Consider the following 141,874-nt stretch of genomic DNA (forward strand, 5'->3'; position numbering starts at 1 on the left):
CTAGAAACGTATTGGACACTCTGAGTTCAATTCAAGTGAAGGCCCTGATGCTTCCCAAACCTACAAACGCACTGAAGATGAACACTCCTAAACGGCAGGGTTTCCCCAGTGGAGGAAAGGTGTTCGAACAAGGGCGTTCTCTAGGCAGGTAGGAGACCGTGAGTTAAGTGCCGGGCAATGCACTTCTGCTTCCAAAACGTAAAATCCCGCTGAATTCTAAAACCCATTCTGGCAGTGTTTTCCCAGTTGAGGAAAGAAGTGAGAAGAAGGACGGTCTGAACGCTGCTTGTATACTCTGAGTGAACAGCACACCCAGTCCCTTTGACTGGCAAAACGTATCATCGCTCTTTAGGTGAAGTCTCAGTGGAGGCAGTGTGTTCGCAGTTCAAGAAAGAACGCAGAGCAAAGGTGGACCACAAGCAGTTGTAAGCTCTAAGTAAAACCAGGCTAAGGCCGTAGGCTCCCAAAATGTATAAAGGCTCTTACGGCGAGGAGGCCTATTCTGCCGCGTGGTCCCAATTCAGGAAAGAACTGAGAACAAGGGCAGACTAGAAACTAGTTGCATACTCTGAGTTTAGTGCACGTCCAGTCCCTTACGCTTCCAATACGTATCAATGCTCTTACGGCGAACAGGCCTAGGCGGCCGTGTGTTCCCAGTTCAGGAAAGAACTTAGAACAAGGGCAGACTAGAAGCCAGTTGAATACTCCGAGTTAAGTGCACGTCCAGTCCCTTAGGCTTCCAATACGTATAAATGCTCATAAGGTGAAGAGGCCTATGCGGTCGTGTGTTCCCGGTTCTGGAAAGAGCTTAGAACAAGGGCAGACTGGAAGCCAGTTGAATACTCTGCGTTAAGTGCACGTCCAGTCCCTTCGACTTCCAAAATGGGTCAACCCTCTTAAGGCGAAGAGGCCTATACGGCCGTTTGTTCCCAGTTCAAGAAAGAACTTAGAACAAGGGTAGACTAGAAGCCAGTTGGATACTCTGAGTTAAGTGCACATCCAGTCCATTGTGCTTCCAATACGTATAAATGTTCTTTAGGCGAACAGGCCTGTGCGGCCGTGTGTTCCCAGTTCAGGAAAGACCTTAGAACCAGGGCAGACGAGGAGCCAGTTGGGTACTCTGAGTTAAGGGCACTTCTAATCCCTTAGGCTTCCAAATGTTATAAACGCTCTTAAGGCGAACAGGCCTATGCGGCCGTGTGTTCCCAGTTCCGCAAAGAACTTAGTACAAGGGCAGACAGGAATCTTGTTGGATACTCTGAGTTCGGGCACACAACGACGCTTATGCTTCCCAAACCTAAACGCGATCTTCAAGTGAAGATTCACAAATGGCAGTTTGTTCCCACTTATGGAATGAAGTTAGAACCTGGGCGCACTGAAGGCAAGTTGAATACTCTAAGGTAAGTGCACGCTGTCCCTTCTGCTGCCAAAACGCGTATAATCGCTCTTAAGGTTAAGTCCCATAAGTGGCAGCCAGTTCCTCGGTGAGGAAAGATCTTAGAACAAGGGCAGACTAGAAACGTATTGGACACTCTGAGTTCAATTCAAGTGAAGGCCCTGATGCTTCCCAAACCTACAAACGCACTGAAGATGAACACTCCTAAACGGCAGGGTTTCCCCAGTGGAGGAAAGGTGTTCGAACAAGGGCGTTCTCTAGGCAGGTAGGAGACCGTGAGTTAAGTGCCGGGCAATGCACTTCTGCTTCCAAAACGTAAAATCCCGCTGAATTCTAAAACCCATTCTGGCAGTGTTTTCCCAGTTGAGGAAAGAAGTGAGAAGAAGGACGGTCTGAACGCTGCTTGTATACTCTGAGTGAACAGCACACCCAGTCCCTTTGACTGGCAAAACGTATCATCGCTCTTTAGGTGAAGTCTCAGTGGAGGCAGTGTGTTCGCAGTTCAAGAAAGAACGCAGAGCAAAGGTGGACCACAAGCAGTTGTAAGCTCTAAGTAAAACCAGGCTAAGGCCGTAGGCTCCCAAAATGTATAAAGGCTCTTACGGCGAGGAGGCCTATTCTGCCGCGTGGTCCCAATTCAGGAAAGAACTGAGAACAAGGGCAGACTAGAAACTAGTTGCATACTCTGAGTTTAGTGCACGTCCAGTCCCTTACGCTTCCAATACGTATCAATGCTCTTACGGCGAACAGGCCTAGGCGGCCGTGTGTTCCCAGTTCAGGAAAGAACTTAGAACAAGGGCAGACTAGAAGCCAGTTGAATACTCCGAGTTAAGTGCACGTCCAGTCCCTTAGGCTTCCAATACGTATAAATGCTCATAAGGTGAAGAGGCCTATGCGGTCGTGTGTTCCCGGTTCTGGAAAGAGCTTAGAACAAGGGCAGACTGGAAGCCAGTTGAATACTCTGCGTTAAGTGCACGTCCAGTCCCTTCGACTTCCAAAATGGGTCAACCCTCTTAAGGCGAAGAGGCCTATACGGCCGTTTGTTCCCAGTTCAAGAAAGAACTTAGAACAAGGGTAGACTAGAAGCCAGTTGGATACTCTGAGTTAAGTGCACATCCAGTCCATTGTGCTTCCAATACGTATAAATGTTCTTTAGGCGAACAGGCCTGTGCGGCCGTGTGTTCCCAGTTCAGGAAAGACCTTAGAACCAGGGCAGACGAGGAGCCAGTTGGGTACTCTGAGTTAAGGGCACTTCTAATCCCTTAGGCTTCCAAATGTTATAAACGCTCTTAAGGCGAACAGGCCTATGCGGCCGTGTGTTCCCAGTTCCGCAAAGAACTTAGTACAAGGGCAGACAGGAATCTTGTTGGATACTCTGAGTTCGGGCACACAACGACGCTTATGCTTCCCAAACCTAAACGCGATCTTCAAGTGAAGATTCACAAATGGCAGTTTGTTCCCACTTATGGAATGAAGTTAGAACCTGGGCGCACTGAAGGCAAGTTGAATACTCTAAGGTAAGTGCACGCTGTCCCTTCTGCTGCCAAAACGCGTATAATCGCTCTTAAGGTTAAGTCCCATAAGTGGCAGCCAGTTCCTCGGTGAGGAAAGATCTTAGAACAAGGGCAGACTAGAAACGTATTGGACACTCTGAGTTCAATTCAAGTGAAGGCCCTGATGCTTCCCAAACCTACAAACGCACTGAAGATGAACACTCCTAAACGGCAGGGTTTCCCCAGTGGAGGAAAGGTGTTCGAACAAGGGCGTTCTCTAGGCAGGTAGGAGACCGTGAGTTAAGTGCCGGGCAATGCACTTCTGCTTCCAAAACGTAAAATCCCGCTGAATTCTAAAACCCATTCTGGCAGTGTTTTCCCAGTTGAGGAAAGAAGTGAGAAGAAGGACGGTCTGAACGCTGCTTGTATACTCTGAGTGAACAGCACACCCAGTCCCTTTGACTGGCAAAACGTATCATCGCTCTTTAGGTGAAGTCTCAGTGGAGGCAGTGTGTTCGCAGTTCAAGAAAGAACGCAGAGCAAAGGTGGACCACAAGCAGTTGTAAGCTCTAAGTAAAACCAGGCTAAGGCCGTAGGCTCCCAAAATGTATAAAGGCTCTTACGGCGAGGAGGCCTATTCTGCCGCGTGGTCCCAATTCAGGAAAGAACTGAGAACAAGGGCAGACTAGAAACTAGTTGCATACTCTGAGTTTAGTGCACGTCCAGTCCCTTACGCTTCCAATACGTAGCAATGCTCTTACGGCGAACAGGCCTAGGCGGCCGTGTGTTCCCAGTTCAGGAAAGAACTTAGAACAAGGGCAGACTAGAAGCCAGTTGAATACTCCGAGTTAAGTGCACGTCCAGTCCCTTAGGCTTCCAATACGTATAAATGCTCATAAGGTGAAGAGGCCTATGCGGTCGTGTGTTCCCGGTTCTGGAAAGAGCTTAGAACAAGGGCAGACTGGAAGCCAGTTGAATACTCTGCGTTAAGTGCACGTCCAGTCCCTTCGACTTCCAAAATGGGTCAACCCTCTTAAGGCGAAGAGGCCTATACGGCCGTTTGTTCCCAGTTCAAGAAAGAACTTAGAACAAGGGTAGACTAGAAGCCAGTTGGATACTCTGAGTTAAGTGCACATCCAGTCCATTGTGCTTCCAATACGTATAAATGTTCTTTAGGCGAACAGGCCTGTGCGGCCGTGTGTTCCCAGTTCAGGAAAGACCTTAGAACCAGGGCAGACGAGGAGCCAGTTGGGTACTCTGAGTTAAGGGCACTTCTAATCCCTTAGGCTTCCAAATGTTATAAACGCTCTTAAGGCGAACAGGCCTATGCGGCCGTGTGTTCCCAGTTCCGCAAAGAACTTAGTACAAGGGCAGACAGGAATCTTGTTGGATACTCTGAGTTCGGGCACACAACGACGCTTATGCTTCCCAAACCTAAACGCGATCTTCAAGTGAAGATTCACAAATGGCAGTTTGTTCCCACTTATGGAATGAAGTTAGAACCTGGGCGCACTGAAGGCAAGTTGAATACTCTAAGGTAAGTGCACGCTGTCCCTTCTGCTGCCAAAACGCGTATAATCGCTCTTAAGGTTAAGTCCCATAAGTGGCAGCCAGTTCCTCGGTGAGGAAAGATCTTAGAACAAGGGCAGACTAGAAACGTATTGGACACTCTGAGTTCAATTCAAGTGAAGGCCCTGATGCTTCCCAAACCTACAAACGCACTGAAGATGAACACTCCTAAACGGCAGGGTTTCCCCAGTGGAGGAAAGGTGTTCGAACAAGGGCGTTCTCTAGGCAGGTAGGAGACCGTGAGTTAAGTGCCGGGCAATGCACTTCTGCTTCCAAAACGTAAAATCCCGCTGAATTCTAAAACCCATTCTGGCAGTGTTTTCCCAGTTGAGGAAAGAAGTGAGAAGAAGGACGGTCTGAACGCTGCTTGTATACTCTGAGTGAACAGCACACCCAGTCCCTTTGACTGGCAAAACGTATCATCGCTCTTTAGGTGAAGTCTCAGTGGAGGCAGTGTGTTCGCAGTTCAAGAAAGAACGCAGAGCAAAGGTGGACCACAAGCAGTTGTAAGCTCTAAGTAAAACCAGGCTAAGGCCGTAGGCTCCCAAAATGTATAAAGGCTCTTACGGCGAGGAGGCCTATTCTGCCGCGTGGTCCCAATTCAGGAAAGAACTGAGAACAAGGGCAGACTAGAAACTAGTTGCATACTCTGAGTTTAGTGCACGTCCAGTCCCTTACGCTTCCAATACGTAGCAATGCTCTTACGGCGAACAGGCCTAGGCGGCCGTGTGTTCCCAGTTCAGGAAAGAACTTAGAACAAGGGCAGACTAGAAGCCAGTTGAATACTCCGAGTTAAGTGCACGTCCAGTCCCTTAGGCTTCCAATACGTATAAATGCTCATAAGGTGAAGAGGCCTATGCGGTCGTGTGTTCCCGGTTCTGGAAAGAGCTTAGAACAAGGGCAGACTGGAAGCCAGTTGAATACTCTGCGTTAAGTGCACGTCCAGTCCCTTCGACTTCCAAAATGGGTCAACCCTCTTAAGGCGAAGAGGCCTATACGGCCGTTTGTTCCCAGTTCAAGAAAGAACTTAGAACAAGGGTAGACTAGAAGCCAGTTGGATACTCTGAGTTAAGTGCACATCCAGTCCATTGTGCTTCCAATACGTATAAATGTTCTTTAGGCGAACAGGCCTGTGCGGCCGTGTGTTCCCAGTTCAGGAAAGACCTTAGAACCAGGGCAGACGAGGAGCCAGTTGGGTACTCTGAGTTAAGGGCACTTCTAATCCCTTAGGCTTCCAAATGTTATAAACGCTCTTAAGGCGAACAGGCCTATGCGGCCGTGTGTTCCCAGTTCCGCAAAGAACTTAGTACAAGGGCAGACAGGAATCTTGTTGGATACTCTGAGTTCGGGCACACAACGACGCTTATGCTTCCCAAACCTAAACGCGATCTTCAAGTGAAGATTCACAAATGGCAGTTTGTTCCCACTTATGGAATGAAGTTAGAACCTGGGCGCACTGAAGGCAAGTTGAATACTCTAAGGTAAGTGCACGCTGTCCCTTCTGCTGCCAAAACGCGTATAATCGCTCTTAAGGTTAAGTCCCATAAGTGGCAGCCAGTTCCTCGGTGAGGAAAGATCTTAGAACAAGGGCAGACTAGAAACGTATTGGACACTCTGAGTTCAATTCAAGTGAAGGCCCTGATGCTTCCCAAACCTACAAACGCACTGAAGATGAACACTCCTAAACGGCAGGGTTTCCCCAGTGGAGGAAAGGTGTTCGAACAAGGGCGTTCTCTAGGCAGGTAGGAGACCGTGAGTTAAGTGCCGGGCAATGCACTTCTGCTTCCAAAACGTAAAATCCCGCTGAATTCTAAAACCCATTCTGGCAGTGTTTTCCCAGTTGAGGAAAGAAGTGAGAAGAAGGACGGTCTGAACGCTGCTTGTATACTCTGAGTGAACAGCACACCCAGTCCCTTTGACTGGCAAAACGTATCATCGCTCTTTAGGTGAAGTCTCAGTGGAGGCAGTGTGTTCGCAGTTCAAGAAAGAACGCAGAGCAAAGGTGGACCACAAGCAGTTGTAAGCTCTAAGTAAAACCAGGCTAAGGCCGTAGGCTCCCAAAATGTATAAAGGCTCTTACGGCGAGGAGGCCTATTCTGCCGCGTGGTCCCAATTCAGGAAAGAACTGAGAACAAGGGCAGACTAGAAACTAGTTGCATACTCTGAGTTTAGTGCACGTCCAGTCCCTTACGCTTCCAATACGTAGCAATGCTCTTACGGCGAACAGGCCTAGGCGGCCGTGTGTTCCCAGTTCAGGAAAGAACTTAGAACAAGGGCAGACTAGAAGCCAGTTGAATACTCCGAGTTAAGTGCACGTCCAGTCCCTTAGGCTTCCAATACGTATAAATGCTCATAAAGTGAAGAGGCCTATGCGGTCGTGTGTTCCCGGTTCTGGAAAGAGCTTAGAACAAGGGCAGACTGGAAGCCAGTTGAATACTCTGCGTTAAGTGCACGTCCAGTCCCTTCGACTTCCAAAATGGGTCAACCCTCTTAAGGCGAAGAGGCCTATACGGCCGTTTGTTCCCAGTTCAAGAAAGAACTTAGAACAAGGGTAGACTGGAAGCCAGTTGGATACTCTGAGTTAAGTGCACATCCAGTCCATTGTGCTTCCAATACGTATAAATGTTCTTTAGGCGAACAGGCCTGTGCGGCCGTGTGTTCCCAGTTCAGGAAAGACCTTAGAACCAGGGCAGACGAGGAGCCAGTTGGGTACTCTGAGTTAAGTGCACTTCTAATCCCTTAGGCTTCCAAATGTTATAAACGCTCTTAAGGCGAACAGGCCTATGCGGCCGTGTGTTCCCAGTTCCGAAAAGAACTTAGTACAAGGGCAGACAGGAATCTTGTTGGATACTCTGAGTTCGGGCACACAACGACGCTTATGCTTCCCAAACCTAAACGCGATCTTCAAGTGAAGATTCACAAATGGCAGTTTGTTCCCACTTATGGAATGAAGTTAGAACCTGGGCGCACTGAAGGCAAGTTGAATACTCTAAGGTAAGTGCACGCTGTCCCTTCTGCTGCCAAAACGCGTATAATCGCTCTTAAGGTTAAGTCCCATAAGTGGCAGCCAGTTCCTCGGTGAGGAAAGATCTTAGAACAAGGGCAGACTAGAAACGTATTGGACACTCTGAGTTCAATTCAAGTGAAGGCCCTGATGCTTCCCAAACCTACAAACGCACTGACGATGAACACTCCTAAACGGCAGGGATTCCCCAGTGGAGGAAAGGTGTTCGAACAAGGGCGTTCTCTAGGCAGGTAGGAGACCGTGAGTTAAGTGCCGGGCAATGCACTTCTGCTTCCAAAACGTAAAATCCCGCTGAATTCTAAAACCCATTCTGGCAGTGTTTTCCCAGTTGAGGAAAGAAGTGAGAAGAAGGACGGTCTGAACGCTGCTTGTATACTCTGAGTGAACAGCACACCCAGTCCCTTTGACTGGCAAAACGTATCATCGCTCTTTAGGTGAAGTCTCAGTGGAGGCAGTGTGTTCGCAGTTCAAGAAAGAACGCAGAGCAAAGGTGGACCACAAGCAGTTGTAAGCTCTAAGTAAAACCAGGCTAAGGCCGTAGGCTCCCAAAATGTATAAAGGCTCTTACGGCGAGGAGGCCTATTCTGCCGCGTGGTCCCAATTCAGGAAAGAACTGAGAACAAGGGCAGACTAGAAACTAGTTGCATACTCTGAGTTTAGTGCACGTCCAGTCCCTTACGCTTCCAATACGTAGCAATGCTCTTACGGCGAACAGGCCTAGGCGGCCGTGTGTTCCCAGTTCAGGAAAGAACTTAGAACAAGGGCAGACTAGAAGCCAGTTGAATACTCCGAGTTAAGTGCACGTCCAGTCCCTTAGGCTTCCAATACGTATAAATGCTCATAAGGTGAAGAGGCCTATGCGGTCGTGTGTTCCCGGTTCTGGAAAGAGCTTAGAACAAGGGCAGACTGGAAGCCAGTTGAATACTCTGCGTTAAGTGCACGTCCAGTCCCTTCGACTTCCAAAATGGGTCAACCCTCTTAAGGCGAAGAGGCCTATACGGCCGTTTGTTCCCAGTTCAAGAAAGAACTCAGAACAAGGGTAGACTAGAAGCCAGTTGGATACTCTGAGTTAAGTGCACATCCAGTCCATTGTGCTTCCAATACGTATAAATGTTCTTTAGGCGAACAGGCCTGTGCGGCCGTGTGTTCCCAGTTCAGGAAAGACCTTAGAACCAGGGCAGACGAGGAGCCAGTTGGGTACTCTGAGTTAAGTGCACTTCTAATCCCTTAGGCTTCCAAATGTTATAAACGCTCTTAAGGCGAACAGGCCTATGCGGCCGTGTGTTCCCAGTTCCGAAAAGAACTTAGTACAAGGGCAGACAGGAATCTTGTTGGATACTCTGAGTTCGGGCACACAACGACGCTTATGCTTCCCAAACCTAAACGCGATCTTCAAGTGAAGATTCACAAATGGCAGTTTGTTCCCACTTATGGAATGAAGTTAGAACCTGGGCGCACTGAAGGCAAGTTGAATACTCTAAGGTAAGTGCACGCTGTCCCTTCTGCTGCCAAAACGCGTATAATCGCTCTTAAGGTTAAGTCCCATAAGTGGCAGCCAGTTCCTCGGTGAGGAAAGATCTTAGAACAAGGGCAGACTAGAAACGTATTGGACACTCTGAGTTCAATTCAAGTGAAGGCCCTGATGCTTCCCAAACCTACAAACGCACTGACGATGAACACTCCTAAACGGCAGGGATTCCCCAGTGGAGGAAAGGTGTTCGAACAAGGGCGTTCTCTAGGCAGGTAGGAGACCGTGAGTTAAGTGCCGGGCAATGCACTTCTGCTTCCAAAACGTAAAATCCCGCTGAATTCTAAAACCCATTCTGGCAGTGTTTTCCCAGTTGAGGAAAGAAGTGAGAAGAAGGACGGTCTGAACGCTGCTTGTATACTCTGAGTGAACAGCACACCCAGTCCCTTTGACTGGCAAAACGTATCATCGCTCTTTAGGTGAAGTCTCAGTGGAGGCAGTGTGTTCGCAGTTCAAGAAAGAACGCAGAGCAAAGGTGGACCACAAGCAGTTGTAAGCTCTAAGTAAAACCAGGCTAAGGCCGTAGGCTCCCAAAATGTATAAAGGCTCTTACGGCGAGGAGGCCTATTCTGCCGCGTGGTCCCAATTCAGGAAAGAACTGAGAACAAGGGCAGACTAGAAACTAGTTGCATACTCTGAGTTTAGTGCACGTCCAGTCCCTTACGCTTCCAATACGTAGCAATGCTCTTACGGCGAACAGGCCTAGGCGGCCGTGTGTTCCCAGTTCAGGAAAGAACTTAGAACAAGGGCAGACTAGAAGCCAGTTGAATACTCCGAGTTAAGTGCACGTCCAGTCCCTTAGGCTTCCAATACGTATAAATGCTCATAAGGTGAAGAGGCCTATGCGGTCGTGTGTTCCCGGTTCTGGAAAGAGCTTAGAACAAGGGCAGACTGGAAGCCAGTTGAATACTCTGCGTTAAGTGCACGTCCAGTCCCTTCGACTTCCAAAATGGGTCAACCCTCTTAAGGCGAAGAGGCCTATACGGCCGTTTGTTCCCAGTTCAAGAAAGAACTCAGAACAAGGGTAGACTAGAAGCCAGTTGGATACTCTGAGTTAAGTGCACATCCAGTCCATTGTGCTTCCAATACGTATAAATGTTCTTTAGGCGAACAGGCCTGTGCGGCCGTGTGTTCCCAGTTCAGGAAAGACCTTAGAACCAGGGCAGACGAGGAGCCAGTTGGGTACTCTGAGTTAAGTGCACTTCTAATCCCTTAGGCTTCCAAATGTTATAAACGCTCTTAAGGCGAACAGGCCTATGCGGCCGTGTGTTCCCAGTTCCGAAAAGAACTTAGTACAAGGGCAGACAGGAATCTTGTTGGATACTCTGAGTTCGGGCACACAACGACGCTTATGCTTCCCAAACCTAAACGCGATCTTCAAGTGAAGATTCACAAATGGCAGTTTGTTCCCACTTATGGAATGAAGTTAGAACCTGGGCGCACTGAAGGCAAGTTGAATACTCTAAGGTAAGTGCACGCTGTCCCTTCTGCTGCCAAAACGCGTATAATCGCTCTTAAGGTTAAGTCCCATAAGTGGCAGCCAGTTCCTCGGTGAGGAAAGATCTTAGAACAAGGGCAGACTAGAAACGTATTGGACACTCTGAGTTCAATTCAAGTGAAGGCCCTGATGCTTCCCAAACCTACAAACGCACTGAAGATGAACACTCCTAAACGGCAGGGTTTCCCCAGTGGAGGAAAGGTGTTCGAACAAGGGCGTTCTCTAGGCAGGTAGGAGACCGTGAGTTAAGTGCCGGGCAATGCACTTCTGCTTCCAAAACGTAAAATCCCGCTGAATTCTAAAACCCATTCTGGCAGTGTTTTCCCAGTTGAGGAAAGAAGTGAGAAGAAGGACGGTCTGAACGCTGCTTGTATACTCTGAGTGAACAGCACACCCAGTCCCTTTGACTGGCAAAACGTATCATCGCTCTTTAGGTGAAGTCTCAGTGGAGGCAGTGTGTTCGCAGTTCAAGAAAGAACGCAGAGCAAAGGTGGACCACAAGCAGTTGTAAGCTCTAAGTAAAACCAGGCTAAGGCCGTAGGCTCCCAAAATGTATAAAGGCTCTTACGGCGAGGAGGCCTATTCTGCCGCGTGGTCCCAATTCAGGAAAGAACTGAGAACAAGGGCAGACTAGAAACTAGTTGCCTACTCTGAGTTTAGTGCACGTCCAGTCCCTTACGCTTCCAATACGTATCAATGCTCTTACGGCGAACAGGCCTAGGCGGCCGTGTGTTCCCAGTTCAGGAAAGAACTTAGAACAAGGGCAGACTAGAAGCCAGTTGAATACTCCGAGTTAAGTGCACGTCCAGTCCCTTAGGCTTCCAATACGTATAAATGCTCATAAGGTGAAGAGGCCTATGCGGTCGTGTGTTCCCGGTTCTGGAAAGAGCTTAGAACAAGGGCAGACTGGAAGCCAGTTGAATACTCTGCGTTAAGTGCACGTCCAGTCCCTTCGACTTCCAAAATGGGTCAACCCTCTTAAGGCGAAGAGGCCTATACGGCCGTTTGTTCCCAGTTCAAGAAAGAACTCAGAACAAGGGTAGACTAGAAGCCAGTTGGATACTCTGAGTTAAGTGCACATCCAGTCCATTGTGCTTCCAATACGTATAAATGTTCTTTAGGCGAACAGGCCTGTGCGGCCGTGTGTTCCCAGTTCAGGAAAGACCTTAGAACCAGGGCAGACGAGGAGCCAGTTGGGTACTCTGAGTTAAGTGCACTTCTAATCCCTTAGGCTTCCAAATGTTATAAACGCTCTTAAGGCGAACAGGCCTATGCGGCCGTGTGTTCCCAGTTCCGAAAAGAACTTAGTACAAGGGCAGACAGGAATCTTGTTGGATACTCTGAGTTCGGGCACACAACGACGCTTATGCTTCCCAAACCTAAACGCGATCTTCAAGTGAAGATTCACAAATGGCAGTTTGTTCCCACTTATGGAATGAAGTTAGAACCTGGGCGCACTGAAGGCAAGTTGAATACTCTAAGGTAAGTGCACGCTGTCCCTTCTGCTGCCAAAACGCGTATAATCGCTCTTAAGGTTAAGTCCCATAAGTGGCAGCCAGTTCCTCGGTGAGGAAAGATCTTAGAACAAGGGCAGACTAGAAACGTATTGGACACTCTGAGTTCAATTCAAGTGAAGGCCCTGATGCTTCCCAAACCTACAAACGCACTGAAGATGAACACTCCTAAACGGCAGGGTTTCCCCAGTGGAGGAAAGGTGTTCGAACAAGGGCGTTCTCTAGGCAGGTAGGAGACCGTGAGTTAAGTGCCGGGCAATGCACTTCTGCTTCCAAAACGTAAAATCCCGCTGAATTCTAAAACCCATTCTGGCAGTGTTTTCCCAGTTGAGGAAAGAAGTGAGAAGAAGGACGGTCTGAACGCTGCTTGTATACTCTGAGTGAACAGCACACCCAGTCCCTTTGACTGGCAAAACGTATCATCGCTCTTTAGGTGAAGTCTCAGTGGAGGCAGTGTGTTCGCAGTTCAAGAAAGAACGCAGAGCAAAGGTGGACCACAAGCAGTTGTAAGCTCTAAGTAAAACCAGGCTAAGGCCGTAGGCTCCCAAAATGTATAAAGGCTCTTACGGCGAGGAGGCCTATTCTGCCGCGTGGTCCCAATTCAGGAAAGAACTGAGAACAAGGGCAGACTAGAAACTAGTTGCCTACTCTGAGTTTAGTGCACGTCCAGTCCCTTACGCTTCCAATACGTATCAATGCTCTTACGGCGAACAGGCCTAGGCGGCCGTGTGTTCCCAGTTCAGGAAAGAACTTAGAACAAGGGCAGACTAGAAGCCAGTTGAATACTCCGAGTTAAGTGCACGTCCAGTCCCTGAGGCTTCCAATACGTATAAATGCTCATAAGGTGAAGAGGCCTATGCGGTCGTGTGTTCCCGGTTCTGGAAAGAGCTTAGAACAAGGGCAGACTGGAAGCCAGTTGAATACTCTGCGTTAAGTGCACGTCCAGTCCCTTCGACTTCCAAAATGGGTCAACCCTCTTAAGGCGAAGAGGCCTATACGGCCGTTTGTTCCCAGTTCAAGAAAGAACTCAGAACAAGGGTAGACTAGAAGCCAGTTGGATACTCTGAGTTAAGTGCACATCCAGTCCATTGTGCTTCCAATACGTATAAATGTTCTTTAGGCGAACAGGCCTGTGCGGCCGTGTGTTCCCAGTTCAGGAAAGACCTTAGAACCAGGGCAGACGAGGAGCCAGTTGGGTACTCTGAGTTAAGGGCACTTCTAATCCCTTAGGCTTCCAAATGTTATAAACGCTCTTAAGGCGAACAGGCCTATGCGGCCGTGTGTTCCCAGTTCCGCAAAGAACTTAGTACAAGGGCAGACAGGAATCTTGTTGGATACTCTGAGTTCGGGCACACAACGACGCTTATGCTTCCCAAACCTAAACGCGATCTTCAAGTGAAGATTCACAAATGGCAGTTTGTTCCCACTTATGGAATGAAGTTAGAACCTGGGCGCACTGAAGGCAAGTTGAATACTCTAAGGTAAGTGCACGCTGTCCCTTCTGCTGCCAAAACGCGTATAATCGCTCTTAAGGTTAAGTCCCATAAGTGGCAGCCAGTTCCTCGGTGAGGAAAGATCTTAGAACAAGGGCAGACTAGAAACGTATTGGACACTCTGAGTTCAATTCAAGTGAAGGCCCTGATGCTTCCCAAACCTACAAACGCACTGAAGATGAACACTCCTAAACGGCAGGGTTTCCCCAGTGGAGGAAAGGTGTTCGAACAAGGGCGTTCTCTAGGCAGGTAGGAGACCGTGAGTTAAGTGCCGGGCAATGCACTTCTGCTTCCAAAACGTAAAATCCCGCTGAATTCTAAAACCCATTCTGGCAGTGTTTTCCCAGTTGAGGAAAGAAGTGAGAAGAAGGACGGTCTGAACGCTGCTTGTATACTCTGAGTGAACAGCACACCCAGTCCCTTTGACTGGCAAAACGTATCATCGCTCTTTAGGTGAAGTCTCAGTGGAGGCAGTGTGTTCGCAGTTCAAGAAAGAACGCAGAGCAAAGGTGGACCACAAGCAGTTGTAAGCTCTAAGTAAAACCAGGCTAAGGCCGTAGGCTCCCAAAATGTATAAAGGCTCTTACGGCGAGGAGGCCTATTCTGCCGCGTGGTCCCAATTCAGGAAAGAACTGAGAACAAGGGCAGACTAGAAACTAGTTGCATACTCTGAGTTTAGTGCACGTCCAGTCCCTTACGCTTCCAATACGTATCAATGCTCTTACGGCGAACAGGCCTAGGCGGCCGTGTGTTCCCAGTTCAGGAAAGAACTTAGAACAAGGGCAGACTAGAAGCCAGTTGAATACTCCGAGTTAAGTGCACGTCCAGTCCCTGAGGCTTCCAATACGTATAAATGCTCATAAGGTGAAGAGGCCTATGCGGTCGTGTGTTCCCGGTTCTGGAAAGAGCTTAGAACAAGGGCAGACTGGAAGCCAGTTGAATACTCTGCGTTAAGTGCACGTCCAGTCCCTTCGACTTCCAAAATGGGTCAACCCTCTTAAGGCGAAGAGGCCTATACGGCCGTTTGTTCCCAGTTCAAGAAAGAACTTAGAACAAGGGTAGACTAGAAGCCAGTTGGATACTCTGAGTTAAGTGCACATCCAGTCCATTGTGCTTCCAATACGTATAAATGTTCTTTAGGCGAACAGGCCTGTGCGGCCGTGTGTTCCCAGTTCAGGAAAGACCTTAGAACCAGGGCAGACGAGGAGCCAGTTGGGTACTCTGAGTTAAGGGCACTTCTAATCCCTTAGGCTTCCAAATGTTATAAACGCTCTTAAGGCGAACAGGCCTATGCGGCCGTGTGTTCCCAGTTCCGCAAAGAACTTAGTACAAGGGCAGACAGGAATCTTGTTGGATACTCTGAGTTCGGGCACACAACGACGCTTATGCTTCCCAAACCTAAACGCGATCTTCAAGTGAAGATTCACAAATGGCAGTTTGTTCCCACTTATGGAATGAAGTTAGAACCTGGGCGCACTGAAGGCAAGTTGAATACTCTAAGGTAAGTGCACGCTGTCCCTTCTGCTGCCAAAACGCGTATAATCGCTCTTAAGGTTAAGTCCCATAAGTGGCAGCCAGTTCCTCGGTGAGGAAAGATCTTAGAACAAGGGCAGACTAGAAACGTATTGGACACTCTGAGTTCAATTCAAGTGAAGGCCCTGATGCTTCCCAAACCTACAAACGCACTGAAGATGAACACTCCTAAACGGCAGGGTTTCCCCAGTGGAGGAAAGGTGTTCGAACAAGGGCGTTCTCTAGGCAGGTAGGAGACCGTGAGTTAAGTGCCGGGCAATGCACTTCTGCTTCCAAAACGTAAAATCCCGCTGAATTCTAAAACCCATTCTGGCAGTGTTTTCCCAGTTGAGGAAAGAAGTGAGAAGAAGGACGGTCTGAACGCTGCTTGTATACTCTGAGTGAACAGCACACCCAGTCCCTTTGACTGGCAAAACGTATCATCGCTCTTTAGGTGAAGTCTCAGTGGAGGCAGTGTGTTCGCAGTTCAAGAAAGAACGCAGAGCAAAGGTGGACCACAAGCAGTTGTAAGCTCTAAGTAAAACCAGGCTAAGGCCGTAGGCTCCCAAAATGTATAAAGGCTCTTACGGCGAGGAGGCCTATTCTGCCGCGTGGTCCCAATTCAGGAAAGAACTGAGAACAAGGGCAGACTAGAAACTAGTTGCATACTCTGAGTTTAGTGCACGTCCAGTCCCTTACGCTTCCAATACGTATCAATGCTCTTACGGCGAACAGGCCTAGGCGGCCGTGTGTTCCCAGTTCAGGAAAGAACTTAGAACAAGGGCAGACTAGAAGCCAGTTGAATACTCCGAGTTAAGTGCACGTCCAGTCCCTGAGGCTTCCAATACGTATAAATGCTCATAAGGTGAAGAGGCCTATGCGGTCGTGTGTTCCCGGTTCTGGAAAGAGCTTAGAACAAGGGCAGACTGGAAGCCAGTTGAATACTCTGCGTTAAGTGCACGTCCAGTCCCTTCGACTTCCAAAATGGGTCAACCCTCTTAAGGCGAAGAGGCCTATACGGCCGTTTGTTCCCAGTTCAAGAAAGAACTTAGAACAAGGGTAGACTAGAAGCCAGTTGGATACTCTGAGTTAAGTGCACATCCAGTCCATTGTGCTTCCAATACGTATAAATGTTCTTTAGGCGAACAGGCCTGTGCGGCCGTGTGTTCCCAGTTCAGGAAAGACCTTAGAACCAGGGCAGACGAGGAGCCAGTTGGGTACTCTGAGTTAAGGGCACTTCTAATCCCTTAGGCTTCCAAATGTTATAAACGCTCTTAAGGCGAACAGGCCTATGCGGCCGTGTGTTCCCAGTTCCGCAAAGAACTTAGTACAAGGGCAGACAGGAATCTTGTTGGATACTCTGAGTTCGGGCACACAACGACGCTTATGCTTCCCAAACCTAAACGCGATCTTCAAGTGAAGATTCACAAATGGCAGTTTGTTCCCACTTATGGAATGAAGTTAGAACCTGGGCGCACTGAAGGCAAGTTGAATACTCTAAGGTAAGTGCACGCTGTCCCTTCTGCTGCCAAAACGCGTATAATCGCTCTTAAGGTTAAGTCCCATAAGTGGCAGCCAGTTCCTCGGTGAGGAAAGATCTTAGAACAAGGGCAGACTAGAAACGTATTGGACACTCTGAGTTCAATTCAAGTGAAGGCCCTGATGCTTCCCAAACCTACAAACGCACTGAAGATGAACACTCCTAAACGGCAGGGTTTCCCCAGTGGAGGAAAGGTGTTCGAACAAGGGCGTTCTCTAGGCAGGTAGGAGACCGTGAGTTAAGTGCCGGGCAATGCACTTCTGCTTCCAAAACGTAAAATCCCGCTGAATTCTAAAACCCATTCTGGCAGTGTTTTCCCAGTTGAGGAAAGAAGTGAGAAGAAGGACGGTCTGAACGCTGCTTGTATACTCTGAGTGAACAGCACACCCAGTCCCTTTGACTGGCAAAACGTATCATCGCTCTTTAGGTGAAGTCTCAGTGGAGGCAGTGTGTTCGCAGTTCAAGAAAGAACGCAGAGCAAAGGTGGACCACAAGCAGTTGTAAGCTCTAAGTAAAACCAGGCTAAGGCCGTAGGCTCCCAAAATGTATAAAGGCTCTTACGGCGAGGAGGCCTATTCTGCCGCGTGGTCCCAATTCAGGAAAGAACTGAGAACAAGGGCAGACTAGAAACTAGTTGCATACTCTGAGTTTAGTGCACGTCCAGTCCCTTACGCTTCCAATACGTATCAATGCTCTTACGGCGAACAGGCCTAGGCGGCCGTGTGTTCCCAGTTCAGGAAAGAACTTAGAACAAGGGCAGACTAGAAGCCAGTTGAATACTCCGAGTTAAGTGCACGTCCAGTCCCTTAGGCTTCCAATACGTATAAATGCTCATAAGGTGAAGAGGCCTATGCGGTCGTGTGTTCCCGGTTCTGGAAAGAGCTTAGAACAAGGGCAGACTGGAAGCCAGTTGAATACTCTGCGTTAAGTGCACGTCCAGTCCCTTCGACTTCCAAAATGGGTCAACCCTCTTAAGGCGAAGAGGCCTATACGGCCGTTTGTTCCCAGTTCAAGAAAGAACTTAGAACAAGGGTAGACTAGAAGCCAGTTGGATACTCTGAGTTAAGTGCACATCCAGTCCATTGTGCTTCCAATACGTATAAATGTTCTTTAGGCGAACAGGCCTGTGCGGCCGTGTGTTCCCAGTTCAGGAAAGACCTTAGAACCAGGGCAGACGAGGAGCCAGTTGGGTACTCTGAGTTAAGGGCACTTCTAATCCCTTAGGCTTCCAAATGTTATAAACGCTCTTAAGGCGAACAGGCCTATGCGGCCGTGTGTTCCCAGTTCCGCAAAGAACTTAGTACAAGGGCAGACAGGAATCTTGTTGGATACTCTGAGTTCGGGCACACAACGACGCTTATGCTTCCCAAACCTAAACGCGATCTTCAAGTGAAGATTCACAAATGGCAGTTTGTTCCCACTTATGGAATGAAGTTAGAACCTGGGCGCACTGAAGGCAAGTTGAATACTCTAAGGTAAGTGCACGCTGTCCCTTCTGCTGCCAAAACGCGTATAATCGCTCTTAAGGTTAAGTCCCATAAGTGGCAGCCAGTTCCTCCGTGAGGAAAGATCTTAGAACAAGGGCAGACTAGAAACGTATTGGACACTCTGAGTTCAATTCAAGTGAAGGCCCTGATGCTTCCCAAACCTACAAACGCACTGAAGATGAACACTCCTAAACGGCAGGGTTTCCCCAGTGGAGGAAAGGTGTTCGAACAAGGGCGTTCTCTAGGCAGGTAGGAGACCGTGAGTTAAGTGCCGGGCAATGCACTTCTGCTTCCAAAACGTAAAATCCCGCTGAATTCTAAAACCCATTCTGGCAGTGTTTTCCCAGTTGAGGAAAGAAGTGAGAAGAAGGACGGTCTGAACGCTGCTTGTATACTCTGAGTGAACAGCACACCCAGTCCCTTTGACTGGCAAAACGTATCATCGCTCTTTAGGTGAAGTCTCAGTGGAGGCAGTGTGTTCGCAGTTCAAGAAAGAACGCAGAGCAAAGGTGGACCACAAGCAGTTGTAAGCTCTAAGTAAAACCAGGCTAAGGCCGTAGGCTCCCAAAATGTATAAAGGCTCTTACGGCGAGGAGGCCTATTCTGCCGCGTGGTCCCAATTCAGGAAAGAACTGAGAACAAGGGCAGACTAGAAACTAGTTGCATACTCTGAGTTTAGTGCACGTCCAGTCCCTTACGCTTCCAATACGTAGCAATGCTCTTACGGCGAACAGGCCTAGGCGGCCGTGTGTTCCCAGTTCAGGAAAGAACTTAGAACAAGGGCAGACTAGAAGCCAGTTGAATACTCCGAGTTAAGTGCACGTCCAGTCCCTTAGGCTTCCAATACGTATAAATGCTCATAAGGTGAAGAGGCCTATGCGGTCGTGTGTTCCCGGTTCTGGAAAGAGCTTAGAACAAGGGCAGACTGGAAGCCAGTTGAATACTCTGCGTTAAGTGCACGTCCAGTCCCTTCGACTTCCAAAATGGGTCAACCCTCTTAAGGCGAAGAGGCCTATACGGCCGTTTGTTCCCAGTTCAAGAAAGAACTCAGAACAAGGGTAGACTAGAAGCCAGTTGGATACTCTGAGTTAAGTGCACATCCAGTCCATTGTGCTTCCAATACGTATAAATGTTCTTTAGGCGAACAGGCCTGTGCGGCCGTGTGTTCCCAGTTCAGGAAAGACCTTAGAACCAGGGCAGACGAGGAGCCAGTTGGGTACTCTGAGTTAAGTGCACTTCTAATCCCTTAGGCTTCCAAATGTTATAAACGCTCTTAAGGCGAACAGGCCTATGCGGCCGTGTGTTCCCAGTTCCGCAAAGAACTTAGTACAAGGGCAGACAGGAATCTTGTTGGATACTCTGAGTTCGGGCACACAACGACGCTTATGCTTCCCAAACCTAAACGCGATCTTCAAGTGAAGATTCACAAATGGCAGTTTGTTCCCACTTATGGAATGAAGTTAGAACCTGGGCGCACTGAAGGCAAGTTGAATACTCTAAGGTAAGTGCACGCTGTCCCTTCTGCTGCCAAAACGCGTATAATCGCTCTTAAGGTTAAGTCCCATAAGTGGCAGCCAGTTCCTCCGTGAGGAAAGATCTTAGAACAAGGGCAGACTAGAAACGTATTGGACACTCTGAGTTCAATTCAAGTGAAGGCCCTGATGCTTCCCAAACCTACAAACGCACTGAAGATGAACACTCCTAAACGGCAGGGTTTCCCCAGTGGAGGAAAGGTGTTCGAACAAGGGCGTTCTCTAGGCAGGTAGGAGACCGTGAGTTAAGTGCCGGGCAATGCACTTCTGCTTCCAAAACGTAAAATCCCGCTGAATTCTAAAACCCATTCTGGCAGTGTTTTCCCAGTTGAGGAAAGAAGTGAGAAGAAGGACGGTCTGAACGCTGCTTGTATACTCTGAGTGAACAGCACACCCAGTCCCTTTGACTGGCAAAACGTATCATCGCTCTTTAGGTGAAGTCTCAGTGGAGGCAGTGTGTTCGCAGTTCAAGAAAGAACGCAGAGCAAAGGTGGACCACAAGCAGTTGTAAGCTCTAAGTAAAACCAGGCTAAGGCCGTAGGCTCCCAAAATGTATAAAGGCTCTTACGGCGAGGAGGCCTATTCTGCCGCGTGGTCCCAATTCAGGAAAGAACTGAGAACAAGGGCAGACTAGAAACTAGTTGCATACTCTGAGTTTAGTGCACGTCCAGTCCCTTACGCTTCCAATACGTAGCAATGCTCTTACGGCGAACAGGCCTAGGCGGCCGTGTGTTCCCAGTTCAGGAAAGAACTTAGAACAAGGGCAGACTAGAAGCCAGTTGAATACTCCGAGTTAAGTGCACGTCCAGTCCCTTAGGCTTCCAATACGTATAAATGCTCATAAGGTGAAGAGGCCTATGCGGTCGTGTGTTCCCGGTTCTGGAAAGAGCTTAGAACAAGGGCAGACTGGAAGCCAGTTGAATACTCTGCGTTAAGTGCACGTCCAGTCCCTTCGACTTCCAAAATGGGTCAACCCTCTTAAGGCGAAGAGGCCTATACGGCCGTTTGTTCCCAGTTCAAGAAAGAACTCAGAACAAGGGTAGACTAGAAGCCAGTTGGATACTCTGAGTTAAGTGCACATCCAGTCCATTGTGCTTCCAATACGTATAAATGTTCTTTAGGCGAACAGGCCTGTGCGGCCGTGTGTTCCCAGTTCAGGAAAGACCTTAGAACCAGGGCAGACGAGGAGCCAGTTGGGTACTCTGAGTTAAGTGCACTTCTAATCCCTTAGGCTTCCAAATGTTATAAACGCTCTTAAGGCGAACAGGCCTATGCGGCCGTGTGTTCCCAGTTCCGCAAAGAACTTAGTACAAGGGCAGACAGGAATCTTGTTGGATACTCTGAGTTCGGGCACACAACGACGCTTATGCTTCCCAAACCTAAACGCGATCTTCAAGTGAAGATTCACAAATGGCAGTTTGTTCCCACTTATGGAATGAAGTTAGAACCTGGGCGCACTGAAGGCAAGTTGAATACTCTAAGGTAAGTGCACGCTGTCCCTTCTGCTGCCAAAACGCGTATAATCGCTCTTAAGGTTAAGTCCCATAAGTGGCAGCCAGTTCCTCCGTGAGGAAAGATCTTAGAACAAGGGCAGACTAGAAACGTATTGGACACTCTGAGTTCAATTCAAGTGAAGGCCCTGATGCTTCCCAAACCTACAAACGCACTGAAGATGAACACTCCTAAACGGCAGGGTTTCCCCAGTGGAGGAAAGGTGTTCGAACAAGGGCGTTCTCTAGGCAGGTAGGAGACCGTGAGTTAAGTGCCGGGCAATGCACTTCTGCTTCCAAAACGTAAAATCCCGCTGAATTCTAAAACCCATTCTGGCAGTGTTTTCCCAGTTGAGGAAAGAAGTGAGAAGAAGGACGGTCTGAACGCTGCTTGTATACTCTGAGTGAACAGCACACCCAGTCCCTTTGACTGGCAAAACGTATCATCGCTCTTTAGGTGAAGTCTCAGTGGAGGCAGTGTGTTCGCAGTTCAAGAAAGAACGCAGAGCAAAGGTGGACCACAAGCAGTTGTAAGCTCTAAGTAAAACCAGGCTAAGGCCGTAGGCTCCCAAAATGTATAAAGGCTCTTACGGCGAGGAGGCCTATTCTGCCGCGTGGTCCCAATTCAGGAAAGAACTGAGAACAAGGGCAGACTAGAAACTAGTTGCATACTCTGAGTTTAGTGCACGTCCAGTCCCTTACGCTTCCAATACGTAGCAATGCTCTTACGGCGAACAGGCCTAGGCGGCCGTGTGTTCCCAGTTCAGGAAAGAACTTAGAACAAGGGCAGACTAGAAGCCAGTTGAATACTCCGAGTTAAGTGCACGTCCAGTCCCTTAGGCTTCCAATACGTATAAATGCTCATAAGGTGAAGAGGCCTATGCGGTCGTGTGTTCCCGGTTCTGGAAAGAGCTTAGAACAAGGGCAGACTGGAAGCCAGTTGAATACTCTGCGTTAAGTGCACGTCCAGTCCCTTCGACTTCCAAAATGGGTCAACCCTCTTAAGGCGAAGAGGCCTATACGGCCGTTTGTTCCCAGTTCAAGAAAGAACTCAGAACAAGGGTAGACTAGAAGCCAGTTGGATACTCTGAGTTAAGTGCACATCCAGTCCATTGTGCTTCCAATACGTATAAATGTTCTTTAGGCGAACAGGCCTGTGCGGCCGTGTGTTCCCAGTTCAGGAAAGACCTTAGAACCAGGGCAGACGAGGAGCCAGTTGGGTACTCTGAGTTAAGTGCACTTCTAATCCCTTAGGCTTCCAAATGTTATAAACGCTCTTAAGGCGAACAGGCCTATGCGGCCGTGTGTTCCCAGTTCCGCAAAGAACTTAGTACAAGGGCAGACAGGAATCTTGTTGGATACTCTGAGTTCGGGCACACAACGACGCTTATGCTTCCCAAACCTAAACGCGATCTTCAAGTGAAGATTCACAAATGGCAGTTTGTTCCCACTTATGGAATGAAGTTAGAACCTGGGCGCACTGAAGGCAAGTTGAATACTCTAAGGTAAGTGCACGCTGTCCCTTCTGCTGCCAAAACGCGTATAATCGCTCTTAAGGTTAAGTCCCATAAGTGGCAGCCAGTTCCTCCGTGAGGAAAGATCTTAGAACAAGGGCAGACTAGAAACGTATTGGACACTCTGAGTTCAATTCAAGTGAAGGCCCTGATGCTTCCCAAACCTACAAACGCACTGAAGATGAACACTCCTAAACGGCAGGGTTTCCCCAGTGGAGGAAAGGTGTTCGAACAAGGGCGTTCTCTAGGCAGGTAGGAGACCGTGAGTTAAGTGCCGGGCAATGCACTTCTGCTTCCAAAACGTAAAATCCCGCTGAATTCTAAAACCCATTCTGGCAGTGTTTTCCCAGTTGAGGAAAGAAGTGAGAAGAAGGACGGTCTGAACGCTGCTTGTATACTCTGAGTGAACAGCACACCCAGTCCCTTTGACTGGCAAAACGTATCATCGCTCTTTAGGTGAAGTCTCAGTGGAGGCAGTGTGTTCGCAGTTCAAGAAAGAACGCAGAGCAAAGGTGGACCACAAGCAGTTGTAAGCTCTAAGTAAAACCAGGCTAAGGCCGTAGGCTCCCAAAATGTATAAAGGCTCTTACGGCGAGGAGGCCTATTCTGCCGCGTGGTCCCAATTCAGGAAAGAACTGAGAACAAGGGCAGACTAGAAACTAGTTGCATACTCTGAGTTTAGTGCACGTCCAGTCCCTTACGCTTCCAATACGTAGCAATGCTCTTACGGCGAACAGGCCTAGGCGGCCGTGTGTTCCCAGTTCAGGAAAGAACTTAGAACAAGGGCAGACTAGAAGCCAGTTGAATACTCCGAGTTAAGTGCACGTCCAGTCCCTTAGGCTTCCAATACGTATAAATGCTCATAAGGTGAAGAGGCCTATGCGGTCGTGTGTTCCCGGTTCTGGAAAGAGCTTAGAACAAGGGCAGACTGGAAGCCAGTTGAATACTCTGCGTTAAGTGCACGTCCAGTCCCTTCGACTTCCAAAATGGGTCAACCCTCTTAAGGCGAAGAGGCCTATACGGCCGTTTGTTCCCAGTTCAAGAAAGAACTCAGAACAAGGGTAGACTAGAAGCCAGTTGGATACTCTGAGTTAAGTGCACATCCAGTCCATTGTGCTTCCAATACGTATAAATGTTCTTTAGGCGAACAGGCCTGTGCGGCCGTGTGTTCCCAGTTCAGGAAAGACCTTAGAACCAGGGCAGACGAGGAGCCAGTTGGGTACTCTGAGTTAAGTGCACTTCTAATCCCTTAGGCTTCCAAATGTTATAAACGCTCTTAAGGCGAACAGGCCTATGCGGCCGTGTGTTCCCAGTTCCGCAAAGAACTTAGTACAAGGGCAGACAGGAATCTTGTTGGATACTCTGAGTTCGGGCACACAACGACGCTTATGCTTCCCAAACCTAAACGCGATCTTCAAGTGAAGATTCACAAATGGCAGTTTGTTCCCACTTATGGAATGAAGTTAGAACCTGGGCGCACTGAAGGCAAGTTGAATACTCTAAGGTAAGTGCACGCTGTCCCTTCTGCTGCCAAAACGCGTATAATCGCTCTTAAGGTTAAGTCCCATAAGTGGCAGCCAGTTCCTCCGTGAGGAAAGATCTTAGAACAAGGGCAGACTAGAAACGTATTGGACACTCTGAGTTCAATTCAAGTGAAGGCCCTGATGCTTCCCAAACCTACAAACGCACTGAAGATGAACACTCCTAAACGGCAGGGTTTCCCCAGTGGAGGAAAGGTGTTCGAACAAGGGCGTTCTCTAGGCAGGTAGGAGACCGTGAGTTAAGTGCCGGGCAATGCACTTCTGCTTCCAAAACGTAAAATCCCGCTGAATTCTAAAACCCATTCTGGCAGTGTTTTCCCAGTTGAGGAAAGAAGTGAGAAGAAGGACGGTCTGAACGCTGCTTGTATACTCTGAGTGAACAGCACACCCAGTCCCTTTGACTGGCAAAACGTATCATCGCTCTTTAGGTGAAGTCTCAGTGGAGGCAGTGTGTTCGCAGTTCAAGAAAGAACGCAGAGCAAAGGTGGACCACAAGCAGTTGTAAGCTCTAAGTAAAACCAGGCTAAGGCCGTAGGCTCCCAAAATGTATAAAGGCTCTTACGGCGAGGAGGCCTATTCTGCCGCGTGGTCCCAATTCAGGAAAGAACTGAGAACAAGGGCAGACTAGAAACTAGTTGCATACTCTGAGTTTAGTGCACGTCCAGTCCCTTACGCTTCCAATACGTAGCAATGCTCTTACGGCGAACAGGCCTAGGTGGCCGTGTGTTCCCAGTTCAGGAAAGAACTTAGAACAAGGGCAGACTAGAAGCCAGTTGAATACTCCGAGTTAAGTGCACGTCCAGTCCCTTAGGCTTCCAATACGTATAAATGCTCATAAGGTGAAGAGGCCTATGCGGTCGTGTGTTCCCGGTTCTGGAAAGAGCTTAGAACAAGGGCAGACTGGAAGCCAGTTGAATACTCTGCGTTAAGTGCACGTCCAGTCCCTTCGACTTCCAAAATGGGTCAACCCTCTTAAGGCGAAGAGGCCTATACGGCCGTTTGTTCCCAGTTCAAGAAAGAACTTAGAACAAGGGTAGACTAGAAGCCAGTTGGATACTCTGAGTTAAGTGCACATCCAGTCCATTGTGCTTCCAATACGTATAAATGTTCTTTAGGCGAACAGGCCTGTGCGGCCGTGTGTTCCCAGTTCAGGAAAGACCTTAGAACCAGGGCAGACGAGGAGCCAGTTGGGTACTCTGAGTTAAGTGCACTTCTAATCCCTTAGGCTTCCAAATGTTATAAACGCTCTTAAGGCGAACAGGCCTATGCGGCCGTGTGTTCCCAGTTCCGCAAAGAACTTAGTACAAGGGCAGACAGGAATCTTGTTGGATACTCTGAGTTCGGGCACACAACGACGCTTATGCTTCCCAAACCTAAACGCGATCTTCAAGTGAAGATTCACAAATGGCAGTTTGTTCCCACTTATGGAATGAAGTTAGAACCTGGGCGCACTGAAGGCAAGTTGAATACTCTAAGGTAAGTGCACGCTGTCCCTTCTGCTGCCAAAACGCGTATAATCGCTCTTAAGGTTAAGTCCCATAAGTGGCAGCCAGTTCCTCGGTGAGGAAAGATCTTAGAACAAGGGCAGACTAGAAACGTATTGGACACTCTGAGTTCAATTCAAGTGAAGGCCCTGATGCTTCCCAAACCTACAAACGCACTGAAGATGAACACTCCTAAACGGCAGGGTTTCCCCAGTGGAGGAAAGGTGTTCGAACAAGGGCGTTCTCTAGGCAGGTAGGAGACCGTGAGTTAAGTGCCGGGCAATGCACTTCTGCTTCCAAAACGTAAAATCCCGCTGAATTCTAAAACCCATTCTGGCAGTGTTTTCCCAGTTGAGGAAAGAAGTGAGAAGAAGGACGGTCTGAACGCTGCTTGTATACTCTGAGTGAACAGCACACCCAGTCCCTTTGACTGGCAAAACGTATCATCGCTCTTTAGGTGAAGTCTCAGTGGAGGCAGTGTGTTCGCAGTTCAAGAAAGAACGCAGAGCAAAGGTGGACCACAAGCAGTTGTAAGCTCTAAGTAAAACCAGGCTAAGGCCGTAGGCTCCCAAAATGTATAAAGGCTCTTAGCGCGAGGAGGCCTATTCTGCCGCGTGGTCCCAATTCAGGAAAGAACTGAGAACAAGGGCAGACTAGAAACTAGTTGCATACTCTGAGTTTAGTGCACGTCCAGTCCCTTACGCTTCCAATACGTATCAATGCTCTTACGGCGAACAGGCCTAGGCGGCCGTGTGTTCCCAGTTCAGGAAAGAACTTAGAACAAGGGCAGACTAGAAGCCAGTTGAATACTCCGAGTTAAGTGCACGTCCAGTCCCTTAGGCTTCCAATACGTATAAATGCTCATAAGGTGAAGAGGCCTATGCGGTCGTGTGTTCCCGGTTCTGGAAAGAGCTTAGAACAAGGGCAGACTGGAAGCCAGTTGAATACTCTGCGTTAAGTGCACGTCCAGTCCCTTCGACTTCCAAAATGGGTCAAGCCTCTTAAGGCGAAGAGGCCTATACGGCCGTTTGTTCCCAGTTCAAGAAAGAACTTAGAACAAGGGTAGACTAGAAGCCAGTTGGATACTCTGAGTTAAGTGCACATCCAGTCCATTGTGCTTCCAATACGTATAAATGTTCTTTAGGCGAACAGGCCTGTGCGGCCGTGTGTTCCCAGTTCAGGAAAGACCTTAGAACCAGGGCAGACGAGGAGCCAGTTGGGTACTCTGAGTTAAGTGCACTTCTAATCCCTTAGGCTTCCAAATGTTATAAACGCTCTTAAGGCGAACAGGCCTATGCGGCCGTGTGTTCCCAGTTCCGCAAAGAACTTAGTACAAGGGCAGACAGGAATCTTGTTGGATACTCTGAGTTCGGGCACACAACGACGCTTATGCTTCCCAAACCTAAACGCGATCTTCAAGTGAAGATTCACAAATGGCAGTTTGTTCCCACTTATGGAATGAAGTTAGAACCTGGGCGCACTGAAGGCAAGTTGAATACTCTAAGGTAAGTGCACGCTGTCCCTTCTGCTGCCAAAACGCGTATAATCGCTCTTAAGGTTAAGTCCCATAAGTGGCAGCCAGTTCCTCGGTGAGGAAAGATCTTAGAACAAGGGCAGACTAGAAACGTATTGGACACTCTGAGTTCAATTCAAGTGAAGGCCCTGATGCTTCCCAAACCTACAAACGCACTGAAGATGAACACTCCTAAACGGCAGGGTTTCCCCAGTGGAGGAAAGGTGTTCGAACAAGGGCGTTCTCTAGGCAGGTAGGAGACCGTGAGTTAAGTGCCGGGCAATGCACTTCTGCTTCCAAAACGTAAAATCCCGCTGAATTCTAAAACCCATTCTGGCAGTGTTTTCCCAGTTGAGGAAAGAAGTGAGAAGAAGGACGGTCTGAACGCTGCTTGTATACTCTGAGTGAACAGCACACCCAGTCCCTTTGACTGGCAAAACGTATCATCGCTCTTTAGGTGAAGTCTCAGTGGAGGCAGTGTGTTCGCAGTTCAAGAAAGAACGCAGAGCAAAGGTGGACCACAAGCAGTTGTAAGCTCTAAGTAAAACCAGGCTAAGGCCGTAGGCTCCCAAAATGTATAAAGGCTCTTACGGCGAGGAGGCCTATTCTGCCGCGTGGTCCCAATTCAGGAAAGAACTGAGAACAAGGGCAGACTAGAAACTAGTTGCATACTCTGAGTTTAGTGCACGTCCAGTCCCTTACGCTTCCAATACGTAGCAATGCTCTTACGGCGAACAGGCCTAGGCGGCCGTGTGTTCCCAGTTCAGGAAAGAACGTAGAACAAGGGCAGACTAGAAGCCAGTTGAATACTCCGAGTTAAGTGCACGTCCAGTCCCTTAGGCTTCCAATACGTATAAATGCTCATAAGGTGAAGAGGCCTATGCGGTCGTGTGTTCCCGGTTCTGGAAAGAGCTTAGAACAAGGGCAGACTGGAAGCCAGTTGAATACTCTGCGTTAAGTGCACGTCCAGTCCCTTCGACTTCCAAAATGGGTCAACCCTCTTAAGGCGAAGAGGCCTATACGGCCGTTTGTTCCCAGTTCAAGAAAGAACTTAGAACAAGGGTAGACTAGAAGCCAGTTGGATACTCTGAGTTAAGTGCACATCCAGTCCATTGTGCTTCCAATACGTATAAATGTTCTTTAGGCGAACAGGCCTGTGCGGCCGTGTGTTCCCAGTTCAGGAAAGACCTTAGAACCAGGGCAGACGAGGAGCCAGTTGGGTACTCTGAGTTAAGTGCACTTCTAATCCCTTAGGCTTCCAAATGTTATAAACGCTCTTAAGGCGAACAGGCCTATGCGGCCGTGTGTTCCCAGTTCCGAAAAGAACTTAGTACAAGGGCAGACAGGAATCTTGTTGGATACTCTGAGTTCGGGCACACAACGACGCTTATGCTTCCCAAACCTAAACGCGATCTTCAAGTGAAGATTCACAAATGGCAGTTTGTTCCCACTTATGGAATGAAGTTAGAACCTGGGCGCACTGAAGGCAAGTTGAATACTCTAAGGTAAGTGCACGCTGTCCCTTCTGCTGCCAAAACGCGTATAATCGCTCTTAAGGTTAAGTCCCATAAGTGGCAGCCAGTTCCTCGGTGAGGAAAGATCTTAGAACAAGGGCAGACTAGAAACGTATTGGACACTCTGAGTTCAATTCAAGTGAAGGCCCTGATGCTTCCCAAACCTACAAACGCACTGAAGATGAACACTCCTAAACGGCAGGGTTTCCCCAGTGGAGGAAAGGTGTTCGAACAAGGGCGTTCTCTAGGCAGGTAGGAGACCGTGAGTTAAGTGCCGGGCAATGCACTTCTGCTTCCAAAACGTAAAATCCCGCTGAATTCTAAAACCCATTCTGGCAGTGTTTTCCCAGTTGAGGAAAGAAGTGAGAAGAAGGACGGTCTGAACGCTGCTTGTATACTCTGAGTGAACAGCACACCCAGTCCCTTTGACTGGCAAAACGTATCATCGCTCTTTAGGTGAAGTCTCAGTGGAGGCAGTGTGTTCGCAGTTCAAGAAAGAACGCAGAGCAAAGGTGGACCACAAGCAGTTGTAAGCTCTAAGTAAAACCAGGCTAAGGCCGTAGGCTCCCAAAATGTATAAAGGCTCTTACGGCGAGGAGGCCTATTCTGCCGCGTGGTCCCAATTCAGGAAAGAACTGAGAACAAGGGCAGACTAGAAACTAGTTGCATACTCTGAGTTTAGTGCACGTCCAGTCCCTTACGCTTCCAATACGTAGCAATGCTCTTACGGCGAACAGGCCTAGGCGGCCGTGTGTTCCCAGTTCAGGAAAGAACTTAGAACAAGGGCAGACTAGAAGCCAGTTGAATACTCCGAGTTAAGTGCACGTCCAGTCCCTTAGGCTTCCAATACGTATAAATGCTCATAAGGTGAAGAGGCCTATGCGGTCGTGTGTTCCCGGTTCTGGAAAGAGCTTAGAACAAGGGCAGACTGGAAGCCAGTTGAATACTCTGCGTTAAGTGCACGTCCAGTCCCTTCGACTTCCAAAATGGGTCAACCCTCTTAAGGCGAAGAGGCCTATACGGCCGTTTGTTCCCAGTTCAAGAAAGAACTTAGAACAAGGGTAGACTAGAAGCCAGTTGGATACTCTGAGTTAAGTGCACATCCAGTCCATTGTGCTTCCAATACGTATAAATGTTCTTTAGGCGAACAGGCCTGTGCGGCCGTGTGTTCCCAGTTCAGGAAAGACCTTAGAACCAGGGCAGACGAGGAGCCAGTTGGGTACTCTGAGTTAAGTGCACTTCTAATCCCTTAGGCTTCCAAATGTTATAAACGCTCTTAAGGCGAACAGGCCTATGCGGCCGTGTGTTCCCAGTTCCGAAAAGAACTTAGTACAAGGGCAGACAGGAATCTTGTTGGATACTCTGAGTTCGGGCACACAACGACGCTTATGCTTCCCAAACCTAAACGCGATCTTCAAGTGAAGATTCACAAATGGCAGTTTGTTCCCAGTTATGGAATGAAGTTAGAACCTGGGCGCACTGAAGGCAAGTTGAATACTCTAAGGTAAGTGCACGCTGTCCCTTCTGCTGCCAAAACGCGTATAATCGCTCTTAAGGTTAAGTCCCATAAGTGGCAGCCAGTTCCTCGGTGAGGAAAGATCTTAGAACAAGGGCAGACTAGAAACGTATTGGACACTCTGAGTTCAATTCAAGTGAAGGCCCTGATGCTTCCCAAACCTACAAACGCACTGAAGATGAACACTCCTAAACGGCAGGGTTTCCCCAGTGGAGGAAAGGTGTTCGAACAAGGGCGTTCTCTAGGCAGGTAGGAGACCGTGAGTTAAGTGCCGGGCAATGCACTTCTGCTTCCAAAACGTAAAATCCCGCTGAATTCTAAAACCCATTCTGGCAGTGTTTTCCCAGTTGAGGAAAGAAGTGAGAAGAAGGACGGTCTGAACGCTGCTTGTATACTCTGAGTGAACAGCACACCCAGTCCCTTTGCCTGGCAAAACGTATCATCGCTCTTTAGGTGAAGTCTCATTGGAGGCAGTGTGTTCGCAATTCAAGAAAGAACGCAGAGCAAAGGTGGACCACAAGCAGTTGTAAGCTCTAAGTAAAACCAGGCTAAGGCCGTAGGCTCCCAAAATGTATAAAGGCTCTTACGGCGAGGAGGCCTATTCTGCCGCGTGGTCCCAATTCAGGAAAGAACTGAGAACAAGGGCAGACTAGAAACTAGTTGCATACTCTGAGTTTAGTGCACGTCCAGTCCCTTACGCTCCCAATACGTATCAATGCTCTTACGGCGAACAGGCCTAGGCGGCCGTGTGTTCCCAGTTCAGGAAAGAACTTAGAACAAGGGCAGACTAGAAGCCAGTTGAATACTCCGAGTTAAGTGCACGTCCAGTCCCTTAGGCTTCCAATACGTATAAATGCTCATAAGGTGAAGAGGCCTATGCGGTCGTGTGTTCCCGGTTCTGGAAAGAGCTTAGAACAAGGGCAGACTGGAAGCCAGTTGAATACTCTGCGTTAAGTGCACGTCCAGTCCCTTCGACTTCCAAAATGGGTCAACCCTCTTAAGGCGAAGAGGCCTATACGGCCGTTTGTTCCCAGTTCAAGAAAGAACTTAGAACAAGGGTAGACTAGAAGCCAGTTGGATACTCTGAGTTAAGTGCACATCCAGTCCATTGTGCTTCCAATACGTATAAATGTTCTTTAGGCGAACAGGCCTGTGCGGCCGTGTGTTCCCAGTTCAGGAAAGACCTTAGAACCAGGGCAGACGAGGAGCCAGTTGGGTACTCTGAGTTAAGTGCACTTCTAATCCCTTAGGCTTCCAAATGTTATAAACGCTCTTAAGGCGAACAGGCCTATGCGGCCGTGTGTTCCCAGTTCCGAAAAGAACTTAGTACAAGGGCAGACAGGAATCTTGTTGGATACTCTGAGTTCGGGCACACAACGACGCTTATGCTTCCCAAACCTAAACGCGATCTTCAAGTGAAGATTCACAAATGGCAGTTTGTTCCCAGTTATGGAATGAAGTTAGAACCTGGGCGCACTGAAGGCAAGTTGAATACTCTAAGGTAAGTGCACGCTGTCCCTTCTGCTGCCAAAACGCGTATAATCGCTCTTAAGGTTAAGTCCCATAAGTGGCAGCCAGTTCCTCGGTGAGGAAAGATCTTAGAACAAGGGCAGACTAGAAACGTATTGGACACTCTGAGTTCAATTCAAGTGAAGGCCCTGATGCTTCCCAAACCTACAAACGCACTGAAGATGAACACTCCTAAACGGCAGGGTTTCCCCAGTGGAGGAAAGGTGTTCGAACAAGGGCGTTCTCTAGGCAGGTAGGAGACCGTGAGTTAAGTGCCGGGCAATGCACTTCTGCTTCCAAAACGTAAAATCCCGCTGAATTCTAAAACCCATTCTGGCAGTGTTTTCCCAGTTGAGGAAAGAAGTGAGAAGAAGGACGGTCTGAACGCTGCTTGTATACTCTGAGTGAACAGCACACCCAGTCCCTTTGACTGGCAAAACGTATCATCGCTCTTTAGGTGAAGTCTCAGTGGAGGCAGTGTGTTCGCAATTCAAGAAAGAACGCAGAGCAAAGGTGGACCACAAGCAGTTGTAAGCTCTAAGTAAAACCAGGCTAAGGCCGTAGGCTCCCAAAATGTATAAAGGCTCTTACGGCGAGGAGGCCTATTCTGCCGCGTGGTCCCAATTCAGGAAAGAACTGAGAACAAGGGCAGACTAGAAACTAGTTGCATACTCTGAGTTTAGTGCACGTCCAGTCCCTTACGCTCCCAATACGTATCAATGCTCTTACGGCGAACAGGCCTAGGCGGCCGTGTGTTCCCAGTTCAGGAAAGAACTTAGAACAAGGGCAGACTAGAAGCCAGTTGAATACTCCGAGTTAAGTGCACGTCCAGTCCCTTAGGCTTCCAATACGTATAAATGCTCATAAGGTGAAGAGGCCTATGCGGTCGTGTGTTCCCGGTTCTGGAAAGAGCTTAGAACAAGGGCAGACTGGAAGCCAGTTGAATACTCTGCGTTAAGTGCACGTCCAGTCCCTTCGACTTCCAAAATGGGTCAACCCTCTTAAGGCGAAGAGGCCTATACGGCCGTTTGTTCCCAGTTCAAGAAAGAACTTAGAACAAGGGTAGACTAGAAGCCAGTTGGATACTCTGAGTTAAGTGCACATCCAGTCCATTGTGCTTCCAATACGTATAAATGTTCTTTAGGCGAACAGGCCTGTGCGGCCGTGTGTTCCCAGTTCAGGAAAGACCTTAGAACCAGGGCAGACGAGGAGCCAGTTGGGTACTCTGAGTTAAGTGCACTTCTAATCCCTTAGGCTTCCAAATGTTATAAACGCTCTTAAGGCGAACAGGCCTATGCGGCCGTGTGTTCCCAGTTCCGAAAAGAACTTAGTACAAGGGCAGACAGGAATCTTGTTGGATACTCTGAGTTCGGGCACACAACGACGCTTATGCTTCCCAAACCTAAACGCGATCTTCAAGTGAAGATTCACAAATGGCAGTTTGTTCCCACTTATGGAATGAAGTTAGAACCTGGGCGCACTGAAGGCAAGTTGAATACTCTAAGGTAAGTGCACGCTGTCCCTTCTGCTGCCAAAACGCGTATAATCGCTCTTAAGGTTAAGTCCCATAAGTGGCAGCCAGTTCCTCGGTGAGGAAAGATCTTAGAACAAGGGCAGACTAGAAACGTATTGGACACTCTGAGTTCAATTCAAGTGAAGGCCCTGATGCTTCCCAAACCTACAAACGCACTGAAGATGAACACTCCTAAACGGCAGGGTTTCCCCAGTGGAGGAAAGGTGTTCGAACAAGGGCGTTCTCTAGGCAGGTAGGAGACCGTGAGTTAAGTGCCGGGCAATGCACTTCTGCTTCCAAAACGTAAAATCCCGCTGAATTCTAAAACCCATTCTGGCAGTGTTTTCCCAGTTGAGGAAAGAAGTGAGAAGAAGGACGGTCTGAACGCTGCTTGTATACTCTGAGTGAACAGCACACCCAGTCCCTTTGACTGGCAAAACGTATCATCGCTCTTTAGGTGAAGTCTCAGTGGAGGCAGTGTGTTCGCAGTTCAAGAAAGAACGCAGAGCAAAGGTGGACCACAAGCAGTTGTAAGCTCTAAGTAAAACCAGGCTAAGGCCGTAGGCTCCCAAAATGTATAAAGGCTCTTAGTGCGAGGAGGCCTATTCTGCCGCGTGGTCCCAATTCAGGAAAGAACTGAGAACAAGGGCAGACTAGAAACTAGTTGCATACTCTGAGTTTAGTGCACGTCCAGTCCCTTACGCTTCCAATACGTATCAATGCTCTTACGGCGAACAGGCCTAGGCGGCCGTGTGTTCCCAGTTCAGGAAAGAACTTAGAACAAGGGCAGACTAGAAGCCAGTTGAATACTCCGAGTTAAGTGCACGTCCAGTCCCTTAGGCTTCCAATACGTATAAATGCTCATAAGGTGAAGAGGCCTATGCGGTCGTGTGTTCCCGGTTCTGGAAAGAGCTTAGAACAAGGGCAGACTGGAAGCCAGTTGAATACTCTGCGTTAAGTGCACGTCCAGTCCCTTCGACTTCCAAAATGGGTCAACCCTCTTAAGGCGAAGAGGCCTATACGGCCGTTTGTTCCCAGTTCAAGAAAGAACTTAGAACAAGGGTAGACTAGAAGCCAGTTGGATACTCTGAGTTAAGTGCACATCCAGTCCATTGTGCTTCCAATACGTATAAATGTTCTTTAGGCGAACAGGCCTGTGCGGCCGGGTGTTCCCAGTTCAGGAAAGACCTTAGAACCAGGGCAGACGAGGAGCCAGTTGGGTACTCTGAGTTAAGTGCACTTCTAATCCCTTAGGCTTCCAAATGTTATAAACGCTCTTAAGGCGAACAGGCCTATGCGGCCGTGTGTTCCCAGTTCCGCAAAGAACTTAGTACAAGGGCAGACAGGAATCTTGTTGGATACTCTGAGTTCGGGCACACAACGACGCTTATGCTTCCCAAACCTAAACGCGATCTTCAAGTGAAGATTCACAAATGGCAGTTTGTTCCCACTTATGGAATGAAGTTAGAACCTGGGCGCACTGAAGGCAAGTTGAATACTCTAAGGTAAGTGCACGCTGTCCCTTCTGCTGCCAAAACGCGTATAATCGCTCTTAAGGTTAAGTCCCATAAGTGGCAGCCAGTTCCTCGGTGAGGAAAGATCTTAGAACAAGGGCAGACTAGAAACGTATTGGACACTCTGAGTTCAATTCAAGTGAAGGCCCTGATGCTTCCCAAACCTACAAACGCACTGAAGATGAACACTCCTAAACGGCAGGGTTTCCCCAGTGGAGGAAAGGTGTTCGAACAAGGGCGTTCTCTAGGCAGGTAGGAGACCGTGAGTTAAGTGCCGGGCAATGCACTTCTGCTTCCAAAACGTAAAATCCCGCTGAATTCTAAAACCCATTCTGGCAGTGTTTTCCCAGTTGAGGAAAGAAGTGAGAAGAAGGACGGTCTGAACGCTGCTTGTATACTCTGAGTGAACAGCACACCCAGTCCCTTTGACTGGCAAAACGTATCATCGCTCTTTAGGTGAAGTCTCAGTGGAGGCAGTGTGTTCGCAGTTCAAGAAAGAACGCAGAGCAAAGGTGGACCACAAGCAGTTGTAAGCTCTAAGTAAAACCAGGCTAAGGCCGTAGGCTCCCAAAATGTATAAAGGCTCTTACGGCGAGGAGGCCTATTCTGCCGCGTGGTCCCAATTCAGGAAAGAACTGAGAACAAGGGCAGACTAGAAACTAGTTGCCTACTCTGAGTTTAGTGCACGTCCAGTCCCTTACGCTTCCAATACGTATCAATGCTCTTACGGCGAACAGGCCTAGGCGGCCGTGTGTTCCCAGTTCAGGAAAGAACTTAGAACAAGGGCAGACTAGAAGCCAGTTGAATACTCCGAGTTAAGTGCACGTCCAGTCCCTTAGGCTTCCAATACGTATAAATGCTCATAAGGTGAAGAGGCCTATGCGGTCGTGTGTTCCCGGTTCTGGAAAGAGCTTAGAACAAGGGCAGACTGGAAGCCAGTTGAATACTCTGCGTTAAGTGCACGTCCAGTCCCTTCGACTTCCAAAATGGGTCAACCCTCTTAAGGCGAAGAGGCCTATACGGCCGTTTGTTCCCAGTTCAAGAAAGAACTTAGAACAAGGGTAGACTAGAAGCCAGTTGGATACTCTGAGTTAAGTGCACATCCAGTCCATTGTGCTTCCAATACGTATAAATGTTCTTTAGGCGAACAGGCCTGTGCGGCCGGGTGTTCCCAGTTCAGGAAAGACCTTAGAACCAGGGCAGACGAGGAGCCAGTTGGGTACTCTGAGTTAAGTGCACTTCTAATCCCTTAGGCTTCCAAATGTTATAAACGCTCTTAAGGCGAACAGGCCTATGCGGCCGTGTGTTCCCAGTTCCGCAAAGAACTTAGTACAAGGGCAGACAGGAATCTTGTTGGATACTCTGAGTTCGGGCACACAACGACGCTTATGCTTCCCAAACCTAAACGCGATCTTCAAGTGAAGATTCACAAATGGCAGTTTGTTCCCACTTATGGAATGAAGTTAGAACCTGGGCGCACTGAAGGCAAGTTGAATACTCTAAGGTAAGTGCACGCTGTCCCTTCTGCTGCCAAAACGCGTATAATCGCTCTTAAGGTTAAGTCCCATAAGTGGCAGCCAGTTCCTCGGTGAGGAAAGATCTTAGAACAAGGGCAGACTAGAAACGTATTGGACACTCTGAGTTCAATTCAAGTGAAGGCCCTGATGCTTCCCAAACCTACAAACGCACTGAAGATGAACACTCCTAAACGGCAGGGTTTCCCCAGTGGAGGAAAGGTGTTCGAACAAGGGCGTTCTCTAGGCAGGTAGGAGACCGTGAGTTAAGTGCCGGGCAATGCACTTCTGCTTCCAAAACGTAAAATCCCGCTGAATTCTAAAACCCATTCTGGCAGTGTTTTCCCAGTTGAGGAAAGAAGTGAGAAGAAGGACGGTCTGAACGCTGCTTGTATACTCTGAGTGAACAGCACACCCAGTCCCTTTGACTGGCAAAACGTATCATCGCTCTTTAGGTGAAGTCTCAGTGGAGGCAGTGTGTTCGCAGTTCAAGAAAGAACGCAGAGCAAAGGTGGACCACAAGCAGTTGTAAGCTCTAAGTAAAACCAGGCTAAGGCCGTAGGCTCCCAAAATGTATAAAGGCTCTTACGGCGAGGAGGCCTATTCTGCCGCGTGGTCCCAATTCAGGAAAGAACTGAGAACAAGGGCAGACTAGAAACTAGTTGCCTACTCTGAGTTTAGTGCACGTCCAGTCCCTTACGCTTCCAATACGTATCAATGCTCTTACGGCGAACAGGCCTAGGCGGCCGTGTGTTCCCAGTTCAGGAAAGAACTTAGAACAAGGGCAGACTAGAAGCCAGTTGAATACTCCGAGTTAAGTGCACGTCCAGTCCCTTAGGCTTCCAATACGTATAAATGCTCATAAGGTGAAGAGGCCTATGCGGTCGTGTGTTCCCGGTTCTGGAAAGAGCTTAGAACAAGGGCAGACTGGAAGCCAGTTGAATACTCTGCGTTAAGTGCACGTCCAGTCCCTTCGACTTCCAAAATGGGTCAACCCTCTTAAGGCGAAGAGGCCTATACGGCCGTTTGTTCCCAGTTCAAGAAAGAACTTAGAACAAGGGTAGACTAGAAGCCAGTTGGATACTCTGAGTTAAGTGCACATCCAGTCCATTGTGCTTCCAATACGTATAAATGTTCTTTAGGCGAACAGGCCTGTGCGGCCGGGTGTTCCCAGTTCAGGAAAGACCTTAGAACCAGGGCAGACGAGGAGCCAGTTGGGTACTCTGAGTTAAGTGCACTTCTAATCCCTTAGGCTTCCAAATGTTATAAACGCTCTTAAGGCGAACAGGCCTATGCGGCCGTGTGTTCCCAGTTCCGCAAAGAACTTAGTACAAGGGCAGACAGGAATCTTGTTGGATACTCTGAGTTCGGGCACACAACGACGCTTATGCTTCCCAAACCTAAACGCGATCTTCAAGTGAAGATTCACAAATGGCAGTTTGTTCCCACTTATGGAATGAAGTTAGAACCTGGGCGCACTGAAGGCAAGTTGAATACTCTAAGGTAAGTGCACGCTGTCCCTTCTGCTGCCAAAACGCGTATAATCGCTCTTAAGGTTAAGTCCCATAAGTGGCAGCCAGTTCCTCGGTGAGGAAAGATCTTAGAACAAGGGCAGACTAGAAACGTATTGGACACTCTGAGTTCAATTCAAGTGAAGGCCCTGATGCTTCCCAAACCTACAAACGCACTGAAGATGAACACTCCTAAACGGCAGGGTTTCCCCAGTGGAGGAAAGGTGTTCGAACAAGGGCGTTCTCTAGGCAGGTAGGAGACCGTGAGTTAAGTGCCGGGCAATGCACTTCTGCTTCCAAAACGTAAAATCCCGCTGAATTCTAAAACCCATTCTGGCAGTGTTTTCCCAGTTGAGGAAAGAAGTGAGAAGAAGGACGGTCTGAACGCTGCTTGTATACTCTGAGTGAACAGCACACCCAGTCCCTTTGACTGGCAAAACGTATCATCGCTCTTTAGGTGAAGTCTCAGTTGAGGCAGTGTGTTCGCAGTTCAAGAAAGAACGCAGAGCAAAGGTGGACCACAAGCAGTTGTAAGCTCTAAGTAAAACCAGGCTAAGGCCGTAGGCTCCCAAAATGTATAAAGGCTCTTACGGCGAGGAGGCCTATTCTGCCGCGTGGTCCCAATTCAGGAAAGAACTGAGAACAAGGGCAGACTAGAAACTAGTTGCATACTCTGAGTTTAGTGCACGTCCAGTCCCTTACGCTTCCAATACGTAGCAATGCTCTTACGGCGAACAGGCCTAGGCGGCCGTGTGTTCCCAGTTCAGGAAAGAACTTAGAACAAGGGCAGACTAGAAGCCAGTTGAATACTCCGAGTTAAGTGCACGTCCAGTCCCTTAGGCTTCCAATACGTATAAATGCTCATAAGGTGAAGAGGCCTATGCGGTCGTGTGTTCCCGGTTCTGGAAAGAGCTTAGAACAAGGGCAGACTGGAAGCCAGTTGAATACTCTGCGTTAAGTGCACGTCCAGTCCCTTCGACTTCCAAAATGTGTCAACCCTCTTAAGGCGAAGAGGCCTATACGGCCGTTTGTTCCCAGTTCAAGAAAGAACTTAGAACAAGGGTAGACTAGAAGCCAGTTGGATACTCTGAGTTAAGTGCACATCCAGTCCATTGTGCTTCCAATACGTATAAATGTTCTTTAGGCGAACAGGCCTGTGCGGCCGTGTGTTCCCAGTTCAGGAAAGACCTTAGAACCAGGGCAGACGAGGAGCCAGTTGGGTACTCTGAGTTAAGTGCACTTCTAATCCCTTAGGCTTCCAAATGTTATAAACGCTCTTAAGGCGAACAGGCCTATGCGGCCGTGTGTTCCCAGTTCCGAAAAGAACTTAGTACAAGGGCAGACAGGAATCTTGTTGGATACTCTGAGTTCGGGCACACAACGACGCTTATGCTTCCCAAACCTAAACGCGATCTTCAAGTGAAGATTCACAAATGGCAGTTTGTTCCCACTTATGGAATGAAGTTAGAACCTGGGCGCACTGAAGGCAAGTTGAATACTCTAAGGTAAGTGCACGCTGTCCCTTCTGCTGCCAAAACGCGTATAATCGCTCTTAAGGTTAAGTCCCATAAGTGGCAGCCAGTTCCTCGGTGAGGAAAGATCTTAGAACAAGGGCAGACTAGAAACGTATTGGACACTCTGAGTTCAATTCAAGTGAAGGCCCTGATGCTTCCCAAACCTACAAACGCACTGAAGATGAACACTCCTAAACGGCAGGGTTTCCCCAGTGGAGGAAAGGTGTTCGAACAAGGGCGTTCTCTAGGCAGGTAGGAGACCGTGAGTTAAGTGCCGGGCAATGCACTTCTGCTTCCAAAACGTAAAATCCCGCTGAATTCTAAAACCCATTCTGGCAGTGTTTTCCCAGTTGAGGAAAGAAGTGAGAAGAAGGACGGTCTGAACGCTGCTTGTATACTCTGAGTGAACAGCACACCCAGTCCCTTTGACTGGCAAAACGTATCATCGCTCTTTAGGTGAAGTCTCAGTTGAGGCAGTGTGTTCGCAGTTCAAGAAAGAACGCAGAGCAAAGGTGGACCACAAGCAGTTGTAAGCTCTAAGTAAAACCAGGCTAAGGCCGTAGGCTCCCAAAATGTATAAAGGCTCTTACGGCGAGGAGGCCTATTCTGCCGCGTGGTCCCAATTCAGGAAAGAACTGAGAACAAGGGCAGACTAGAAACTAGTTGCATACTCTGAGTTTAGTGCACGTCCAGTCCCTTACGCTTCCAATACGTAGCAATGCTCTTACGGCGAACAGGCCTAGGCGGCCGTGTGTTCCCAGTTCAGGAAAGAACTTAGAACAAGGGCAGACTAGAAGCCAGTTGAATACTCCGAGTTAAGTGCACGTCCAGTCCCTTAGGCTTCCAATACGTATAAATGCTCATAAGGTGAAGAGGCCTATGCGGTCGTGTGTTCCCGGTTCTGGAAAGAGCTTAGAACAAGGGCAGACTGGAAGCCAGTTGAATACTCTGCGTTAAGTGCACGTCCAGTCCCTTCGACTTCCAAAATGTGTCAACCCTCTTAAGGCGAAGAGGCCTATACGGCCGTTTGTTCCCAGTTCAAGAAAGAACTTAGAACAAGGGTAGACTAGAAGCCAGTTGGATACTCTGAGTTAAGTGCACATCCAGTCCATTGTGCTTCCAATACGTATAAATGTTCTTTAGGCGAACAGGCCTGTGCGGCCGTGTGTTCCCAGTTCAGGAAAGACCTTAGAACCAGGGCAGACGAGGAGCCAGTTGGGTACTCTGAGTTAAGTGCACTTCTAATCCCTTAGGCTTCCAAATGTTATAAACGCTCTTAAGGCGAACAGGCCTATGCGGCCGTGTGTTCCCAGTTCCGAAAAGAACTTAGTACAAGGGCAGACAGGAATCTTGTTGGATACTCTGAGTTCGGGCACACAACGACGCTTATGCTTCCCAAACCTAAACGCGATCTTCAAGTGAAGATTCACAAATGGCAGTTTGTTCCCACTTATGGAATGAAGTTAGAACCTGGGCGCACTGAAGGCAAGTTGAATACTCTAAGGTAAGTGCACGCTGTCCCTTCTGCTGCCAAAACGCGTATATTCGCTCTTAAGGTTAAGTCCCATAAGTGGCAGCCAGTTCCTCGGTGAGGAAAGATCTTAGAACAAGGGCAGACTAGAAACGTATTGGACACTCTGAGTTCAATTCAAGTGAAGGCCCTGATGCTTCCCAAACCTACAAACGCACTGAAGATGAACACTCCTAAACGGCAGGGTTTCCCCAGTGGAGGAAAGGTGTTCGAACAAGGGCGTTCTCTAGGCAGGTAGGAGACCGTGAGTTAAGTGCCGGGCAATGCACTTCTGCTTCCAAAACGTAAAATCCCGCTGAATTCTAAAACCCATTCTGGCAGTGTTTTCCCAGTTGAGGAAAGAAGTGAGAAGAAGGACGGTCTGAACGCTGCTTGTATACTCTGAGTGAACAGCACACCCAGTCCCTTTGACTGGCAAAACGTATCATCGCTCTTTAGGTGAAGTCTCAGTTGAGGCAGTGTGTTCGCAGTTCAAGAAAGAACGCAGAGCAAAGGTGGACCACAAGCAGTTGTAAGCTCTAAGTAAAACCAGGCTAAGGCCGTAGGCTCCCAAAATGTATAAAGGCTCTTACGGCGAGGAGGCCTATTCTGCCGCGTGGTCCCAATTCAGGAAAGAACTGAGAACAAGGGCAGACTAGAAACTAGTTGCATACTCTGAGTTTAGTGCACGTCCAGTCCCTTACGCTTCCAATACGTAGCAATGCTCTTACGGCGAACAGGCCTAGGCGGCCGTGTGTTCCCAGTTCAGGAAAGAACTTAGAACAAGGGCAGACTAGAAGCCAGTTGAATACTCCGAGTTAAGTGCACGTCCAGTCCCTTAGGCTTCCAATACGTATAAATGCTCATAAGGTGAAGAGGCCTATGCGGTCGTGTGTTCCCGGTTCTGGAAAGAGCTTAGAACAAGGGCAGACTGGAAGCCAGTTGAATACTCTGCGTTAAGTGCACGTCCAGTCCCTTCGACTTCCAAAATGGGTCAACCCTCTTAAGGCGAAGAGGCCTATACGGCCGTTTGTTCCCAGTTCAAGAAAGAACTTAGAACAAGGGTAGACTAGAAGCCAGTTGGATACTCTGAGTTAAGTGCACATCCAGTCCATTGTGCTTCCAATACGTATAAATGTTCTTTAGGCGAACAGGCCTGTGCGGCCGTGTGTTCCCAGTTCAGGAAAGACCTTAGAACCAGGGCAGACGAGGAGCCAGTTGGGTACTCTGAGTTAAGTGCACTTCTAATCCCTTAGGCTTCCAAATGTTATAAACGCTCTTAAGGCGAACAGGCCTATGCGGCCGTGTGTTCCCAGTTCCGAAAAGAACTTAGTACAAGGGCAGACAGGAATCTTGTTGGATACTCTGAGTTCGGGCACACAACGACGCTTATGCTTCCCAAACCTAAACGCGATCTTCAAGTGAAGATTCACAAATGGCAGTTTGTTCCCACTTATGGAATGAAGTTAGAACCTGGGCGCACTGAAGGCAAGTTGAATACTCTAAGGTAAGTGCACGCTGTCCCTTCTGCTGCCAAAACGCGTATATTCGCTCTTAAGGTTAAGTCCCATAAGTGGCAGCCAGTTCCTCGGTGAGGAAAGATCTTAGAACAAGGGCAGACTAGAAACGTATTGGACACTCTGAGTTCAATTCAAGTGAAGGCCCTGATGCTTCCCAAACCTACAAACGCACTGAAGATGAACACTCCTAAACGGCAGGGTTTCCCCAGTGGAGGAAAGGTGTTCGAACAAGGGCGTTCTCTAGGCAGGTAGGAGACCGTGAGTTAAGTGCCGGGCAATGCACTTCTGCTTCCAAAACGTAAAATCCCGCTGAATTCTAAAACCCATTCTGGCAGTGTTTTCCCAGTTGAGGAAAGAAGTGAGAAGAAGGACGGTCTGAACGCTGCTTGTATACTCTGAGTGAACAGCACACCCAGTCCCTTTGACTGGCAAAACGTATCATCGCTCTTTAGGTGAAGTCTCAGTTGAGGCAGTGTGTTCGCAGTTCAAGAAAGAACGCAGAGCAAAGGTGGACCACAAGCAGTTGTAAGCTCTAAGTAAAACCAGGCTAAGGCCGTAGGCTCCCAAAATGTATAAAGGCTCTTACGGCGAGGAGGCCTATTCTGCCGCGTGGTCCCAATTCAGGAAAGAACTGAGAACAAGGGCAGACTAGAAACTAGTTGCATACTCTGAGTTTAGTGCACGTCCAGTCCCTTACGCTTCCAATACGTATCAATGCTCTTACGGCGAACAGGCCTAGGCGGCCGTGTGTTCCCAGTTCAGGAAAGAACTTAGAACAAGGGCAGACTAGAAGCCAGTTGAATACTCCGAGTTAAGTGCACGTCCAGTCCCTTAGGCTTCCAATACGTATAAATGCTCATAAGGTGAAGAGGCCTATGCGGTCGTGTGTTCCCGGTTCTGGAAAGAGCTTAGAACAAGGGCAGACTGGAAGCCAGTTGAATACTCTGCGTTAAGTGCACGTCCAGTCCCTTCGACTTCCAAAATGGGTCAACCCTCTTAAGGCGAAGAGGCCTATACGGCCGTTTGTTCCCAGTTCAAGAAAGAACTTAGAACAAGGGTAGACTAGAAGCCAGTTGGATACTCTGAGTTAAGTGCACATCCAGTCCATTGTGCTTCCAATACGTATAAATGTTCTTTAGGCGAACAGGCCTGTGCGGCCGTGTGTTCCCAGTTCAGGAAAGACCTTAGAACCAGGGCAGACGAGGAGCCAGTTGGGTACTCTGAGTTAAGTGCACTTCTAATCCCTTAGGCTTCCAAATGTTATAAACGCTCTTAAGGCGAACAGGCCTATGCGGCCGTGTGTTCCCAGTTCCGAAAAGAACTTAGTACAAGGGCAGACAGGAATCTTGTTGGATACTCTGAGTTCGGGCACACAACGACGCTTATGCTTCCCAAACCTAAACGCGATCTTCAAGTGAAGATTCACAAATGGCAGTTTGTTCCCACTTATGGAATGAAGTTAGAACCTGGGCGCACTGAAGGCAAGTTGAATACTCTAAGGTAAGTGCACGCTGTCCCTTCTGCTGCCAAAACGCGTATAATCGCTCTTAAGGTTAAGTCCCATAAGTGGCAGCCAGTTCCTCGGTGAGGAAAGATCTTAGAACAAGGGCAGACTAGAAACGTATTGGACACTCTGAGTTCAATTCAAGTGAAGGCCCTGATGCTTCCCAAACCTACAAACGCACTGAAGATGAACACTCCTAAACGGCAGGGTTTCCCCAGTGGAGGAAAGGTGTTCGAACAAGGGCGTTCTCTAGGCAGGTAGGAGACCGTGAGTTAAGTGCCGGGCAATGCACTTCTGCTTCCAAAACGTAAAATCCCGCTGAATTCTAAAACCCATTCTGGCAGTGTTTTCCCAGTTGAGGAAAGAAGTGAGAAGAAGGACGGTCTGAACGCTGCGTGTATACTCTGAGTGAACAGCACACCCAGTCCCTTTGACTGGCAAAACGTATCATCGCTCTTTAGGTGAAGTCTCAGTTGAGGCAGTGTGTTCGCAGTTCAAGAAAGAACGCAGAGCAAAGGTGGACCACAAGCAGTTGTAAGCTCTAAGTAAAACCAGGCTAAGGCCGTAGGCTCCCAAAATGTATAAAGGCTCTTACGGCGAGGAGGCCTATTCTGCCGCGTGGTCCCAATTCAGGAAAGAACTGAGAACAAGGGCAGACTAGAAACTAGTTGCATACTCTGAGTTTAGTGCACGTCCAGTCCCTTACGCTTCCAATACGTATCAATGCTCTTACGGCGAACAGGCCTAGGCGGCCGTGTGTTCCCAGTTCAGGAAAGAACTTAGAACAAGGGCAGACTAGAAGCCAGTTGAATACTCCGAGTTAAGGGCACGTCCAGTCCCTTAGGCTTCCAATACGTATAAATGCTCATAAGGTGAAGAGGCCTATGCGGTCGTGTGTTCCCGGTTCTGGAAAGAGCTTAGAACAAGGGCAGACTGGAAGCCAGTTGAATACTCTGCGTTAAGTGCACGTCCAGTCCCTTCGACTTCCAAAATGTGTCAACCCTCTTAAGGCGAAGAGGCCTATACGGCCGTTTGTTCCCAGTTCAAGAAAGAACTTAGAACAAGGGTAGACTAGAAGCCAGTTGGATACTCTGAGTTAAGTGCACATCCAGTCCATTGTGCTTCCAATACGTATAAATGTTCTTTAGGCGAACAGGCCTGTGCGGCCGTGTGTTCCCAGTTCAGGAAAGACCTTAGAACCAGGGCAGACGAGGAGCCAGTTGGGTACTCTGAGTTAAGTGCACTTCTAATCCCTTAGGCTTCCAAATGTTATAAACGCTCTTAAGGCGAACAGGCCTATGCGGCCGTGTGTTCCCAGTTCCGCAAAGAACTTAGTACAAGGGCAGACAGGAATCTTGTTGGATACTCTGAGTTCGGGCACACAACGACGCTTATGCTTCCCAAACCTAAACGCGATCTTCAAGTGAAGATTCACAAATGGCAGTTTGTTCCCACTTATGGAATGAAGTTAGAACCTGGGCGCACTGAAGGCAAGTTGAATACTCTAAGGTAAGTGCACGCTGTCCCTTCTGCTGCCAAAACGCGTATAATCGCTCTTAAGGTTAAGTCCCATAAGTGGCAGCCAGTTCCTCGGTGAGGAAAGATCTTAGAACAAGGGCAGACTAGAAACGTATTGGACACTCTGAGTTCAATTCAAGTGAAGGCCCTGATGCTTCCCAAACCTACAAACGCACTGAAGATGAACACTCCTAAACGGCAGGGTTTCCCCAGTGGAGGAAAGGTGTTCGAACAAGGGCGTTCTCTAGGCAGGTAGGAGACCGTGAGTTAAGTGCCGGGCAATGCACTTCTGCTTCCAAAACGTAAAATCCCGCTGAATTCTAAAACCCATTCTGGCAGTGTTTTCCCAGTTGAGGAAAGAAGTGAGAAGAAGGACGGTCTGAACGCTGCTTGTATACTCTGAGTGAACAGCACACCCAGTCCCTTTGACTGGCAAAACGTATCATCGCTCTTTAGGTGAAGTCTCAGTTGAGGCAGTGTGTTCGCAGTTCAAGAAAGAACGCAGAGCAAAGGTGGACCACAAGCAGTTGTAAGCTCTAAGTAAAACCAGGCTAAGGCCGTAGGCTCCCAAAATGTATAAAGGCTCTTACGGCGAGGAGGCCTATTCTGCCGCGTGGTCCCAATTCAGGAAAGAACTGAGAACAAGGGCAGACTAGAAACTAGTTGCATACTCTGAGTTTAGTGCACGTCCAGTCCCTTACGCTTCCAATACGTATCAATGCTCTTACGGCGAACAGGCCTAGGCGGCCGTGTGTTCCCAGTTCAGGAAAGAACGTAGAACAAGGGCAGACTAGAAGCCAGTTGAATACTCCGAGTTAAGTGCACGTCCAGTCCCTTAGGCTTCCAATACGTATAAATGCTCATAAGGTGAAGAGGCCTATGCGGTCGTGTGTTCCCGGTTCTGGAAAGAGCTTAGAACAAGGGCAGACTGGAAGCCAGTTGAATACTCTGCGTTAAGTGCACGTCCAGTCCCTTCGACTTCCAAAATGTGTCAACCCTCTTAAGGCGAAGAGGCCTATACGGCCGTTTGTTCCCAGTTCAAGAAAGAACTTAGAACAAGGGTAGACTAGAAGCCAGTTGGATACTCTGAGTTAAGTGCACATCCAGTCCATTGTGCTTCCAATACGTATAAATGTTCTTTAGGCGAACAGGCCTGTGCGGCCGTGTGTTCCCAGTTCAGGAAAGACCTTAGAACCAGGGCAGACGAGGAGCCAGTTGGGTACTCTGAGTTAAGGGCACTTCTAATCCCTTAGGCTTCCAAATGTTATAAACGCTCTTAAGGCGAACAGGCCTATGCGGCCGTGTGTTCCCAGTTCCGCAAAGAACTTAGTACAAGGGCAGACAGGAATCTTGTTGGATACTCTGAGTTCGGGCACACAACGACGCTTATGCTTCCCAAACCTAAACGCGATCTTCAAGTGAAGATTCACAAATGGCAGTTTGTTCCCACTTATGGAATGAAGTTAGAACCTGGGCGCACTGAAGGCAAGTTGAATACTCTAAGGTAAGTGCACGCTGTCCCTTCTGCTGCCAAAACGCGTATAATCGCTCTTAAGGTTAAGTCCCATAAGTGGCAGCCAGTTCCTCGGTGAGGAAAGATCTTAGAACAAGGGCAGACTAGAAACGTATTGGACACTCTGAGTTCAATTCAAGTGAAGGCCCTGATGCTTCCCAAACCTACAAACGCACTGAAGATCAACACTCCTAAACGGCAGGGTTTCCCCAGTGGAGGAAAGGTGTTCGAACAAGGGCGTTCTCTAGGCAGGTAGGAGACCGTGAGTTAAGTGCCGGGCAATGCACTTCTGCTTCCAAAACGTAAAATCCCGCTGAATTCTAAAACCCATTCTGGCAGTGTTTTCCCAGTTGAGGAAAGAAGTGAGAAGAAGGACGGTCTGAACGCTGCTTGTATACTCTGAGTGAACAGCACACCCAGTCCCTTTGACTGGCAAAACGTATCATCGCTCTTTAGGTGAAGTCTCAGTTGAGGCAGTGTGTTCGCAGTTCAAGAAAGAACGCAGAGCAAAGGTGGACCACAAGCAGTTGTAAGCTCTAAGTAAAACCAGGCTAAGGCCGTAGGCTCCCAAAATGTATAAAGGCTCTTACGGCGAGGAGGCCTATTCTGCCGCGTGGTCCCAATTCAGGAAAGAACTGAGAACAAGGGCAGACTAGAAACTAGTTGCATACTCTGAGTTTAGTGCACGTCCAGTCCCTTACGCTTCCAATACGTATCAATGCTCTTACGGCGAACAGGCCTAGGCGGCCGTGTGTTCCCAGTTCAGGAAAGAACTTAGAACAAGGGCAGACTAGAAGCCAGTTGAATACTCCGAGTTAAGTGCACGTCCAGTCCCTTAGGCTTCCAATACGTATAAATGCTCATAAGGTGAAGAGGCCTATGCGGTCGTGTGTTCCCGGTTCTGGAAAGAGCTTAGAACAAGGGCAGACTGGAAGCCAGTTGAATACTCTGCGTTAAGTGCACGTCCAGTCCCTTCGACTTCCAAAATGGGTCAAGCCTCTTAAGGCGAAGAGGCCTATACGGCCGTTTGTTCCCAGTTCAAGAAAGAACTTAGAACAAGGGTAGACTAGAAGCCAGTTGGATACTCTGAGTTAAGTGCACATCCAGTCCATTGTGCTTCCAATACGTATAAATGTTCTTTAGGCGAACAGGCCTGTGCGGCCGTGTGTTCCCAGTTCAGGAAAGACCTTAGAACCAGGGCAGACGAGGAGCCAGTTGGGTACTCTGAGTTAAGTGCACTTCTAATCCCTTAGGCTTCCAAATGTTATAAACGCTCTTAAGGCGAACAGGCCTATGCGGCCGTGTGTTCCCAGTTCCGAAAAGAACTTAGTACAAGGGCAGACAGGAATCTTGTTGGATACTCTGAGTTCGGGCACACAACGACGCTTATGCTTCCCAAACCTAAACGCGATCTTCAAGTGAAGATTCACAAATGGCAGTTTGTTCCCACTTATGGAATGAAGTTAGAACCTGGGCGCACTGAAGGCAAGTTGAATACTCTAAGGTAAGTGCACGCTGTCCCTTCTGCTGCCAAAACGCGTATAATCGCTCTTAAGGTTAAGTCCCATAAGTGGCAGCCAGTTCCTCGGTGAGGAAAGATCTTAGAACAAGGGCAGACTAGAAACGTATTGGACACTCTGAGTTCAATTCAAGTGAAGGCCCTGATGCTTCCCAAACCTACAAACGCACTGAAGATGAACACTCCTAAACGGCAGGGTTTCCCCAGTGGAGGAAAGGTGTTCGAACAAGGGCGTTCTCTAGGCAGGTAGGAGACCGTGAGTTAAGTGCCGGGCAATGCACTTCTGCTTCCAAAACGTAAAATCCCGCTGAATTCTAAAACCCATTCTGGCAGTGTTTTCCCAGTTGAGGAAAGAAGTGAGAAGAAGGACGGTCTGAACGCTGCTTGTATACTCTGAGTGAACAGCACACCCAGTCCCTTTGACTGGCAAAACGTATCATCGCTCTTTAGGTGAAGTCTCAGTGGAGGCAGTGTGTTCGCAGTTCAAGAAAGAACGCAGAGCAAAGGTGGACCACAAGCAGTTGTAAGCTCTAAGTAAAACCAGGCTAAGGCCGTAGGCTCCCAAAATGTATAAAGGCTCTTACGGCGAGGAGGCCTATTCTGCCGCGTGGTCCCAATTCAGGAAAGAACTGAGAACAAGGGCAGACTAGAAACTAGTTGCATACTCTGAGTTTAGTGCACGTCCAGTCCCTTACGCTTCCAATACGTATCAATGCTCTTACGGCGAACAGGCCTAGGCGGCCGTGTGTTCCCAGTTCAGGAAAGAACTTAGAACAAGGGCAGACTAGAAGCCAGTTGAATACTCCGAGTTAAGTGCACGTCCAGTCCCTTAGGCTTCCAATACGTATAAATGCTCATAAGGTGAAGAGGCCTATGCGGTCGTGTGTTCCCGGTTCTGGAAAGAGCTTAGAACAAGGGCAGACTGGAAGCCAGTTGAATACTCTTCGTTAAGTGCACGTCCAGTCCCTTCGACTTCCAAAATGGGTCAACCCTCTTAAGGCGAAGAGGCCTATACGGCCGTTTGTTCCCAGTTCAAGAAAGAACTTAGAACAAGGGTAGACTAGAAGCCAGTTGGATACTCTGAGTTAAGTGCACATCCAGTCCATTGTGCTTCCAATACGTATAAATGTTCTTTAGGCGAACAGGCCTGTGCGGCCGTGTGTTCCCAGTTCAGGAAAGACCTTAGAACCAGGGCAGACGAGGAGCCAGTTGGGTACTCTGAGTTAAGGGCACTTCTAATCCCTTAGGCTTCCAAATGTTATAAACGCTCTTAAGGCGAACAGGCCTATGCGGCCGTGTGTTCCCAGTTCCGCAAAGAACTTAGTACAAGGGCAGACAGGAATCTTGTTGGATACTCTGAGTTCGGGCACACAACGACGCTTATGCTTCCCAAACCTAAACGCGATCTTCAAGTGAAGATTCACAAATGGCAGTTTGTTCCCACTTATGGAATGAAGTTAGAACCTGGGCGCACTGAAGGCAAGTTGAATACTCTAAGGTAAGTGCACGCAGTCCCTTCTGCTGCCAAAACGCGTATAATCGCTCTTAAGGTTAAGTCCCATAAGTGGCAGCCAGTTCCTCGGTGAGGAAAGATCTTAGAACAAGGGCAGACTAGAAACGTATTGGACACTCTGAGTTCAATTCAAGTGAAGGCCCTGATGCTTCCCAAACCTACAAACGCACTGAAGATGAACACTCCTAAACGGCAGGGTTTCCCCAGTGGAGGAAAGGTGTTCGAACAAGGGCGTTCTCTAGGCAGGTAGGAGACCGTGAGTTAAGTGCCGGGCAATGCACTTCTGCTTCCAAAACGTAAAATCCCGCTGAATTCTAAAACCCATTCTGGCAGTGTTTTCCCAGTTGAGGAAAGAAGTGAGAAGAAGGACGGTCTGAACGCTGCTTGTATACTCTGAGTGAACAGCACACCCAGTCCCTTTGACTGGCAAAACGTATCATCGCTCTTTAGGTGAAGTCTCAGTGGAGGCAGTGTGTTCGCAGTTCAAGAAAGAACGCAGAGCAAAGGTGGACCACAAGCAGTTGTAAGCTCTAAGTAAAACCAGGCTAAGGCCGTAGGCTCCCAAAATGTATAAAGGCTCTTACGGCGAGGAGGCCTATTCTGCCGCGTGGTCCCAATTCAGGAAAGAACTGAGAACAAGGGCAGACTAGAAACTAGTTGCATACTCTGAGTTTAGTGCACGTCCAGTCCCTTACGCTTCCAATACGTATCAATGCTCTTACGGCGAACAGGCCTAGGCGGCCGTGTGTTCCCAGTTCAGGAAAGAACTTAGAACAAGGGCAGACTAGAAGCCAGTTGAATACTCCGAGTTAAGTGCACGTCCAGTCCCTTAGGCTTCCAATACGTATAAATGCTCATAAGGTGAAGAGGCCTATGCGGTCGTGTGTTCCCGGTTCTGGAAAGAGCTTAGAACAAGGGCAGACTGGAAGCCAGTTGAATACTCTTCGTTAAGTGCACGTCCAGTCCCTTCGACTTCCAAAATGGGTCAACCCTCTTAAGGCGAAGAGGCCTATACGGCCGTTTGTTCCCAGTTCAAGAAAGAACTTAGAACAAGGGTAGACTAGAAGCCAGTTGGATACTCTGAGTTAAGTGCACATCCAGTCCATTGTGCTTCCAATACGTATAAATGTTCTTTAGGCGAACAGGCCTGTGCGGCCGTGTGTTCCCAGTTCAGGAAAGACCTTAGAACCAGGGCAGACGAGGAGCCAGTTGGGTACTCTGAGTTAAGGGCACTTCTAATCCCTTAGGCTTCCAAATGTTATAAACGCTCTTAAGGCGAACAGGCCTATGCGGCCGTGTGTTCCCAGTTCCGCAAAGAACTTAGTACAAGGGCAGACAGGAATCTTGTTGGATACTCTGAGTTCGGGCACACAACGACGCTTATGCTTCCCAAACCTAAACGCGATCTTCAAGTGAAGATTCACAAATGGCAGTTTGTTCCCACTTATGGAATGAAGTTAGAACCTGGGCGCACTGAAGGCAAGTTGAATACTCTAAGGTAAGTGCACGCTGTCCCTTCTGCTGCCAAAACGCGTATAATCGCTCTTAAGGTTAAGTCCCATAAGTGGCAGCCAGTTCCTCGGTGAGGAAAGATCTTAGAACAAGGGCAGACTAGAAACGTATTGGACACTCTGAGTTCAATTCAAGTGAAGGCCCTGATGCTTCCCAAACCTACAAACGCACTGAAGATGAACACTCCTAAACGGCAGGGTTTCCCCAGTGGAGGAAAGGTGTTCGAACAAGGGCGTTCTCTAGGCAGGTAGGAGACCGTGAGTTAAGTGCCGGGCAATGCACTTCTGCTTCCAAAACGTAAAATCCCGCTTAATTCTAAAACCCATTCTGGCAGTGTTTTCCCAGTTGAGGAAAGAAGTGAGAAGAAGGACGGTCTGAACGCTGCTTGTATACTCTGAGTGAACAGCACACCCAGTCCCTTTGACTGGCAAAACGTATCATCGCTCTTTAGGTGAAGTCTCAGTGGAGGCAGTGTGTTCGCAGTTCAAGAAAGAACGCAGAGCAAAGGTGGACCACAAGCAGTTGTAAGCTCTAAGTAAAACCAGGCTAAGGCCGTAGGCTCCCAAAATGTATAAAGGCTCTTACGGCGAGGAGGCCTATTCTGCCGCGTGGTCCCAATTCAGGAAAGAACTGAGAACAAGGGCAGACTAGAAACTAGTTGCATACTCTGAGTTTAGTGCACGTCCAGTCCCTTACGCTTCCAATACGTATCAATGCTCTTACGGCGAACAGGCCTAGGCGGCCGTGTGTTCCCAGTTCAGGAAAGAACTTAGAACAAGGGCAGACTAGAAGCCAGTTGAATACTCCGAGTTAAGTGCACGTCCAGTCCCTTAGGCTTCCAATACGTATAAATGCTCATAAGGTGAAGAGGCCTATGCGGTCGTGTGTTCCCGGTTCTGGAAAGAGCTTAGAACAAGGGCAGACTGGAAGCCAGTTGAATACTCTGCGTTAAGTGCACGTCCAGTCCCTTCGACTTCCAAAATGGGTCAACCCTCTTAAGGCGAAGAGGCCTATACGGCCGTTTGTTCCCAGTTCAAGAAAGAACTTAGAACAAGGGTAGACTAGAAGCCAGTTGGATACTCTGAGTTAAGTGCACATCCAGTCCATTGTGCTTCCAATACGTATAAATGTTCTTTAGGCGAACAGGCCTGTGCGGCCGTGTGTTCCCAGTTCAGGAAAGACCTTAGAACCAAGGCAGACGAGGAGCCAGTTGGGTACTCTGAGTTAAGGGCACTTCTAATCCCTTAGGCTTCCAAATGTTATAAACGCTCTTAAGGCGAACAGGCCTATGCGGCCGTGTGTTCCCAGTTCCGAAAAGAACTTAGTACAAGGGCAGACAGGAATCTTGTTGGATACTCTGAGTTCGGGCACACAACGACGCTTATGCTTCCCAAACCTAAACGCGATCTTCAAGTGAAGATTCACAAATGGCAGTTTGTTCCCACTTATGGAATGAAGTTAGAACCTGGGCGCACTGAAGGCAAGTTGAATACTCTAAGGTAAGTGCACGCTGTCCCTTCTGCTGCCAAAACGCGTATAATCGCTCTTAAGGTTAAGTCCCATAAGTGGCAGCCAGTTCCTCGGTGAGGAAAGATCTTAGAACAAGGGCAGACTAGAAACGTATTGGACACTCTGAGTTCAATTCAAGTGAAGGCCCTGATGCTTCCCAAACCTACAAACGCACTGAAGATGAACACTCCTAAACGGCAGGGTTTCCCCAGTGGAGGAAAGGTGTTCGAACAAGGGCGTTCTCTAGGCAGGTAGGAGACCGTGAGTTAAGTGCCGGGCAATGCACTTCTGCTTCCAAAACGTAAAATCCCGCTTAATTCTAAAACCCATTCTGGCAGTGTTTTCCCAGTTGAGGAAAGAAGTGAGAAGAAGGACGGTCTGAACGCTGCTTGTATACTCTGAGTGAACAGCACACCCAGTCCCTTTGACTGGCAAAACGTATCATCGCTCTTTAGGTGAAGTCTCAGTGGAGGCAGTGTGTTCGCAGTTCAAGAAAGAACGCAGAGCAAAGGTGGACCACAAGCAGTTGTAAGCTCTAAGTAAAACCAGGCTAAGGCCGTAGGCTCCCAAAATGTATAAAGGCTCTTACGGCGAGGAGGCCTATTCTGCCGCGTGGTCCCAATTCAGGAAAGAACTGAGAACAAGGGCAGACTAGAAACTAGTTGCATACTCTGAGTTTAGTGCACGTCCAGTCCCTTACGCTTCCAATACGTATCAATGCTCTTACGGCGAACAGGCCTAGGCGGCCGTGTGTTCCCAGTTCAGGAAAGAACTTAGAACAAGGGCAGACTAGAAGCCAGTTGAATACTCCGAGTTAAGTGCACGTCCAGTCCCTTAGGCTTCCAATACGTATAAATGCTCATAAGGTGAAGAGGCCTATGCGGTCGTGTGTTCCCGGTTCTGGAAAGAGCTTAGAACAAGGGCAGACTGGAAGCCAGTTGAATACTCTGCGTTAAGTGCACGTCCAGTCCCTTCGACTTCCAAAATGTGTCAACCCTCTTAAGGCGAAGAGGCCTATACGGCCGTTTGTTCCCAGTTCAAGAAAGAACTTAGAACAAGGGTAGACTAGAAGCCAGTTGGATACTCTGAGTTAAGTGCACATCCAGTCCATTGTGCTTCCAATACGTATAAATGTTCTTTAGGCGAACAGGCCTGTGCGGCCGTGTGTTCCCAGTTCAGGAAAGACCTTAGAACCAGGGCAGACGAGGAGCCAGTTGGGTACTCTGAGTTAAGGGCACTTCTAATCCCTTAGGCTTCCAAATGTTATAAACGCTCTTAAGGCGAACAGGCCTATGCGGCCGTGTGTTCCCAGTTCCGCAAAGAACTTAGTACAAGGGCAGACAGGAATCTTGTTGGATACTCTGAGTTCGGGCACACAACGACGCTTATGCTTCCCAAACCTAAACGCGATCTTCAAGTGAAGATTCACAAATGGCAGTTTGTTCCCACTTATGGAATGAAGTTAGAACCTGGGCGCACTGAAGGCAAGTTGAATACTCTAAGGTAAGTGCACGCTGTCCCTTCTGCTGCCAAAACGCGTATAATCGCTCTTAAGGTTAAGTCCCATAAGTGGCAGCCAGTTCCTCGGTGAGGAAAGATCTTAGAACAAGGGCAGACTAGAAACGTATTGGACACTCTGAGTTCAATTCAAGTGAAGGCCCTGATGCTTCCCAAACCTACAAACGCACTGAAGATCAACACTCCTAAACGGCAGGGTTTCCCCAGTGGAGGAAAGGTGTTCGAACAAGGGCGTTCTCTAGGCAGGTAGGAGACCGTGAGTTAAGTGCCGGGCAATGCACTTCTGCTTCCAAAACGTAAAATCCCGCTGAATTCTAAAACCCATTCTGGCAGTGTTTTCCCAGTTGAGGAAAGAAGTGAGAAGAAGGACGGTCTGAACGCTGCTTGTATACTCTGAGTGAACAGCACACCCAGTCCCTTTGACTGGCAAAACGTATCATCGCTCTTTAGGTGAAGTCTCAGTGGAGGCAGTGTGTTCGCAGTTCAAGAAAGAACGCAGAGCAAAGGTGGACCACAAGCAGTTGTAAGCTCTAAGTAAAACCAGGCTAAGGCCGTAGGCTCCCAAAATGTATAAAGGCTCTTACGGCGAGGAGGCCTATTCTGCCGCGTGGTCCCAATTCAGGAAAGAACTGAGAACAAGGGCAGACTAGAAACTAGTTGCATACTCTGAGTTTAGTGCACGTCCAGTCCCTTACGCTTCCAATACGTATCAATGCTCTTACGGCGAACAGGCCTAGGCGGCCGTGTGTTCCCAGTTCAGGAAAGAACTTAGAACAAGGGCAGACTAGAAGCCAGTTGAATACTCCGAGTTAAGTGCACGTCCAGTCCCTTAGGCTTCCAATACGTATAAATGCTCATAAGGTGAAGAGGCCTATGCGGTCGTGTGTTCCCGGTTCTGGAAAGAGCTTAGAACAAGGGCAGACTGGAAGCCAGTTGAATACTCTGCGTTAAGTGCACGTCCAGTCCCTTCGACTTCCAAAATGGGTCAACCCTCTTAAGGCGAAGAGGCCTATACGGCCGTTTGTTCCCAGTTCAAGAAAGAACTTAGAACAAGGGTAGACTAGAAGCCAGTTGGATACTCTGAGTTAAGTGCACATCCAGTCCATTGTGCTTCCAATACGTATAAATGTTCTTTAGGCGAACAGGCCTGTGCGGCCGTGTGTTCCCAGTTCAGGAAAGACCTTAGAACCAAGGCAGACGAGGAGCCAGTTGGGTACTCTGAGTTAAGGGCACTTCTAATCCCTTAGGCTTCCAAATGTTATAAACGCTCTTAAGGCGAACAGGCCTATGCGGCCGTGTGTTCCCAGTTCCGAAAAGAACTTAGTACAAGGGCAGACAGGAATCTTGTTGGATACTCTGAGTTCGGGCACACAACGACGCTTATGCTTCCCAAACCTAAACGCGATCTTCAAGTGAAGATTCACAAATGGCAGTTTGTTCCCACTTATGGAATGAAGTTAGAACCTGGGCGCACTGAAGGCAAGTTGAATACTCTAAGGTAAGTGCACGCTGTCCCTTCTGCTGCCAAAACGCGTATAATCGCTCTTAAGGTTAAGTCCCATAAGTGGCAGCCAGTTCCTCGGTGAGGAAAGATCTTAGAACAAGGGCAGACTAGAAACGTATTGGACACTCTGAGTTCAATTCAAGTGAAGGCCCTGATGCTTCCCAAACCTACAAACGCACTGAAGATGAACACTCCTAAACGGCAGGGTTTCCCCAGTGGAGGAAAGGTGTTCGAACAAGGGCGTTCTCTAGGCAGGTAGGAGACCGTGAGTTAAGTGCCGGGCAATGCACTTCTGCTTCCAAAACGTAAAATCCCGCTGAATTCTAAAACCCATTCTGGCAGTGTTTTCCCAGTTGAGGAAAGAAGTGAGAAGAAGGACGGTCTGAACGCTGCTTGTATACTCTGAGTGAACAGCACACCCAGTCCCTTTGACTGGCTAAACGTATCATCGCTCTTTAGGTGAAGTCTCAGTGGAGGCAGTGTGTTCGCAGTTCAAGAAAGAACGCAGAGCAAAGGTGGACCACAAGCAGTTGTAAGCTCTAAGTAAAACCAGGCTAAGGCCGTAGGCTCCCAAAATGTATAAAGGCTCTTACGGCGAGGAGGCCTATTCTGCCGCGTGGTCCCAATTCAGGAAAGAACTGAGAACAAGGGCAGACTAGAAACTAGTTGCATACTCTGAGTTTAGTGCACGTCCAGTCCCTTACGCTTCCAATACGTAGCAATGCTCTTACGGCGAACAGGCCTAGGCGGCCGTGTGTTCCCAGTTCAGGAAAGAACTTAGAACAAGGGCAGACTAGAAGCCAGTTGAATACTCCGAGTTAAGTGCACGTCCAGTCCCTTAGGCTTCCAATACGTATAAATGCTCATAAAGTGAAGAGGCCTATGCGGTCGTGTGTTCCCGGTTCTGGAAAGAGCTTAGAACAAGGGCAGACTGGAAGCCAGTTGAATACTCTGCGTTAAGTGCACGTCCAGTCCCTTCGACTTCCAAAATGGGTCAACCCTCTTAAGGCGAAGAGGCCTATACGGCCGTTTGTTCCCAGTTCAAGAAAGAACTTAGAACAAGGGTAGACTAGAAGCCAGTTGGATACTCTGAGTTAAGTGCACATCCAGTCCATTGTGCTTCCAATACGTATAAATGTTCTTTAGGCGAACAGGCCTGTGCGGCCGTGTGTTCCCAGTTCAGGAAAGACCTTAGAACCAGGGCAGACGAGGAGCCAGTTGGGTACTCTGAGTTAAGTGCACTTCTAATCCCTTAGGCTTCCAAATGTTATAAACGCTCTTAAGGCGAACAGGCCTATGCGGCCGTGTGTTCCCAGTTCCGAAAAGAACTTAGTACAAGGGCAGACAGGAATCTTGTTGGATACTCTGAGTTCGGGCACACAACGACGCTTATGCTTCCCAAACCTAAACGCGATCTTCAAGTGAAGATTCACAAATGGCAGTTTGTTCCCACTTATGGAATGAAGTTAGAACCTGGGCGCACTGAAGGCAAGTTGAATACTCTAAGGTAAGTGCACGCTGTCCCTTCTGCTGCCAAAACGCGTATAATCGCTCTTAAGGTTAAGTCCCATAAGTGGCAGCCAGTTCCTCGGTGAGGAAAGATCTTAGAACAAGGGCAGACTAGAAACGTATTGGACACTCTGAGTTCAATTCAAGTGAAGGCCCTGATGCTTCCCAAACCTACAAACGCACTGACGATGAACACTCCTAATCGGCAGGGATTCCCCAGTGGAGGAAAGGTGTTCGAACAAGGGCGTTCTCTAGGCAGGTAGGAGACCGTGAGTTAAGTGCCGGGCAATGCACTTCTGCTTCCAAAACGTAAAATCCCGCTGAATTCTAAAACCCATTCTGGCAGTGTTTTCCCAGTTGAGGAAAGAAGTGAGAAGAAGGACGGTCTGAACGCTGCTTGTATACTCTGAGTGAACAGCACACCCAGTCCCTTTGACTGGCAAAACGTATCATCGCTCTTTAGGTGAAGTCTCAGTGGAGGCAGTGTGTTCGCAGTTCAAGAAAGAACGCAGAGCAAAGGTGGACCACAAGCAGTTGTAAGCTCTAAGTAAAACCAGGCTAAGGCCGTAGGCTCCCAAAATGTATAAAGGCTCTTACGGCGAGGAGGCCTATTCTGCCGCGTGGTCCCAATTCAGGAAAGAACTGAGAACAAGGGCAGACTAGAAACTAGTTGCATACTCTGAGTTTAGTGCACGTCCAGTCCCTTACGCTTCCAATACGTAGCAATGCTCTTACGGCGAACAGGCCTAGGCGGCCGTGTGTTCCCAGTTCAGGAAAGAACTTAGAACAAGGGCAGACTAGAAGCCAGTTGAATACTCCGAGTTAAGTGCACGTCCAGTCCCTTAGGCTTCCAATACGTATAAATGCTCATAAGGTGAAGAGGCCTATGCGGTCGTGTGTTCCCGGTTCTGGAAAGAGCTTAGAACAAGGGCAGACTGGAAGCCAGTTGAATACTCTGCGTTAAGTGCACGTCCAGTCCCTTCGACTTCCAAAATGGGTCAACCCTCTTAAGGCGAAGAGGCCTATACGGCCGTTTGTTCCCAGTTCAAGAAAGAACTCAGAACAAGGGTAGACTAGAAGCCAGTTGGATACTCTGAGTTAAGTGCACATCCAGTCCATTGTGCTTCCAATACGTATAAATGTTCTTTAGGCGAACAGGCCTGTGCGGCCGTGTGTTCCCAGTTCAGGAAAGACCTTAGAACCAGGGCAGATGAGGAGCCAGTTGGGTACTCTGAGTTAAGTGCACTTCTAATCCCTTAGGCTTCCAAATGTTATAAACGCTCTTAAGGCGAACAGGCCTATGCGGCCGTGTGTTCCCAGTTCCGAAAAGAACTTAGTACAAGGGCAGACAGGAATCTTGTTGGATACTCTGAGTTCGGGCACACAACGACGCTTATGCTTCCCAAACCTAAACGCGATCTTCAAGTGAAGATTCACAAATGGCAGTTTGTTCCCAGTTATGGAATGAAGTTAGAACCTGGGCGCACTGAAGGCAAGTTGAATACTCTAAGGTAAGTGCACGCTGTCCCTTCTGCTGCCAAAACGCGTATAATCGCTCTTAAGGTTAAGTCCCATAAGTGGCAGCCAGTTCCTCGGTGAGGAAAGATCTTAGAACAAGGGCAGACTAGAAACGTATTGGACACTCTGAGTTCAATTCAAGTGAAGGCCCTGATGCTTCCCAAACCTACAAACGCACTGAAGATGAACACTCCTAAACGGCAGGGTTTCCCCAGTGGAGGAAAGGTGTTCGAACAAGGGCGTTCTCTAGGCAGGTAGGAGACCGTGAGTTAAGTGCCGGGCAATGCACTTCTGCTTCCAAAACGTAAAATCCCGCTGAATTCTAAAACCCATTCTGGCAGTGTTTTCCCAGTTGAGGAAAGAAGTGAGAAGAAGGACGGTCTGAACGCTGCTTGTATACTCTGAGTGAACAGCACACCCAGTCCCTTTGACTGGCAAAACGTATCATCGCTCTTTAGGTGAAGTCTCAGTGGAGGCAGTGTGTTCGCAATTCAAGAAAGAACGCAGAGCAAAGGTGGACCACAAGCAGTTGTAAGCTCTAAGTAAAACCAGGCTAAGGCCGTAGGCTCCCAAAATGTATAAAGGCTCTTACGGCGAGGAGGCCTATTCTGCCGCGTGGTCCCAATTCAGGAAAGAACTGAGAACAAGGGCAGACTAGAAACTAGTTGCATACTCTGAGTTTAGTGCACGTCCAGTCCCTTACGCTTCCAATACGTATCAATGCTCTTACGGCGAACAGGCCTAGGCGGCCGTGTGTTCCCAGTTCAGGAAAGAACTTAGAACAAGGGCAGACTAGAAGCCAGTTGAATACTCCGAGTTAAGTGCACGTCCAGTCCCTTAGGCTTCCAATACGTATAAATGCTCATAAGGTGAAGAGGCCTATGCGGTCGTGTGTTCCCGGTTCTGGAAAGAGCTTAGAACAAGGGCAGACTGGAAGCCAGTTGAATACTCTGCGTTAAGTGCACGTCCAGTCCCTTCGACTTCCAAAATGGGTCAACCCTCTTAAGGCGAAGAGGCCTATACGGCCGTTTGTTCCCAGTTCAAGAAAGAACTCAGAACAAGGGTAGACTAGAAGCCAGTTGGATACTCTGAGTTAAGTGCACATCCAGTCCATTGTGCTTCCAATACGTATAAATGTTCTTTAGGCGAACAGGCCTGTGCGGCCGTGTGTTCCCAGTTCAGGAAAGACCTTAGAACCAGGGCAGACGAGGAGCCAGTTGGGTACTCTGAGTTAAGTGCACTTCTAATCCCTTAGGCTTCCAAATGTTATAAACGCTCTTAAGGCGAACAGGCCTATGCGGCCGTGTGTTCCCAGTTCCGAAAAGAACTTAGTACAAGGGCAGACAGGAATCTTGTTGGATACTCTGAGTTCGGGCACACAACGACGCTTATGCTTCCCAAACCTAAACGCGATCTTCAAGTGAAGATTCACAAATGGCAGTTTGTTCCCACTTATGGAATGAAGTTAGAACCTGGGCGCACTGAAGGCAAGTTGAATACTCTAAGGTAAGTGCACGCTGTCCCTTCTGCTGCCAAAACGCGTATAATCGCTCTTAAGGTTAAGTCCCATAAGTGGCAGCCAGTTCCTCGGTGAGGAAAGATCTTAGAACAAGGGCAGACTAGAAACGTATTGGACACTCTGAGTTCAATTCAAGTGAAGGCCCTGATGCTTCCCAAACCTACAAACGCACTGAAGATGAACACTCCTAAACGGCAGGGTTTCCCCAGTGGAGGAAAGGTGTTCGAACAAGGGCGTTCTCTAGGCAGGTAGGAGACCGTGAGTTAAGTGCCGGGCAATGCACTTCTGCTTCCAAAACGTAAAATCCCGCTGAATTCTAAAACCCATTCTGGCAGTGTTTTCCCAGTTGAGGAAAGAAGTGAGAAGAAGGACGGTCTGAACGCTGCTTGTATACTCTGAGTGAACAGCACACCCAGTCCCTTTGACTGGCAAAACGTATCATCGCTCTTTAGGTGAAGTCTCATTGGAGGCAGTGTGTTCGCAGTTCAAGAAAGAACGCAGAGCAAAGGTGGACCACAAGCAGTTGTAAGCTCTAAGTAAAACCAGGCTAAGGCCGTAGGCTCCCAAAATGTATAAAGGCTCTTAGTGCGAGGAGGCCTATTCTGCCGCGTGGTCCCAATTCAGGAAAGAACTGAGAACAAGGGCAGACTAGAAACTAGTTGCATACTCTGAGTTTAGTGCACGTCCAGTCCCTTACGCTTCCAATACGTATCAATGCTCTTACGGCGAACAGGCCTAGGCGGCCGTGTGTTCCCAGTTCAGGAAAGAACTTAGAACAAGGGCAGACTAGAAGCCAGTTGAATACTCCGAGTTAAGTGCACGTCCAGTCCCTTAGGCTTCCAATACGTATAAATGCTCATAAGGTGAAGAGGCCTATGCGGTCGTGTGTTCCCGGTTCTGGAAAGAGCTTAGAACAAGGGCAGACTGGAAGCCAGTTGAATACTCTGCGTTAAGTGCACGTCCAGTCCCTTCGACTTCCAAAATGTGTCAACCCTCTTAAGGCGAAGAGGCCTATACGGCCGTTTGTTCCCAGTTCAAGAAAGAACTTAGAACAAGGGTAGACTAGAAGCCAGTTGGATACTCTGAGTTAAGTGCACATCCAGTCCATTGTGCTTCCAATACGTATAAATGTTCTTTAGGCGAACAGGCCTGTGCGGCCGTGTGTTCCCAGTTCAGGAAAGACCTTAGAACCAGGGCAGACGAGGAGCCAGTTGGGTACTCTGAGTTAAGTGCACTTCTAATCCCTTAGGCTTCCAAATGTTATAAACGCTCTTAAGGCGAACAGGCCTATGCGGCCGTGTGTTCCCAGTTCCGAAAAGAACTTAGTACAAGGGCAGACAGGAATCTTGTTGGATACTCTGAGTTCGGGCACACAACGACGCTTATGCTTCCCAAACCTAAACGCGATCTTCAAGTGAAGATTCACAAATGGCAGTTTGTTCCCAGTTATGGAATGAAGTTAGAACCTGGGCGCACTGAAGGCAAGTTGAATACTCTAAGGTAAGTGCACGCTGTCCCTTCTGCTGCCAAAACGCGTATAATCGCTCTTAAGGTTAAGTCCCATAAGTGGCAGCCAGTTCCTCGGTGAGGAAAGATCTTAGAACAAGGGCAGACTAGAAACGTATTGGACACTCTGAGTTCAATTCAAGTGAAGGCCCTGATGCTTCCCAAACCTACAAACGCACTGAAGATGAACACTCCTAAACGGCAGGGTTTCCCCAGTGGAGGAAAGGTGTTCGAACAAGGGCGTTCTCTAGGCAGGTAGGAGACCGTGAGTTAAGTGCCGGGCAATGCACTTCTGCTTCCAAAACGTAAAATCCCGCTGAATTCTAAAACCCATTCTGGCAGTGTTTTCCCAGTTGAGGAAAGAAGTGAGAAGAAGGACGGTCTGAACGCTGCTTGTATACTCTGAGTGAACAGCACACCCAGTCCCTTTGACTGGCAAAACGTATCATCGCTCTTTAGGTGAAGTCTCAGTGGAGGCAGTGTGTTCGCAGTTCAAGAAAGAACGCAGAGCAAAGGTGGACCACAAGCAGTTGTAAGCTCTAAGTAAAACCAGGCTAAGGCCGTAGGCTCCCAAAATGTATAAAGGCTCTTACGGCGAGGAGGCCTATTCTGCCGCGTGGTCCCAATTCAGGAAAGAACTGAGAACAAGGGCAGACTAGAAACTAGTTGCATACTCTGAGTTTAGTGCACGTCCAGTCCCTTACGCTTCCAATACGTATCAATGCTCTTACGGCGAACAGGCCTAGGCGGCCGTGTGTTCCCAGTTCAGGAAAGAACTTAGAACAAGGGCAGACTAGAAGCCAGTTGAATACTCCGAGTTAAGTGCACGTCCAGTCCCTGAGGCTTCCAATACGTATAAATGCTCATAAGGTGAAGAGGCCTATGCGGTCGTGTGTTCCCGGTTCTGGAAAGAGCTTAGAACAAGGGCAGACTGGAAGCCAGTTGAATACACTGCGTTAAGTGCACGTCCAGTCCCTTCGACTTCCAAAATGGGTCAACCCTCTTAAGGCGAAGAGGCCTATACGGCCGTTTGTTCCCAGTTCAAGAAAGAACTTAGAACAAGGGTAGACTAGAAGCCAGTTGGATACTCTGAGTTAAGTGCACATCCAGTCCATTGTGCTTCCAATACGTATAAATGTTCTTTAGGCGAACAGGCCTGTGCGGCCGTGTGTTCCCAGTTCAGGAAAGACCTTAGAACCAGGGCAGACGAGGAGCCAGTTGGGTACTCTGAGTTAAGTGCACTTCTAATCCCTTAGGCTTCCAAATGTTATAAACGCTCTTAAGGCGAACAGGCCTATGCGGCCGTGTGTTCCCAGTTCCGAAAAGAACTTAGTACAAGGGCAGACAGGAATCTTGTTGGATACTCTGAGTTCGGGCACACAACGACGCTTATGCTTCCCAAACCTAAACGCGATCTTCAAGTGAAGATTCACAAATGGCAGTTTGTTCCCACTTATGGAATGAAGTTAGAACCTGGGCGCACTGAAGGCAAGTTGAATACTCTAAGGTAAGTGCACGCTGTCCCTTCTGCTGCCAAAACGCGTATAATCGCTCTTAAGGTTAAGTCCCATAAGTGGCAGCCAGTTCCTCGGTGAGGAAAGATCTTAGAACAAGGGCAGACTAGAAACGTATTGGACACTCTGAGTTCAATTCAAGTGAAGGCCCTGATGCTTCCCAAACCTACAAACGCACTGAAGATGAACACTCCTAAACGGCAGGGTTTCCCCAGTGGAGGAAAGGTGTTCGAACAAGGGCGTTCTCTAGGCAGGTAGGAGACCGTGAGTTAAGTGCCGGGCAATGCACTTCTGCTTCCAAAACGTAAAATCCCGCTGAATTCTAAAACCCATTCTGGCAGTGTTTTCCCAGTTGAGGAAAGAAGTGAGAAGAAGGACGGTCTGAACGCTGCTTGTATACTCTGAGTGAACAGCACACCCAGTCCCTTTGACTGGCAAAACGTATCATCGCTCTTTAGGTGAAGTCTCATTGGAGGCAGTGTGTTCGCAGTTCAAGAAAGAACGCAGAGCAAAGGTGGACCACAAGCAGTTGTAAGCTCTAAGTAAAACCAGGCTAAGGCCGTAGGCTCCCAAAATGTATAAAGGCTCTTAGTGCGAGGAGGCCTATTCTGCCGCGTGGTCCCAATTCAGGAAAGAACTGAGAACAAGGGCAGACTAGAAACTAGTTGCATACTCTGAGTTTAGTGCACGTCCAGTCCCTTACGCTTCCAATACGTATCAATGCTCTTACGGCGAACAGGCCTAGGCGGCCGTGTGTTCCCAGTTCAGGAAAGAACTTAGAACAAGGGCAGACTAGAAGCCAGTTGAATACTCCGAGTTAAGTGCACGTCCAGTCCCTTAGGCTTCCAATACGTATAAATGCTCATAAGGTGAAGAGGCCTATGCGGTCGTGTGTTCCCGGTTCTGGAAAGAGCTTAGAACAAGGGCAGACTGGAAGCCAGTTGAATACTCTGCGTTAAGTGCACGTCCAGTCCCTTCGACTTCCAAAATGGGTCAACCCTCTTAAGGCGAAGAGGCCTATACGGCCGTTTGTTCCCAGTTCAAGAAAGAACTTAGAACAAGGGTAGACTAGAAGCCAGTTGGATACTCTGAGTTAAGTGCACATCCAGTCCATTGTGCTTCCAATACGTATAAATGTTCTTTAGGCGAACAGGCCTGTGCGGCCGTGTGTTCCCAGTTCAGGAAAGACCTTAGAACCAGGGCAGACGAGGAGCCAGTTGGGTACTCTGAGTTAAGGGCACTTCTAATCCCTTAGGCTTCCAAATGTTATAAACGCTCTTAAGGCGAACAGGCCTATGCGGCCGTGTGTTCCCAGTTCCGCAAAGAACTTAGTACAAGGGCAGACAGGAATCTTGTTGGATACTCTGAGTTCGGGCACACAACGACGCTTATGCTTCCCAAACCTAAACGCGATCTTCAAGTGAAGATTCACAAATGGCAGTTTGTTCCCACTTATGGAATGAAGTTAGAACCTGGGCGCACTGAAGGCAAGTTGAATACTCTAAGGTAAGTGCACGCTGTCCCTTCTGCTGCCAAAACGCGTATAATCGCTCTTAAGGTTAAGTCCCATAAGTGGCAGCCAGTTCCTCGGTGAGGAAAGATCTTAGAACAAGGGCAGACTAGAAACGTATTGGACACTCTGAGTTCAATTCAAGTGAAGGCCCTGATGCTTCCCAAACCTACAAACGCACTGAAGATGAACACTCCTAAACGGCAGGGTTTCCCCAGTGGAGGAAAGGTGTTCGAACAAGGGCGTTCTCTAGGCAGGTAGGAGACCGTGAGTTAAGTGCCGGGCAATGCACTTCTGCTTCCAAAACGTAAAATCCCGCTGAATTCTAAAACCCCTTCTGGCAGTGTTTTCCCAGTTGAGGAAAGAAGTGAGAAGAAGGACGGTCTGAACGCTGCTTGTATACTCTGAGTGAACAGCACACCCAGTCCCTTTGACTGGCAAAACGTATCATCGCTCTTTAGGTGAAGTCTCAGTGGAGGCAGTGTGTTCGCAGTTCAAGAAAGAACGCAGAGCAAAGGTGGACCACAAGCAGTTGTAAGCTCTAAGTAAAACCAGGCTAAGGCCGTAGGCTCCCAAAATGTATAAAGGCTCTTACGGCGAGGAGGCCTATTCTGCCGCGTGGTCCCAATTCAGGAAAGAACTGAGAACAAGGGCAGACTAGAAACTAGTTGCATACTCTGAGTTTAGTGCACGTCCAGTCCCTTACGCTTCCAATACGTATCAATGCTCTTACGGCGAACAGGCCTAGGCGGCCGTGTGTTCCCAGTTCAGGAAAGAACTTAGAACAAGGGCAGACTAGAAGCCAGTTGAATACTCCGAGTTAAGTGCACGTCCAGTCCCTTAGGCTTCCAATACGTATAAATGCTCATAAGGTGAAGAGGCCTATGCGGTCGTGTGTTCCCGGTTCTGGAAAGAGCTTAGAACAAGGGCAGACTGGAAGCCAGTTGAATACTCTGCGTTAAGTGCACGTCCAGTCCCTTCGACTTCCAAAATGGGTCAACCCTCTTAAGGCGAAGAGGCCTATACGGCCGTTTGTTCCCAGTTCAAGAAAGAACTTAGAACAAGGGTAGACTAGAAGCCAGTTGGATACTCTGAGTTAAGTGCACATCCAGTCCATTGTGCTTCCAATACGTATAAATGTTCTTTAGGCGAACAGGCCTGTGCGGCCGTGTGTTCCCAGTTCAGGAAAGACCTTAGAACCAGGGCAGACGAGGAGCCAGTTGGGTACTCTGAGTTAAGGGCACTTCTAATCCCTTAGGCTTCCAAATGTTATAAACGCTCTTAAGGCGAACAGGCCTATGCGGCCGTGTGTTCCCAGTTCCGCAAAGAACTTAGTACAAGGGCAGACAGGAATCTTGTTGGATACTCTGAGTTCGGGCACACAACGACGCTTATGCTTCCCAAACCTAAACGCGATCTTCAAGTGAAGATTCACAAATGGCAGTTTGTTCCCACTTATGGAATGAAGTTAGAACCTGGGCGCACTGAAGGCAAGTTGAATACTCTAAGGTAAGTGCACGCTGTCCCTTCTGCTGCCAAAACGCGTATAATCGCTCTTAAGGTTAAGTCCCATAAGTGGCAGCCAGTTCCTCGGTGAGGAAAGATCTTAGAACAAGGGCAGACTAGAAACGTATTGGACACTCTGAGTTCAATTCAAGTGAAGGCCCTGATGCTTCCCAAACCTACAAACGCACTGAAGATGAACACTCCTAAACGGCAGGGTTTCCCCAGTGGAGGAAAGGTGTTCGAACAAGGGCGTTCTCTAGGCAGGTAGGAGACCGTGAGTTAAGTGCCGGGCAATGCACTTCTGCTTCCAAAACGTAAAATCCCGCTTAATTCTAAAACCCATTCTGGCAGTGTTTTCCCAGTTGAGGAAAGAAGTGAGAAGAAGGACGGTCTGAACGCTGCTTGTATACTCTGAGTGAACAGCACACCCAGTCCCTTTGACTGGCAAAACGTATCATCGCTCTTTAGGTGAAGTCTCAGTTGAGGCAGTGTGTTCGCAGTTCAAGAAAGAACGCAGAGCAAAGGTGGACCACAAGCAGTTGTAAGCTCTAAGTAAAACCAGGCTAAGGCCGTAGGCTCCCAAAATGTATAAAGGCTCTTACGGCGAGGAGGCCTATTCTGCCGCGTGGTCCCAATTCAGGAAAGAACTGAGAACAAGGGCAGACTAGAAACTAGTTGCATACTCTGAGTTTAGTGCACGTCCAGTCCCTTACGCTTCCAATACGTATCAATGCTCTTACGGCGAACAGGCCTAGGCGGCCGTGTGTTCCCAGTTCAGGAAAGAACTTAGAACAAGGGCAGACTAGAAGCCAGTTGAATACTCCGAGTTAAGTGCACGTCCAGTCCCTTAGGCTTCCAATACGTATAAATGCTCATAAGGTGAAGAGGCCTATGCGGTCGTGTGTTCCCGGTTCTGGAAAGAGCTTAGAACAAGGGCAGACTGGAAGCCAGTTGAATACTCTGCGTTAAGTGCACGTCCAGTCCCTTCGACTTCCAAAATGGGTCAACCCTCTTAAGGCGAAGAGGCCTATACGGCCGTTTGTTCCCAGTTCAAGAAAGAACTCAGAACAAGGGTAGACTAGAAGCCAGTTGGATACTCTGAGTTAAGTGCACATCCAGTCCATTGTGCTTCCAATACGTATAAATGTTCTTTAGGCGAACAGGCCTGTGCGGCCGTGTGTTCCCAGTTCAGGAAAGACCTTAGAACCAGGGCAGACGAGGAGCCAGTTGGGTACTCTGAGTTAAGTGCACTTCTAATCCCTTAGGCTTCCAAATGTTATAAACGCTCTTAAGGCGAACAGGCCTATGCGGCCGTGTGTTCCCAGTTCCGCAAAGAACTTAGTACAAGGGCAGACAGGAATCTTGTTGGATACTCTGAGTTCGGGCACACAACGACGCTTATGCTTCCCAAACCTAAACGCGATCTTCAAGTGAAGATTCACAAATGGCAGTTTGTTCCCACTTATGGAATGAAGTTAGAACCTGGGCGCACTGAAGGCAAGTTGAATACTCTAAGGTAAGTGCACGCTGTCCCTTCTGCTGCCAAAACGCGTATAATCGCTCTTAAGGTTAAGTCCCATAAGTGGCAGCCAGTTCCTCCGTGAGGAAAGATCTTAGAACAAGGGCAGACTAGAAACGTATTGGACACTCTGAGTTCAATTCAAGTGAAGGCCCTGATGCTTCCCAAACCTACAAACGCACTGAAGATGAACACTCCTAAACGGCAGGGTTTCCCCAGTGGAGGAAAGGTGTTCGAACAAGGGCGTTCTCTAGGCAGGTAGGAGACCGTGAGTTAAGTGCCGGGCAATGCACTTCTGCTTCCAAAACGTAAAATCCCGCTGAATTCTAAAACCCATTCTGGCAGTGTTTTCCCAGTTGAGGAAAGAAGTGAGAAGAAGGACGGTCTGAACGCTGCTTGTATACTCTGAGTGAACAGCACACCCAGTCCCTTTGACTGGCAAAACGTATCATCGCTCTTTAGGTGAAGTCTCAGTGGAGGCAGTGTGTTCGCAGTTCAAGAAAGAACGCAGAGCAAAGGTGGACCACAAGCAGTTGTAAGCTCTAAGTAAAACCAGGCTAAGGCCGTAGGCTCCCAAAATGTATAAAGGCTCTTACGGCGAGGAGGCCTATTCTGCCGTGTGGTCCCAATTCAGGAAAGAACTGAGAACAAGGGCAGACTAGAAACTAGTTGCATACTCTGAGTTTAGTGCACGTCCAGTCCCTTACGCTTCCAATACGTAGCAATGCTCTTACGACGAACAGGCCTAGGTGGCCGTGTGTTCCCAGTTCAGGAAAGAACTTAGAACAAGGGCAGACTAGAAGCCAGTTGAATACTCCGAGTTAAGTGCACGTCCAGTCCCTTAGGCTTCCAATACGTATAAATGCTCATAAGGTGAAGAGGCCTATGCGGTCGTGTGTTCCCGGTTCTGGAAAGAGCTTAGAACAAGGGCAGACTGGAAGCCAGTTGAATACTCTGCGTTAAGTGCACGTCCAGTCCCTTCGACTTCCAAAATGGGTCAACCCTCTTAAGGCGAAGAGGCCTATACGGCCGTTTGTTCCCAGTTCAAGAAAGAACTTAGAACAAGGGTAGACTAGAAGCCAGTTGGATACTCTGAGTTAAGTGCACATCCAGTCCATTGTGCTTCCAATACGTATAAATGTTCTTTAGGCGAACAGGCCTGTGCGGCCGTGTGTTCCCAGTTCAGGAAAGACCTTAGAACCAGGGCAGACGAGGAGCCAGTTGGGTACTCTGAGTTAAGTGCACTTCTAATCCCTTAGGCTTCCAAATGTTATAAACGCTCTTAAGGCGAACAGGCCTATGCGGCCGTGTGTTCCCAGTTCCGAAAAGAACTTAGTACAAGGGCAGACAGGAATCTTGTTGGATACTCTGAGTTCGGGCACACAACGACGCTTATGCTTCCCAAACCTAAACGCGATCTTCAAGTGAAGATTCACAAATGGCAGTTTGTTCCCACTTATGGAATGAAGTTAGAACCTGGGCGCACTGAAGGCAAGTTGAATACTCTAAGGTAAGTGCACGCTGTCCCTTCTGCTGCCAAAACGCGTATAATCGCTCTTAAGGTTAAGTCCCATAAGTGGCAGCCAGTTCCTCGGTGAGGAAAGATCTTAGAACAAGGGCAGACTAGAAACGTATTGGACACTCTGAGTTCAATTCAAGTGAAGGCCCTGATGCTTCCCAAACCTACAAACGCACTGAAGATGAACACTCCTAAACGGCAGGGTTTCCCCAGTGGAGGAAAGGTGTTCGAACAAGGGCGTTCTCTAGGCAGGTAGGAGACCGTGAGTTAAGTGCCGGGCAATGCACTTCTGCTTCCAAAACGTAAAATCCCGCTGAATTCTAAAACCCATTCTGGCAGTGTTTTCCCAGTTGAGGAAAGAAGTGAGAAGAAGGACGGTCTGAACGCTGCTTGTATACTCTGAGTGAACAGCACACCCAGTCCCTTTGACTGGCTAAACGTATCATCGCTCTTTAGGTGAAGTCTCAGTGGAGGCAGTGTGTACGCAGTTCAAGAAAGAACGCAGAGCAAAGGTGGACCACAAGCAGTTGTAAGCTCTAAGTAAAACCAGGCTAAGGCCGTAGGCTCCCAAAATGTATAAAGGCTCTTACGGCGAGGAGGCCTATTCTGCCGCGTGGTCCCAATTCAGGAAAGAACTGAGAACAAGGGCAGACTAGAAACTAGTTGCATACTCTGAGTTTAGTGCACGTCCAGTCCCTTACGCTTCCAATACGTAGCAATGCTCTTACGGCGAACAGGCCTAGGCGGCCGTGTGTTCCCAGTTCAGGAAAGAACTTAGAACAAGGGCAGACTAGAAGCCAGTTGAATACTCCGAGTTAAGTGCACGTCCAGTCCCTTAGGCTTCCAATACGTATAAATGCTCATAAGGTGAAGAGGCCTATGCGGTCGTGTGTTCCCGGTTCTGGAAAGAGCTTAGAACAAGGGCAGACTGGAAGCCAGTTGAATACTCTGCGTTAAGTGCACGTCCAGTCCCTTCGACTTCCAAAATGGGTCAACCCTCTTAAGGCGAAGAGGCCTATACGGCCGTTTGTTCCCAGTTCAAGAAAGAACTTAGAACAAGGGTAGACTAGAAGCCAGTTGGATACTCTGAGTTAAGTGCACATCCAGTCCATTGTGCTTCCAATACGTATAAATGTTCTTTAGGCGAACAGGCCTGTGCGGCCGTGTGTTCCCAGTTCAGGAAAGACCTTAGAACCAGGGCAGACGAGGAGCCAGTTGGGTACTCTGAGTTAAGTGCACTTCTAATCCCTTAGGCTTCCAAATGTTATAAACGCTCTTAAGGCGAACAGGCCTATGCGGCCGTGTGTTCCCAGTTCCGAAAAGAACTTAGTACAAGGGCAGACAGGAATCTTGTTGGATACTCTGAGTTCGGGCACACAACGACGCTTATGCTTCCCAAACCTAAACGCGATCTTCAAGTGAAGATTCACAAATGGCAGTTTGTTCCCACTTATGGAATGAAGTTAGAACCTGGGCGCACTGAAGGCAAGTTGAATACTCTAAGGTAAGTGCACGCTGTCCCTTCTGCTGCCAAAACGCGTATAATCGCTCTTAAGGTTAAGTCCCATAAGTGGCAGCCAGTTCCTCGGTGAGGAAAGATCTTAGAACAAGGGCAGACTAGAAACGTATTGGACACTCTGAGTTCAATTCAAGTGAAGGCCCTGATGCTTCCCAAACCTACAAACGCACTGACGATGAACACTCCTAAACGGCAGGGTTTCCCCAGTGGAGGAAAGGTGTTCGAACAAGGGCGTTCTCTAGGCAGGTAGGAGACCGTGAGTTAAGTGCCGGGCAATGCACTTCTGCTTCCAAAACGTAAAATCCCGCTGAATTCTAAAACCCATTCTGGCAGTGTTTTCCCAGTTGAGGAAAGAAGTGAGAAGAAGGACGGTCTGAACGCTGCTTGTATACTCTGAGTGAACAGCACACCCAGTCCCTTTGACTGGCAAAACGTATCATCGCTCTTTAGGTGAAGTCTCAGTGGAGGCAGTGTGTTCGCAATTCAAGAAAGAACGCAGAGCAAAGGTGGACCACAAGCAGTTGTAAGCTCTAAGTAAAACCAGGCTAAGGCCGTAGGCTCCCAAAATGTATAAAGGCTCTTACGGCGAGGAGGCCTATTCTGCCGCGTGGTCCCAATTCAGGAAAGAACTGAGAACAAGGGCAGACTAGAAACTAGTTGCCTACTCTGAGTTTAGTGCACGTCCAGTCCCTTACGCTTCCAATACGTATCAATGCTCTTACGGCGAACAGGCCTAGGCGGCCGTGTGTTCCCAGTTCAGGAAAGAACTTAGAACAAGGGCAGACTAGAAGCCAGTTGAATACTCCGAGTTAAGTGCACGTCCAGTCCCTTAGGCTTCCAATACGTATAAATGCTCATAAGGTGAAGAGGCCTATGCGGTCGTGTGTTCCCGGTTCTGGAAAGAGCTTAGAACAAGGGCAGACTGGAAGCCAGTTGAATACTCTGCGTTAAGTGCACGTCCAGTCCCTTCGACTTCCAAAATGGGTCAACCCTCTTAAGGCGAAGAGGCCTATACGGCCGTTTGTTCCCAGTTCAAGAAAGAACTCAGAACAAGGGTAGACTAGAAGCCAGTTGGATACTCTGAGTTAAGTGCACATCCAGTCCATTGTGCTTCCAATACGTATAAATGTTCTTTAGGCGAACAGGCCTGTGCGGCCGTGTGTTCCCAGTTCAGGAAAGACCTTAGAACCAGGGCAGACGAGGAGCCAGTTGGGTACTCTGAGTTAAGTGCACTTCTAATCCCTTAGGCTTCCAAATGTTATAAACGCTCTTAAGGCGAACAGGCCTATGCGGCCGTGTGTTCCCAGTTCCGAAAAGAACTTAGTACAAGGGCAGACAGGAATCTTGTTGGATACTCTGAGTTCGGGCACACAACGACGCTTATGCTTCCCAAACCTAAACGCGATCTTCAAGTGAAGATTCACAAATGGCAGTTTGTTCCCAGTTATGGAATGAAGTTAGAACCTGGGCGCACTGAAGGCAAGTTGAATACTCTAAGGTAAGTGCACGCTGTCCCTTCTGCTGCCAAAACGCGTATAATCGCTCTTAAGGTTAAGTCCCATAAGTGGCAGCCAGTTCCTCGGTGAGGAAAGATCTTAGAACAAGGGCAGACTAGAAACGTATTGGACACTCTGAGTTCAATTCAAGTGAAGGCCCTGATGCTTCCCAAACCTACAAACGCACTGAAGATGAACACTCCTAAACGGCAGGGTTTCCCCAGTGGAGGAAAGGTGTTCGAACAAGGGCGTTCTCTAGGCAGGTAGGAGACCGTGAGTTAAGTGCCGGGCAATGCACTTCTGCTTCCAAAACGTAAAATCCCGCTGAATTCTAAAACCCCTTCTGGCAGTGTTTTCCCAGTTGAGGAAAGAAGTGAGAAGAAGGACGGTCTGAACGCTGCTTGTATACTCTGAGTGAACAGCACACCCAGTCCCTTTGACTGGCAAAACGTATCATCGCTCTTTAGGTGAAGTCTCAGTGGAGGCAGTGTGTTCGCAATTCAAGAAAGAACGCAGAGCAAAGGTGGACCACAAGCAGTTGTAAGCTCTAAGTAAAACCAGGCTAAGGCCGTAGGCTCCCAAAATGTATAAAGGCTCTTACGGCGAGGAGGCCTATTCTGCCGCGTGGTCCCAATTCAGGAAAGAACTGAGAACAAGGGCAGACTAGAAACTAGTTGCATACTCTGAGTTTAGTGCACGTCCAGTCCCTTACGCTTCCAATACGTATCAATGCTCTTACGGCGAACAGGCCTAGGCGGCCGTGTGTTCCCAGTTCAGGAAAGAACTTAGAACAAGGGCAGACTAGAAGCCAGTTGAATACTCCGAGTTAAGTGCACGTCCAGTCCCTTAGGCTTCCAATACGTATAAATGCTCATAAGGTGAAGAGGCCTATGCGGTCGTGTGTTCCCGGTTCTGGAAAGAGCTTAGAACAAGGGCAGACTGGAAGCCAGTTGAATACTCTGCGTTAAGTGCACGTCCAGTCCCTTCGACTTCCAAAATGGGTCAACCCTCTTAAGGCGAAGAGGCCTATACGGCCGTTTGTTCCCAGTTCAAGAAAGAACTCAGAACAAGGGTAGACTAGAAGCCAGTTGGATACTCTGAGTTAAGTGCACATCCAGTCCATTGTGCTTCCAATACGTATAAATGTTCTTTAGGCGAACAGGCCTGTGCGGCCGTGTGTTCCCAGTTCAGGAAAGACCTTAGAACCAGGGCAGACGAGGAGCCAGTTGGGTACTCTGAGTTAAGTGCACTTCTAATCCCTTAGGCTTCCAAATGTTATAAACGCTCTTAAGGCGAACAGGCCTATGCGGCCGTGTGTTCCCAGTTCCGCAAAGAACTTAGTACAAGGGCAGACAGGAATCTTGTTGGATACTCTGAGTTCGGGCACACAACGACGCTTATGCTTCCCAAACCTAAACGCGATCTTCAAGTGAAGATTCACAAATGGCAGTTTGTTCCCAGTTATGGAATGAAGTTAGAACCTGGGCGCACTGAAGGCAAGTTGAATACTCTAAGGTAAGTGCACGCTGTCCCTTCTGCTGCCAAAACGCGTATAATCGCTCTTAAGGTTAAGTCCCATAAGTGGCAGCCAGTTCCTCGGTGAGGAAAGATCTTAGAACAAGGGCAGACTAGAAACGTATTGGACACTCTGAGTTCAATTCAAGTGAAGGCCCTGATGCTTCCCAAACCTACAAACGCACTGAAGATGAACACTCCTAAACGGCAGGGTTTCCCCAGTGGAGGAAAGGTGTTCGAACAAGGGCGTTCTCTAGGCAGGTAGGAGACCGTGAGTTAAGTGCCGGGCAATGCACTTCTGCTTCCAAAACGTAAAATCCCGCTGAATTCTAAAACCCATTCTGGCAGTGTTTTCCCAGTTGAGGAAAGAAGTGAGAAGAAGGACGGTCTGAACGCTGCTTGTATACTCTGAGTGAACAGCACACCCAGTCCCTTTGACTGGCAAAACGTATCATCGCTCTTTAGGTGAAGTCTCAGTGGAGGCAGTGTGTTCGCAATTCAAGAAAGAACGCAGAGCAAAGGTGGACCACAAGCAGTTGTAAGCTCTAAGTAAAACCAGGCTAAGGCCGTAGGCTCCCAAAATGTATAAAGGCTCTTACGGCGAGGAGGCCTATTCTGCCGCGTGGTCCCAATTCAGGAAAGAACTGAGAACAAGGGCAGACTAGAAACTAGTTGCATACTCTGAGTTTAGTGCACGTCCAGTCCCTTACGCTTCCAATACGTATCAATGCTCTTACGGCGAACAGGCCTAGGCGGCCGTGTGTTCCCAGTTCAGGAAAGAACTTAGAACAAGGGCAGACTAGAAGCCAGTTGAATACTCCGAGTTAAGTGCACGTCCAGTCCCTTAGGCTTCCAATACGTATAAATGCTCATAAGGTGAAGAGGCCTATGCGGTCGTGTGTTCCCGGTTCTGGAAAGAGCTTAGAACAAGGGCAGACTGGAAGCCAGTTGAATACTCTGCGTTAAGTGCACGTCCAGTCCCTTCGACTTCCAAAATGGGTCAACCCTCTTAAGGCGAAGAGGCCTATACGGCCGTTTGTTCCCAGTTCAAGAAAGAACTCAGAACAAGGGTAGACTAGAAGCCAGTTGGATACTCTGAGTTAAGTGCACATCCAGTCCATTGTGCTTCCAATACGTATAAATGTTCTTTAGGCGAACAGGCCTGTGCGGCCGTGTGTTCCCAGTTCAGGAAAGACCTTAGAACCAGGGCAGACGAGGAGCCAGTTGGGTACTCTGAGTTAAGTGCACTTCTAATCCCTTAGGCTTCCAAATGTTATAAACGCTCTTAAGGCGAACAGGCCTATGCGGCCGTGTGTTCCCAGTTCCGAAAAGAACTTAGTACAAGGGCAGACAGGAATCTTGTTGGATACTCTGAGTTCGGGCACACAACGACGCTTATGCTTCCCAAACCTAAACGCGATCTTCAAGTGAAGATTCACAAATGGCAGTTTGTTCCCAGTTATGGAATGAAGTTAGAACCTGGGCGCACTGAAGGCAAGTTGAATACTCTAAGGTAAGTGCACGCTGTCCCTTCTGCTGCCAAAACGCGTATAATCGCTCTTAAGGTTAAGTCCCATAAGTGGCAGCCAGTTCCTCGGTGAGGAAAGATCTTAGAACAAGGGCAGACTAGAAACGTATTGGACACTCTGAGTTCAATTCAAGTGAAGGCCCTGATGCTTCCCAAACCTACAAACGCACTGAAGATGAACACTCCTAAACGGCAGGGTTTCCCCAGTGGAGGAAAGGTGTTCGAACAAGGGCGTTCTCTAGGCAGGTAGGAGACCGTGAGTTAAGTGCCGGGCAATGCACTTCTGCTTCCAAAACGTAAAATCCCGCTGAATTCTAAAACCCATTCTGGCAGTGTTTTCCCAGTTGAGGAAAGAAGTGAGAAGAAGGACGGTCTGAACGCTGCTTGTATACTCTGAGTGAACAGCACACCCAGTCCCTTTGACTGGCAAAACGTATCATCGCTCTTTAGGTGAAGTCTCAGTTGAGGCAGTGTGTTCGCAATTCAAGAAAGAACGCAGAGCAAAGGTGGACCACAAGCCGTTGTAAGCTCTAAGTAAAACCAGGCTAAGGCCGTAGGCTCCCAAAATGTATAAAGGCTCTTACGGCGAGGAGGCCTATTCTGCCGCGTGGTCCCAATTCAGGAAAGAACTGAGAACAAGGGCAGACTAGAAACTAGTTGCATACTCTGAGTTTAGTGCACGTCCAGTCCCTTACGCTTCCAATACGTATCAATGCTCTTACGGCGAACAGGCCTAGGCGGCCGTGTGTTCCCAGTTCAGGAAAGAACTTAGAACAAGGGCAGACTAGAAGCCAGTTGAATACTCCGAGTTAAGTGCACGTCCAGTCCCTTAGGCTTCCAATACGTATAAATGCTCATAAGGTGAAGAGGCCTATGCGGTCGTGTGTTCCCGGTTCTGGAAAGAGCTTAGAACAAGGGCAGACTGGAAGCCAGTTGAATACTCTGCGTTAAGTGCACGTCCAGTCCCTTCGACTTCCAAAATGGGTCAACCCTCTTAAGGCGAAGAGGCCTATACGGCCGTTTGTTCCCAGTTCAAGAAAGAACTCAGAACAAGGGTAGACTAGAAGCCAGTTGGATACTCTGAGTTAAGTGCACATCCAGTCCATTGTGCTTCCAATACGTATAAATGTTCTTTAGGCGAACAGGCCTGTGCGGCCGTGTGTTCCCAGTTCAGGAAAGACCTTAGAACCAGGGCAGACGAGGAGCCAGTTGGGTACTCTGAGTTAAGTGCACTTCTAATCCCTTAGGCTTCCAAATGTTATAAACGCTCTTAAGGCGAACAGGCCTATGCGGCCGAGTGTTCCCAATTCCGAAAAGAACTTAGTACAAGGGCAGACAGGAATCTTGTTGGATACTCTGAGTTCGGGCACGCAACGACGCTTATGCTTCCCAAACCTAAACGCGATCTTCAAGTGAAGATTCACAAATGGCAGTTTGTTCCCACTTATGGAATGAAGTTAGAACCTGGGCGCACTGAAGGCAAGTTGAATACTCTAAGGTAAGTGCACGCTGTCCCTTCTGCTGCCAAAACGCGTATAATCGCTCTTAAGGTTAAGTCCCATAAGTGGCAGCCAGTTCCTAGGTGAGGAAAGATCTTAGAACAAGGGCAGACTAGAAACGTATTGGACACTCTGAGTTCAATTCAAGTGAAGGCCCTGATGCTTCCCAAACCTACAAACGCACTGAAGATGAACACTCCTAAACGGCAGGGTTTCCCCAGTGGAGGAAAGGTGTTCGAACAAGGGCGTTCTCTAGGCAGGTAGGAGACCGTGAGTTAAGTGCCGGGCAATGCACTTCTGCTTCCAAAACGTAAAATCCCGCTGGATTCGAAAACCCATTCTGGCAGTGTTTTCCCAGTTGAGGAAAGAAGTGAGAAGAAGGACGGTCTGAACGCTGCTTGTATACTCTGAGTGAACAGCACACCCAGTCCCTTTGACTGGCAAAACGTATCATCGCTCTTTAGGTGAAGTCTCAGTTGAGGCAGTGTGTTCGCAATTCAAGAAAGAACGCAGAGCAAAGGTGGACCACAAGCAGTTGTAAGCTCTAAGTAAAACCAGGCTAAGGCCGTAGGCTCCCAAAATGTATAAAGGCTCTTACGGCGAGGAGGCCTATTCTGCCGCGTGGTCCCAATTCAGGAAAGAACTGAGAACAAGGGCAGACTAGAAACTAGTTGCATACTCTGAGTTTAGTGCACGTCCAGTCCCTTACGCTTCCAATACGTATCAATGCTCTTACGGCGAACAGGCCTAGGCGGCCGTGTGTTCCCAGTTCAGGAAAGAACTTAGAACAAGGGCAGACTAGAAGCCAGTTGAATACTCCGAGTTAAGTGCACGTCCAGTCCCTTAGGCTTCCAATACGTATAAATGCTCATAAGGTGAAGAGGCCTATGCGGTCGTGTGTTCCCGGTTCTGGAAAGAGCTTAGAACAAGGGCAGACTGGAAGCCAGTTGAATACTCTGCGTTAAGTGCACGTCCAGTCCCTTCGACTTCCAAAATGGGTCAACCCTCTTAAGGCGAAGAGGCCTATACGGCCGTTTGTTCCCAGTTCAAGAAAGAACTCAGAACAAGGGTAGACTAGAAGCCAGTTGGATACTCTGAGTTAAGTGCACATCCAGTCCATTGTGCTTCCAATACGTATAAATGTTCTTTAGGCGAACAGGCCTGTGCGGCCGTGTGTTCCCAGTTCAGGAAAGACCTTAGAACCAGGGCAGACGAGGAGCCAGTTGGGTACTCTGAGTTAAGTGCACTTCTAGTCCCTTAGGCTTCCAAATGTTATAAACGCTCTTAAGGCGAACAGGCCTATGCGGCCGTGTGTTCCCAGTTCCGAAAAGAACTTAGTACAAGGGCAGACAGGAATCTTGTTGGATACTCTGAGTTCGGGCACACAACGACGCTTATGCTTCCCAAACCTAAACGCGATCTTCAAGTGAAGATTCACAAATGGCAGTTTGTTCCCAGTTATGGAATGAAGTTAGAACCTGGGCGCACTGAAGGCAAGTTGAATACTCTAAGGTAAGTGCACGCTGTCCCTTCTGCTGCCAAAACGCGTATAATCGCTCTTAAGGTTAAGTCCCATAAGTGGCAGCCAGTTCCTCGGTGAGGAAAGATCTTAGAACAAGGGCAGACTAGAAACGTATTGGACACTCTGAGTTCAATTCAAGTGAAGGCCCTGATGCTTCCCAAACCTACAAACGCACTGAAGATGAACACTCCTAAACGGCAGGGTTTCCCCAGTGGAGGAAAGGTGTTCGAACAAGGGCGTTCTCTAGGCAGGTAGGAGACCGTGAGTTAAGTGCCGGGCAATGCACTTCTGCTTCCAAAACGTAAAATCCCGCTGAATTCTAAAACCCATTCTGGCAGTGTTTTCCCAGTTGAGGAAAGAAGTGAGAAGAAGGACGGTCTGAACGCTGCTTGTATACTCTGAGTGAACAGCACACCCAGTCCCTTTGACTGGCAAAACGTATCATCGCTCTTTAGGTGAAGTCTCAGTTGAGGCAGTGTGTTCGCAATTCAAGAAAGAACGCAGAGCAAAGGTGGACCACAAGCAGTTGTAAGCTCTAAGTAAAACCAGGCTAAGGCCGTAGGCTCCCAAAATGTATAAAGGCTCTGACGGCGAGGAGGCCTATTCTGCCGCGTGGTCCCAATTCAGGAAAGAACTCAGAACAAGGGCAGACTAGAAACTAGTTGCATACTCTGAGTTTAGTGCACGTCCAGTCCCTTACGCTTCCAATACGTATCAATGCTCTTACGGCGAACAGGCCTAGGCGGCCGTGTGTTCCCAGTTCAGGAAAGAACTTAGAACAAGGGCAGACTAGAAGCCAGTTGAATACTCCGAGTTAAGTGCACGTCCAGTCCCTTAGGCTTCCAATACGTATAAATGCTCATAAGGTGAAGAGGCCTATGCGGTCGTGTGTTCCCGGTTCTGGAAAGAGCTTAGAACAAGGGCAGACTGGAAGCCAGTTGAATACTCTGCGTTAAGTGCACGTCCAGTCCCTTCGACTTCCAAAATGGGTCAACCCTCTTAAGGCGAAGAGGCCTATACGGCCGTTTGTTCCCAGTTCAAGAAAGAACTCAGAACAAGGGTAGACTAGAAGCCAGTTGGATACTCTGAGTTAAGTGCACATCCAGTCCATTGTGCTTCCAATACGTATAAATGTTCTTTAGGCGAACAGGCCTGTGCGGCCGTGTGTTCCCAGTTCAGGAAAGACCTTAGAACCAGGGCAGACGAGGAGCCAGTTGGGTACTCTGAGTTAAGTGCACTTCTAATCCGTTAGGCTTCCAAATGTTATAAACGCTCTTAAGGCGAACAGGCCTATGCGGCCGTGTGTTCCCAGTTCCGAAAAGAACTTAGTACAAGGGCAGACAGGAATCTTGTTGGATACTCTGAGTTCGGGCACACAACGACGCTTATGCTTCCCAAACCTAAACGCGATCTTCAAGTGAAGATTCACAAATGGCAGTTTGTTCCCAGTTATGGAATGAAGTTAGAACCTGGGCGCACTGAAGGCAAGTTGAATACTCTAAGGTAAGTGCACGCTGTCCCTTCTGCTGCCAAAACGCGTATAATCGCTCTTAAGGTTAAGTCCCATAAGTGGCAGCCAGTTCCTCGGTGAGGAAAGATCTTAGAACAAGGGCAGACTAGAAACGTATTGGACACTCTGAGTTCAATTCAAGTGAAGGCCCTGATGCTTCCCAAACCTACAAACGCACTGAAGATGAACACTCCTAAACGGCAGGGTTTCCCCAGTGGAGGAAAGGTGTTCGAACAAGGGCGTTCTCTAGGCAGGTAGGAGACCGTGAGTTAAGTGCCGGGCAATGCACTTCTGCTTCCAAAACGTAAAATCCCGCTGAATTCTAAAACCCATTCTGGCAGTGTTTTCCCAGTTGAGGAAAGAAGTGAGAAGAAGGACGGTCTGAACGCTGCTTGTATACTCTGAGTGAACAGCACACCCAGTCCCTTTGACTGGCAAAACGTATCATCGCTCTTTAGGTGAAGTCTCAGTGGAGGCAGTGTGTTCGCAATTCAAGAAAGAACGCAGAGCAAAGGTGGACCACAAGCAGTTGTAAGCTCTAAGTAAAACCAGGCTAAGGCCGTAGGCTCCCAAAATGTATAAAGGCTCTGACGGCGAGGAGGCCTATTCTGCCGCGTGGTCCCAATTCAGGAAAGAACTCAGAACAAGGGCAGACTAGAAACTAGTTGCATACTCTGAGTTTAGTGCACGTCCAGTCCCTTACGCTTCCAATACGTATCAATGCTCTTACGGCGAACAGGCCTAGGCGGCCGTGTGTTCCCAGTTCAGGAAAGAACTTAGAACAAGGGCAGACTAGAAGCCAGTTGAATACTCCGAGTTAAGTGCACGTCCAGTCCCTTAGGCTTCCAATACGTATAAATGCTCATAAGGTGAAGAGGCCTATGCGGTCGTGTGTTCCCGGTTCTGGAAAGAGCTTAGAACAAGGGCAGACTGGAAGCCAGTTGAATACTCTGCGTTAAGTGCACGTCCAGTCCCTTCGACTTCCAAAATGGGTCAACCCTCTTAAGGCGAAGAGGCCTATACGGCCGTTTGTTCCCAGTTCAAGAAAGAACTCAGAACAAGGGTAGACTAGAAGCCAGTTGGATACTCTGAGTTAAGTGCACATCCAGTCCATTGTGCTTCCAATACGTATAAATGTTCTTTAGGCGAACAGGCCTGTGCGGCCGTGTGTTCCCAGTTCAGGAAAGACCTTAGAACCAGGGCAGACGAGGAGCCAGTTGGGTACTCTGAGTTAAGTGCACTTCTAATCCGTTAGGCTTCCAAATGTTATAAACGCTCTTAAGGCGAACAGGCCTATGCGGCCGTGTGTTCCCAGTTCCGAAAAGAACTTAGTACAAGGGCAGACAGGAATCTTGTTGGATACTCTGAGTTCGGGCACACAACGACGCTTATGCTTCCCAAACCTAAACGCGATCTTCAAGTGAAGATTCACAAATGGCAGTTTGTTCCCAGTTATGGAATGAAGTTAGAACCTGGGCGCACTGAAGGCAAGTTGAATACTCTAAGGTAAGTGCACGCTGTCCCTTCTGCTGCCAAAACGCGTATAATCGCTCTTAAGGTTAAGTCCCATAAGTGGCAGCCAGTTCCTCGGTGAGGAAAGATCTTAGAACAAGGGCAGACTAGAAACGTATTGGACACTCTGAGTTCAATTCAAGTGAAGGCCCTGATGCTTCCCAAACCTACAAACGCACTGAAGATGAACACTCCTAAACGGCAGGGTTTCCCCAGTGGAGGAAAGGTGTTCGAACAAGGGCGTTCTCTAGGCAGGTAGGAGACCGTGAGTTAAGTGCCGGGCAATGCACTTCTGCTTCCAAAACGTAAAATCCCGCTGAATTCTAAAACCCATTCTGGCAGTGTTTTCCCAGTTGAGGAAAGAAGTGAGAAGAAGGACGGTCTGAACGCTGCTTGTATACTCTGAGTGAACAGCACACCCAGTCCCTTTGACTGGCAAAACGTATCATCGCTCTTTAGGTGAAGTCTCAGTGGAGGCAGTGTGTTCGCAATTCAAGAAAGAACGCAGAGCAAAGGTGGACCACAAGCAGTTGTAAGCTCTAAGTAAAACCAGGCTAAGGCCGTAGGCTCCCAAAATGTATAAAGGCTCTTACGGCGAGGAGGCCTATTCTGCCACGTGGTCCCAATTCAGGAAAGAACTGAGAACAAGGGCAGACTAGAAACTAGTTGCATACTCTGAGTTTAGTGCACGTCCAGTCCCTTACGCTTCCAATACGTATCAATGCTCTTACGGCGAACAGGCCTAGGCGGCCGTGTGTTCCCAGTTCAGGAAAGAACTTAGAACAAGGGCAGACTAGAAGCCAGTTGAATACTCCGAGTTAAGTGCACGTCCAGTCCCTTAGGCTTCCAATACGTATAAATGCTCATAAGGTGAAGAGGCCTATGCGGTCGTGTGTTCCCGGTTCTGGAAAGAGCTTAGAACAAGGGCAGACTGGAAGCCAGTTGAATACTCTGCGTTAAGTGCACGTCCAGTCCCTTCGACTTCCAAAATGGGTCAACCCTCTTAAGGCGAAGAGGCCTATACGGCCGTTTGTTCCCAGTTCAAGAAAGAACTTAGAACGAGGGTAGACTAGAAGCCAGTTGGATACTCTGAGTTAAGTGCACATCCAGTCCATTGTGCTTCCAATACGTATAAATGTTCTTTAGGTGAACAGGCCTGTGCGGCCGTGTGTTCCCAGTTCAGGAAAGACCTTAGAACCAGGGCAGACGAGGAGCCAGTTGGGTACTCTGAGTTAAGTGCACTTCTAATCCGTTAGGCTTCCAAATGTTATAAACGCTCTTAAGGCGAACAGGCCTATGCGGCCGTGTGTTCCCAGTTCCGAAAAGAACTTAGTACAAGGGCAGACAGGAATCTTGTTGGATACTCTGAGTTCGGGCACACAACGACGCTTATGCTTCCCAAACCTAAACGCGATCTTCAAGTGAAGATTCACAAATGGCAGTTTGTTCCCACTTATGGAATGAAGTTAGAACCTGGGCGCACTGAAGGCAAGTTGAATACTCTAAGGTAAGTGCACGCTGTCCCTTCTGCTGCCAAAACGCGTATAATCGCTCTTAAGGTTAAGTCCCATAAGTGGCAGCCAGTTCCTCGGTGAGGAAAGATCTTAGAACAAGGGCAGACTAGAAACGTATTGGACATTCTGAGTTCAATTCAAGTGAAGGCCCTGATGCTTCCCAAACCTACAAACGCACTGAAGATGAACACTCCTAAACGGCAGGGTTTCCCCAGTGGAGGAAAGGTGTTCGAACAAGGGCGTTCTCTAGGCAGGTAGGAGACCGTGAGTGAAGTGCCGGGCAATGCACTTCTGCTTCCAAAACGTAAAATCCCGCTTAATTCTAAAACCCATTCTGGCAGTGTTTTCCCAGTTGAGGAAAGAAGTGAGAAGAAGGACGGTCTGAACGCTGCTTGTATACTCTGAGTGAACAGCACACCCAGTCCCTTTGACTGGCAAAACGTATCATCGCTCTTTAGGTGAAGTCTCAGTGGAGGCAGTGTGTTCGCAATTCAAGAAAGAACGCAGAGCAAAGGTGGACCACAAGCAGTTGTAAGCTCTAAGTAAAACCAGGCTAAGGCCGTAGGCTCCCAAAATGTATAAAGGCTCTTAGTGCGAGGAGGCCTATTCTGCCGCGTGGTCCCAATTCAGGAAAGAACTGAGAACAAGGGCAGACTAGAAACTAGTTGCATACTCTGAGTTTAGTGCACGTCCAGTCCCTTACGCTTCCAATACGTATCAATGCTCTTACGGCGAACAGGCCTAGGCGGCCGTGTGTTCCCAGTTCAGGAAAGAACTTAGAACAAGGGCAGACTAGAAGCCAGTTGAATACTCCGAGTTAAGTGCACGTCCAGTCCCTTAGGCTTCCAATACGTATAAATGCTCATAAGGTGAAGAGGCCTATGCGGTCGTGTGTTCCCGGTTCTGGAAAGAGCTTAGAACAAGGGCAGACTGGAAGCCAGTTGAATACTCTGCGTTAAGTGCACGTCCAGTCCCTTCGACTTCCAAAATGGGTCAACCCTCTTAAGGCGAAGAGGCCTATACGGCCGTTTGTTCCCAGTTCAAGAAAGAACTCAGAACAAGGGTAGACTAGAAGCCAGTTGGATACTCTGAGTTAAGTGCACATCCAGTCCATTGTGCTTCCAATACGTATAAATGTTCTTTAGGCGAACAGGCCTGTGCGGCCGTGTGTTCCCAGTTCAGGAAAGACCTTAGAACCAGGGCAGACGAGGAGCCAGTTGGGTACTCTGAGTTAAGTGCACTTCTAATCCCTTAGGCTTCCAAATGTTATAAACGCTCTTAAGGCGAACAGGCCTATGCGGCCGTGTGTTCCCAGTTCCGAAAAGAACTTAGTACAAGGGCAGACAGGAATCTTGTTGGATACTCTGAGTTCGGGCACACAACGACGCTTATGCTTCCCAAACCTAAACGCGATCTTCAAGTGAAGATTCACAAATGGCAGTTTGTTCCCAGTTATGGAATGAAGTTAGAACCTGGGCGCACTGAAGGCAAGTTGAATACTCTAAGGTAAGTGCACGCTGTCCCTTCTGCTGCCAAAACGCGTATAATCGCTCTTAAGGTTAAGTCCCATAAGTGGCAGCCAGTTCCTCGGTGAGGAAAGATCTTAGAACAAGGGCAGACTAGAAACGTATTGGACACTCTGAGTTCAATTCAAGTGAAGGCCCTGATGCTTCCCAAACCTACAAACGCACTGAAGATGAACACTCCTAAACGGCAGGGTTTCCCCAGTGGAGGAAAGGTGTTCGAACAAGGGCGTTCTCTAGGCAGGTAGGAGACCGTGAGTTAAGTGCCGGGCAATGCACTTCTGCTTCCAAAACGTAAAATCCCGCTGAATTCTAAAACCCATTCTGGCAGTGTTTTCCCAGTTGAGGAAAGAAGTGAGAAGAAGGACGGTCTGAACGCTGCTTGTATACTCTGAGTGAACAGCACACCCAGTCCCTTTGACTGGCAAAACGTATCATCGCTCTTTAGGTGAAGTCTCAGTGGAGGCAGTGTGTTCGCAATTCAAGAAAGAACGCAGAGCAAAGGTGGACCACAAGCAGTTGTAAGCTCTAAGTAAAACCAGGCTAAGGCCGTAGGCTCCCAAAATGTATAAAGGCTCTTACGGCGAGGAGGCCTATTCTGCCGCGTGGTCCCAATTCAGGAAAGAACTGAGAACAAGGGCAGACTAGAAACTAGTTGCATACTCTGAGTTTAGTGCACGTCCAGTCCCTTACGCTTCCAATACGTATCAATGCTCTTACGGCGAACAGGCCTAGGCGGCCGTGTGTTCCCAGTTCAGGAAAGAACTTAGAACAAGGGCAGACTAGAAGCCAGTTGAATACTCCGAGTTAAGTGCACGTCCAGTCCCTTAGGCTTCCAATACGTATAAATGCTCATAAGGTGAAGAGGCCTATGCGGTCGTGTGTTCCCGGTTCTGGAAAGAGCTTAGAACAAGGGCAGACTGGAAGCCAGTTGAATACTCTGCGTTAAGTGCACGTCCAGTCCCTTCGACTTCCAAAATGGGTCAACCCTCTTAAGGCGAAGAGGCCTATACGGCCGTTTGTTCCCAGTTCAAGAAAGAACTCAGAACAAGGGTAGACTAGAAGCCAGTTGGATACTCTGAGTTAAGTGCACATCCAGTCCATTGTGCTTCCAATACGTATAAATGTTCTTTAGGCGAACAGGCCTGTGCGGCCGTGTGTTCCCAGTTCAGGAAAGACCTTAGAACCAGGGCAGACGAGGAGCCAGTTGGGTACTCTGAGTTAAGTGCACTTCTAATCCCTTAGGCTTCCAAATGTTATAAACGCTCTTAAGGCGAACAGGCCTATGCGGCCGTGTGTTCCCAGTTCCGAAAAGAACTTAGTACAAGGGCAGACAGGAATCTTGTTGGATACTCTGAGTCCGGGCACACAACGACGCTTATGCTTCCCAAACCTAAACGCGATCTTCAAGTGAAGATTCACAAATGGCAGTTTGTTCCCAGTTATGGAATGAAGTTAGAACCTGGGCGCACTGAAGGCAAGTTGAATACTCTAAGGTAAGTGCACGCTGTCCCTTCTGCTGCCAAAACGCGTATAATCGCTCTTAAGGTTAAGTCCCATAAGTGGCAGCCAGTTCCTCGGTGAGGAAAGATCTTAGAACAAGGGCAGACTAGAAACGTATTGGACACTCTGAGTTCAATTCAAGTGAAGGCCCTGATGCTTCCCAAACCTACAAACGCACTGAAGATGAACACTCCTAAACGGCAGGGTTTCCCCAGTGGAGGAAAGGTGTTCGAACAAGGGCGTTCTCTAGGCAGGTAGGAGACCGTGAGTTAAGTGCCGGGCAATGCACTTCTGCTTCCAAAACGTAAAATCCCGCTGAATTCTAAAACCCATTCTGGCAGTGTTTTCCCAGTTGAGGAAAGAAGTGAGAAGAAGGACGGTCTGAACGCTGCTTGTATACTCTGAGTGAACAGCACACCCAGTCCCTTTGACTGGCAAAACGTATCATCGCTCTTTAGGTGAAGTCTCATTGGAGGCAGTGTGTTCGCAATTCAAGAAAGAACGCAGAGCAAAGGTGGACCACAAGCAGTTGTAAGCTCTAAGTAAAACCAGGCTAAGGCCGTAGGCTCCCAAAATGTATAAAGGCTCTTACGGCGAGGAGGCCTATTCTGCCGCGTGGTCCCAATTCAGGAAAGAACTGAGAACAAGGGCAGACTAGAAACTAGTTGCATACTCTGAGTTTAGTGCACGTCCAGTCCCTTACGCTTCCAATACGTATCAATGCTCTTACGGCGAACAGGCCTAGGCGGCCGTGTGTTCCCAGTTCAGGAAAGAACTTAGAACAAGGGCAGACTAGAAGCCAGTTGAATACTCCGAGTTAAGTGCACGTCCAGTCCCTTAGGCTTCCAATACGTATAAATGCTCATAAGGTGAAGAGGCCTATGCGGTCGTGTGTTCCCGGTTCTGGAAAGAGCTTAGAACAAGGGCAGACTGGAAGCCAGTTGAATACTCTGCGTTAAGTGCACGTCCAGTCCCTTCGACTTCCAAAATGGGTCAACCCTCTTAAGGCGAAGAGGCCTATACGGCCGTTTGTTCCCAGTTCAAGAAAGAACTCAGAACAAGGGTAGACTAGAAGCCAGTTGGATACTCTGAGTTAAGTGCACATCCAGTCCATTGTGCTTCCAATACGTATAAATGTTCTTTAGGCGAACAGGCCTGTGCGGCCGTGTGTTCCCAGTTCAGGAAAGACCTTAGAACCAGGGCAGACGAGGAGCCAGTTGGGTACTCTGAGTTAAGTGCACTTCTAATCCCTTAGGCTTCCAAATGTTATAAACGCTCTTAAGGCGAACAGGCCTATGCGGCCGTGTGTTCCCAGTTCCGAAAAGAACTTAGTACAAGGGCAGACAGGAATCTTGTTGGATACTCTGAGTTCGGGCACACAACGACGCTTATGCTTCCCAAACCTAAACGCGATCTTCAAGTGAAGATTCACAAATGGCAGTTTGTTCCCAGTTATGGAATGAAGTTAGAACCTGGGCGCACTGAAGGCAAGTTGAATACTCTAAGGTAAGTGCACGCTGTCCCTTCTGCTGCCAAAACGCGTATAATCGCTCTTAAGGTTAAGTCCCATAAGTGGCAGCCAGTTCCTCGGTGAGGAAAGATCTTAGAACAAGGGCAGACTAGAAACGTATTGGACACTCTGAGTTCAATTCAAGTGAAGGCCCTGATGCTTCCCAAACCTGCAAACGCACTGAAGATGAACACTCCTAAACGGCAGGGTTTCCCCAGTGGAGGAAAGGTGTTCGAACAAGGGCGTTCTCTAGGCAGGTAGGAGACCGTGAGTTAAGTGCCGGGCAATGCACTTCTGCTTCCAAAACGTAAAATCCCGCTGAATTCTAAAACCCATTCTGGCAGTGTTTTCCCAGTTGAGGAAAGAAGTGAGAAGAAGGACGGTCTGAACGCTGCTTGTATACTCTGAGTGAACAGCACACCCAGTCCCTTTGACTGGCAAAACGTATCATCGCTCTTTAGGTGAAGTCTCATTGGAGGCAGTGTGTTCGCAGTTCAAGAAAGAACGCAGAGCAAAGGTGGACCACAAGCAGTTGTAAGCTCTAAGTAAAACCAGGCTAAGGCCGTAGGCTCCCAAAATGTATAAAGGCTCTTACGGCGAGGAGGCCTATTCTGCCGCGTGGTCCCAATTCAGGAAAGAACTGAGAACAAGGGCAGACTAGAAACTAGTTGCATACTCTGAGTTTAGTGCACGTCCAGTCCCTTACGCTTCCAATACGTATCAATGCTCTTACGGCGAACAGGCCTAGGCGGCCGTGTGTTCCCAGTTCAGGAAAGAACTTAGAACAAGGGCAGACTAGAAGCCAGTTGAATACTCCGAGTTAAGTGCACGTCCAGTCCCTTAGGCTTCCAATACGTATAAATGCTCATAAGGTGAAGAGGCCTATGCGGTCGTGTGTTCCCGGTTCTGGAAAGAGCTTAGAACAAGGGCAGACTGGAAGCCAGTTGAATACTCTGCGTTAAGTGCACGTCCAGTCCCTTCGACTTCCAAAATGGGTCAACCCTCTTAAGGCGAAGAGGCCTATACGGCCGTTTGTTCCCAGTTCAAGAAAGAACTTAGAACAAGGGTAGACTAGAAGCCAGTTGGATACTCTGAGTTAAGTGCACATCCAGTCCATTGTGCTTCCAATACGTATAAATGTTCTTTAGGCGAACAGGCCTGTGCGGCCGTGTGTTCCCAGTTCAGGAAAGACCTTAGAACCAGGGCAGACGAGGAGCCAGTTGGGTACTCTGAGTTAAGTGCACTTCTAATCCCTTAGGCTTCCAAATGTTATAAACGCTCTTAAGGCGAACAGGCCTATGCGGCCGTGTGTTCCCAGTTCCGAAAAGAACTTAGTACAAGGGCAGACAGGAATCTTGTTGGATACTCTGAGTTCGGGCACACAACGACGCTTATGCTTCCCAAACCTAAACGCGATCTTCAAGTGAAGATTCACAAATGGCAGTTTGTTCCCAGTTATGGAATGAAGTTAGAACCTGGGCGCACTGAAGGCAAGTTGAATACTCTAAGGTAAGTGCACGCTGTCCCTTCTGCTGCCAAAACGCGTATAATCGCTCTTAAGGTTAAGTCCCATAAGTGGCAGCCAGTTCCTCGGTGAGGAAAGATCTTAGAACAAGGGCAGACTAGAAACGTATTGGACACTCTGAGTTCAATTCAAGTGAAGGCCCTGATGCTTCCCAAACCTACAAACGCACTGAAGATGAACACTCCTAAACGGCAGGGTTTCCCCAGTGGAGGAACGGTGTTCGAACAAGGGCGTTCTCTAGGCAGGTAGGAGACCGTGAGTTAAGTGCCGGGCAATGCACTTCTGCTTCCAAAACGTAAAATCCCGCTTAATTCTAAAACCCATTCTGGCAGTGTTTTCCCAGTTGAGGAAAGAAGTGAGAAGAAGGACGGTCTGAACGCTGCTTGTATACTCTGAGTGAACAGCACACCCAGTCCCTTTGACTGGCAAAACGTATCATCGCTCTTTAGGTGAAGTCTCAGTGGAGGCAGTGTGTTCGCAGTTCAAGAAAGAACGCAGAGCAAAGGTGGACCACAAGCAGTTGTAAGCTCTAAGTAAAACCAGGCTAAGGCCGTAGGCTCCCAAAATGTATAAAGGCTCTTACGGCGAGGAGGCCTATTCTGCCGCGTGGTCCCAATTCAGGAAAGAACTGAGAACAAGGGCAGACTAGAAACTAGTTGCATACTCTGAGTTTAGTGCACGTCCAGTCCCTTACGCTTCCAATACGTATCAATGCTCTTACGGCCAACAGGCCTAGGCGGCCGTGTGTTCCCAGTTCAGGAAAGAACTTAGAACAAGGGCAGACTAGAAGCCAGTTGAATACTCCGAGTTAAGTGCACGTCCAGTCCCTTAGGCTTCCAATACGTATAAATGCTCATAAGGTGAAGAGGCCTATGCGGTCGTGTGTTCCCGGTTCTGGAAAGAGCTTAGAACAAGGGCAGACTGGAAGCCAGTTGAATACTCTGCGTTAAGTGCACGTCCAGTCCCTTCGACTTCCAAAATGGGTCAACCCTCTTAAGGCGAAGAGGCCTATACGGCCGTTTGTTCCCAGTTCAAGAAAGAACTTAGAACAAGGGTAGACTAGAAGCCAGTTGGATACTCTGAGTTAAGTGCACATCCAGTCCATTGTGCTTCCAATACGTATAAATGTTCTTTAGGCGAACAGGCCTGTGCGGCCGTGTGTTCCCAGTTCAGGAAAGACCTTAGAACCAGGGCAGACGAGGAGCCAGTTGGGTACTCTGAGTTAAGTGCACTTCTAATCCCTTAGGCTTCCAAATGTTATAAACGCTCTTAAGGCGAACAGGCCTATGCGGCCGTGTGTTCCCAGTTCCGAAAAGAACTTAGTACAAGGGCAGACAGGAATCTTGTTGGATACTCTGAGTTCGGGCACACAACGACGCTTATGCTTCCCAAACCTAAACGCGATCTTCAAGTGGAGATTCACAAATGGCAGTTTGTTCCCAGTTATGGAATGAAGTTAGAACCTGGGCGCACTGAAGGCAAGTTGAATACTCTAAGGTAAGTGCACGCTGTCCCTTCTGCTGCCAAAACGCGTATAATCGCTCTTAAGGTTAAGTCCCATAAGTGGCAGCCAGTTCCTAGGTGAGGAAAGATCTTAGAACAAGGGCAGACTAGAAACGTATTGGACACTCTGAGTTCAATTCAAGTGAAGGCCCTGATGCTTCCCAAACCTACAAACGCACTGAAGATGAACACTCCTAAACGGCAGGGTTTCCCCAGTGGAGGAACGGTGTTCGAACAAGGGCGTTCTCTAGGCAGGTAGGAGACCGTGAGTTAAGTGCCGGGCAATGCACTTCTGCTTCCAAAACGTAAAATCCCGCTGAATTCTAAAACCCATTCTGGCAGTGTTTTCCCAGTTGAGGAAAGAAGTGAGAAGAAGGACGGTCTGAACGCTGCTTGTATACTCTGAGTGAACAGCACACCCAGTCCCTTTGACTGGCAAAACGTATCATCGCTCTTTAGGTGAAGTCTCAGTGGAGGCAGTGTGTTCGCAATTCAAGAAAGAACGCAGAGCAAAGGTGGACCACAAGCAGTTGTAAGCTCTAAGTAAAACCAGGCTAAGGCCGTAGGCTCCCAAAATGTATAAAGGCTCTTACGGCGAGGAGGCCTATTCTGCCGCGTGGTCCCAATTCAGGAAAGAACTGAGAACAAGGGCAGACTAGAAACTAGTTGCATACTCTGAGTTTAGTGCACGTCCAGTCCCTTACGCTTCCAATACGTAGCAATGCTCTTACGGCGAACAGGCCTAGGCGGCCGTGTGTTCCCAGTTCAGGAAAGAACTTAGAACAAGGGCAGACTAGAAGCCAGTTGAATACTCCGAGTTAAGTGCACGTCCAGTCCCTTAGGCTTCCAATACGTATAAATGCTCATAAGGTGAAGAGGCCTATGCGGTCGTGTGTTCCCGGTTCTGGAAAGAGCTTAGAACAAGGGCAGACTGGAAGCCAGTTGAATACTCTGCGTTAAGTGCACGTCCAGTCCCTTCGACTTCCAAAATGGGTCAACCCTCTTAAGGCGAAGAGGCCTATACGGCCGTTTGTTCCCAGTTCAAGAAAGAACTTAGAACGAGGGTAGACTAGAAGCCAGTTGGATACTCTGAGTTAAGTGCACATCCAGTCCATTGTGCTTCCAATACGTATAAATGTTCTTTAGGCGAACAGGCCTGTGCGGCCGTGTGTTCCCAGTTCAGGAAAGACCTTAGAACCAGGGCAGACGAGGAGCCAGTTGGGTACTCTGAGTTAAGTGCACTTCTAATCCCTTAGGCTTCCAAATGTTATAAACGCTCTTAAGGCGAACAGGCCTATGCGGCCGTGTGTTCCCAGTTCCGAAAAGAACTTAGTACAAGGGCAGACAGGAATCTTGTTGGATACTCTGAGTTCGGGCACACAACGACGCTTATGCTTCCCAAACCTAAACGCGATCTTCAAGTGAAGATTCACAAATGGCAGTTTGTTCCCAGTTATGGAATGAAGTTAGAACCTGGGCGCACTGAAGGCAAGTTGAATACTCTAAGGTAAGTGCACGCTGTCCCTTCTGCTGCCAAAACGCGTATAATCGCTCTTAAGGTTAAGTCCCATAAGTGGCAGCCAGTTCCTAGGTGAGGAAAGATCTTAGAACAAGGGCAGACTAGAAACGTATTGGACACTCTGAGTTCAATTCAAGTGAAGGCCCTGATGCTTCCCAAACCTACAAACGCACTGAAGATGAACACTCCTAAACGGCAGGGTTTCCCCAGTGGAGGAACGGTGTTCGAACAAGGGCGTTCTCTAGGCAGGTAGGAGACCGTGAGTTAAGTGCCGGGCAATGCACTTCTGCTTCCAAAACGTAAAATCCCGCTGAATTCTAAAACCCATTCTGGCAGTGTTTTCCCAGTTGAGGAAAGAAGTGAGAAGAAGGACGGTCTGAACGCTGCTTGTATACTCTGAGTGAACAGCACACCCAGTCCCTTTGACTGGCAAAACGTATCATCGCTCTTTAGGTGAAGTCTCAGTGGAGGCAGTGTGTTCGCAATTCAAGAAAGAACGCAGAGCAAAGGTGGACCACAAGCAGTTGTAAGCTCTAAGTAAAACCAGGCTAAGGCCGTAGGCTCCCAAAATGTATAAAGGCTCTTACGGCGAGGAGGCCTATTCTGCCGCGTGGTCCCAATTCAGGAAAGAACTGAGAACAAGGGCAGACTAGAAACTAGTTGCATACTCTGAGTTTAGTGCACGTCCAGTCCCTTACGCTTCCAATACGTATCAATGCTCTTACGGCGAACAGGCCTAGGCGGCCGTGTGTTCCCAGTTCAGGAAAGAACTTAGAACAAGGGCAGACTAGAAGCCAGTTGAATACTCCGAGTTAAGTGCACGTCCAGTCCCTTAGGCTTCCAATACGTATAAATGCTCATAAGGTGAAGAGGCCTATGCGGTCGTGTGTTCCCGGTTCTGGAAAGAGCTTAGAACAAGGGCAGACTGGAAGCCAGTTGAATACTCTGCGTTAAGTGCACGTCCAGTCCCTTCGACTTCCAAAATGGGTCAACCCTCTTAAGGCGAAGAGGCCTATACGGCCGTTTGTTCCCAGTTCAAGAAAGAACTTAGAACAAGGGTAGACTAGAAGCCAGTTGGATACTCTGAGTTAAGTGCACATCCAGTCCATTGTGCTTCCAATACGTATAAATGTTCTTTAGGCGAACAGGCCTGTGCGGCCGTGTGTTCCCAGTTCAGGAAAGACCTTAGAACCAGGGCAGACGAGGAGCCAGTTGGGTACTCTGAGTTAAGTGCACTTCTAATCCCTTAGGCTTCCAAATGTTATAAACGCTCTTAAGGCGAACAGGCCTATGCGGCCGTGTGTTCCCAGTTCCGAAAAGAACTTAGTACAAGGGCAGACAGGAATCTTGTTGGATACTCTGAGTTCGGGCACACAACGACGCTTATGCTTCCCAAACCTAAACGCGATCTTCAAGTGAAGATTCACAAATGGCAGTTTGTTCCCAGTTATGGAATGAAGTTAGAACCTGGGCGCACTGAAGGCAAGTTGAATACTCTAAGGTAAGTGCACGCTGTCCCTTCTGCTGCCAAAACGCGTATAATCGCTCTTAAGGTTAAGTCCCATAAGTGGCAGCCAGTTCCTCGGTGAGGAAAGATCTTAGAACAAGGGCAGACTAGAAACGTATTGGACACTCTGAGTTCAATTCAAGTGAAGGCCCTGATGCTTCCCAAACCTACAAACGCACTGAAGATGAACACTCCTAAACGGCAGGGTTTCCCCAGTGGAGGAAAGGTGTTCGAACAAGGGCGTTCTCTAGGCAGGTAGGAGACCGTGAGTTAAGTGCCGGGCAATGCACTTCTGCTTCCAAAACGTAAAATCCCGCTTAATTCTAAAACCCATTCTGGCAGTGTTTTCCCAGTTGAGGAAAGAAGTGAGAAGAAGGACGGTCTGAACGCTGATTGTATACTCTGAGTGAACAGCACACCCAGTCCCTTTGACTGGCAAAACGTATCATCGCTCTTTAGGTGAAGTCTCAGTGGAGGCAGTGTGTTCGCAGTTCAAGAAAGAACGCAGAGCAAAGGTGGACCACAAGCAGTTGTAAGCTCTAAGTAAAACCAGGCTAAGGCCGTAGGCTCCCAAAATGTATAAAGGCTCTTACGGCGAGGAGGCCTATTCTGCCGCGTGGTCCCAATTCAGGAAAGAACTGAGAACAAGGGCAGACTAGAAACTAGTTGCATACTCTGAGTTTAGTGCACGTCCAGTCCCTTACGCTTCCAATACGTATCAATGCTCTTACGGCGAACAGGCCTAGGCGGCCGTGTGTTCCCAGTTCAGGAAAGAACTTAGAACAAGGGCAGACTAGAAGCCAGTTGAATACTCCGAGTTAAGTGCACGTCCAGTCCCTTAGGCTTCCAATACGTATAAATGCTCATAAGGTGAAGAGGCCTATGCGGTCGTGTGTTCCCGGTTCTGGAAAGAGCTTAGAACAAGGGCAGACTGGAAGCCAGTTGAATACTCTGCGTTAAGTGCACGTCCAGTCCCTTCGACTTCCAAAATGGGTCAACCCTCTTAAGGCGAAGAGGCCTATACGGCCGTTTGTTCCCAGTTCAAGAAAGAACTTAGAACAAGGGTAGACTAGAAGCCAGTTGGATACTCTGAGTTAAGTGCACATCCAGTCCATTGTGCTTCCAATACGTATAAATGTTCTTTAGGCGAACAGGCCTGTGCGGCCGTGTGTTCCCAGTTCAGGAAAGACCTTAGAACCAGGGCAGACGAGGAGCCAGTTGGGTACTCTGAGTTAAGTGCACTTCTAATCCCTTAGGCTTCCAAATGTTATAAACGCTCTTAAGGCGAACAGGCCTATGCGGCCGTGTGTTCCCAGTTCCGAAAAGAACTTAGTACAAGGGCAGACAGGAATCTTGTTGGATACTCTGAGTTCGGGCACACAACGACGCTTATGCTTCCCAAACCTAAACGCGATCTTCAAGTGGAGATTCACAAATGGCAGTTTGTTCCCAGTTATGGAATGAAGTTAGAACCTGGGCGCACTGAAGGCAAGTTGAATACTCTAAGGTAAGTGCACGCTGTCCCTTCTGCTGCCAAAACGCGTATAATCGCTCTTAAGGTTAAGTCCCATAAGTGGCAGCCAGTTCCTAGGTGAGGAAAGATCTTAGAACAAGGGCAGACTAGAAACGTATTGGACACTCTGAGTTCAATTCAAGTGAAGGCCCTGATGCTTCCCAAACCTACAAACGCACTGAAGATGAACACTCCTAAACGGCAGGGTTTCCCCAGTGGAGGAACGGTGTTCGAACAAGGGCGTTCTCTAGGCAGGTAGGAGACCGTGAGTTAAGTGCCGGGCAATGCACTTCTGCTTCCAAAACGTAAAATCCCGCTGAATTCTAAAACCCATTCTGGCAGTGTTTTCCCAGTTGAGGAAAGAAGTGAGAAGAAGGACGGTCTGAACGCTGCTTGTATACTCTGAGTGAACAGCACACCCAGTCCCTTTGACTGGCAAAACGTATCATCGCTCTTTAGGTGAAGTCTCATTGGAGGCAGTGTGTTCGCAATTCAAGAAAGAACGCAGAGCAAAGGTGGACCACAAGCAGTTGTAAGCTCTAAGTAAAACCAGGCTAAGGCCGTAGGCTCCCAAAATGTATAAAGGCTCTTACGGCGAGGAGGCCTATTCTGCCGCGTGGTCCCAATTCAGGAAAGAACTGAGAACAAGGACAGACTAGAAACTAGTTGCATACTCTGAGTTTAGTGCACGTCCAGTCCCTTACGCTTCCAATACGTATCAATGCTCTTACGGCGAACAGGCCTAGGCGGCCGTGTGTTCCCAGTTCAGGAAAGAACTTAGAACAAGGGCAGACTAGAAGCCAGTTGAATACTCCGAGTTAAGTGCACGTCCAGTCCCTTAGGCTTCCAATACGTATAAATGCTCATAAGGTGAAGAGGCCTATGCGGTCGTGTGTTCCCGGTTCTGGAAAGAGCTTAGAACAAGGGCAGACTGGAAGCCAGTTGAATACTCTGCGTTAAGTGCACGTCCAGTCCCTTCGACTTCCAAAATGGGTCAACCCTCTTAAGGCGAAGAGGCCTATACGGCCGTTTGTTCCCAGTTCAAGAAAGAACTTAGAACAAGGGTAGACTAGAAGCCAGTTGGATACTCTGAGTTAAGTGCACATCCAGTCCATTGTGCTTCCAATACGTATAAATGTTCTTTAGGCGAACAGGCCTGTGCGGCCGTGTGTTCCCAGTTCAGGAAAGACCTTAGAACCAGGGCAGACGAGGAGCCAGTTGGGTACTCTGAGTTAAGTGCACTTCTAATCCCTTAGGCTTCCAAATGTTATAAACGCTCTTAAGGCGAACAGGCCTATGCGGCCGTGTGTTCCCAGTTCCGAAAAGAACTTAGTACAAGGGCAGACAGGAATCTTGTTGGATACTCTGAGTCCGGGCACACAACGACGCTTATGCTTCCCAAACCTAAACGCGATCTTCAAGTGAAGATTCACAAATGGCAGTTTGTTCCCAGTTATGGAATGAAGTTAGAACCTGGGCGCACTGAAGGCAAGTTGAATACTCTAAGGTAAGTGCACGCTGTCCCTTCTGCTGCCAAAACGCGTATAATCGCTCTTAAGGTTAAGTCCCATAAGTGGCAGCCAGTTCCTCGGTGAGGAAAGATCTTAGAACAAGGGCAGACTAGAAACGTATTGGACACTCTGAGTTCAATTCAAGTGAAGGCCCTGATGCTTCCCAAACCTACAAACGCACTGAAGATGAACACTCCTAAACGGCAGGGTTTCCCCAGTGGAGGAAAGGTGTTCGAACAAGGGCGTTCTCTAGGCAGGTAGGAGACCGTGAGTTAAGTGCCGGGCAATGCACTTCTGCTTCCAAAACGTAAAATCCCGCTGAATTCTAAAACCCATTCTGGCAGTGTTTTCCCAGTTGAGGAAAGAAGTGAGAAGAAGGACGGTCTGAACGCTGCTTGTATACTCTGAGTGAACAGCACACCCAGTCCCTTTGACTGGCAAAACGTATCATCGCTCTTTAGGTGAAGTCTCAGTGGAGGCAGTGTGTTCGCAATTCAAGAAAGAACGCAGAGCAAAGGTGGACCACAAGCAGTTGTAAGCTCTAAGTAAAACCAGGCTAAGGCCGTAGGCTCCCAAAATGTATAAAGGCTCTTACGGCGAGGAGGCCTATTCTGCCGCGTGGTCCCAATTCAGGAAAGAACTGAGAACAAGGGCAGACTAGAAACTAGTTGCATACTCTGAGTTTAGTGCACGTCCAGTCCCTTACGCTTCCAATACGTATCAATGCTCTTACGGCGAACAGGCCTAGGCGGCCGTGTGTTCCCAGTTCAGGAAAGAACTTAGAACAAGGGCAGACTAGAAGCCAGTTGAATACTCCGAGTTAAGTGCACGTCCAGTCCCTTAGGCTTCCAATACGTATAAATGCTCATAAGGTGAAGAGGCCTATGCGGTCGTGTGTTCCCGGTTCTGGAAAGAGCTTAGAACAAGGGCAGACTGGAAGCCAGTTGAATACTCTGCGTTAAGTGCACGTCCAGTCCCTTCGACTTCCAAAATGGGTCAACCCTCTTAAGGCGAAGAGGCCTATACAGCCGTTTGTTCCCAGTTCAAGAAAGAACTCAGAACAAGGGTAGACTAGAAGCCAGTTGGATACTCTGAGTTAAGTGCACATCCAGTCCATTGTGCTTCCAATACGTATAAATGTTCTTTAGGCGAACAGGCCTGTGCGGCCGTGTGTTCCCAGTTCAGGAAAGACCTTAGAACCAGGGCAGACGAGGAGCCAGTTGGGTACTCTGAGTTAAGTGCACTTCTAATCCCTTAGGCTTCCAAATGTTATAAACGCTCTTAAGGCGAACAGGCCTATGCGGCCGTGTGTTCCCAGTTCCGAAAAGAACTTAGTACAAGGGCAGACAGGAATCTTGTTGGATACTCTGAGTCCGGGCACACAACGACGCTTATGCTTCCCAAACCTAAACGCGATCTTCAAGTGAAGATTCACAAATGGCAGTTTGTTCCCAGTTATGGAATGAAGTTAGAACCTGGGCGCACTGAAGGCAAGTTGAATACTCTAAGGTAAGTGCACGCTGTCCCTTCTGCTGCCAAAACGCGTATAATCGCTCTTAAGGTTAAGTCCCATAAGTGGCAGCCAGTTCCTCGGTGAGGAAAGATCTTAGAACAAGGGCAGACTAGAAACGTATTGGACACTCTGAGTTCAATTCAAGTGAAGGCCCTGATGCTTCCCAAACCTACAAACGCACTGAAGATGAACACTCCTAAACGGCAGGTTTTCCCCAGTGGAGGAAAGGTGTTCGAACAAGGGCGTTCTCTAGGCAGGTAGGAGACCGTGAGTTAAGTGCCGGGCAATGCACTTCTGCTTCCAAAACGTAAAATCCCGCTGAATTCTAAAACCCATTCTGGCAGTGTTTTCCCAGTTGAGGAAAGAAGTGAGAAGAAGGACGGTCTGAACGCTGCTTGTATACTCTGAGTGAACAGCACACCCAGTCCCTTTGACTGGCAAAACGTATCATCGCTCTTTAGGTGAAGTCTCATTGGAGGCAGTGTGTTCGCAATTCAAGAAAGAACGCAGAGCAAAGGTGGACCACAAGCAGTTGTAAGCTCTAAGTAAAACCAGGCTAAGGCCGTAGGCTCCCAAAATGTATAAAGGCTCTTAGTGCGAGGAGGCCTATTCTGCCGCGTGGTCCCAATTCAGGAAAGAACTGAGAACAAGGGCAGACTAGAAACTAGTTGCATACTCTGAGTTTAGTGCACGTCCAGTCCCTTACGCTTCCAATACGTATCAATGCTCTTACGGCGAACAGGCCTAGGCGGCCGTGTGTTCCCAGTTCAGGAAAGAACTTAGAACAAGGGCAGACTAGAAGCCAGTTGAATACTCCGAGTTAAGTGCACGTCCAGTCCCTTAGGCTTCCAATACGTATAAATGCTCATAAGGTGAAGAGGCCTATGCGGTCGTGTGTTCCCGGTTCTGGAAAGAGCTTAGAACAAGGGCAGACTGGAAGCCAGTTGAATACTCTGCGTTAAGTGCACGTCCAGTCCCTTCGACTTCCAAAATGGGTCAACCCTCTTAAGGCGAAGAGGCCTATACGGCCGTTTGTTCCCAGTTCAAGAAAGAACTCAGAACAAGGGTAGACTAGAAGCCAGTTGGATACTCTGAGTTAAGTGCACATCCAGTCCATTGTGCTTCCAATACGTATAAATGTTCTTTAGGCGAACAGGCCTGTGCGGCCGTGTGTTCCCAGTTCAGGAAAGACCTTAGAACCAGGGCAGACGAGGAGCCAGTTGGGTACTCTGAGTTAAGTGCACTTCTAATCCGTTAGGCTTCCAAATGTTATAAACGCTCTTAAGGCGAACAGGCCTATGCGGCCGTGTGTTCCCAGTTCCGCAAAGAACTTAGTACAAGGGCAGACAGGAATCTTGTTGGATACTCTGAGTTCGGGCACACAACGACGCTTATGCTTCCCAAACCTAAACGCGATCTTCAAGTGAAGATTCACAAATGGCAGTTTGTTCCCACTTATGGAATGAAGTTAGAACCTGGGCGCACTGAAGGCAAGTTGAATACTCTAAGGTAAGTGCACGCTGTCCCTTCTGCTGCCAAAACGCGTATAATCGCTCTTAAGGTTAAGTCCCATAAGTGGCAGCCAGTTCCTAGGTGAGGAAAGATCTTAGAACAAGGGCAGACTAGAAACGTATTGGACACTCTGAGTTCAATTCAAGTGAAGGCCCTGATGCTTCCCAAACCTACAAACGCACTGAAGATGAACACTCCTAAACGGCAGGGTTTCCCCAGTGGAGGAACGGTGTTCGAACAAGGGCGTTCTCTAGGCAGGTAGGAGACCGTGAGTTAAGTGCCGGGCAATGCACTTCTGCTTCCAAAACGTAAAATCCCGCTTAATTCTAAAACCCATTCTGGCAGTGTTTTCCCAGTTGAGGAAAGAAGTGAGAAGAAGGACGGTCTGAACGCTGCTTGTATACTCTGAGTGAACAGCACACCCAGTCCCTTTGACTGGCAAAACGTATCATCGCTCTTTAGGTGAAGTCTCAGTGGAGGCAGTGTGTTCGCAGTTCAAGAAAGAACGCAGAGCAAAGGTGGACCACAAGCAGTTGTAAGCTCTAAGTAAAACCAGGCTAAGGCCGTAGGCTCCCAAAATGTATAAAGGCTCTTACGGCGAGGAGGCCTATTCTGCCGCGTGGTCCCAATTCAGGAAAGAACTGAGAAAAAGGGCAGACTAGAAACTAGTTGCATACTCTGAGTTTAGTGCACGTCCAGTCCCTTACGCTTCCAATACGTATCAATGCTCTTACGGCGAACAGGCCTAGGCGGCCGTGTGTTCCCAGTTCAGGAAAGAACTTAGAACAAGGGCAGACTAGAAGCCAGTTGAATACTCCGAGTTAAGTGCACGTCCAGTCCCTTAGGCTTCCAATACGTATAAATGCTCATAAGGTGAAGAGGCCTATGCGGTCGTGTGTTCCCGGTTCTGGAAAGAGCTTAGAACAAGGGCAGACTGGAAGCCAGTTGAATACTCTGCGTTAAGTGCACGTCCAGTCCCTTCGACTTCCAAAATGGGTCAACCCTCTTAAGGCGAAGAGGCCTATACGGCCGTTTGTTCCCAGTTCAAGAAAGAACTTAGAACAAGGGTAGACTAGAAGCCAGTTGGATACTCTGAGTTAAGTGCACATCCAGTCCATTGTGCTTCCAATACGTATAAATGTTCTTTAGGCGAACAGGCCTGTGCGGCCGTGTGTTCCCAGTTCAGGAAAGACCTTAGAACCAGGGCAGACGAGGAGCCAGTTGGGTACTCTGAGTTAAGTGCACTTCTAATCCCTTAGGCTTCCAAATGTTATAAACGCTCTTAAGGCGAACAGGCCTATGCGGCCGTTTGTTCCCAGTTCCGAAAAGAACTTAGTACAAGGGCAGACAGGAAACTTGTTGGATACTCTGAGTCCGGGCACACAACGACGCTTATGCTTCCCAAACCTAAACGCGATCTTCAAGTGAAGATTCACAAATGGCAGTTTGTTCCCAGTTATGGAATGAAGTTAGAACCTGGGCGCACTGAAGGCAAGTTGAATACTCTAAGGTAAGTGCACGCTGTCCCTTCTGCTGCCAAAACGCGTATAATCGCTCTTAAGGTTAAGTCCCATAAGTGGCAGCCAGTTCCTCGGTGAGGAAAGATCTTAGAACAAGGGCAGACTAGAAACGTATTGGACACTCTGAGTTCAATTCAAGTGAAGGCCCTGATGCTTCCCAAACCTACAAACGCACTGAAGATGAACACTCCTAAACGGCAGGGTTTCCCCAGTGGAGGAAAGGTGTTCGAACAAGGGCGTTCTCTAGGCAGGTAGGAGACCGTGAGTTAAGTGCCGGGCAATGCACTTCTGCTTCCAAAACGTAAAATCCCGCTGAATTCTAAAACCCATTCTGGCAGTGTTTTCCCAGTTGAGGAAAGAAGTGAGAAGAAGGACGGTCTGAACGCTGCTTGTATACTCTGAGTGAACAGCACACCCAGTCCCTTTGACTGGCAAAACGTATCATCGCTCTTTAGGTGAAGTCTCATTGGAGGCAGTGTGTTCGCAATTCAAGAAAGAACGCAGAGCAAAGGTGGACCACAAGCAGTTGTAAGCTCTAAGTAAAACCAGGCTAAGGCCGTAGGCTCCCAAAATGTATAAAGGCTCTTAGTGCGAGGAGGCCTATTCTGCCGCGTGGTCCCAATTCAGGAAAGAACTGAGAACAAGGGCAGACTAGAAACTAGTTGCATACTCTGAGTTTAGTGCACGTCCAGTCCCTTACGCTTCCAATACGTATCAATGCTCTTACTGCGAACAGGCCTAGGCGGCCGTGTGTTCCCAGTTCAGGAAAGAACTTAGAACAAGGGCAGACTAGAAGCCAGTTGAATACTCCGAGTTAAGTGCACGTCCAGTCCCTTAGGCTTCCAATACGTATAAATGCTCATAAGGTGAAGAGGCCTATGCGGTCGTGTGTTCCCGGTTCTGGAAAGAGCTTAGAACAAGGGCAGACTGGAAGCCAGTTGAATACTCTGCGTTAAGTGCACGTCCAGTCCCTTCGACTTCCAAAATGTGTCAACCCTCTTAAGGCGAAGAGGCCTATACGGCCGTTTGTTCCCAGTTCAAGATAGAACTTAGAACGAGGGTAGACTAGAAGCCAGTTGGATACTCTGAGTTAAGTGCACATCCAGTCCATTGTGCTTCCAATACGTATAAATGTTCTTTAGGCGAACAGGCCTGTGCGGCCGTGTGTTCCCAGTTCAGGAAAGACCTTAGAACCAGGGCAGACGAGGAGCCAGTTGGGTACTCTGAGTTAAGTGCACTTCTAATCCCTTAGGCTTCCAAATGTTATAAACGCTCTTAAGGCGAACAGGCCTATGCGGCCGTGTGTTCCCAGTTCCGAAAAGAACTTAGTACAAGGGCAGACAGGAATCTTGTTGGATACTCTGAGTTCGGGCACACAACGACGCTTATGCTTCCCAAACCTAAACGCGATCTTCAAGTGAAGATTCACAAATGGCAGTTTGTTCCCAGTTATGGAATGAAGTTAGAACCTGGGCGCACTGAAGGCAAGTTGAATACTCTAAGGTAAGTGCACGCTGTCCCTTCTGCTGCCAAAACGCGTATAATCGCTCTTAAGGTTAAGTCCCATAAGTGGCAGCCAGTTCCTCGGTGAGGAAAGATCTTAGAACAAGGGCAGACTAGAAACGTATTGGACACTCTGAGTTCAATTCAAGTGAAGGCCCTGATGCTTCCCAAACCTACAAACGCACTGAAGATGAACACTCCTAAACGGCAGGGTTTCCCCAGTGGAGGAAAGGTGTTCGAACAAGGGCGTTCTCTAGGCAGGTAGGAGACCGTGAGTTAAGTGCCGGGCAATGCACTTCTGCTTCCAAAACGTAAAATCCCGCTGAATTCTAAAACCCATTCTGGCAGTGTTTTCCCAGTTGAGGAAAGAAGTGAGAAGAAGGACGGTCTGAACGCTGCTTGTATACTCTGAGTGAACAGCACACCCAGTCCCTTTGACTGGCAAAACGTATCATCGCTCTTTAGGTGAAGTCTCATTGGAGGCAGTGTGTTCGCAATTCAAGAAAGAACGCAGAGCAAAGGTGGACCACAAGCAGTTGTAAGCTCTAAGTAAAACCAGGCTAAGGCCGTAGGCTCCCAAAATGTATAAAGGCTCTTAGTGCGAGGAGGCCTATTCTGCCGCGTGGTCCCAATTCAGGAAAGAACTGAGAACAAGGGCAGACTAGAAACTAGTTGCATACTCTGAGTTTAGTGCACGTCCAGTCCCTTACGCTTCCAATACGTATCAATGCTCTTACTGCGAACAGGCCTAGGCGGCCGTGTGTTCCCAGTTCAGGAAAGAACTTAGAACAAGGGCAGACTAGAAGCCAGTTGAATACTCCGAGTTAAGTGCACGTCCAGTCCCTTAGGCTTCCAATACGTATAAATGCTCATAAGGTGAAGAGGCCTATGCGGTCGTGTGTTCCCGGTTCTGGAAAGAGCTTAGAACAAGGGCAGACTGGAAGCCAGTTGAATACTCTGCGTTAAGTGCACGTCCAGTCCCTTCGACTTCCAAAATGGGTCAACCCTCTTAAGGCGAAGAGGCCTATACGGCCGTTTGTTCCCAGTTCAAGAAAGAACTTAGAACGAGGGTAGACTAGAAGCCAGTTGGATACTCTGAGTTAAGTGCACATCCAGTCCATTGTGCTTCCAATACGTATAAATGTTCTTTAGGCGAACAGGCCTGTGCGGCCGTGTGTTCCCAGTTCAGGAAAGACCTTAGAACCAGGGCAGACGAGGAGCCAGTTGGGTACTCTGAGTTAAGTGCACTTCTAATCCCTTAGGCTTCCAAATGTTATAAACGCTCTTAAGGCGAACAGGCCTATGCGGCCGTGTGTTCCCAGTTCCGAAAAGAACTTAGTACAAGGGCAGACAGGAATCTTGTTGGATACTCTGAGTTCGGGCACACAACGACGCTTATGCTTCCCAAACCTAAACGCGATCTTCAAGTGAAGATTCACAAATGGCAGTTTGTTCCCAGTTATGGAATGAAGTTAGAACCTGGGCGCACTGAAGGCAAGTTGAATACTCTAAGGTAAGTGCACGCTGTCCCTTCTGCTGCCAAAACGCGTATAATCGCTCTTAAGGTTAAGTCCCATAAGTGGCAGCCAGTTCCTCGGTGAGGAAAGATCTTAGAACAAGGGCAGACTAGAAACGTATTGGACACTCTGAGTTCAATTCAAGTGAAGGCCCTGATGCTTCCCAAACCTACAAACGCACTGAAGATGAACACTCCTAAACGGCAGGGTTTCCCCAGTGGAGGAAAGGTGTTCGAACAAGGGCGTTCTCTAGGCAGGTAGGAGACCGTGAGTTAAGTGCCGGGCAATGCACTTCTGCTTCCAAAACGTAAAATCCCGCTGAATTCTAAAACCCATTCTGGCAGTGTTTTCCCAGTTGAGGAAAGAAGTGAGAAGAAGGACGGTCTGAACGCTGCTTGTATACTCTGAGTGAACAGCACACCCAGTCCCTTTGACTGGCAAAACGTATCATCGCTCTTTAGGTGAAGTCTCATTGGAGGCAGTGTGTTCGCAATTCAAGAAAGAACGCAGAGCAAAGGTGGACCACAAGCAGTTGTAAGCTCTAAGTAAAACCAGGCTAAGGCCGTAGGCTCCCAAAATGTATAAAGGCTCTTACGGCGAGGAGGCCTATTCTGCCGCGTGGTCCCAATTCAGGAAAGAACTGAGAACAAGGGCAGACTAGAAACTAGTTGCATACTCTGAGTTTAGTGCACGTCCAGTCCCTTACGCTTCCAATACGTATCAATGCTCTTACGGCGAACAGGCCTAGGCGGCCGTGTGTTCCCAGTTCAGGAAAGAACTTAGAACAAGGGCAGACTAGAAGCCAGTTGAATACTCCGAGTTAAGTGCACGTCCAGTCCCTTAGGCTTCCAATACGTATAAATGCTCATAAGGTGAAGAGGCCTATGCGGTCGTGTGTTCCCGGTTCTGGAAAGAGCTTAGAACAAGGGCAGACTGGAAGCCAGTTGAATACTCTGCGTTAAGTGCACGTCCAGTCCCTTCGACTTCCAAAATGTGTCAACCCTCTTAAGGCGAAGAGGCCTATACGGCCGTTTGTTCCCAGTTCAGGAAAGAATTTAGAACGAGGGTAGACTAGAAGCCAGTTGGATACTCTGAGTTAAGTGCACATCCAGTCCATTGTGCTTCCAATACGTATAAATGTTCTTTAGGCGAACAGGCCTGTGCGGCCTTGTGTTCCCAGTTCAGGAAAGACCTTAGAACCAGGGCAGACGAGGAGCCAGTTGGGTACTCTGAGTTAAGTGCACTTCTAATCCGTTAGGCTTCCAAATGTTATAAACGCTCTTAAGGCGAACAGGCCTATGCGGCCGTGTGTTCCCAGTTCCGAAAAGAACTTAGTACAAGGGCAGACAGGAATCTTGTTGGATACTCTGAGTTCGGGCACACAACGACGCTTATGCTTCCCAAACCTAAACGCGATCTTCAAGTGAAGATTCACAAATGGCAGTTTGTTCCCACTTATGGAATGAAGTTAGAACCTGGGCGCACTGAAGGCAAGTTGAATACTCTAAGGTAAGTGCACGCTGTCCCTTCTGCTGCCAAAACGCGTATAATCGCTCTTAAGGTTAAGTCCCATAAGTGGCAGCCAGTTCCTAGGTGAGGAAAGATCTTAGAACAAGGGCAGACTAGAAACGTATTGGACACTCTGAGTTCAATTCAAGTGAAGGCCCTGATGCTTCCCAAACCTACAAACGCACTGAAGATGAACACTCCTAAACGGCAGGGTTTCCCCAGTGGAGGAAAGGTGTTCGAACAAGGGCGTTCTCTAGGCAGGTAGGAGACCGTGAGTTAAGTGCCGGGCAATGCACTTCTGCTTCCAAAACGTAAAATCCCGCTGAATTCTAAAACCCATTCTGGCAGTGTTTTCCCAGTTGAGGAAAGAAGTGAGAAGAAGGACGGTCTGAACGCTGCTTGTATACTCTGAGTGAACAGCACACCCAGTCCCTTTGACTGGCAAAACGTATCATCGCTCTTTAGGTGAAGTCTCATTGGAGGCAGTGTGTTCGCAATTCAAGAAAGAACGCAGAGCAAAGGTGGACCACAAGCAGTTGTAAGCTCTAAGTAAAACCAGGCTAAGGCCGTAGGCTCCCAAAATGTATAAAGGCTCTTAGTGCGAGGAGGCCTATTCTGCCGCGTGGTCCCAATTCAGGAAAGAACTGAGAACAAGGGCAGACTAGAAACTAGTTGCATACTCTGAGTTTAGTGCACGTCCAGTCCCTTACGCATCCAATACGTATCAATGCTCTTACGGCGAACAGGCCTAGGCGGCCGTGTGTTCCCAGTTCAGGAAAGAACTTAGAACAAGGGCAGACTAGAAGCCAGTTGAATACTCCGAGTTAAGTGCACGTCCAGTCCCTTAGGCTTCCAATACGTATAAATGCTCATAAGGTGAAGAGGCCTATGCGGTCGTGTGTTCCCGGTTCTGGAAAGAGCTTAGAACAAGGGCAGACTGGAAGCCAGTTGAATACTCTGCGTTAAGTGCACGTCCAGTCCCTTCGACTTCCAAAATGGGTCAACCCTCTTAAGGCGAAGAGGCCTATACGGCCGTTTGTTCCCAGTTCAGGAAAGAACTTAGAACAAGGGTAGACTAGAAGCCAGTTGGATACTCTGAGTTAAGTGCACATCCAGTCCATTGTGCTTCCAATACGTATAAATGTTCTTTAGGCGAACAGGCCTGTGCGGCCGTGTGTTCCCAGTTCAGGAAAGACCTTAGAACCAGGGCAGACGAGGAGCCAGTTGGGTACTCTGAGTTAAGTGCACTTCTAATCCCTTAGGCTTCCAAATGTTATAAACGCTCTTAAGGCGAACAGGCCTATGCGGCCGTGTGTTCCCAGTTCCGCAAAGAACTTAGTACAAGGGCAGACAGGAATCTTGTTGGATACTCTGAGTTCGGGCACACAACGACGCTTATGCTTCCCAAACCTAAACGCGATCTTCAAGTGAAGATTCACAAATGGCAGTTTGTTCCCAGTTATGGAATGAAGTTAGAACCTGGGCGCACTGAAGGCAAGTTGAATACTCTAAGGTAAGTGCACGCTGTCCCTTCTGCTGCCAAAACGCGTATAATCGCTCTTAAGGTTAAGTCCCATAAGTGGCAGCCAGTTCCTCGGTGAGGAAAGATCTTAGAACAAGGGCAGACTAGAAACGTATTGGACACTCTGAGTTCAATTCAAGTGAAGGCCCTGATGCTTCCCAAACCTACAAACGCACTGAAGATGAACACTCCTAAACGGCAGGGTTTCCCCAGTGGAGGAAAGGTGTTCGAACAAGGGCGTTCTCTAGGCAGGTAGGAGACCGTGAGTTAAGTGCCGGGCAATGCACTTCTGCTTCCAAAACGTAAAATCCCGCTGAATTCTAAAACCCATTCTGGCAGTGTTTTCCCAGTTGAGGAAAGAAGTGAGAAGAAGGACGGTCTGAACGCTGCTTGTATACTCTGAGTGAACAGCACACCCAGTCCCTTTGACTGGCAAAACGTATCATCGCTCTTTAGGTGAAGTCTCATTGGAGGCAGTGTGTTCGCAATTCAAGAAAGAACGCAGAGCAAAGGTGGACCACAAGCAGTTGTAAGCTCTAAGTAAAACCAGGCTAAGGCCGTAGGCTCCCAAAATGTATAAAGGCTCTTAGTGCGAGGAGGCCTATTCTGCCGCGTGGTCCCAATTCAGGAAAGAACTGAGAACAAGGGCAGACTAGAAACTAGTTGCATACTCTGAGTTTAGTGCACGTCCAGTCCCTTACGCTTCCAATACGTATCAATGCTCTTACGGCGAACAGGCCTAGGCGGCCGTGTGTTCCCAGTTCAGGAAAGAACTTAGAACAAGGGCAGACTAGAAGCCAGTTGAATACTCCGAGTTAAGTGCACGGCCAGTCCCTTAGGCTTCCAATACGTATAAATGCTCATAAGGTGAAGAGGCCTATGCGGTCGTGTGTTCCCGGTTCTGGAAAGAGCTTAGAACAAGGGCAGACTGGAAGCCAGTTGAATACTCTGCGTTAAGTGCACGTCCAGTCCCTTCGACTTCCAAAATGGGTCAACCCTCTTAAGGCGAAGAGGCCTATACGGCCGTTTGTTCCCAGTTCAAGAAAGAACTTAGAACAAGGGTAGACTAGAAGCCAGTTGGATACTCTGAGTTAAGTGCACATCCAGTCCATTGTGCTTCCATTACGTATAAATGTTCTTTAGGCGAACAGGCCTGTGCGGCCGTGTGTTCCCAGTTCAGGAAAGACCTTAGAACCAGGGCAGACGAGGAGCCAGTTGGGTACTCTGAGTTAAGTGCACTTCTAATCCGTTAGGCTTCCAAATGTTATAAACGCTCTTAAGGCGAACAGGCCTATGCGGCCGTGTGTTCCCAGTTCCGAAAAGAACTTAGTACAAGGGCAGACAGGAATCTTGTTGGATACTCTGAGTTCGGGCACACAACGACGCTTATGCTTCCCAAACCTAAACGCGATCTTCAAGTGAAGATTCACAAATGGCAGTTTGTTCCCAGTTATGGAATGAAGTTAGAACCTGGGCGCACTGAAGGCAAGTTGAATACTCTAAGGTAAGTGCACGCTGTCCCTTCTGCTGCCAAAACGCGTATAATCGCTCTTAAGGTTAAGTCCCATAAGTGGCAGCCAGTTCCTCGGTGAGGAAAGATCTTAGAACAAGGGCAGACTAGAAACGTATTGGACACTCTGAGTTCAATTCAAGTGAAGGCCCTGATGCTTCCCAAACCTACAAACGCACTGAAGATGAACACTCCTAAACGGCAGGGTTTCCCCAGTGGAGGAAAGGTGTTCGAACAAGGGCGTTCTCTAGGCAGGTAGGAGACCGTGAGTTAAGTGCCGGGCAATGCACTTCTGCTTCCAAAACGTAAAATCCCGCTGAATTCTAAAACCCATTCTGGCAGTGTTTTCCCAGTTGAGGAAAGAAGTGAGAAGAAGGACGGTCTGAACGCTGCTTGTATACTCTGAGTGAACAGCACACCCAGTCCCTTTGACTGGCAAAACGTATCATCGCTCTTTAGGTGAAGTCTCATTGGAGGCAGTGTGTTCGCAATTCAAGAAAGAACGCAGAGCAAAGGTGGACCACAAGCAGTTGTAAGCTCTAAGTAAAACCAGGCTAAGGCCGTAGGCTCCCAAAATGTATAAAGGCTCTTACGGCGAGGAGGCCTATTCTGCCGCGTGGTCCCAATTCAGGAAAGAACTGAGAACAAGGGCAGACTAGAAACTAGTTGCATACTCTGAGTTTAGTGCACGTCCAGTCCCTTACGCTTCCAATACGTATCAATGCTCTTACGGCGAACAGGCCTAGGCGGCCGTGTGTTCCCAGTTCAGGAAAGAACTTAGAACAAGGGCAGACTAGAAGCCAGTTGAATACTCCGAGTTAAGTGCACGTCCAGTCCCTTAGGCTTCCAATACGTATAAATGCTCATAAGGTGAAGAGGCCTATGCGGTCGTGTGTTCCCGGTTCTGGAAAGAGCTTAGAACAAGGGCAGACTGGAAGCCAGTTGAATACTCTGCGTTAAGTGCACGTCCAGTCCCTTCGACTTCCAAAATGGGTCAACCCTCTTAAGGCGAAGAGGCCTATACGGCCGTTTGTTCCCAGTTCAAGAAAGAACTTAGAACAAGGGTAGACTAGAAGCCAGTTGGATACTCTGAGTTAAGTGCACATCCAGTCCATTGTGCTTCCAATACGTATAAATGTTCTTTAGGCGAACAGGCCTGTGCGGCCGTGTGTTCCCAGTTCAGGAAAGACCTTAGAACCAGGGCAGACGAGGAGCCAGTTGGGTACTCTGAGTTAAGTGCACTTCTAATCCCTTAGGCTTCCAAATGTTATAAACGCTCTTAAGGCGAACAGGCCTATGCGGCCGTGTGTTCCCAGTTCCGAAAAGAACTTAGTACAAGGGCAGACAGGAATCTTGTTGGATACTCTGAGTTCGGGCACACAACGACGCTTATGCTTCCCAAACCTAAACGCGATCTTCAAGTGAAGATTCACAAATGGCAGTTTGTTCCCAGTTATGGAATGAAGTTAGAACCTGGGCGCACTGAAGGCAAGTTGAATACTCTAAGGTAAGTGCACGCTGTCCCTTCTGCTGCCAAAACGCGTATAATCGCTCTTAAGGTTAAGTCCCATAAGTGGCAGCCAGTTCCTCGGTGAGGAAAGATCTTAGAACAAGGGCAGACTAGAAACGTATTGGACACTCTGAGTTCAATTCAAGTGAAGGCCCTGATGCTTCCCAAACCTACAAACGCACTGAAGATGAACACTCCTAAACGGCAGGGTTTCCCCAGTGGAGGAAAGGTGTTCGAACAAGGGCGTTCTCTAGGCAGGTAGGAGACCGTGAGTTAAGTGCCGGGCAATGCACTTCTGCTTCCAAAACGTAAAATCCCGCTGAATTCTAAAACCCATTCTGGCAGTGTTTTCCCAGTTGAGGAAAGAAGTGAGAAGAAGGACGGTCTGAACGCTGCTTGTATACTCTGAGTGAACAGCACACCCAGTCCCTTTGACTGGCAAAACGTATCATCGCTCTTTAGGTGAAGTCTCATTGGAGGCAGTGTGTTCGCAGTTCAAGAAAGAACGCAGAGCAAAGGTGGACCACAAGCAGTTGTAAGCTCTAAGTAAAACCAGGCTAAGGCCGTAGGCTCCCAAAATGTATAAAGGCTCTTAGTGCGAGGAGGCCTATTCTGCCGCGTGGTCCCAATTCAGGAAAGAACTGAGAACAAGGGCAGACTAGAAACTAGTTGCATACTCTGAGTTTAGTGCACGTCCAGTCCCTTACGCTTCCAATACGTATCAATGCTCTTACGGCGAACAGGCCTAGGCGGCCGTGTGTTCCCAGTTCAGGAAAGAACTTAGAACAAGGGCAGACTAGAAGCCAGTTGAATACTCCGAGTTAAGTGCACGTCCAGTCCCTTAGGCTTCCAATACGTATAAATGCTCATAAGGTGAAGAGGCCTATGCGGTCGTGTGTTCCCGGTTCTGGAAAGAGCTTAGAACAAGGGCAGACTGGAAGCCAGTTGAATACTCTGCGTTAAGTGCACGTCCAGTCCCTTCGACTTCCAAAATGGGTCAACCCTCTTAAGGCGAAGAGGCCTATACGGCCGTTTGTTCCCAGTTCAAGAAAGAACTTAGAACAAGGGTAGACTAGAAGCCAGTTGGATACTCTGAGTTAAGTGCACATCCAGTCCATTGTGCTTCCAATACGTATAAATGTTCTTTAGGCGAACAGGCCTGTGCGGCCGTGTGTTCCCAGTTCAGGAAAGACCTTAGAACCAGGGCAGACGAGGAGCCAGTTGGGTACTCTGAGTTAAGTGCACTTCTAATCCCTTAGGCTTCCAAATGTTATAAACGCTCTTAAGGCGAACAGGCCTATGCGGCCGTGTGTTCCCAGTTCCGAAAAGAACTTAGTACAAGGGCAGACAGGAATCTTGTTGGATACTCTGAGTTCGGGCACACAACGACGCTTATGCTTCCCAAACCTAAACGCGATCTTCAAGTGAAGATTCACAAATGGCAGTTTGTTCCCAGTTATGGAATGAAGTTAGAACCTGGGCGCACTGAAGGCAAGTTGAATACTCTAAGGTAAGTGCACGCTGTCCCTTCTGCTGCCAAAACGCGTATAATCGCTCTTAAGGTTAAGTCCCATAAGTGGCAGCCAGTTCCTCGGTGAGGAAAGATCTTAGAACAAGGGCAGACTAGAAACGTATTGGACACTCTGAGTTCAATTCAAGTGAAGGCCCTGATGCTTCCCAAACCTACAAACGCACTGAAGATGAACACTCCTAAACGGCAGGGTTTCCCCAGTGGAGGAAAGGTGTTCGAACAAGGGCGTTCTCTAGGCAGGTAGGAGACCGTGAGTTAAGTGCCGGGCAATGCACTTCTGCTTCCAAAACGTAAAATCCCGCTGAATTCTAAAACCCATTCTGGCAGTGTTTTCCCAGTTGAGGAAAGAAGTGAGAAGAAGGACGGTCTGAACGCTGCTTGTATACTCTGAGTGAACAGCACACCCAGTCCCTTTGACTGGCAAAACGTATCATCGCTCTTTAGGTGAAGTCTCATTGGAGGCAGTGTGTTCGCAGTTCAAGAAAGAACGCAGAGCAAAGGTGGACCACAAGCAGTTGTAAGCTCTAAGTAAAACCAGGCTAAGGCCGTAGGCTCCCAAAATGTATAAAGGCTCTTACGGCGAGGAGGCCTATTCTGCCGCGTGGTCCCAATTCAGGAAAGAACTGAGAACAAGGGCAGACTAGAAACTAGTTGCATACTCTGAGTTTAGTGCACGTCCAGTCCCTTACGCTTCCAATACGTATCAATGCTCTTACGGCGAACAGGCCTAGGCGGCCGTGTGTTCCCAGTTCAGGAAAGAACTTAGAACAAGGGCAGACTAGAAGCCAGTTGAATACTCCGAGTTAAGTGCACGTCCAGTCCCTTAGGCTTCCAATACGTATAAATGCTCATAAGGTGAAGAGGCCTATGCGGTCGTGTGTTCCCGGTTCTGGAAAGAGCTTAGAACAAGGGCAGACTGGAAGCCAGTTGAATACTCTGCGTTAAGTGCACGTCCAGTCCCTTCGACTTCCAAAATGGGTCAACCCTCTTAAGGCGAAGAGGCCTATACGGCCGTTTGTTCCCAGTTCAAGAAAGAACTTAGAACAAGGGTAGACTAGAAGCCAGTTGGATACTCTGAGTTAAGTGCACATCCAGTCCATTGTGCTTCCAATACGTATAAATGTTCTTTAGGCGAACAGGCCTGTGCGGCCGTGTGTTCCCAGTTCAGGAAAGACCTTAGAACCAGGGCAGACGAGGAGCCAGTTGGGTACTCTGAGTTAAGTGCACTTCTAATCCCTTAGGCTTCCAAATGTTATAAACGCTCTTAAGGCGAACAGGCCTATGCGGCCGTGTGTTCCCAGTTCCGAAAAGAACTTAGTACAAGGGCAGACAGGAATCTTGTTGGATACTCTGAGTTCGGGCACACAACGACGCTTATGCTTCCCAAACCTAAACGCGATCTTCAAGTGGAGATTCACAAATGGCAGTTTGTTCCCAGTTATGGAATGAAGTTAGAACCTGGGCGCACTGAAGGCAAGTTGAATACTCTAAGGTAAGTGCACGCTGTCCCTTCTGCTGCCAAAACGCGTATAATCGCTCTTAAGGTTAAGTCCCATAAGTGGCAGCCAGTTCCTAGGTGAGGAAAGATCTTAGAACAAGGGCAGACTAGAAACGTATTGGACACTCTGAGTTCAATTCAAGTGAAGGCCCTGATGCTTCCCAAACCTACAAACGCACTGAAGATGAACACTCCTAAACGGCAGGGTTTCCCCAGTGGAGGAACGGTGTTCGAACAAGGGCGTTCTCTAGGCAGGTAGGAGACCGTGAGTTAAGTGCCGGGCAATGCACTTCTGCTTCCAAAACGTAAAATCCCGCTGAATTCTAAAACCCATTCTGGCAGTGTTTTCCCAGTTGAGGAAAGAAGTGAGAAGAAGGACGGTCTGAACGCTGCTTGTATACTCTGAGTGAACAGCACACCCAGTCCCTTTGACTGGCAAAACGTATCATCGCTCTTTAGGTGAAGTCTCAGTGGAGGCAGTGTGTTCGCAATTCAAGAAAGAACGCAGAGCAAAGGTGGACCACAAGCAGTTGTAAGCTCTAAGTAAAACCAGGCTAAGGCCGTAGGCTCCCAAAATGTATAAAGGCTCTTACGGCGAGGAGGCCTATTCTGCCGCGTGGTCCCAATTCAGGAAAGAACTGAGAACAAGGGCAGACTAGAAACTAGTTGCATACTCTGAGTTTAGTGCACGTCCAGTCCCTTACGCTTCCAATACGTATCAATGCTCTTACGGCGAACAGGCCTAGGCGGCCGTGTGTTCCCAGTTCAGGAAAGAACTTAGAACAAGGGCAGACTAGAAGCCAGTTGAATACTCCGAGTTAAGTGCACGTCCAGTCCCTTAGGCTTCCAATACGTATAAATGCTCATAAGGTGAAGAGGCCTATGCGGTCGTGTGTTCCCGGTTCTGGAAAGAGCTTAGAACAAGGGCAGACTGGAAGCCAGTTGAATACTCTGCGTTAAGTGCACGTCCAGTCCCTTCGACTTCCAAAATGGGTCAACCCTCTTAAGGCGAAGAGGCCTATACGGCCGTTTGTTCCCAGTTCAAGAAAGAACTTAGAACAAGGGTAGACTAGAAGCCAGTTGGATACTCTGAGTTAAGTGCACATCCAGTCCATTGTGCTTCCAATACGTATAAATGTTCTTTAGGCGAACAGGCCTGTGCGGCCGTGTGTTCCCAGTTCAGGAAAGACCTTAGAACCAGGGCAGACGAGGAGCCAGTTGGGTACTCTGAGTTAAGTGCACTTCTAATCCCTTAGGCTTCCAAATGTTATAAACGCTCTTAAGGCGAACAGGCCTATGCGGCCGTGTGTTCCCAGTTCCGAAAAGAACTTAGTACAAGGGCAGACAGGAATCTTGTTGGATACTCTGAGTTCGGGCACACAACGACGCTTATGCTTCCCAAACCTAAACGCGATCTTCAAGTGAAGATTCACAAATGGCAGTTTGTTCCCAGTTATGGAATGAAGTTAGAACCTGGGCGCACTGAAGGCAAGTTGAATACTCTAAGGTAAGTGCACGCTGTCCCTTCTGCTGCCAAAACGCGTATAATCGCTCTTAAGGTTAAGTCCCATAAGTGGCAGCCAGTTCCTCGGTGAGGAAAGATCTTAGAACAAGGGCAGACTAGAAACGTATTGGACACTCTGAGTTCAATTCAAGTGAAGGCCCTGATGCTTCCCAAACCTACAAACGCACTGAAGATGAACACTCCTAAACGGCAGGGTTTCCCCAGTGGAGGAAAGGTGTTCGAACAAGGGCGTTCTCTAGGCAGGTAGGAGACCGTGAGTTAAGTGCCGGGCAATGCACTTCTGCTTCCAAAACGTAAAATCCCGCTGAATTCTAAAACCCATTCTGGCAGTGTTTTCCCAGTTGAGGAAAGAAGTGAGAAGAAGGACGGTCTGAACGCTGCTTGTATACTCTGAGTGAACAGCACACCCAGTCCCTTTGACTGGCAAAACGTATCATCGCTCTTTAGGTGAAGTCTCATTGGAGGCAGTGTGTTCGCAATTCAAGAAAGAACGCAGAGCAAAGGTGGACCACAAGCAGTTGTAAGCTCTAAGTAAAACCAGGCTAAGGCCGTAGGCTCCCAAAATGTATAAAGGCTCTTACGGCGAGGAGGCCTATTCTGCCGCGTGGTCCCAATTCAGGAAAGAACTGAGAACAAGGACAGACTAGAAACTAGTTGCATACTCTGAGTTTAGTGCACGTCCAGTCCCTTACGCTTCCAATACGTATCAATGCTCTTACGGCGAACAGGCCTAGGCGGCCGTGTGTTCCCAGTTCAGGAAAGAACTTAGAACAAGGGCAGACTAGAAGCCAGTTGAATACTCCGAGTTAAGTGCACGTCCAGTCCCTTAGGCTTCCAATACGTATAAATGCTCATAAGGTGAAGAGGCCTATGCGGTCGTGTGTTCCCGGTTCTGGAAAGAGCTTAGAACAAGGGCAGACTGGAAGCCAGTTGAATACTCTGCGTTAAGTGCACGTCCAGTCCCTTCGACTTCCAAAATGGGTCAACCCTCTTAAGGCGAAGAGGCCTATACGGCCGTTTGTTCCCAGTTCAAGAAAGAACTTAGAACAAGGGTAGACTAGAAGCCAGTTGGATACTCTGAGTTAAGTGCACATCCAGTCCATTGTGCTTCCAATACGTATAAATGTTCTTTAGGCGAACAGGCCTGTGCGGCCGTGTGTTCCCAGTTCAGGAAAGACCTTAGAACCAGGGCAGACGAGGAGCCAGTTGGGTACTCTGAGTTAAGTGCACTTCTAATCCCTTAGGCTTCCAAATGTTATAAACGCTCTTAAGGCGAACAGGCCTATGCGGCCGTGTGTTCCCAGTTCCGAAAAGAACTTAGTACAAGGGCAGACAGGAATCTTGTTGGATACTCTGAGTTCGGGCACACAACGACGCTTATGCTTCCCAAACCTAAACGCGATCTTCAAGTGAAGATTCACAAATGGCAGTTTGTTCCCAGTTATGGAATGAAGTTAGAACCTGGGCGCACTGAAGGCAAGTTGAATACTCTAAGGTAAGTGCACGCTGTCCCTTCTGCTGCCAAAACGCGTATAATCGCTCTTAAGGTTAAGTCCCATAAGTGGCAGCCAGTTCCTAGGTGAGGAAAGATCTTAGAACAAGGGCAGACTAGAAACGTATTGGACACTCTGAGTTCAATTCAAGTGAAGGCCCTGATGCTTCCCAAACCTACAAACGCACTGAAGATGAACACTCCTAAACGGCAGGGTTTCCCCAGTGGAGGAACGGTGTTCGAACAAGGGCGTTCTCTAGGCAGGTAGGAGACCGTGAGTTAAGTGCCGGGCAATGCACTTCTGCTTCCAAAACGTAAAATCCCGCTGAATTCTAAAACCCATTCTGGCAGTGTTTTCCCAGTTGAGGAAAGAAGTGAGAAGAAGGACGGTCTGAACGCTGCTTGTATACTCTGAGTGAACAGCACGCCCAGTCCCTTTGACTGGCAAAACGTATCATCGCTCTTTAGGTGAAGTCTCAGTGGAGGCAGTGTGTTCGCAATTCAAGAAAGAACGCAGAGCAAAGGTGGACCACAAGCAGTTGTAAGCTCTAAGTAAAACCAGGCTAAGGCCGTAGGCTCCCAAAATGTATAAAGGCTCTTACGGCGAGGAGGCCTATTCTGCCGCGTGGTCCCAATTCAGGAAAGAACTGAGAACAAGGGCAGACTAGAAACTAGTTGCATACTCTGAGTTTAGTGCACGTCCAGTCCCTTACGCTTCCAATACGTATCAATGCTCTTACGGCGAACAGGCCTAGGCGGCCGTGTGTTCCCAGTTCAGGAAAGAACTTAGAACAAGGGCAGACTAGAAGCCAGTTGAATACTCCGAGTTAAGTGCACGTCCAGTCCCTTAGGCTTCCAATACGTATAAATGCTCATAAGGTGAAGAGGCCTATGCGGTCGTGTGTTCCCGGTTCTGGAAAGAGCTTAGAACAAGGGCAGACTGGAAGCCAGTTGAATACTCTGCGTTAAGTGCACGTCCAGTCCCTTCGACTTCCAAAATGGGTCAACCCTCTTAAGGCGAAGAGGCCTATACGGCCGTTTGTTCCCAGTTCAGGAAAGAACTCAGAACAAGGGTAGACTAGAAGCCAGTTGGATACTCTGAGTTAAGTGCACATCCAGTCCATTGTGCTTCCAATACGTATAAATGTTCTTTAGGCGAACAGGCCTGTGCGGCCGTGTGTTCCCAGTTCAGGAAAGACCTTAGAACCAGGGCAGACGAGGAGCCAGTTGGGTACTCTGAGTTAAGTGCACTTCTAATCCGTTAGGCTTCCAAATGTTATAAACGCTCTTAAGGCGAACAGGCCTATGCGGCCGTGTGTTCCCAGTTCCGAAAAGAACTTAGTACAAGGGCAGACAGGAATCTTGTTGGATACTCTGAGTTCGGGCACACAACGACGCTTATGCTTCCCAAACCTAAACGCGATCTTCAAGTGAAGATTCACAAATGGCAGTTTGTTCCCACTTATGGAATGAAGTTAGAACCTGGGCGCACTGAAGGCAAGTTGAATACTCTAAGGTAAGTGCACGCTGTCCCTTCTGCTGCCAAAACGCGTATAATCGCTCTTAAGGTTAAGTCCCATAAGTGGCAGCCAGTTCCTCGGTGAGGAAAGATCTTAGAACAAGGGCAGACTAGAAACGTATTGGACACTCTGAGTTCAATTCAAGTGAAGGCCCTGATGCTTCCCAAACCTACAAACGCACTGAAGATGAACACTCCTAAACGGCAGGGTTTCCCCAGTGGAGGAAAGGTGTTCGAACAAGGGCGTTCTCTAGGCAGGTAGGAGACCGTGAGTTAAGTGCCGGGCAATGCACTTCTGCTTCCAAAACGTAAAATCCCGCTTAATTCTAAAACCCATTCTGGCAGTGTTTTCCCAGTTGAGGAAAGAAGTGAGAAGAAGGACGGTCTGAACGCTGCTTGTATACTCTGAGTGAACAGCACACCCAGTCCCTTTGACTGGCAAAACGTATCATCGCTCTTTAGGTGAAGTCTCATTGGAGGCAGTGTGTTCGCAATTCAAGAAAGAACGCAGAGCAAAGGTGGACCACAAGCAGTTGTAAGCTCTAAGTAAAACCAGGCTAAGGCCGTAGGCTCCCAAAATGTATAAAGGCTCTTAGTGCGAGGAGGCCTATTCTGCCGCGTGGTCCCAATTCAGGAAAGAACTGAGAACAAGGGCAGACTAGAAACTAGTTGCATACTCTGAGTTTAGTGCACGTCCAGTCCCTTACGCTTCCAATACGTATCAATGCTCTTACGGCGAACAGGCCTAGGCGGCCGTGTGTTCCCAGTTCAGGAAAGAACTTAGAACAAGGGCAGACTAGAAGCCAGTTGAATACTCCGAGTTAAGTGCACGTCCAGTCCCTTAGGCTTCCAATACGTATAAATGCTCATAAGGTGAAGAGGCCTATGCGGTCGTGTGTTCCCGGTTCTGGAAAGAGCTTAGAACAAGGGCAGACTGGAAGCCAGTTGAATACTCTGCGTTAAGTGCACGTCCAGTCCCTTCGACTTCCAAAATGGGTCAACCCTCTTAAGTCGAAGAGGCCTATACGGCCGTTTGTTCCCAGTTCAAGAAAGAACTTAGAACAAGGGTAGACTAGAAGCCAGTTGGATACTCTGAGTTAAGTGCACATCCAGTCCATTGTGCTTCCAATACGTATAAATGTTCTTTAGGCGAACAGGCCTGTGCGGCCGTGTGTTCCCAGTTCAGGAAAGACCTTAGAACCAGGGCAGACGAGGAGCCAGTTGGGTACTCTGAGTTAAGTGCACTTCTAATCCCTTAGGCTTCCAAATGTTATAAACGCTCTTAAGGCGAACAGGCCTATGCGGCCGTGTGTTCCCAGTTCCGAAAAGAACTTAGTACAAGGGCAGACAGGAATCTTGTTGGATACTCTGAGTCCGGGCACACAACGACGCTTATGCTTCCCAAACCTAAACGTGATCTTCAAGTGAAGATTCACAAATGGCAGTTTGTTCCCAGTTATGGAATGAAGTTAGAACCTGGGCGCACTGAAGGCAAGTTGAATACTCTAAGGTAAGTGCACGCTGTCCCTTCTGCTGCCAAAACGCGTATAATCGCTCTTAAGGTTAAGTCCCATAAGTGGCAGCCAGTTCCTCGGTGAGGAAAGATCTTAGAACAAGGGCAGACTAGAAACGTATTGGACACTCTGAGTTCAATTCAAGTGAAGGCCCTGATGCTTCCCAAACCTACAAACGCACTGAAGATGAACACTCCTAAACGGCAGGTTTTCCCCAGTGGAGGAAAGGTGTTCGAACAAGGGCGTTCTCTAGGCAGGTAGGAGACCGTGAGTTAAGTGCCGGGCAATGCACTTCTGCTTCCAAAACGTAAAATCCCGCTGAATTCTAAAACCCATTCTGGCAGTGTTTTCCCAGTTGAGGAAAGAAGTGAGAAGAAGGACGGTCTGAACGCTGCTTGTATACTCTGAGTGAACAGCACACCCAGTCCCTTTGACTGGCAAAACGTATCATCGCTCTTTAGGTGAAGTCTCATTGGAGCCAGTGTGTTCGCAATTCAAGAAAGAACGCAGAGCAAAGGTGGACCACAAGCAGTTGTAAGCTCTAAGTAAAACCAGGCTAAGGCCGTAGGCTCCCAAAATGTATAAAGGCTCTTAGTGCGAGGAGGCCTATTCTGCCGCGTGGTCCCAATTCAGGAAAGAACTGAGAACAAGGGCAGACTAGAAACTAGTTGCATACTCTGAGTTTAGTGCACGTCCAGTCCCTTACGCTTCCAATACGTATCAATGCTCTTACGGCGAACAGGCCTAGGCGGCCGTGTGTTCCCAGTTCAGGAAAGAACTTAGAACAAGGGCAGACTAGAAGCCAGTTGAATACTCCGAGTTAAGTGCACGTCCAGTCCCTTAGGCTTCCAATACGTATAAATGCTCATAAGGTGAAGAGGCCTATGCGGTCGTGTGTTCCCGGTTCTGGAAAGAGCTTAGAACAAGGGCAGACTGGAAGCCAGTTGAATACTCTGCGTTAAGTGCACGTCCAGTCCCTTCGACTTCCAAAATGGGTCAACCCTCTTAAGGCGAAGAGGCCTATACGGCCGTTTGTTCCCAGTTCAAGAAAGAACTCAGAACAAGGGTAGACTAGAAGCCAGTTGGATACTCTGAGTTAAGTGCACATCCAGTCCATTGTGCTTCCAATACGTATAAATGTTCTTTAGGCGAACAGGCCTGTGCGGCCGTGTGTTCCCAGTTCAGGAAAGACCTTAGAACCAGGGCAGACGAGGAGCCAGTTGGGTACTCTGAGTTAAGTGCACTTCTAATCCCTTAGGCTTCCAAATGTTATAAACGCTCTTAAGGCGAACAGGCCTATGCGGCCGTGTGTTCCCAGTTCCGAAAAGAACTTAGTACAAGGGCAGACAGGAATCTTGTTGGATACTCTGAGTTCGGGCACACAACGACGCTTATGCTTCCCAAACCTAAACGCGATCTTCAAGTGAAGATTCACAAATGGCAGTTTGTTCCCACTTATGGAATGAAGTTAGAACCTGGGCGCACTGAAGGCAAGTTGAATACTCTAAGGTAAGTGCACGCTGTCCCTTCTGCTGCCAAAACGCGTATAATCGCTCTTAAGGTTAAGTCCCATAAGTGGCAGCCAGTTCCTAGGTGAGGAAAGATCTTAGAACAAGGGCAGACTAGAAACGTATTGGACACTCTGAGTTCAATTCAAGTGAAGGCCCTGATGCTTCCCAAACCTACAAACGCACTGAAGATGAACACTCCTAAACGGCAGGGTTTCCCCAGTGGAGGAACGGTGTTCGAACAAGGGCGTTCTCTAGGCAGGTAGGAGACCGTGAGTTAAGTGCCGGGCAATGCACTTCTGCTTCCAAAACGTAAAATCCCGCTTAATTCTAAAACCCATTCTGGCAGTGTTTTCCCAGTTGAGGAAAGAAGTGAGAAGAAGGACGGTCTGAACGCTGCTTGTATACTCTGAGTGAACAGCACACCCAGTCCCTTTGACTGGCAAAACGTATCATCGCTCTTTAGGTGAAGTCTCAGTGGAGGCAGTGTGTTCGCAGTTCAAGAAAGAACGCAGAGCAAAGGTGGACCACAAGCAGTTGTAAGCTCTAAGTAAAACCAGGCTAAGGCCGTAGGCTCCCAAAATGTATAAAGGCTCTTACGGCGAGGAGGCCTATTCTGCCGCGTGGTCCCAATTCAGGAAAGAACTGAGAACAAGGGCAGACTAGAAACTAGTTGCATACTCTGAGTTTAGTGCACGTCCAGTCCCTTACGCTTCCAATACGTATCAATGCTCTTACGGCGAACAGGCCTAGGCGGCCGTGTGTTCCCAGTTCAGGAAAGAACTTAGAACAAGGGCAGACTAGAAGCCAGTTGAATACTCCGAGTTAAGTGCACGTCCAGTCCCTTAGGCTTCCAATACGTATAAATGCTCATAAGGTGAAGAGGCCTATGCGGTCGTGTGTTCCCGGTTCTGGAAAGAGCTTAGAACAAGGGCAGACTGGAAGCCAGTTGAATACTCTGCGTTAAGTGCACGTCCAGTCCCTTCGACTTCCAAAATGGGTCAACCCTCTTAAGGCGAAGAGGCCTATACGGCCGTTTGTTCCCAGTTCAAGAAAGAACTTAGAACAAGGGTAGACTAGAAGCCAGTTGGATACTCTGAGTTAAGTGCACATCCAGTCCATTGTGCTTCCAATACGTATAAATGTTCTTTAGGCGAACAGGCCTGTGCGGCCGTGTGTTCCCAGTTCAGGAAAGACCTTAGAACCAGGGCAGACGAGGAGCCAGTTGGGTACTCTGAGTTAAGTGCACTTCTAATCCCTTAGGCTTCCAAATGTTATAAACGCTCTTAAGGCGAACAGGCCTATGCGGCCGTGTGTTCCCAGTTCCGAAAAGAACTTAGTACAAGGGCAGACAGGAAACTTGTTGGATACTCTGAGTCCGGGCACACAACGACGCTTATGCTTCCCAAACCTAAACGCGATCTTCAAGTGAAGATTCACAAATGGCAGTTTGTTCCCAGTTATGGAATGAAGTTAGAACCTGGGCGCACTGAAGGCAAGTTGAATACTCTAAGGTAAGTGCACGCTGTCCCTTCTGCTGCCAAAACGCGTATAATCGCTCTTAAGGTTAAGTCCCATAAGTGGCAGCCAGTTCCTCGGTGAGGAAAGATCTTAGAACAAGGGCAGACTAGAAACGTATTGGACACTCTGAGTTCAATTCAAGTGAAGGCCCTGATGCTTCCCAAACCTACAAACGCACTGAAGATGAACACTCCTAAACGGCAGGGTTTCCCCAGTGGAGGAAAGGTGTTCGAACAAGGGCGTTCTCTAGGCAGGTAGGAGACCGTGAGTTAAGTGCCGGGCAATGCACTTCTGCTTCCAAAACGTAAAATCCCGCTGAATTCTAAAACCCATTCTGGCAGTGTTTTCCCAGTTGAGGAAAGAAGTGAGAAGAAGGACGGTCTGAACGCTGCTTGTATACTCTGAGTGAACAGCACACCCAGTCCCTTTGACTGGCAAAACGTATCATCGCTCTTTAGGTGAAGTCTCATTGGAGGCAGTGTGTTCGCAATTCAAGAAAGAACGCAGAGCAAAGGTGGACCACAAGCAGTTGTAAGCTCTAAGTAAAACCAGGCTAAGGCCGTAGGCTCCCAAAATGTATAAAGGCTCTTAGTGCGAGGAGGCCTATTCTGCCGCGTGGTCCCAATTCAGGAAAGAACTGAGAACAAGGGCAGACTAGAAACTAGTTGCATACTCTGAGTTTAGTGCACGTCCAGTCCCTTACGCTTCCAATACGTATCAATGCTCTTACTGCGAACAGGCCTAGGCGGCCGTGTGTTCCCAGTTCAGGAAAGAACTTAGAACAAGGGCAGACTAGAAGCCAGTTGAATACTCCGAGTTAAGTGCACGTCCAGTCCCTTAGGCTTCCAATACGTATAAATGCTCATAAGGTGAAGAGGCCTATGCGGTCGTGTGTTCCCGGTTCTGGAAAGAGCTTAGAACAAGGGCAGACTGGAAGCCAGTTGAATACTCTGCGTTAAGTGCACGTCCAGTCCCTTCGACTTCCAAAATGGGTCAACCCTCTTAAGGCGAAGAGGCCTATACGGCCGTTTGTTCCCAGTTCAAGAAAGAACTTAGAACGAGGGTAGACTAGAAGCCAGTTGGATACTCTGAGTTAAGTGCACATCCAGTCCATTGTGCTTCCAATACGTATAAATGTTCTTTAGGCGAACAGGCCTGTGCGGCCGTGTGTTCCCAGTTCAGGAAAGACCTTAGAACCAGGGCAGACGAGGAGCCAGTTGGGTACTCTGAGTTAAGTGCACTTCTAATCCCTTAGGCTTCCAAATGTTATAAACGCTCTTAAGGCGAACAGGCCTATGCGGCCGTGTGTTCCCAGTTCCGAAAAGAACTTAGTACAAGGGCAGACAGGAATCTTGTTGGATACTCTGAGTTCGGGCACACAACGACGCTTATGCTTCCCAAACCTAAACGCGATCTTCAAGTGAAGATTCACAAATGGCAGTTTGTTCCCAGTTATGGAATGAAGTTAGAACCTGGGCGCACTGAAGGCAAGTTGAATACTCTAAGGTAAGTGCACGCTGTCCCTTCTGCTGCCAAAACGCGTATAATCGCTCTTAAGGTTAAGTCCCATAAGTGGCAGCCAGTTCCTCGGTGAGGAAAGATCTTAGAACAAGGGCAGACTAGAAACGTATTGGACACTCTGAGTTCAATTCAAGTGAAGGCCCTGATGCTTCCCAAACCTACAAACGCACTGAAGATGAACACTCCTAAACGGCAGGGTTTCCCCAGTGGAGGAAAGGTGTTCGAACAAGGGCGTTCTCTAGGCAGGTAGGAGACCGTGAGTTAAGTGCCGGGCAATGCACTTCTGCTTCCAAAACGTAAAATCCCGCTGAATTCTAAAACCCATTCTGGCAGTGTTTTCCCAGTTGAGGAAAGAAGTGAGAAGAAGGACGGTCTGAACGCTGCTTGTATACTCTGAGTGAACAGCACACCCAGTCCCTTTGACTGGCAAAACGTATCATCGCTCTTTAGGTGAAGTCTCATTGGAGGCAGTGTGTTCGCAATTCAAGAAAGAACGCAGAGCAAAGGTGGACCACAAGCAGTTGTAAGCTCTAAGTAAAACCAGGCTAAGGCCGTAGGCTCCCAAAATGTATAAAGGCTCTTACGGCGAGGAGGCCTATTCTGCCGCGTGGTCCCAATTCAGGAAAGAACTGAGAACAAGGGCAGACTAGAAACTAGTTGCATACTCTGAGTTTAGTGCACGTCCAGTCCCTTACGCTTCCAATACGTATCAATGCTCTTACGGCGAACAGGCCTAGGCGGCCGTGTGTTCCCAGTTCAGGAAAGAACTTAGAACAAGGGCAGACTAGAAGCCAGTTGAATACTCCGAGTTAAGTGCACGTCCAGTCCCTTAGGCTTCCAATACGTATAAATGCTCATAAGGTGAAGAGGCCTATGCGGTCGTGTGTTCCCGGTTCTGGAAAGAGCTTAGAACAAGGGCAGACTGGAAGCCAGTTGAATACTCTGCGTTAAGTGCACGTCCAGTCCCTTCGACTTCCAAAATGGGTCAACCCTCTTAAGGCGAAGAGGCCTATACGGCCGTTTGTTCCCAGTTCAGGAAAGAACTTAGAACAAGGGTAGACTAGAAGCCAGTTGGATACTCTGAGTTAAGTGCACATCCAGTCCATTGTGCTTCCAATACGTATAAATGTTCTTTAGGCGAACAGGCCTGTGCGGCCTTGTGTTCCCAGTTCAGGAAAGACCTTAGAACCAGGGCAGACGAGGAGCCAGTTGGGTACTCTGAGTTAAGTGCACTTCTAATCCGTTAGGCTTCCAAATGTTATAAACGCTCTTAAGGCGAACAGGCCTATGCGGCCGTGTGTTCCCAGTTCCGAAAAGAACTTAGTACAAGGGCAGACAGGAATCTTGTTGGATACTCTGAGTTCGGGCACACAACGACGCTTATGCTTCCCAAACCTAAACGCGATCTTCAAGTGAAGATTCACAAATGGCAGTTTGTTCCCACTTATGGAATGAAGTTAGAACCTGGGCGCACTGAAGGCAAGTTGAATACTCTAAGGTAAGTGCACGCTGTCCCTTCTGCTGCCAAAACGCGTATAATCGCTCTTAAGGTTAAGTCCCATAAGTGGCAGCCAGTTCCTAGGTGAGGAAAGATCTTAGAACAAGGGCAGACTAGAAACGTATTGGACACTCTGAGTTCAATTCAAGTGAAGGCCCTGATGCTTCCCAAACCTACAAACGCACTGAAGATGAACACTCCTAAACGGCAGGGTTTCCCCAGTGGAGGAAAGGTGTTCGAACAAGGGCGTTCTCTAGGCAGGTAGGAGACCGTGAGTTAAGTGCCGGGCAATGCACTTCTGCTTCCAAAACGTAAAATCCCGCTGAATTCTAAAACCCATTCTGGCAGTGTTTTCCCAGTTGAGGAAAGAAGTGAGAAGAAGGACGGTCTGAACGCTGCTTGTATACTCTGAGTGAACAGCACACCCAGTCCCTTTGACTGGCAAAACGTATCATCGCTCTTTAGGTGAAGTCTCATTGGAGGCAGTGTGTTCGCAATTCAAGAAAGAACGCAGAGCAAAGGTGGACCACAAGCAGTTGTAAGCTCTAAGTAAAACCAGGCTAAGGCCGTAGGCTCCCAAAATGTATAAAGGCTCTTAGTGCGAGGAGGCCTATTCTGCCGCGTGGTCCCAATTCAGGAAAGAACTGAGAACAAGGGCAGACTAGAAACTAGTTGCATACTCTGAGTTTAGTGCACGTCCAGTCCCTTACGCTTCCAATACGTATCAATGCTCTTACGGCGAACAGGCCTAGGCGGCCGTGTGTTCCCAGTTCAGGAAAGAACTTAGAACAAGGGCAGACTAGAAGCCAGTTGAATACTCCGAGTTAAGTGCACGTCCAGTCCCTTAGGCTTCCAATACGTATAAATGCTCATAAGGTGAAGAGGCCTATGCGGTCGTGTGTTCCCGGTTCTGGAAAGAGCTTAGAACAAGGGCAGACTGGAAGCCAGTTGAATACTCTGCGTTAAGTGCACGTCCAGTCCCTTCGACTTCCAAAATGGGTCAACCCTCTTAAGGCGAAGAGGCCTATACGGCCGTTTGTTCCCAGTTCAGGAAAGAACTTAGAACAAGGGTAGACTAGAAGCCAGTTGGATACTCTGAGTTAAGTGCACATCCAGTCCATTGTGCTTCCAATACGTATAAATGTTCTTTAGGCGAACAGGCCTGTGCGGCCGTGTGTTCCCAGTTCAGGAAAGACCTTAGAACCAGGGCAGACGAGGAGCCAGTTGGGTACTCTGAGTTAAGTGCACTTCTAATCCCTTAGGCTTCCAAATGTTATAAACGCTCTTAAGGCGAACAGGCCTATGCGGCCGTGTGTTCCCAGTTCCGCAAAGAACTTAGTACAAGGGCAGACAGGAATCTTGTTGGATACTCTGAGTTCGGGCACACAACGACGCTTATGCTTCCCAAACCTAAACGCGATCTTCAAGTGAAGATTCACAAATGGCAGTTTGTTCCCAGTTATGGAATGAAGTTAGAACCTGGGCGCACTGAAGGCAAGTTGAATACTCTAAGGTAAGTGCACGCTGTCCCTTCTGCTGCCAAAACGCGTATAATCGCTCTTAAGGTTAAGTCCCATAAGTGGCAGCCAGTTCCTCGGTGAGGAAAGATCTTAGAACAAGGGCAGACTAGAAACGTATTGGACACTCTGAGTTCAATTCAAGTGAAGGCCCTGATGCTTCCCAAACCTACAAACGCACTGAAGATGAACACTCCTAAACGGCAGGGTTTCCCCAGTGGAGGAAAGGTGTTCGAACAAGGGCGTTCTCTAGGCAGGTAGGAGACCGTGAGTTAAGTGCCGGGCAATGCACTTCTGCTTCCAAAACGTAAAATCCCGCTGAATTCTAAAACCCATTCTGGCAGTGTTTTCCCAGTTGAGGAAAGAAGTGAGAAGAAGGACGGTCTGAACGCTGCTTGTATACTCTGAGTGAACAGCACACCCAGTCCCTTTGACTGGCAAAACGTATCATCGCTCTTTAGGTGAAGTCTCATTGGAGGCAGTGTGTTCGCAATTCAAGAAAGAACGCAGAGCAAAGGTGGACCACAAGCAGTTGTAAGCTCTAAGTAAAACCAGGCTAAGGCCGTAGGCTCCCAAAATGTATAAAGGCTCTTAGTGCGAGGAGGCCTATTCTGCCGCGTGGTCCCAATTCAGGAAAGAACTGAGAACAAGGGCAGACTAGAAACTAGTTGCATACTCTGAGTTTAGTGCACGTCCAGTCCCTTACGCTTCCAATACGTATCAATGCTCTTACGGCGAACAGGCCTAGGCGGCCGTGTGTTCCCAGTTCAGGAAAGAACTTAGAACAAGGGCAGACTAGAAGCCAGTTGAATACTCCGAGTTAAGTGCACGGCCAGTCCCTTAGGCTTCCAATACGTATAAATGCTCATAAGGTGAAGAGGCCTATGCGGTCGTGTGTTCCCGGTTCTGGAAAGAGCTTAGAACAAGGGCAGACTGGAAGCCAGTTGAATACTCTGCGTTAAGTGCACGTCCAGTCCCTTCGACTTCCAAAATGGGTCAACCCTCTTAAGGCGAAGAGGCCTATACGGCCGTTTGTTCCCAGTTCAAGAAAGAACTTAGAACAAGGGTAGACTAGAAGCCAGTTAGATACTCTGAGTTAAGTGCACATCCAGTCCATTGTGCTTCCATTACGTATAAATGTTCTTTAGGCGAACAGGCCTGTGCGGCCGTGTGTTCCCAGTTCAGGAAAGACCTTAGAACCAGGGCAGACGAGGAGCCAGTTGGGTACTCTGAGTTAAGTGCACTTCTAATCCGTTAGGCTTCCAAATGTTATAAACGCTCTTAAGGCGAACAGGCCTATGCGGCCGTGTGTTCCCAGTTCCGAAAAGAACTTAGTACAAGGGCAGACAGGAATCTTGTTGGATACTCTGAGTTCGGGCACACAACGACGCTTATGCTTCCCAAACCTAAACGCGATCTTCAAGTGAAGATTCACAAATGGCAGTTTGTTCCCAGTTATGGAATGAAGTTAGAACCTGGGCGCACTGAAGGCAAGTTGAATACTCTAAGGTAAGTGCACGCTGTCCCTTCTGCTGCCAAAACGCGTATAATCGCTCTTAAGGTTAAGTCCCATAAGTGGCAGCCAGTTCCTCGGTGAGGAAAGATCTTAGAACAAGGGCAGACTAGAAACGTATTGGACACTCTGAGTTCAATTCAAGTGAAGGCCCTGATGCTTCCCAAACCTACAAACGCACTGAAGATGAACACTCCTAAACGGCAGGGTTTCCCCAGTGGAGGAAAGGTGTTCGAACAAGGGCGTTCTCTAGGCAGGTAGGAGACCGTGAGTTAAGTGCCGGGCAATGCACTTCTGCTTCCAAAACGTAAAATCCCGCTGAATTCTAAAACCCATTCTGGCAGTGTTTTCCCAGTTGAGGAAAGAAGTGAGAAGAAGGACGGTCTGAACGCTGCTTGTATACTCTGAGTGAACAGCACACCCAGTCCCTTTGACTGGCAAAACGTATCATCGCTCTTTAGGTGAAGTCTCATTGGAGGCAGTGTGTTCGCAATTCAAGAAAGAACGCAGAGCAAAGGTGGACCACAAGCAGTTGTAAGCTCTAAGTAAAACCAGGCTAAGGCCGTAGGCTCCCAAAATGTATAAAGGCTCTTACGGCGAGGAGGCCTATTCTGCCGCGTGGTCCCAATTCAGGAAAGAACTGAGAACAAGGGCAGACTAGAAACTAGTTGCATACTCTGAGTTTAGTGCACGTCCAGTCCCTTACGCTTCCAATACGTATCAATGCTCTTACGGCGAACAGGCCTAGGCGGCCGTGTGTTCCCAGTTCAGGAAAGAACTTAGAACAAGGGCAGACTAGAAGCCAGTTGAATACTCCGAGTTAAGTGCACGTCCAGTCCCTTAGGCTTCCAATACGTATAAATGCTCATAAGGTGAAGAGGCCTATGCGGTCGTGTGTTCCCGGTTCTGGAAAGAGCTTAGAACAAGGGCAGACTGGAAGCCAGTTGAATACTCTGCGTTAAGTGCACGTCCAGTCCCTTCGACTTCCAAAATGGGTCAACCCTCTTAAGGCGAAGAGGCCTATACGGCCGTTTGTTCCCAGTTCAAGAAAGAACTTAGAACAAGGGTAGACTAGAAGCCAGTTGGATACTCTGAGTTAAGTGCACATCCAGTCCATTGTGCTTCCAATACGTATAAATGTTCTTTAGGCGAACAGGCCTGTGCGGCCGTGTGTTCCCAGTTCAGGAAAGACCTTAGAACCAGGGCAGACGAGGAGCCAGTTGGGTACTCTGAGTTAAGTGCACTTCTAATCCGTTAGGCTTCCAAATGTTATAAACGCTCTTAAGGCGAACAGGCCTATGCGGCCGTGTGTTCCCAGTTCCGAAAAGAACTTAGTACAAGGGCAGACAGGAATCTTGTTGGATACTCTGAGTTCGGGCACACAACGACGCTTATGCTTCCCAAACCTAAACGCGATCTTCAAGTGAAGATTCACAAATGGCAGTTTGTTCCCACTTATGGAATGAAGTTAGAACCTGGGCGCACTGAAGGCAAGTTGAATACTCTAAGGTAAGTGCACGCTGTCCCTTCTGCTGCCAAAACGCGTATAATCGCTCTTAAGGTTAAGTCCCATAAGTGGCAGCCAGTTCCTAGGTGAGGAAAGATCTTAGAACAAGGGCAGACTAGAAACGTATTGGACACTCTGAGTTCAATTCAAGTGAAGGCCCTGATGCTTCCCAAACCTACAAACGCACTGAAGATGAACACTCCTAAACGGCAGGGTTTCCCCAGTGGAGGAAAGGTGTTCGAACAAGGGCGTTCTCTAGGCAGGTAGGAGACCGTGAGTTAAGTGCCGGGCAATGCACTTCTGCTTCCAAAACGTAAAATCCCGCTGAATTCTAAAACCCATTCTGGCAGTGTTTTCCCAGTTGAGGAAAGAAGTGAGAAGAAGGACGGTCTGAACGCTGCTTGTATACTCTGAGTGAACAGCACACCCAGTCCCTTTGACTGGCAAAACATATCATCGCTCTTTAGGTGAAGTCTCATTGGAGGCAGTGTGTTCGCAATTCAAGAAAGAACGCAGAGCAAAGGTGGACCACAAGCAGTTGTAAGCTCTAAGTAAAACCAGGCTAAGGCCGTAGGCTCCCAAAATGTATAAAGGCTCTTAGTGCGAGGAGGCCTATTCTGCCGCGTGGTCCCAATTCAGGAAAGAACTGAGAACAAGGGCAGACTAGAAACTAGTTGCATACTCTGAGTTTAGTGCACGTCCAGTCCCTTACGCTTCCAATACGTATCAATGCTCTTACGGCGAACAGGCCTAGGCGGCCGTGTGTTCCCAGTTCAGGAAAGAACTTAGAACAAGGGCAGACTAGAAGCCAGTTGAATACTCCGAGTTAAGTGCACGTCCAGTCCCTTAGGCTTCCAATACGTATAAATGCTCATAAGGTGAAGAGGCCTATGCGGTCGTGTGTTCCCGGTTCTGGAAAGAGCTTAGAACAAGGGCAGACTGGAAGCCAGTTGAATACTCTGCGTTAAGTGCACGTCCAGTCCCTTCGACTTCCAAAATGGGTCAACCCTCTTAAGGCGAAGAGGCCTATACGGCCGTTTGTTCCCAGTTCAGGAAAGAACTTAGAACAAGGGTAGACTAGAAGCCAGTTGGATACTCTGAGTTAAGTGCACATCCAGTCCATTGTGCTTCCAATACGTATAAATGTTCTTTAGGCGAACAGGCCTGTGCGGCCGTGTGTTCCCAGTTCAGGAAAGAACTTAGAACCAGGGCAGACGAGGAGCCAGTTGGGTACTCTGAGTTAAGTGCACTTCTAATCCCTTAGGCTTCCAAATGTTATAAACGCTCTTAAGGCGAACAGGCCTATGCGGCCGTGTGTTCCCAGTTCCGCAAAGAACTTAGTACAAGGGCAGACAGGAATCTTGTTGGATACTCTGAGTTCGGGCACACAACGACGCTTATGCTTCCCAAACCTAAACGCGATCTTCAAGTGAAGATTCACAAATGGCAGTTTGTTCCCAGTTATGGAATGAAGTTAGAACCTGGGCGCACTGAAGGCAAGTTGAATACTCTAAGGTAAGTGCACGCTGTCCCTTCTGCTGCCAAAACGCGTATAATCGCTCTTAAGGTTAAGTCCCATAAGTGGCAGCCAGTTCCTCGGTGAGGAAAGATCTTAGAACAAGGGCAGACTAGAAACGTATTGGACACTCTGAGTTCAATTCAAGTGAAGGCCCTGATGCTTCCCAAACCTACAAACGCACTGAAGATGAACACTCCTAAACGGCAGGGTTTCCCCAGTGGAGGAAAGGTGTTCGAACAAGGGCGTTCTCTAGGCAGGTAGGAGACCGTGAGTTAAGTGCCGGGCAATGCACTTCTGCTTCCAAAACGTAAAATCCCGCTGAATTCTAAAACCCATTCTGGCAGTGTTTTCCCAGTTGAGGAAAGAAGTGAGAAGAAGGACGGTCTGAACGCTGCTTGTATACTCTGAGTGAACAGCACACCCAGTCCCTTTGACTGGCAAAACGTATCATCGCTCTTTAGGTGAAGTCTCATTGGAGGCAGTGTGTTCGCAATTCAAGAAAGAACGCAGAGCAAAGGTGGACCACAAGCAGTTGTAAGCTCTAAGTAAAACCAGGCTAAGGCCGTAGGCTCCCAAAATGTATAAAGGCTCTTAGTGCGAGGAGGCCTATTCTGCCGCGTGGTCCCAATTCAGGAAAGAACTGAGAACAAGGGCAGACTAGAAACTAGTTGCATACTCTGAGTTTAGTGCACGTCCAGTCCCTTACGCTTCCAATACGTATCAATGCTCTTACGGCGAACAGGCCTAGGCGGCCGTGTGTTCCCAGTTCAGGAAAGAACTTAGAACAAGGGCAGACTAGAAGCCAGTTGAATACTCCGAGTTAAGTGCACGTCCAGTCCCTTAGGCTTCCAATACGTATAAATGCTCATAAGGTGAAGAGGCCTATGCGGTCGTGTGTTCCCGGTTCTGGAAAGAGCTTAGAACAAGGGCAGACTGGAAGCCAGTTGAATACTCTGCGTTAAGTGCACGTCCAGTCCCTTCGACTTCCAAAATGGGTCAACCCTCTTAAGGCGAAGAGGCCTATACGGCCGTTTGTTCCCAGTTCAGGAAAGAACTTAGAACAAGGGTAGACTAGAAGCCAGTTGGATACTCTGAGTTAAGTGCACATCCAGTCCATTGTGCTTCCAATACGTATAAATGTTCTTTAGGCGAACAGGCCTGTGCGGCCGTGTGTTCCCAGTTCAGGAAAGAACTTAGAACCAGGGCAGACGAGGAGCCAGTTGGGTACTCTGAGTTAAGTGCACTTCTAATCCCTTAGGCTTCCAAATGTTATAAACGCTCTTAAGGCGAACAGGCCTATGCGGCCGTGTGTTCCCAGTTCCGAAAAGAACTTAGTACAAGGGCAGACAGGAATCTTGTTGGATACTCTGAGTTCGGGCACACAACGACGCTTATGCTTCCCAAACCTAAACGCGATCTTCAAGTGAAGATTCACAAATGGCAGTTTGTTCCCAGTTATGGAATGAAGTTAGAACCTGGGCGCACTGAAGGCAAGTTGAATACTCTAAGGTAAGTGCACGCTGTCCCTTCTGCTGCCAAAACGCGTATAATCGCTCTTAAGGTTAAGTCCCATAAGTGGCAGCCAGTTCCTCGGTGAGGAAAGATCTTAGAACAAGGGCAGACTAGAAACGTATTGGACACTCTGAGTTCAATTCAAGTGAAGGCCCTGATGCTTCCCAAACCTACAAACGCACTGAAGATGAACACTCCTAAACGGCAGGGTTTCCCCAGTGGAGGAAAGGTGTTCGAACAAGGGCGTTCTCTAGGCAGGTAGGAGACCGTGAGTTAAGTGCCGGGCAATGCACTTCTGCTTCCAAAACGTAAAATCCCGCTGAATTCTAAAACCCATTCTGGCAGTGTTTTCCCAGTTGAGGAAAGAAGTGAGAAGAAGGACGGTCTGAACGCTGCTTGTATACTCTGAGTGAACAGCACACCCAGTCCCTTTGACTGGCAAAACGTATCATCGCTCTTTAGGTGAAGTCTCATTTGAGGCAGTGTGTTCGCAATTCAAGAAAGAACGCAGAGCCAAGGTGGACCACAAGCAGTTGTAAGCTCTAAGTAAAACCAGGCTAAGGCCGTAGGCTCCCAAAATGTATAAAGGCTCTTACGGCGAGGAGGCCTATTCTGCCGCGTGGTCCCAATTCAGGAAAGAACTGAGAACAAGGGCAGACTAGAAACTAGTTGCATACTCTGAGTTTAGTGCACGTCCAGTCCCTTACGCTTCCAATACGTATCAATGCTCTTACGGCGAACAGGCCTAGGCGGCCGTGTGTTCCCAGTTCAGGAAAGAACTTAGAACAAGGGCAGACTAGAAGCCAGTTGAATACTCCGAGTTAAGTGCACGTCCAGTCCCTTAGGCTTCCAATACGTATAAATGCTCATAAGGTGAAGAGGCCTATGCGGTCGTGTGTTCCCGGTTCTGGAAAGAGCTTAGAACAAGGGCAGACTGGAAGCCAGTTGAATACTCTGCGTTAAGTGCACGTCCAGTCCCTTCGACTTCCAAAATGGGTCAACCCTCTTAAGGCGAAGAGGCCTATACGGCCGTTTGTTCCCAGTTCAGGAAAGAACTTAGAACAAGGGTAGACTAGAAGCCAGTTGGATACTCTGAGTTAAGTGCACATCCAGTCCATTGTGCTTCCAATACGTATAAATGTTCTTTAGGCGAACAGGCCTGTGCGGCCGTGTGTTCCCAGTTCAGGAAAGACCTTAGAACCAGGGCAGACGAGGAGCCAGTTGGGTACTCTGAGTTAAGTGCACTTCTAATCCGTTAGGCTTCCAAATGTTATAAACGCTCTTAAGGCGAACAGGCCTATGCGGCCGTGTGTTCCCAGTTCCGAAAAGAACTTAGTACAAGGGCAGACAGGAATCTTGTTGGATACTCTGAGTCCGGGCACACAACGACGCTTATGCTTCCCAAACCTAAACGCGATCTTCAAGTGAAGATTCACAAATGGCAGTTTGTTCCCAGTTATGGAATGAAGTTAGAACCTGGGCGCACTGAAGGCAAGTTGAATACTCTAAGGTAAGTGCACGCTGTCCCTTCTGCTGCCAAAACGCGTATAATCGCTCTTAAGGTTAAGTCCCATAAGTGGCAGCCAGTTCCTCGGTGAGGAAAGATCTTAGAACAAGGGCAGACTAGAAACGTATTGGACACTCTGAGTTCAATTCAAGTGAAGGCCCTGATGCTTCCCAAACCTACAAACGCACTGAAGATGAACACTCCTAAACGGCAGGGTTTCCCCAGTGGAGGAAAGGTGTTCGAACAAGGGCGTTCTCTAGGCAGGTAGGAGACCGTGAGTTAAGTGCCGGGCAATGCACTTCTGCTTCCAAAACGTAAAATCCCGCTGAATTCTAAAACCCATTCTGGCAGTGTTTTCCCAGTTGAGGAAAGAAGTGAGAAGAAGGACGGTCTGAACGCTGCTTGTATACTCTGAGTGAACAGCACACCCAGTCCCTTTGACTGGCAAAACGTATCATCGCTCTTTAGGTGAAGTCTCAGTGGAGGCAGTGTGTTCGCAATTCAAGAAAGAACGCAGAGCAAAGGTGGACCACAAGCAGTTGTAAGCTCTAAGTAAAACCAGGCTAAGGCCGTAGGCTCCCAAAATGTATAAAGGCTCTTACGGCGAGGAGGCCTATTCTGCCGCGTGGTCCCAATTCAGGAAAGAACTGAGAACAAGGGCAGACTAGAAACTAGTTGCATACTCTGAGTTTAGTGCACGTCCAGTCCCTTACGCTTCCAATACGTATCAATGCTCTTACGGCGAACAGGCCTAGGCGGCCGTGTGTTCCCAGTTCAGGAAAGAACTTAGAACAAGGGCAGACTAGAAGCCAGTTGAATACTCCGAGTTAAGTGCACGTCCAGTCCCTTAGGCTTCCAATACGTATAAATGCTCATAAGGTGAAGAGGCCTATGCGGTCGTGTGTTCCCGGTTCTGGAAAGAGCTTAGAACAAGGGCAGACTGGAAGCCAGTTGAATACTCTGCGTTAAGTGCACGTCCAGTCCCTTCGACTTCCAAAATGGGTCAACCCTCTTAAGGCGAAGAGGCCTATACGGCCGTTTGTTCCCAGTTCAAGAAAGAACTTAGAACAAGGGTAGACTAGAAGCCAGTTGGATACTCTGAGTTAAGTGCACATCCAGTCCATTGTGCTTCCAATACGTATAAATGTTCTTTAGGCGAACAGGCCTGTGCGGCCGTGTGTTCCCAGTTCAGGAAAGACCTTAGAACCAGGGCAGACGAGGAGCCAGTTGGGTACTCTGAGTTAAGTGCACTTCTAATCCCTTAGGCTTCCAAATGTTATAAACGCTCTTAAGGCGAACAGGCCTATGCGGCCGTGTGTTCCCAGTTCCGCAAAGAACTTAGTACAAGGGCAGACAGGAATCTTGTTGGATACTCTGAGTTCGGGCACACAACGACGCTTATGCTTCCCAAACCTAAACGCGATCTTCAAGTGAAGATTCACAAATGGCAGTTTGTTCCCAGTTATGGAATGAAGTTAGAACCTGGGCGCACTGAAGGCAAGTTGAATACTCTAAGGTAAGTGCACGCTGTCCCTTCTGCTGCCAAAAGGCGTATAATCGCTCTTAAGGTTAAGTCCCATAAGTGGCAGCCAGTTCCTCGGTGAGGAAAGATCTTAGAACAAGGGCAGACTAGAAACGTATTGGACACTCTGAGTTCAATTCAAGTGAAGGCCCTGATGCTTCCCAAACCTACAAACGCACTGAAGATGAACACTCCTAAACGGCAGGGTTTCCCCAGTGGAGGAAAGGTGTTCGAACAAGGGCGTTCTCTAGGCAGGTAGGAGACCGTGAGTTAAGTGCCGGGCAATGCACTTCTGCTTCCAAAACGTAAAATCCCGCTTAATTCTAAAACCCATTCTGGCAGTGTTTTCCCAGTTGAGGAAAGAAGTGAGAAGAAGGACGGTCTGAACGCTGCTTGTATACTCTGAGTGAACAGCACACCCAGTCCCTTTGCCTGGCAAAACGTATCATCGCTCTTTAGGTGAAGTCTCATTGGAGGCAGTGTGTTCGCAGTTCAAGAAAGAACGCAGAGCAAAGGTGGACCACAAGCAGTTGTAAGCTCTAAGTAAAACCAGGCTAAGGCCGTAGGCTCCCAAAATGTATAAAGGCTCTTACGGCGAGGAGGCCTATTCTGCCGCGTGGTCCCAATTCAGGAAAGAACTGAGAACAAGGGCAGACTAGAAACTAGTTGCATACTCTGAGTTTAGTGCACGTCCAGTCCCTTACGCTTCCAATACGTATCAATGCTCTTACGGCGAACAGGCCTAGGCGGCCGTGTGTTCCCAGTTCAGGAAAGAACTTAGAACAAGGGCAGACTAGAAGCCAGTTGAATACTCCGAGTTAAGTGCACGTCCAGTCCCTTAGGCTTCCAATACGTATAAATGCTCATAAGGTGAAGAGGCCTATGCGGTCGTGTGTTCCCGGTTCTGGAAAGAGCTTAGAACAAGGGCAGACTGGAAGCCAGTTGAATACTCTGCGTTAAGTGCACGTCCAGTCCCTTCGACTTCCAAAATGGGTCAACCCTCTTAAGGCGAAGAGGCCTATACGGCCGTTTGTTCCCAGTTCAAGAAAGAACTTAGAACAAGGGTAGACTAGAAGCCAGTTGGATACTCTGAGTTAAGTGCACATCCAGTCCATTGTGCTTCCAATACGTATAAATGTTCTTTAGGCGAACAGGCCTGTGCGGCCGTGTGTTCCCAGTTCAGGAAAGACCTTAGAACCAGGGCAGACGAGGAGCCAGTTGGGTACTCTGAGTTAAGTGCACTTCTAATCCCTTAGGCTTCCAAAGGTTATAAACGCTCTTAAGGCGAACAGGCCTATGCGGCCGTGTGTTCCCAGTTCCGAAAAGAACTTAGTACAAGGGCAGACAGGAATCTTGTTGGATACTCTGAGTTCGGGCACACAACGACGCTTATGCTTCCCAAACCTAAACGCGATCTTCAAGTGAAGATTCACAAATGGCAGTTTGTTCCCAGTTATGGAATGAAGTTAGAACCTGGGCGCACTGAAGGCAAGTTGAATACTCTAAGGTAAGTGCACGCTGTCCCTTCTGCTGCCAAAAGGCGTATAATCGCTCTTAAGGTTAAGTCCCATAAGTGGCAGCCAGTTCCTCGGTGAGGAAAGATCTTAGAACAAGGGCAGACTAGAAACGTATTGGACACTCTGAGTTCAATTCAAGTGAAGGCCCTGATGCTTCCCAAACCTACAAACGCACTGAAGATGAACACTCCTAAACGGCAGGTTTTCCCCAGTGGAGGAAAGGTGTTCGAACAAGGGCGTTCTCTAGGCAGGTAGGAGACCGTGAGTTAAGTGCCGGGCAATGCACTTCTGCTTCCAAAACGTAAAATCCCGCTTAATTCTAAAACCCATTCTGGCAGTGTTTTCCCAGTTGAGGAAAGAAGTGAGAAGAAGGACGGTCTGAACGCTGCTTGTATACTCTGAGTGAACAGCACACCCAGTCCCTTTGCCTGGCAAAACGTATCATCGCTCTTTAGGTGAAGTCTCAGTTGAGGCAGTGTGTTCGCAATTCAAGAAAGAACGCAGAGCAAAGGTGGACCACAAGCAGTTGTAAGCTCTAAGTAAAACCAGGCTAAGGCCGTAGGCTCCCAAAATGTATAAAGGCTCTTAGTGCGAGGAGGCCTATTCTGCCGCGTGGTCCCAATTCAGGAAAGAACTGAGAACAAGGGCAGACTAGAAACTAGTTGCATACTCTGAGTTTAGTGCACGTCCAGTCCCTTACGCTCCCAATACGTATCAATGCTCTTACGGCGAACAGGCCTAGGCGGCCGTGTGTTCCCAGTTCAGGAAAGAACTTAGAACAAGGGCAGACTAGAAGCCAGTTGAATACTCCGAGTTAAGTGCACGTCCAGTCCCTTAGGCTTCCAATACGTATAAATGCTCATAAGGTGAAGAGGCCTATGCGGTCGTGTGTTCCCGGTTCTGGAAAGAGCTTAGAACAAGGGCAGACTGGAAGCCAGTTGAATACTCTGCGTTAAGTGCACGTCCAGTCCCTTCGACTTCCAAAATGGGTCAACCCTCTTAAGGCGAAGAGGCCTATACGGCCGTTTGTTCCCAGTTCAGGAAAGAACTTAGAACAAGGGTAGACTAGAAGCCAGTTGGATACTCTGAGTTAAGTGCACATCCAGTCCATTGTGCTTCCAATACGTATAAATGTTCTTTAGGCGAACAGGCCTGTGCGGCCGTGTGTTCCCAGTTCAGGAAAGACCTTAGAACCAGGGCAGACGAGGAGCCAGTTGGGTACTCTGAGTTAAGTGCACTTCTAATCCCTTAGGCTTCCAAATGTTATAAACGCTCTTAAGGCGAACAGGCCTATGCGGCCGTGTGTTCCCAGTTCCGAAAAGAACTTAGTACAAGGGCAGACAGGAATCTTGTTGGATACTCTGAGTCCGGGCACACAACGACGCTTATGCTTCCCAAACCTAAACGCGATCTTCAAGTGAAGATTCACAAATGGCAGTTTGTTCCCAGTTATGGAATGAAGTTAGAACCTGGGCGCACTGAAGGCAAGTTGAATACTCTAAGGTAAGTGCACGCTGTCCCTTCTGCTGCCAAAACGCGTATAATCGCTCTTAAGGTTAAGTCCCATAAGTGGCAGCCAGTTCCTCGGTGAGGAAAGATCTTAGAACAAGGGCAGACTAGAAACGTATTGGACACTCTGAGTTCAATTCAAGTGAAGGCCCTGATGCTTCCCAAACCTACAAACGCACTGAAGATGAACACTCCTAAACGGCAGGGTTTCCCCAGTGGAGGAAAGGTGTTCGAACAAGGGCGTTCTCTAGGCAGGTAGGAGACCGTGAGTTAAGTGCCGGGCAATGCACTTCTGCTTCCAAAACGTAAAATCCCGCTGAATTCTAAAACCCATTCTGGCAGTGTTTTCCCAGTTGAGGAAAGAAGTGAGAAGAAGGACGGTCTGAACGCTGCTTGTATACTCTGAGTGAACAGCACACCCAGTCCCTTTGCCTGGCAAAACGTATCATCGCTCTTTAGGTGAAGTCTCATTGGAGGCAGTGTGTTCGCAGTTCAAGAAAGAACGCAGAGCAAAGGTGGACCACAAGCAGTTGTAAGCTCTAAGTAAAACCAGGCTAAGGCCGTAGGCTCCCAAAATGTATAAAGGCTCTTACGGCGAGGAGGCCTATTCTGCCGCGTGGTCCCAATTCAGGAAAGAACTGAGAACAAGGGCAGACTAGAAACTAGTTGCATACTCTGAGTTTAGTGCACGTCCAGTCCCTTACGCTTCCAATACGTATCAATGCTCTTACGGCGAACAGGCCTAGGCGGCCGTGTGTTCCCAGTTCAGGAAAGAACTTAGAACAAGGGCAGACTAGAAGCCAGTTGAATACTCCGAGTTAAGTGCACGTCCAGTCCCTTAGGCTTCCAATACGTATAAATGCTCATAAGGTGAAGAGGCCTATGCGGTCGTGTGTTCCCGGTTCTGGAAAGAGCTTAGAACAAGGGCAGACTGGAAGCCAGTTGAATACTCTGCGTTAAGTGCACGTCCAGTCCCTTCGACTTCCAAAATGGGTCAACCCTCTTAAGGCGAAGAGGCCTATACGGCCGTTTGTTCCCAGTTCAAGAAAGAACTTAGAACAAGGGTAGACTAGAAGCCAGTTGGATACTCTGAGTTAAGTGCACATCCAGTCCATTGTGCTTCCAATACGTATAAATGTTCTTTAGGCGAACAGGCCTGTGCGGCCGTGTGTTCCCAGTTCAGGAAAGACCTTAGAACCAGGGCAGACGAGGAGCCAGTTGGGTACTCTGAGTTAAGTGCACTTCTAATCCCTTAGGCTTCCAAAGGTTATAAACGCTCTTAAGGCGAACAGGCCTATGCGGCCGTGTGTTCCCAGTTCCGAAAAGAACTTAGTACAAGGGCAGACAGGAATCTTGTTGGATACTCTGAGTTCGGGCACACAACGACGCTTATGCTTCCCAAACCTAAACGCGATCTTCAAGTGAAGATTCACAAATGGCAGTTTGTTCCCAGTTATGGAATGAAGTTAGAACCTGGGCGCACTGAAGGCAAGTTGAATACTCTAAGGTAAGTGCACGCTGTCCCTTCTGCTGCCAAAAGGCGTATAATCGCTCTTAAGGTTAAGTCCCATAAGTGGCAGCCAGTTCCTCGGTGAGGAAAGATCTTAGAACAAGGGCAGACTAGAAACGTATTGGACACTCTGAGTTCAATTCAAGTGAAGGCCCTGATGCTTCCCAAACCTACAAACGCACTGAAGATGAACACTCCTAAACGGCAGGTTTTCCCCAGTGGAGGAAAGGTGTTCGAACAAGGGCGTTCTCTAGGCAGGTAGGAGACCGTGAGTTAAGTGCCGGGCAATGCACTTCTGCTTCCAAAACGTAAAATCCCGCTTAATTCTAAAACCCATTCTGGCAGTGTTTTCCCAGTTGAGGAAAGAAGTGAGAAGAAGGACGGTCTGAACGCTGCTTGTATACTCTGAGTGAACAGCACACCCAGTCCCTTTGCCTGGCAAAACGTATCATCGCTCTTTAGGTGAAGTCTCAGTTGAGGCAGTGTGTTCGCAATTCAAGAAAGAACGCAGAGCAAAGGTGGACCACAAGCAGTTGTAAGCTCTAAGTAAAACCAGGCTAAGGCCGTAGGCTCCCAAAATGTATAAAGGCTCTTAGTGCGAGGAGGCCTATTCTGCCGCGTGGTCCCAATTCAGGAAAGAACTGAGAACAAGGGCAGACTAGAAACTAGTTGCATACTCTGAGTTTAGTGCACGTCCAGTCCCTTACGCTTCCAATACGTATCAATGCTCTTACGGCGAACAGGCCTAGGCGGCCGTGTGTTCCCAGTTCAGGAAAGAACTTAGAACAAGGGCAGACTAGAAGCCAGTTGAATACTCCGAGTTAAGTGCACGTCCAGTCCCTTAGGCTTCCAATACGTATAAATGCTCATAAGGTGAAGAGGCCTATGCGGTCGTGTGTTCCCGGTTCTGGAAAGAGCTTAGAACAAGGGCAGACTGGAAGCCAGTTGAATACTCTGCGTTAAGTGCACGTCCAGTCCCTTCGACTTCCAAAATGGGTCAACCCTCTTAAGGCGAAGAGGCCTATACGGCCGTTTGTTCCCAGTTCAGGAAAGAACTTAGAACAAGGGTAGACTAGAAGCCAGTTGGATACTCTGAGTTAAGTGCACATCCAGTCCATTGTGCTTCCAATACGTATAAATGTTCTTTAGGCGAACAGGCCTGTGCGGCCGTGTGTTCCCAGTTCAGGAAAGACCTTAGAACCAGGGCAGACGAGGAGCCAGTTGGGTACTCTGAGTTAAGTGCACTTCTAATCCCTTAGGCTTCCAAATGTTATA

This window comes from Meles meles, chromosome 6, assembly GCF_922984935.1.
Source record: "Meles meles chromosome 6, mMelMel3.1 paternal haplotype, whole genome shotgun sequence".
Classification (NCBI taxonomy): Eukaryota; Metazoa; Chordata; class Mammalia; order Carnivora; family Mustelidae; genus Meles; species Meles meles.